The 139,565-nt window shown below is 41.0% G+C and overlaps 1 protein-coding gene and 1 long non-coding RNA gene across 10 annotated transcripts; both read left to right on the forward strand.

Annotated features, from left to right (window-relative positions):
- ZFX (zinc finger protein, X-linked) lies at positions 8,338-61,215 on the forward strand. 9 transcript variants are annotated; one of them, XM_003134981.6, is made up of 9 exons: positions 8,704-9,027; positions 30,928-31,016; positions 32,503-32,556; positions 34,114-34,683; positions 54,445-54,594; positions 54,816-54,959; positions 55,330-55,482; positions 56,012-56,152; positions 57,204-61,201. In XM_003134981.6, the coding sequence occupies exons 4-9, from the start codon at positions 34,131-34,133 to the stop codon at positions 58,385-58,387; spliced, it is 2,325 nt and encodes a 774-aa protein (XP_003135029.2). In that variant the 5' UTR covers positions 8,704-9,027; positions 30,928-31,016; positions 32,503-32,556; positions 34,114-34,130; the 3' UTR covers positions 58,388-61,201. The 9 variants fall into 9 exon arrangements, with proteins under 9 accessions (XP_020936315.1, XP_013841470.1, XP_020936319.1 ...); XM_021080656.1 differs by lacking the exons at positions 8,704-9,027; positions 32,503-32,556 and adding an exon at positions 8,338-8,478 and having other exon boundaries at positions 57,204-61,215; XM_013986016.2 differs by lacking the exon at positions 32,503-32,556 and having other exon boundaries at positions 8,594-9,027; positions 57,204-61,215.
- On the forward strand, positions 103,165-123,797 carry LOC110257724. Its single transcript, XR_002340654.1, has 3 exons — positions 103,165-103,721; positions 104,114-104,243; positions 123,515-123,797. It is a non-coding gene; the product is annotated as an uncharacterized LOC110257724 (long non-coding RNA).

Here is a 139,565-nt window from a genome sequence, read left to right on the forward strand (position 1 = left end):
ACAACCAGTGCCCTTCTGCGGTGAAGCCAGGAGAGGGCCCGTCTCTTTCTTCTGGGGTAACCGAGCCGGGACAGTGGGAGCCCGGAGCTGCCTGTGCGGCGTCTGGGGGAGGCCTGCCTGCTCCCACGCGGAAGGAGAGCTGAAGCAGCTGGAGAGCAGCGGGATCCTGACAAGGCCGTCCAGTTTCTGCATCCAGTCCACTGAAAGGCCGGCACCACCACGTTATTGGAGTGCTCTGAGCGTTACATGAGGGGATTCGTGGAAAGCACCAGGTAGCCTGCCGAACTCCAGGTAAGCCCTCAAGTAATGAGGACTCCTTTCCTCCAGTCTTAACGACTGCAGGGACCCCCCCTCCCCCGAGGTTAAAAGTTGTTGCCAAACTGTTTTCTGTGAGCAGGTGGTTCATGTTCCCTGAGACGTGGTGAGTTCTTTTGGTCTGCAGATACAGATCTTCCTCGAGCTTAGGCAAACCTTTTCCTAAAATCTTTCCTCGTTGCATCTCTTGGCTAGGAACAGCGAGTCCCTGCGGGCTGGTGCCGAGTCTCTCATCTCCCTCATCATTCTCACCTCCACCTCCGCCTGTTGAGTTCCTGCGGGTGTGGACGAGGGTGGAAGTGGTCCTCCCACTAGCCGTGGACTCCTTCTCGTTCTACCCCCAACCCTCCTGGGGCTAGAAGCCCCTGGCTGCCCCAAGCCAGCCCCTTTACCTGCAGGGTTGCTCGGGGAATGGACTTCTGCCACTTCCCAGGTACCTGCCATACAGACTTCGCAGTGAGAGACTCAGGCAAAGTCTGAAGGGGTGGGGGGAGGGGAGGGAGCAGAGGCTCCGCAGGATCCCCCAGAGCCCTGGGAGCTCCTTGGAAATGCAGAATCTCAGGCCCCATCCTGGAGCGTTTGCACAACATTCCCAGTCAATGTGTTTGCCCATGAACGTTTGAGAAGCTCTGCTCCAGAGCAGAGGCTTTAACCCTTTTCTTCATAATGCATGTTGGCGGGGGCGGGGGGTGGGGGGGTGTCTACTCACCAAGTCATTCTTTACAGCAAAAACCTTCCCAAACTCATCACCAGACCAGATCAAGTCCTGTTCTGACTTTTTACTGCTTACTTCATTTTCATGCGAATTTTCCCTTAATGTAATGCTATTGTCATAAAGTGGGGGCTCCATTGCTGGGGACTAGGAGCCTGATAGGCACAATTCACACGTTATTGAAACTTTAATTCAATACAGTTCAGATTCCTGCTGTGTCCTTGGCTGGCCTCACCTTTTGGAGAATTTCGAAACTTTCCACATTTCTGCCAGATGCTTCTTCCTGTTTTGTTCTCAATTTGGGCTGCTTGTTTCTATTTGCTTGATGTCTGTATGCAAAAACAATTTAAAAATTGTGGTTTATGTAAACACAGAGTACAATTCAAATTTGTTCCATATGAGATTCTCTGACGAAGAATTCTTATGTCCTGTAATTGGTCAGAATATTTTTGCTTTAAACTGTAATGTTGAATTATCACTTCTTTTAGCATACTTATTTAATGTATTTTGTGGCAAAAAGTCACTATGTCATTAAAAAGGAGTCTTTGTTCAAAATGTGGAAGACTTTTCAAGAGCTGGTTTAACAAATGTTGCTAGCTGAAAGTTCATTCTGTAAGATAGTTATGTCCTTGGCAAAAATGTAAAAGCATGAGCACATCAAGAGTTGGCCAAGGAATGGGGAACTGGGAATTCTCTTCTGCTGGAGGGAATGTATATTAGTATAATCATTTTGGATACTAATATTGAAAATGTTATATCCAGCAATTTTACTTGTAAAGGTGGGCAAAGAGGCATGTTCTAGTATTTCTTAAATTATTATTGGTGTGTGGGCCACTTGTTTATATATCACCTGAGCTCCTGGTTAAACTGATTATTCCTCAGTCTTATAATGTACCTGCTAAAAACCAGAATTTTTAGAAATTGAGCCCTAGGAATTCACATCTTTAGTTCACACTCTCCGAATTTGAAATGGATTGCTGTTTTCCTAGTCATATGTGGTCTAATTTTATTTATATCATTGCTTATTTATGCTATTTGTTTTGAAAATAAGTGGTGTTATATGATCCACAGAAAAGTGAGAAAGGAAGCAGCTAATATCTGTAATGCTTGCCCTCCTCCAAAGATGCTTTGAAACTTGAAGGTAATTTTTTCTTTGTTTACTTGTGTTTGTTTTTTAAACTTGTTACGGAAAATTTCAAATGCATACACAGACAGAATAATGCATCAAACCCCCATGTGCCCATCATACAGATTTAAAAATTGTCTGCTCAGAGTTCCCGATGTGGCTCAGCAGAAACAAATCTGACTAGTATCCATGAGGTTGCAGGTTCAATGCCTGGCCTCTCTCAGTGGGTTAAGGATCCGGCGTTGCCGTGAGCTATGGTGTAGAAGACAAGCTCAGATCCCACATTGCTGTGGCTGTGGTGTAGGCAGGCAGCTGCAGCTTTGATTCAACCCCTAGCCTGGGAACCTGAATATGCCACAGTTGTAGCCCTAAAAAGACCAAAAAAAAAAAAAAAAAAAAAAGTCTATTAAAGGGCAATCATCTTTCATTTGTATCTCTCACCAACCTAACCCTCAACTTCTTTTCTGCCCTCACCCTCCCAGATTATTTTGAAGGCCATCTCCAATAGCATAGCACTTTATAGATGAATATTTTGATAATGTGTTTCTAAAAGATAAGGACTCTTTTAAAGATATAATCACATCATCTTTACACCTAAACTAGATTAACAATAATTTGTTCGTATCGGCATATATCCAGTTAGTGTTGATAGCAATCTAGTCAGAGTTCACATTTCTCCTTGTCTCATTTTTTAATATTTGTTTGACTCAAGATCGAAATAGGGAGTTTCAATTGTGGCTTGGTGGGTTAAGGACCTTACTTTCTCTCTGTGGGGATGAGGGTTTGATCCCTGGCCTTGCTCAATGAGGTAAACTGTGGAGTACGTTGAAGATACGGCTCGGATATGGTGTTGCTGTGGCTTTGACGTAGGCCTCAGCTGTAGCTTTGATTCCACTCCTAACCAGGGAACTTCCATGTGCTGCAGATGTGGCCATAAATTGGAAAAAAAAATTGAAATAAAGTTCATACACTTCAACTGATTGTTACACATTTTATGTCTTTTCTCATCTGTTGGTTTTCTCAATATTTTTTTCCTTATAATTTATTTGTTGAAGAAAGAAGATCCCATAGTGTTTCCCACCATCTAGATTTTATTGATTGCATCCCTGTTTCATCATTATATTTCTCTGTCCCTGTACTTCCTGTAAATTGGCAGATAGAGCTAGAGGGTTGATTGGGGTCTGGTTTGCTTTTTTGGCCTGTGCATCGTTTACTTTCATCATGAGGCGGATGTCTGGTTGTCACTTGGGTTAAAAGCTATTGATGATCATTGCTTAGACCTACTGATTTATTAGTAGTTGCAAAATGGTAATATTCTAATTCTATCAAGCCCTCTTCATCTATTAGTAGGAATACCTCTATTAAAAGAAACTATTTGTTTAGCCTGAGCTACAGTTCATACAGGATCTTTCCCTTTACTAGTTTTCAAAATAATGGATTCGTTCTCTAGCATTCTCTAAAGGTGATCATTTTTGAGAAATCACGATAATTCACATGCTATAAAATTCTTCCTTTTAAAGTGTACAGTTCACTAGTTTCTAGCATATTCACAAAGCTGTGCAGCCATCACCACTAGTTGATCATTTTTAAAAGCCTCATTGTAAACTCAGGAACATACTTGATGTGTTTCGATCCATAGCAATTATTCTTTTGACATTCAAATTGTTTCATCTTTAGCCAACTGGAGCCTCTTTAAACTGGCTCCAGAGACCTTTTGACACTTTCTTTTCTTGCTTTCTGTTATGAAGAGATATTCCTGGTTCATCTTGTACATTTCTGCTCCAGCCAAGAATTAGTCATTTCTGCCATAAAGTCTGGTTCCTTTAGTGGAAAACTGTTATATAGAGGTGTTAATCTGGGTACCTGGGGTGCTTATTTTTACTGGTTATTGTTTCTAGGCCTCATGTATTGATTTTCACCTCTTTAGTGGAGCTAATTTGTTTGCTATGTCCTGTGATTTATAATCCTTGAGGTAGAATTCGGCTACTGGTGATTTTCAGGAATTAAGCAATGTCTTATTCAACTGATGACTCGTGTGAAAAATACTGTTCGAAAACCACCATATTGTCAGTCATTGTTTATTTTAAAATTATTTCCCTTGGGGAGGGTGTGTGGTTAGACTCAGAGTAGAAATTCTTACTTGGCATTAATTATAGCCAGCTGAATTCCAATATGATGCAACTTGCTCATGTTAAGATAAGTACAAGATAACTTAAGTATCAAGCACCAGATAAATGGAAATCTTTATAGGGCATGCTTAGTTTAATAAAACTTGGGTCTCTCTAGGGGAAGGTAAATTTTTTTTTAAACTTTTGGTATATAAAATAACGAATTACCACAACTTTATTCAAGAAGGTCTATATTTTTTCATAAGCCAGTAATTTATTGTTTCTTATTTGGATTTCCATCAGTCAGTGAACGGGAGTGAAAACCAAAAGCTTCTTTTCTTCTTCTTTTTTTTGGTAACTTCTTTTCTAATCTTTTTTTTTTTTGGAAAAATGATTGAAAGTCCTTGTGTTAGCCCTGGCTCAAGGAAGTTTGAACATGTTAGGAATTTTTAGTTATTAAAACACTGTCAAAACCTTGAGTAGTTTCTCTTAACTATCTGATATTCATTAATAGCTCAGAAGGAACAAATAAAATTTAGTACATAATCAAAATCCCTTTGACTGCTTTGAAACCGTCTAGTTTGTATTCTCAGCACATGTCTTTGAAATGTTTTATTCTCAGTCTCCCTAAATAAAATTTCACTGTATTGTGTGTTTATTTAAGTGAGAAAATGAAAGTGCGTAAGAATGTTTGTATTCAGCCATACACAGCCTCCTTATTCTGAGTGTCCCAAGGGCAAGTACAAAATCTTCTTACTTCCGGTGCTCAGAAGCTTCTAGGTCCCTAATACTAAAACAAGGAACAAAAGTATCAATGCAAGGTAGGCTGTAGTAGGTCCTTTAAGATCAAGGTGTCAGGGGCATAATCACTCAATGATTTTTTTTTTTTTTTGCTTTTTAGGGCCGCACCTGTGGCATATGGAGGTTCCCAGGCTAGGAGTTCAATCGGAGCTATAGCTGCCAGCCTACACCACAGCCACGTCAGATCTGAGCCACGTCTAAGACCTACACCACAGCTCGCAACGTCAGATCCTTAACCCAGTGATTGAGGCCAGCGGTGGAACCCACAACCTCATGGTTCCTAGTTGGATTTGTTTCTGCTGCGCCACAACGGGGACTCCACTCAATGCTTGATTATCAAATGTTTTCAGTGATCTTAGGTGTCTTCAAGTCCTACTGGGAATATTTTTGCAACCTGTATTTTGTATTTTATTATAACATGGAACAATTTCTGATCTCTGCTGTTCACACTTCCTTTGTGCCTTCACTTTTATCACATGAGAATTTTATATTAAATGTAAAATGATTTTTATCATACATGTTTTCTTACGGCCTTCCATAAATGGATTTGAAGTACAAATTACTCCTCCCCCCCTTTTTTTTGGTCTTTTTTTTTTGCCATTTCTTGGGCCGCTCCCGCGGCATATGGAGGTTCCCAGGCTACGGGTCTAATCGGAGCTGTAGCTGCCAGCCTACGCCAGAGCCATAGCAATGAGGGATCCGAGCCGCGTCTGCAACCTACACCACAGCTCACGGCAACGCCGGATCATTAACCCACTGAGCAAGGCCAGGGACCGAACCCGCAACCTCATGGTTCCTAGTCGGATTCGTTAACCACTGCGCCACGACGGGAACTCCCCTACTTTCCCTTTTTTAAAAACTCAAAAGTATAGCTGACTTCATCCATACAATCATCTATAGAATAATCTTGGTTAGACTTCAATAATGGTTTATTTAGGAATGTATATATATGTGTATGACTGGGTCACTTTGCCGTATACAGAAATTGGCGCAACATTGTAAATCAACTATACTTTATCAAAATATGTAAATTAGGAGTTCCAGTCATAGCTCAGCGGTAGCAAACCTGACTGGTATCCTTGAGATGCAGATTTGATCCCTGACCTTGCTCAGTGGGTTAAGTTTCTGGCGTTGCTGTGAGCTGTCATGTAGGTCACAGACGGCTTGGATCTAGTGTTGCTGTGGTTGTGGCGTAGGCCGGCAGCTGCAGCTCCGATTTGATCCCGAGCCTGGTAACTTCCATATGCCACAGATGTGGCCCTAAAAAGACAAAAAAAAAAAAGAAAGAAAGAAAGAAAAAATAATGGTTTATTGAATATAATTAATAGAACTAGGCTATCCTTTCCTTCCTATTTCCTATCAAAGTTAACAGTCTCTTTACAGATGAAAAGTAATGGCAAAAGGCTCTTTTGAAGTATCAATATCTAAACTACATCTGTTTTTTTATTTTATTCATTTACTTTTTTTGTCTTTTCTAGGGCCGCACCCACAGCATATGGAGGTTCCCAGGCTAGGGGTCTAATCAGAGCTGTAGCCATTGGTTTACATCAGAGCCACAGCAACGCCAGATCCGAGCCGCCTCTGTGACCTACAGCACAGCTCATGGCAAGCCGGATCCTTAACCCACTGAGCAAGGCCAGAGATTGAACTATCAACCTCGTGGTTCCTAGTCAGATTCGTTAACCACTGAGCCACGACAGGAACTCCTGGTTTTTTTAAATTGAGCAAAATCTTTCTTGTTTATGATCCTTGGCTCTTTTTTCTTACATGCTAGCGGACTTAGAAGTATTTGATGGTGGAGTTCCCTTCGTGGTGCAGTGGAAAGAAATCCGACTAGGAACCATGAGGTTGTGGGTTCGATCCCTGGCAGTGCTCAATGGGTTAAGAATCCGTCGTAGCCGTGAGCTGTGGTGTAGGTCACAGACGCAGCTCGGATCTGGCATTGCTGTGGCTCTGGTGTAGACCGGCAGCAACAGCTCTGGTTGGACTCCTGGCCTGGGAACCTCCATATGCCTTGGGTGCAGTCCTAAAAGGACAAAAGACAAAAGAAAAAAAAAAAAAAAAGTGTTTGGTGGTAATTCTGGAACAAAAATGATGACATCAGGTTGTGTTCATGCTGCTTATAGTAGCATGGTTGAGGAGATCCCATTCTTGACATGCCATACCATTAAATGGAGGTGCTAGGAAAGTACTTAAGTGCTGGTTATCAATATTTTGAAATCATGTTAGTGTGGGTATACAAGTTATTTCTCACTTTTTTTCACTTGAAAAAAAATTAGTCTTATTTACCTTTCTGTGAATACAGGCTATGTCACAGTGCAGTGGAATTTTCTATAACTGATGGAGACAAGTCATTTATCATTTAATCGCTTGAAAAAAATCAAGGTAAAAGCCTTCAGAGGAAATTTACCATCAAGTACATTCTCAGAGATTTCTTATTACTGTACCTTTGCTTTTTCTTTTTGAAAGCAATTTTATAATTGTAAGAGGTCTGAAGGAAAAGACCAATTGCATTCTGGGAGTTTTTAAAAAGTTGTGACAGGAAACTAAAATATAAGGCCTCTGTATTTAAAGAGACTTCACACCAATACGCTATTTGCTTTATAAATTTTGTGTTCTTTACTGTTTAAAAATACCTTTACCTAACATTTAGTGAATTGAATAAGGAATAAAGCATGTAAGATTCGGATGAATGTAAAGGATACGTTATTTAACGTTTAACTAGTAAGTTTTAGTCACAGTTTGGTTTCAAAGTTCAATATGGAAAAAGCATAAAAGTTTCACTGTTGAAAATGCCAAATACACACTTTTGGAGTTGATAGATGTTTTACTTAAACGTATTTTTCTAAGTCTTCTTAAACTTTGAAAAGCTTAAGTAGTTTGTAAAAAACATTCATTTCCCAATTCTGCTACCTCTCTCTGTATTTATTAAATGTGAAAAATTCATTATTTATAAAACAACTACACAAAACACATACTTCATAGACTCCCCGACTTTGAAATACAGAGAAAATATACACTCCAAATTCCTCTTTATTGCAATGTGCGAAACCGGTTCAAAATGTAACATTTTTCCTTATTTTTTCACCCCGTAAACTAATAAAATCAGGTTCCCTGATTGAACAATTATTAAAAAAAAAAATTAAACGGTTTAATAGGTGCTCTAGGATAACCCTTCTCCCCCTCCTCTTGCCCACACACTCATTTAGACTGGCAAGCCTATTTTCATTTTATTTCAAAGATCTTTTTTTTTTTTTTTATTTTTTTATAGCGAAGGCAGGGGACGGCGGGGGTTGCTAAATTTATCTTCTTCTCCAGCCACGGGAATGAAGAAAACACATTTACTGCGGGCGGGGGTCTGAGGGCCTGCAAACAACTCGAGCAGGCGCCTCGGCTAGGACCCGCGCGGAGAGGCGGTAGGTCTCCGGGGAGGGCCCGGGGGGCGGCCGCGGCCCACTGGAGATGGTGGGGGGCGGCCGGGCCGGGTGTGGGCCGCCTGCCTCTCCGCGGGGTCGGCGGACCGCGGCCCCGCGCGGGCTTTAGGGCCGAGGCGGCGGCAGCGGCGCGTGTGTAGCGGCGGCGGCGGGCGGGAGCGCGGAGGAGGTGGAAAGAAGGGGGGCGCTGTCACGGAGACTCCGGCCGCCGGAGACCCCGCCGCAGCGAGGCCACTGGGCTCCCCGGTCGCGGGGCGTGAGCGCGCCGACCGGGGCGCCAGGGGGACACACCGGGCGAAGGAGGGGGCCTATCTACCCTTCCGCATTTTCCTGGGTCTCTCTCCCGGGCGGTGACGTGACGTGCTGACGGCGGGCCCGTGCCGGGGAGCTGGGCCGCTTTTTGTCAGCTCCGAGCTCGGCCCCTCCTCCCTCCCTCCGCCCGCCCCACCAGCCGGAGCCCGGCCCAGTGCTCCAGAGAAAGGCCGGCCTGCAGCACCCGCCACCGTCGCCGACCGCCCGCACGCCCGTCCGGTGAGTTCCGGGCGCCGCCGCGGCCGTGGGGCCTAGAGCGCGCGCAGGGGCCTGGTCCCGGCCTGGTCGGCGGCCCGCGTGGCGCCCTTCCGCGCTAGGCCGGGTGGTGTGGCGCGCGGCGCCGAGCAGGCCCCAAGGAGGCCGCAGTTAGGCCTGGGGAGGAGCCCGGCTGCCCCGAGCGGCGGCGGAGGCGCGCTCCGCAAACGGGCGCGGGTTGGGGGAGGGTCGCTCGGTGCCTCGGGAGGCGGCTGAAGGGCCCCGGGTCGGTGCCGCGGCCGGCCCGGGGCACCGCGCGGGGGCAAGGCCTGGCAAGGAGGCGAAGGCTGCAGGCGTGAGGTGAAGGCCGCAGGCCGGCCGGGCCGATTTTCGCTATGTAAATATCGGCGGGGGGGGAGGGACGGGGGACAAGATGGCGGAGGCTCGGCGCCTGCTGCAGGGGACGATTGAGGGGGTTGCCGGGAGGGGGAGCCGCCATCTTGAAGGCGGTGTCTGAAGTGAAAATTCCGCTACAGCCCGTGAGGGGGGGTTGGAGAGCGGGCGGCGGCGGCGCCGGCGGATCCGGTGCCGGGCTCCGAAGGCCCGGCGCGGCTGCGTGTGCGCGCGGAGGGGGCGTGCTCGCTCCCCACAGCGGCCATTGCCCTCGCCGCCATAATGGTCGCTCCAGCTTCTGGCGCTCGGCGGCAGCGCCACCTTCCTGCCCTGCCTGCCTGCCGCAGCCCCGTGACTGGCTGCTGCTTCCGCTGCATTTCAGCTGTGCTGCCGCAGGCGGCCATCGTTGGCCCCTGGGTGCAGGGGCCATCTCGTCCCTTAGCGCCCACGGCCTCGTGCCTTTCCCTGGCGCTTGTAGCTACTTGAGGGACGTCGGGGCGGATGGCGGGCCAGGGATCTGGACTCATGACTGCAAATGGGACCCCAAGACATTTTATTTTTACTCTAGCGAAGTCACACGTGACTGTCAGGGTGCCCTCGATGCGGTTGTTTTCCAGCAATCACTGCCATCTCTAGTGAAAAAAAAAAAAAAAAGGAATGAGAAAGAAAAAAAATTTGATAGGAAGTAGTTTTCACCACCACACTTTTATCCAGTAAGGGAAAAAGTGCAAATTGCATAGCACGGTACCGGGGGAATAAAATTTTACGGAGTCGTTTGAATTTATTTGGGACAACTTTCTAGAAAAGGTGTATTTAAGCTGTATGCGATCTGTTGAGGGCGGGTGCTTTTTGTCAGGAGTAAGAAAAGGGCAGAAAGTTGTTTTTTCTTTGTTTTTTGCTTTAGTTTTCTTACTGAAGGACAACACAACGTGATGCAGTGTTTATTGTTTATGCACCTGGCATGGCATTTAGTTTCTCTATTTGATTTGGAAAGGTGGAAATACATCCCTTAAAGTAGTCTGATTGTATACTCTGCTTCTCTCCTGTAAACTTGGAGCCTAGGTGCTAAGAAAGATTAAAAAGGTTCTTGCAACGCAGCCGATGGCTGCAAGAATTTCGTTCTTCAGAAGCAGATGAAATGAGGTGAAGTGCTCTGAAGTGCTGCGGGGAAGGTACAGCCAATTACTGGGGTTTCAGAGGAAGACACGGTTAGGGGACATTTTGAGGTGGGTAGGATTTTGTTAGACTGAGGTGGGAGTGGGCAAAGGGCACGTCAAGAGTGAAGCCTCAGAAAACAGCAGGTATTTATGATTTGGCTGGAGTGGATGGTGTAGGTAGAGGAGTGGTGGCTAAATAAGGTAGATGGTGGATGGGCTTGCTTTCCAGGTGGGGGGTGCTTAGACTTGATGGGGGGGTAGGGAGCCCTCACCTGGCCGAGTGATGACGCACCCGAGCCTGACTTTGTAGTTCCTTGGCACTTCCACTGGCCTAGGAAAGTTTCAAAGTTTAGAAATAGTGAGAGTAGCAAGTTAACCAGTTTTTCACTACAGAAATGATTATCAAGAATGTTCGGAAGTTCAGCTAATTTTGCTACTTTTTGAATGATCCATTTGTAGAGAACTCCTTTCTTTCTATCCTAAATTCTCACTCGTAGTAACCTTTTGCTCAGTTATTGTAATTTCTGTAGTAAACAAATGGGGAGGGGTTTCTAGCTTTTCACTTAACCGTGGTTGAAAATTACAGGACCAGTGCTGTGGGTTACTTTTTGAAAATGAGCAGTGAACCTGTAAGTATCCCCATGGTAATTTTTAAAGAAGTCAGTTTTGAAAAGTAGGTTAGAAGAGCAATTACTGAGAAGGCAGTAGCCTTCATATGGCCTTTTTGCAATCCCTGTTCTTCCATCTGGTAAGAGGAATCATCTTGTTGTTTGAGAGGGTAACTAAGGCTCTTTGCTAAGCTAAGTCTTCCCGTATTTTCACTATTCTAGATGCACATTTTGGGAAATGTGTTTCCTAGAACTTTATGATATGAATTTATAGGTATTGTAAATATTCACTAGGAAGTTGAGTTTTTAGAGCAGTAGTTGCTCTGTGGGAGGGAGGGAGGGAAGAAACTGCAGATTCTCATGTTTTTTTTGTAAAGAGTCACGGTCTAGAAAAGTTTGAGATACAGTGCACTGTAAGAGGCTGAAGCAACTAGAATCGAGTTGCTAAGCCTGGCTGTGGTTGATGAAATGGTAAACAGAAACTTGAAAGAACCAGTTGCTTTATATCTTGATGGCTGGAAAAGACATGGAAGAGCTCTAAAAAGGAGAATTGTATTGCACACGTAGTACAGCAGCAGTGGATGTTCTGGTACAGTGAGTGGATGATTAAGATTAAAACTTGGACTCAGGTTGTACAGTTAAGAAGACAGAAGTATATGGTTCAGAAGGATTTCTCTTGGAATCAGTTAAATATAAAGTGCTTTTTGCCTGAAAGGATAGACCTCGATGGTCTGGAAAACAGTGGAGCACCAACCATCTTGGATGAGTGAGTGTTAGTTTTTAATTTATGTATATCTTTCAGATAGATGCCGGTTTCCTTTTTTAAAAACATGCTCACAGTGCATTGAAGAAAAACTTCTCCATGTTGATTTTTGTAAATGCCTCCTCTCTAACCCCATCTGGACTTGTATTGCCACTGATGACCTTGTTTGCATTATTTGTGTTTGTGCACGCTGGCTATTCCAGACTTTTTTTTACTCTTAAACTCCTCAACCTGTCCTTGAAACCCCTCGGCCTCAGCAGAGATTATGTAATTTTTTACTTAAGCCAGAAATAATAGATGATTATCTGACCTAAGCAGGTGAGTTTCTTTCCTTCCTCATAATGCTCTTCCTTGGTGTCTACCTAGGCTGTCCTATTCTTTCCTTGAAGGAAGAATTAGCCTCCTCCAGGCCCAGATGCTCTGCCTCTGGGAGCCACTAGTCCCAAAGGATGGTGCTCTGTCGGTGTGATTCTGCTGCTTACATCATTGTCCTCTAACTCTGCTGGTGCCTTTCTTTTGCCTTATAAACATTCCTAAGTTTGTTCCTCTTACAAAGCCTTACCTGTTTTATCTTTCCTTTCACCAGGACTTTTATTTCTTTTCATCCCACTATTCCTAGACCCACTATTTCCCAAACTGGGAAACTGCCACCCCATGTCAGCAGGGGTGTCATATAAAAGTGTTTTGTCTTTCAGAAACTCTGTGCCTTCTTCTGTCTTCTGTCATTTGTTCTTGAATCTTCTTGCCTGGATTTGGCATCCTATGTCCACACTTTCTTCTAGTTTCTCATTTAGCATTTCCAGTTGCCTACCAACCATCTCCATTCAGGTGTCTTACTGTTTAAACATGGCTGAAATGAAATTTATCCAGCGCATAGTAGATGCCCAGTACGATTTATTGAAATCTTTTTTTGTTGTTGTTGTTTTGTTTTTGTTTTTTTTAGGGCCACACCCATGGCATATAGAAGTTCCTGGCTTAGAGGGTGAATCAGAGCTGTAGCTGCTGGCCTGTGCCACAGCCATAGCAACACAGGATCCTTAACCCACTGAGTGAGTCCAGGAGTCCGAATTCACATCTTCATGGATACTACTTGGGTTCATTACCACTGAGCCATGACGGGAACTCCTAGAAAAGTTAAAACCAATACCCCCCCCCAAAAGCCCCTAAAACAACTCCTAGCTTGCTTTATGTTTATGACATCATTTTTCCGGGCTCATTCTTCTCTGTCTCATATAGCAACATGGATATCTTTTGATTTAGCATTTAACCTATTTTAATTGTGTATTTTTATTTTTGTCATCTTTTCTGAACTCTGGATATAGAGAAAGGTTTTGCTTTATCCTTTCCTGGAGCAGCACCTGGCACATGGTAATGACAATTAGCTAAAAATAGTTATCTCAGTTACTGGGTTTTGAGAATTGTATGTAGATGATTAGTTTTCAACTATTCAAGCATCTGCCTTTGACCAGGGGGTGTATATATTAAGGTATACCTCCCATTGCTTAAATTTACGGTTAATATGGCCAGTTTACTCTTAATTCCTGTCAAATTATTTTTCTAAATAACTTTTTATAAAATTCAGGAGTCTTGTAACTGTATTTTACTCAAAGGGAGGTATGTTTTAGGTAACTGCGTGGCCTTGAAGAACACAGACATTAAGATTTTAAAAATTGGAGTTCCCGTTGTGACTCAGCAGTAACGAACCCGACTAGTATCCACGAGCATGAGGGTTCGATCCTGGCCTTGCTCAGTGGGTTAAGAATCTGGGGTTGCCATGAGCTATGATGTAGGTCTTAAGGCAGGGCTCAGATCCCGCATTGCTGTGGCTGTGGTGTAGGCCGGCAGCTGCAGCTCCAATTCGACTCCTAGCTTGGGAACTTCCATATGCTGTGGGTGTGGCCCTAGAAAGACACACACACACACACACACACACACAATTTTAAATACTTAAAATTTAAAAATTAGGAAATATTTCAGAATTACTGAAAAGCAAATACCACTCAGATTTAACAGATCTTAATATTATAACATGTTTGCTTTGTAACTTTTTTGTATGTTTAAAGAAAGAAAACCTTATGGATCAGTTAAAGAGTGCCTCTCCATCCCATTCCTGTCTTTCTTTGCCAGAAATATCCTAATATCCACTGACCTAATATGTATGTACCCAAAACAATATCAAGTACTGCTTTGTGTGTTTTAACTTTACATGAGTGGTATCTTACTGTGTTGATCATTTTATATATATTTTTCACTTAGTGTTGGAGACCACTGAACAGCTGAACTCTGCAGAAGACAAATATCTGCTGACGCAGAGTTCTAAAGTACAGGCAATGTGATTTTGAGATTTATTCATGTTGTGTGTGGATCTAGTTTCGTGGTTCTCAGAGTGTGCTCCAGGAATTCCCAGGGATCCCTGAGATTCTTCCATCCCAATTCTTCTGAACACTGCACAAGTACTGTACAGAGGCCACACGAAACATGATGTCATGATAGATTGAACTCAGAAGCAGTTATGGGAATCCAGCTGTCCTCTATTAAGCCTGCCTTTGAAGAGATTTGCAAAGATGTAAAACAGTGCTACTCTTTTCACAATTTTTTTGTTTTGAAAAATTGTTATTTAAAAATAAGTGTTCATGTTTTCATACAGTGGGTTTATTATTTTTTATGAATTAATACTTTTTAAATGTCTTACGTTTAATTTCTTTTTTTCCTTTTTTTTTAGGTTTAATTTCTAATATAAACATCTGTAGATAGAACCTACATAAACAGAAACTCTTTGGGGTCCTCAATTTTTAAGAGTGTGAAGAAGTCTTGAGTCCAAGAAGTTTGAAAACTGTTGATCTAGTTCATTCATTTTACTTACATTTTAATATATAAATGTACTGTGGTTTGTTATGGAGGGACCATTAAGTTGTCAGCGGTTTTGCAATTTCACATGGTGTTGCTGTGCACATCCTATACAGGTTCTTCTCTCTTAGGATTATAGAAATAGAGTTGCTATATTCAAGAGTCTGTACATTTGTCAGCCTTACTGGGAATTGCCAAATTGTCGAATTGTATTCCATTTGACACTCCCACCAGCTGTGGATGAGCCTCTCTTTCTCCAGACCATTGCCAAAAGATTAGACTTTGCAATTTTTTCCATTCTTTTGGGTATAAATGGTATCTCATTGCTGTTTCCATTTTGCATTTCTTAGATTACTAGTGTTGTTGAGCTTTTTCCCCCACATATTATTGACCATTTATTTGAGTTTTCTACAGTGCCTATCCTTGGTCCATTTTTTATTGGATTGTTGCCTTTTTCTTATTGATTTATGGTTATTCTTTTTATATTCTCAGTACTAATGATTAGTAGCTAAACACACTGAAAATATCATTTCCTAGTCTGTGGCCTATCTTTTAGCTTTGTTTAAAGAATATTTTTGGGGGGGACTTCTTAACATGAAAGTAGTCAGTTTTCTCAGTTTTTAAAAAAATTTTTTAATTTATGGCTGTGTTTTCTTGTGTTGGCAAGAAATTCTTACCTTGTCCCAAGGTCAAAATGATGCTGTGCTTTTTCATATTTAGGCCATTAATTTATCTGGAATTTTTTCTGTTGTGTGATGTAGGAAATCTGATTTTATCTTTTTAATATGAATTTGCTGAAGAGTTCAGCCTTTCTTCTCACTGATTTGTAACACAACTCCTGAAGTTTATCGAATTCTTACATACGTACATCTGTTTCTACTTTCTTCTGATTTCATTGGTCTGTTTGACTGTACCTATACCACTCTGATTTAACAATGATAGTTTTATAATTAAATCTTAGTAAGTATTCTTTTTCTTCAGGATTTTAAAGCTATTTTCCTTCCTTTATTTTTTGGGTCAGTTTGTTGATTTCTATGAAAAATTGCTGGCTTTTTATTGTATTTGCATCAAATTATACAATAAATATAGATGCATATTTGCACATGCATGTTAGCCTATAGGTATATACTAAGTAGTTAAGTAGTGGAGCTTGGATTTGAATCAGGGCATATTCTACTTTTTGTAAAGCTCCTGCATAACTTTTGTTAGATTTTTTTTTTTTTTTTTGCTAGAAAAAATTTGTGTAATTTTTGTTATATTGTGAATAGGATTTTCTTTTAGATGTTATTTCTATTTAGTTATTGCTGATATATAGGCAGTACTGTAGGCTACTATGGACTCACTATGAATTGATCATGTAACTTTCTTATTAGCTTGTTTTACACATTCTGAAGTAATCCCCCCTCCCATTTTAACATCTCACAGATTCACATAGATCTTCAGTTGATGGTATCCTATAATCACTGTTGTCCAGGTAGTAGTCATGGTGTAGTTATGATGTAATGACTTTACATGTACATACTTGGTCAAGACTCTTCATTTTGTCATCACTTAAATGAGTTCGTGTGCTGTTGTGTTGTAATTTCATGCCAAACAATACAACTGAAGGCAGAAAGAATTGTGAAGTGGGTTTCTTACTGGAAAGAAAATCCCATAGATAGTAATGGACCATTTTCAGAAATGCCACATCACCAACACTCTTGGCAGAGGACAGTATTGTTAGGAAAGATTGAATAGCTTCGAGTAGAAAGGCATTCTATAGTAGGACCTTGAATGTGAAGTTTTAGGAGTATCCTACCAATTTCTTTGGCTTCTCTTTTTCCTTCTATATCTTCATAAGATATAATAAAAACAAGTCTAAGTCTAAAGAATTTGTCTTGATAAATCACGAGATTTCTAGATAATGTAGCATCAGTTTAAATTGGTAGTATATTTTTCTTAGTTATGGGTAAAATAAGGATGCATTTTAAAACTGGTGGTAGTTTTAGAAGCAGTGAAATTGAGTAATGACAGTTTATGATTTTAGATGTGGTGAATAATGATGTTTTATTTCTTCTTTTCCATTCTTTTTTGCCTTTTTTTTATTCGTTTTCCTTTACTGACTAATGGTTCTAGCACAGAGTTGAATGAAAGCATTGATAACAGGCATCATTGTCTAGGTACTTTAATGTTAATATGTAATGGAGTGCTTCTAATATTTCATCATTAAGTATGATATTTTGGTGAGTTATTTTGGGAGTGGAGATATTTATTAGTTTATATTTATTCTCTTCTACTTAGCATTTTAGAGTTTCCATTATGAACAGGAGCTGATTTTGTAATGTTTTTGCTGTATCTGTTGGTGTGATGAATTGTATTCATGGATTTTGTATTTAAAATTATCTTTGGTGTCCTTGGATATTTGTATCCTTTTGTTATTGCCATGTACTTTTCCTTTTTATGGTAACTTCTTAAGATGTGTTGGGGAGTACTTTTTTGAAACCAGTTAGTTGTATTTAATAGAGATGATATGTTTTTGGAAAGTTAGATAGAATTCATAAAGGAAATTGTCTTTGCGTAGTATCTTTTTTTGGTGTTTTTTTTTTTTTTTTAATTTTTATTTTGTTGTTGTTGCTATTTCTTGGGCCACTCCCACGGCATATGGAGGTTCCCAGGCTAGGGGTCGAATCGGAGCTGTAGCCACCTGCCTACGCCAGAGCCACAGCAACGCGGGATCCGAGCCGCGTCTGCAACCTACACTACAGCTCACGGCAATGCCGGATCCTTAACCCACTGAGCAAGGCCAGGGATTGAACCCGCAACCTCATGGTTTCTAGTGGGATTCGTTAACCACTGCGCCACGACGGGAACTCCTTGGTGAGTTTTTTGATTAATAGTTTCTTTCCTGGTGATAAGTCTTTTTGGCTTTTCTTGAGGTTTTTTTTTTTTTGTTATTTATGCAAAATGAACAGTATTCTAGAAAAATAAAAAATTTCAAATACATTGGTATAAAATAATAAGCTGAAATGACTTTAATATGTCTAATTTAATTCGTTTGTTCCTTTTTTTCTAATTAGTACTGCCAATAGCTTGCCTCTATTATAAAGGCTTTTCAAATAGCTTTTTTAAATTGACCCTTTGCTTCTGCTTATATGGTTAATATTTCTATTTTATTTGTATTTATTCTGACATTTAAAAATTTAAGTTGGAGGTTTGGCTCATTAGTTTTTTTTTTTTTTTAAGTGAATTTTATTTTTTATTTTTATTTTTTTGTCTTTTTGTCTTTTTGCCATTTCTTGGGCTGCTCCCATGGCATATGGAGGTTCCCAGGCTAGGGGTCTAATTAGAGCTGTGGCTGCCAGACTACACCAGAGCCACAGCAACACAGGATCCGAGGCGTGTCTGCGACCTACACCACAGCTCACGGCAACGCTGGATCGTTAACCCACTGAGCAAGGGCAGGGATCGAACCCACAACCTCATGATTCCTAGTCAGATTTGTTTACCACTGCGCCACGACAGGAACTCTGGCTCATTAGTTTTTAATCTGTACTCTTATATGCCTTTAACACTATAAAAATTTTGGAGTTCCCTTGTGGCTCAGCAGGTTAAGGATCAGACATTGTCGCTGCTGTGGCGTGGGTTCTGTCCCTGGCTTAGGAACCTCCACATGCCTTGGGTGTGGCCAAAATAGGGGAAAAAAAAACTATAAAATTCTTCTGAACTATAACTGGATACTGTGAATTTGATGTGAACTGATTTTTTTTTTTTTTTTTTTTTTGTCTTTGCTACGGCTGCACCCTTGGCATATGGAGGTTCCCAGGCTAGGGGTCCACTTAGAGCTATAGCCGTTGGCCTACGCCACAGCCACAGCAGCTCGGGATCCAAGCCACGTTTGCGACCTACACCACAGCTCACGGCAACGCCAGATGCTTAACCCACTGATCGAGGCCAGGGATCGAACCTAAAACCTCGTGGTTGCTAGTCAGATTCATTAACCACTGAGCCACATGTGAACTCCTGAATTGATTTTTTTAATTTTTTTTATTTATTTTTTTTAAATTTTTTTAATTTTTTATTTATTTATTTTTTTTTTTTTGTCTTTTTGCTATTTCTTTGGGCCGCTCCCACGGCATATGGAGGTTCCCAGGCTAGGGGTCAAATCGGAGCTGTAGCCGCTGGCCTACGCCAGAGCCACTGCAACGCGGGATCCGAGCCGTGTCTGCAACCTACACCACAGCTCACGGCAACGCCGGATCGTTAACCCACTGAGCAAGGGCAGGGACCGAACCCGCAACCTCATGGTTCCTAGTCGGATTCGTTAACCACTGCGCCACGACAGGAACTCCTGAGTTGATTTTTTTAATTATTTAGTTCTAAATATATAGAAATTTTCATGGTGTTCTTATCCATTGAATTATTGAGACTTAGCAAATTATGGAAATTTGGGCGGGGCTATTATTTCTGTGCCATTTATTTCTAATTTATATTATAGTTGGGGAGTATTAATACAAAAAATAGATCGCATTTTTCTGTACTAATAAACAATTTGAAAATCCCATTTAAAAGCCAGGAGTATCCATTGTGGCTCAACAGGTTAAGAACCCGGCTAGTATCCATGAGGATTTAGGTTCAATCCCTGGCCTGGCTCAGTGGGTTAAGGATCTGTCATTGCCTCGGGCTACATTGTTGGTCACAGTTGTGGCTCCAGTTCCATATTGCTGCGGCTGTGGCTGGCGTAGGCCGGCAGTTGCAGCTCCAATTTGACCTCAGCCTGGAACTTCCATATGCCGCAGGTGCAGCCTTAAAAACAAACAAATTAATTTAAAAAAAAGCTAGTATAATTTATGGTAAGGTCAGAGAACATTCAATACCTTGGAATAAATCTAATAAAGCTTATTAAGACCTTTAGTAAAAGCATTACTCAGAGAAATGAAAAAAGAACTAGTAAATGTTCATGGATTGGAAGTGTCAATATTAAAAATATGTCCCTTTTGACATAGAGGGACCAGTCAAACCCCAAAAGGATCTTTTTCTTTTTTCCTTTCTTTCTGCCTGCCTGTCTCCTTCCCTTCCTCTCTTCCTCTTTTTCTTCCCTTCCTTCCCTCCCTCCCTCCCTTCCTTCCTTCCATTCTCAAATCTATATGGAAATGCAAAGGGCCTGGAATAGTAAATGCTGTCTTGAAAAACTTGGACTACCGTACATCAAAGCTTATTATAAGGTTATAATGATTAAAATACTGGCTACAAGGCCAAATCGATCAGTGGAACAGAACAGAGTTCAAAAGCAGACCTGCATATATAAGGTCAGTTGATTTACAACAAAGCTGTTGGGATTTTGATTGAATGTAGAGGTTGAAAAACTATGATGCAACATATTCAAGGCCAAGATTCGTTTCTCTCTATGTTTATCGCTTTTTTTTTTTTTTTTTTTGGCCACACCCTCCGCACGTGGAGGTTCCCAGGCTAGGGGTTGAATTGGAGCTGCAGCCGCTGGCCTACACCAGAGTCACAGCAACGCTAGATCCGAGCCGCATCTGCAACCTACACCACAGCTCAAGGTAATGCTGGATCCTTAACCCACTGAGCTGAGGCCAGGGATTGAACCCGCAACCTCAGGGTTCCTAGTCAGATTCGTTAACCACTGAGCCACGACGGGAACTCCTCTACCAGCATACTTCATGAATTCATTCTGATATTTTTTAGTGGGTTCTCCTGGATTTCCTAAATGGGTTGTATATAAATAATTTCTTTCAAATAATTATATCTTGCGTTTCATTATCTAATTGCATTGAATATCAGTTTCCATATGATCTTAAATAATAATAATAGTGTTAGTGGGCATCCTTGTCTTAAGTTTGACTTTAGAAGAAATCCTTTTTTTTTTCTTTGCCCACACCTTTGGCATGCGGAAGTTCCTGGGCCAGTCCCGAACCACAGCAGTGACCCAAGCTGTTGCAGTGACAATGCCCCATCCTCAGCCTTCTGTGCCATACTTCAGTCCTGGAAGAAATACTTTTAAAGTTTCACCTTAGTTTTAGTACATACCTTTTTGTTATAAGGTAATACTGATATTCTTCTATCTAAAAATGCATGTTGTAACATGAAGTTTAAGATTTTCATGTACTTGTATTTTTTAAACAGCTTTATTGAGCTACCATCACCAGTAATTTTAGAACATTTTTATCACTCCAGAAAGAAACCCTGTACCCATTAGCAGTCACCTTCCTTTACTCCTGGCAGTCTACTTTCTGTCTGTATGGATTTGCCTGTTCTTCACATTTCATGTAAATGGAATCCTACATGTGGTTTTTTTGTATGTGGCTTCTTAGCATAATGTTTTCAAGGGTTATCCATGTGGTAGCATGTACTAGTTTTTCATTCTTACTGTATTTTTTGAACTGTTAAGAAAATGTCTATTTCAAATTTATTTTTGCTTTTTAGTTTAGTTTAGTTTCGTCTTTTTAGGGCTGCACCTGAGGCATGTGGGAGTTTCCAGGCTAGGGGTTGAATTGGAGCGTCCTTTGCCAGCCTACACCATAGCCAGATACAAGCCATGTCTTCAACCTATGCTGCACTTCGCAGCAATGTGGGATCCTTAACGCACTGAGCGAGGTCAGGGATCGAACCCATATCCTCAAGGATACTAGTTGGCTTCTTAACCCACTGAGCCACAACGGGAACGCCTCTATTTCAAATTTGACTGATTAGTTTGTTTTAAATAAAAAATAGATGTTGAATTTCAACTTTTCAGCATCTGGAACATCAGGATTTTCCTTTTTTGTGACCTGTTAACTTGGGCCATTATTTGGTTCCATCCTTGAATTTTAGAATAACCATGCTTTGCCAAGCTATCTGTGTGTGTGTGTGTATAAAACATGGTGGATCACATTTGCAAATACCTGACTTGGGATTTATTTATTTATTTATTTATTTATTTTTTTTGTCTTTTGTCTTTTTGTCTTTTGTTGTTGTTGTTGTTGTTGTTGCTATTTCTTGGGCCGCTCCCGCGGCATATGGAGGTTCCCAGGCTAGGGGTCGAATCGGTGCTGGAGCCACTGGCCTACGCCAGAGCCACAGCAACTCGGGATCCGAGCCGCGTCTGCAACCTACACCACAGCTCACGGCAACGCCGGATCGTTAACCCACTGAGCAAGGGCAGGGACCGAACCCGCAACCTCATGGTTCCTAGTCGGATTCGTTAACCACTGCGCCACGACGGGAACTCCAGATCTCTGACTTGGGATTTATAATTAACTAAGTTTGTAGCTTGGTTATATTATTTTCCTTAGGTTTTTTTTAAAATGGTAAATTAGGAGTTCCTGTTGTGGTTCAGTGGTAACAAACCTGGCTAGTATCCATGAGGTTGCTGGTTCGATCCCTGGCCTTGCTCAGTGGTTTAAGGATCTGGTATTTCTGTGAGCTGTGGTGTAGGTTGCAGATGCAGCTCAGATCCCACCTTGCTGTGGCTGTGGTGTAGACTGGCAGCTGCAGCTTGGATTTGACCCCTAGCCTGGAAACTTCCATGTGCTGCAGGTATGGCCCTAAAAAAGCCCCCCCCCCCAAAAAAAGGTAAATTAGTTTTATAAAAAGAACCGAGAAGGCTTTCCTGTTCTCTGCTCTGGCATAGTTCAAATAGCTTTGGGAAAAGCCTAGAGCTTGTTGAAGGGGTAACAGACAAGCCTTCCCCCCCCCCCCAATTTCATGGTGCTTAGGTTTTCTATCTCTTATTAAGTTAATGCTTATAACTTAACATTTCTCTTCAGTGTGCTAGCTTAGAATTATAGACTACTTTCTTACAAGTTTTTTACTTTTTCTATATCTAAGTGTTTCTTTTTTTTGAATTTTTATTTTTATTTTTATTTTTACAGAATAAAATACATATATTTAAACACAATTACATTCACACAGATTATTATATCATGGATCTTAAGAAAGAGATTAAGTGACTCCCTCTGGAGAAGTGAAATGGAAAATATGCTGAGACAAATAGGAAATTTATTCTATACTTTATCCCATTTTGTATGGCTTTCATCTTTACTATTTAGTATTATCTGTTATATTTCAATTTTTCTTTAAAAATTAGCATTATATTAAAATTGTGTATATTATGCAACTAAAATTTATAAAGAAGAAAGCCTTATATACCATTAAATATTTTATATAGCATAATAAAAAGAATAAGTTAACTGGTAAGAATAACAAAAATAATACACCCTCTAAAAATAAGTAAAATATAAAATGCATAAATTGGTTAAAAAACAGCGTAACTATATAAATATGTCCTCACAATCTGTTACATCTTATTGATTCTTCAATAGAGGCATTACACCATTCTAGGTGATGTGATAAACAAGACATTATAGACTCTTTCTTTCTTTTTGTCTTTTTAGGGCTGCACTCGCAGCATATGGAGGTTCCCAGGCTAGGGGTCTAATCAGAGCTATAGCTGCCGGCCTACACCACAGCCACAGCAACGCCAGATCCGAGCCATGTCTGCGACCTACACCACAGCTCACGGTAATACCGGATCCTTAACCCACTGAGCAAGGTCAGGGAATCAAACCCACAACCTCATGGTTCCTAGTCATATTCGTTTTCACTGCACCACGACGGGAACTCCTATTTTTCTTTCTTATTTCAAATTATGTATGTTTGCTTCCCCTTACTTTCTTCCTCTCTTTTAGATTATTGTCTAGTAGTATTTTATTTTCTCTCCAAACTCCTGAAAAAAGTCAGGTATGAATTTTTTGGGGGGAGGCGTAGCAGTGGCCATAAACTAGTTGATTCCCTAGCTGTGCTCCAGAGAGTGATCATGGAATTAATGCTGCTGATACTCAGTCGAGCATGCCCATTGTTGGTCATGTATGAATCAGGCGGGGAGAGAAGTCAGGGGAAGGAGAATTAGATGAAGGTAGCCAAAAGGCACAGACTTCCCAGTTATAAGATAAATAAATACTAGGGGTGTAATGTACAGTGTGATAAAGGTAATTAACACTGCTTTAAGTTACATATGAAAGTTGTTAGAGTAAATATTGAGAGTTCTCATCATAAGGGGAAAATTTTTTTTTCTCTTTCTTTAATATTACATCTATAAGATGATGGGTATCCACTGAACTTGTTGTGGTGTGGTCATCATTTCATGATGTATATAAGTCAAATCATTATGTTGTACACCTTAAACTTAGTGTGGAATGTCAGTTGTAACTCAATAAAACTGGAAAAACAGTAAAGATGAGCAAACGGGGGTAAAATAAAGAAGCAGGTATGTGGGTATATGCAGACCAGCCCCTGCATTGTCCAGCCTGTTCTTTTTTATTTTTTGTGATTAAAGGAGTTATTAAGTTATAGGTACAAAGCATACTGCTAATTGTATTAGCAAAGGATCAATGTAAAAATAATCCATAATTCTGCAAACGTCAATTTAAAAAAATTTGTTGCATTTGTCAAAAGGCCTAATATTATATTCTTAACAGTATATATAAGATGTACAGAGAACGTTGTTAGTGTCAGCACTGAGTTTACAGAACCTCACAGACCCAAAGTAATGTATTTAGGAAGAGCAGTAATCAGAAGCCTATGTTCATGTAGGTAAGGGAGAGTCGAGTCAGTATTGGGTTACTGTGTTGATGATCTGACAAGACAGTAATTTTAAGAAGTTTCAGAGTTTCAAAAGATTTAAAATGGTTTAAAAACTGTAAAGCTGCAATATGTCAAATGATTTTTACAACTAGTTACTAGAAAACTATGGAAAGCAGTTAATAGCTTGAATAAAATAACATGAAAGTGAGAATGCTTTAATCTTAGGTAAAAAATACCTGAAAATTATAATACATTATCAGAAAGATTTTCTAATACAGCGAGATAGATTGCACATTAAGGAGTTTGATAAGAAAAGCACTTACTAAATTAACAATTGTGGGAATGACCAGTTCAACCCTATTTGGGGAAAAGACGGCAGATAAAAGGAAAAGGGTAGGAGTTCCCGTCGTGGCTCAGTGGAAACAAATCTGACTAGGAACCACGAGGTTTTGGGTTTGATCCCTGGCCTTGCTCAGTGCGTTAAGGATCCCGTGTTGCCGTGAGCTGTGGTGTAGGCCAACAGCTGCAGCTCCGATTTGACCCCTAGCCCGAGAACCTCCATATGCTACTGGTGTAGCCCTAAAAAAACAGAAGACAAAAAAAAGTGGGGGGCTAAAAGAAAATTTCTGGTAATACCAACCCTTCTTCATCATGTACTGCTTTTGACAGAAATTAACCTTTTAAAAAGTTTTTCCCTGACAGCTTTATTTAGTTTATTCCATGTACTGTGTAGTCTAAATCTCCATATTATGTCAAAACAGTCTTCATCCTTTGATCACATCTAGTGTTTCACAGACTCCACTCCAGTATACTTACAGCTTAAGGTAAACATTAGAGTAAACCCTGAGTAGAATTTTTGTTCAGTCTCAGCAAAAGCTGATAAGCTGTTTTTAAAAACTTCAAAAAGTGTGATCCAAAGAAATGAGTTGTTAAACATTATGATATACAATAGAATGTTAAATTTATGAACATAGATAAATTATTGAGTATATTAAATAGCAGTACTTCATGAAGGGTTATTGCTTTACATAACAATAACCAGTTAGAAAGTATATACATTTCCTAACATCAAGTTACAGTCCTAAAAACAAAGACATTTAAAAAGAGTAGTGCACCTCAGTGCAACCAAGTTCAGAGGGTATTTTGACAACTCTAAAAAATTTTTAATTTTTTTTTATTTTTAAAGTACTTTATTGAGATATGATTGACCTATATAAAAGCTTTACACATTTAAAGTATGCAATTTGATGAGTTTGGGAATAAGTGTACACTTATGAAACCATCACCACCATCAAGGCCATAAACATTCATCACCTCACAAAGTTTCTTCCTACCCTGTTGTTGTTGTCATCTTCTTCTCCTCTTCCTTATTCTGAGAAAACAGAAGATCTACCTTCTCAGCAAATTTTAAGTAAATACTACAGTATTGCTAGCTGTAGGCACTGTGCCATAGAGAGGATCTCTAGAACTCTGTATCCTTTGACTCTGACTATTACTTCACCATCTCCTCAATTTTAACCCCTGGGAACCACCATTCTGCTTTCTGCTTCTGTGAGTTAATTGTTTGAGAGTCCACATATAAGTGAGATCATGCAGAATTTTTTTTTTTTTTTGGTATCTGGCTAATTTAGTATAATGTCCTCTTGCATCTATGTTGTCATAAATGATGGGATTTTAAGGCTGAATAATATCCCACTGTATGTATACACCACATTTCTTTCTTTATCCATCTGTCAGTGGATGTTTAGGTATTTTGGCAACTGTTAATCTGAAAATGAATAGGGGTTTTGGAAAAGTAAGGCTTTAAAAAGACAACATTTTAAGACGAAAAAAATGTATTTTCTTGTTCAGAAGTGTTTAAAAAATTGTTTTTTGTTTTGTTTTAAATTGAAGTATAGTTAATTTACAATGTTGTATTAGTTTCAGGACCAAATTTTAATAGACTTTGAAAGTTCAAATTCTTAGACTTTAAGTAAACAGAATCTTGAAATTGCCAATTGGCTTAAATGGTGTTATGGAAAAGACTAATCTGTAACCGAAACTTGACCTTGAATTTTTTTTTTCTTTTTTTTTTTTTTTTTTCCTTTTTAGGGCCACACCCACTGCCTAATAGAGGTTCCCAGGCTAGGGGTTGAACTGGAGCTGTAGCTGCCGGCCTGCAGCACAGGATCCTAGCCACATCTGTGACCTACACCACAGCTCACGGCAACGCTGGATCCTTAACCCACTGAGCGAGGCCAGGGATCGAACCTGCTTCCTCATGGATACTAGTTGGGGTCGTTAACCACTGAGCCATGACGGGAACTCCCTAGAAGTATTTCGAGGGCATTTAATAATCAGACTAAATGTTAGTATATGTTCACCCAAATTGTTAGTTTCTTGGTTCTCTGAAGCATTCTGCTTATTTGTCTTCAGATTCAACTGGTCTCTGGGCTTGGTTCTTGCAGCAAAGGTAGGGTACTTTCAGTTACATCATTGGGGCATATGCTCCCCACCCTTACATTATCACCATCCTAAGAACTTTCCTGAGTAGGTTCCATTCTAAGAACATTGGTTTCATTCTGGTTGTCATAGAATTACTTGTAACCCCACAGGGGTTACAAAGTTGAAGTATAGTCATCTCTGCTTGGCAGTACAAAACATGTTTTTTCCTGATTCGAAGATGGAAAAACAACCAGTCAGAACTGTTTGTTGAAAAATTACTGCTTACCTGAGTCGAAATAAGGTGAGTGGACACCCTCCATTTGGGCCAGAATATCTGTTGGGAAATGGATATGCAATAAAACGATGGGAATAGTAGCACATAAGTCTGTTATGGTAGCTTGGGTTAATGTTTTAGAGCACCATAAATGTGGGGGAACTGCTGAAGCTTTCTGAGCAGGGGAGTGCCATGATCAAAGCCATGCTCCCGAGGATTAGTCTATCCCCAGATCACTGGAATGCCCTGGCATTTGGTGCCAGCCCTCACTTGTAGGTTCCTGGTCATTTGTTGTGGGAGTGGCAGAAAGCAAAAAGCCAGTTGAGGCTATTTCTGTCCCCTGGGGATCAGGAAATATGAAGCTGAGAGTTAATGGTAATATTGGGAATAAAAAGAAAGGCCAGATTGCTGAGAAGTTGTGGAGAAGGAATGGATACAGTGTGACAAACAGACAAAATAGAAACAGTGAAGAATGAAAAAGCCATGGTGGTCGTGTCTTGTCAGGGGAGAGCAAGAGTTTTGTTCTGATGAAAATGTTCATCAGACAGTCCGGTGGAAGTGTTAAGTACTACCTTGAGTATGTGAATTTGGGGAATCATCCTTGTGTAAGTGGTAGTTGAAAGCCTGGAATAAAGAGAAAGCAGAAGAGAAGAGGGCTGAGTGTCCCACTCTGGGCAAGGCTGCAGTAGTAATGGGAGAGGGGTGGCAGAGTGCATAGCGGTTGGGAAGGTGAGAGGGAGGACTAGGATGTCACTTAAACTGAGGGAGAAGAGAATTTCACAATCAATGATTATCTGTCAAACTCTAATAGAAAAGCCAAGAGAAAGAGTTACTGTGCAGGTTGAGAATAATTAGAGCTGATGAGTTTGGGTTTATGTAGGGAAATTGGGGAAAAGAGTCTTAAATACATCAACAAATCACATTTTTTTGCCTTCTAAATTGGCTTAATTTCATGTGGTACTATGTCATGCTTAGAAAATTAGTTTACATTTATCATTTTGTTATTAAGATTTTTTTTGGCCATACCATGCAGAAGTTCCCGGGCCAGGGATCGAACCTGCACCACAGCAGCGACAACACTGGATCTCCAACGTGCTGAGCCACCAGGGATCTCTTGTACTTACATTTTTAAAAGGGGAAAAAGAATTATGGCCAGAGGTGATTTTGATAGGGAGAGAGCAGAGGCAACTTAGAGCATGCACATTTTTCATTTTTTATAGTTGAAAATTTTTGTTTGTTGGTCCTTTTAATTTGAAGCTTTGAGTAAATAACATGAAACATACTCTTTCCTGAAAATGAATAGAATATACCTCAGAGTTGACAAACTGAAAATGTATTTATTATATTAATATTAATTTGAGTGTCTCATATTTTAAGGAATATATATATATATATATAAATCAAAGTTAGCACCCGAAAGAAATGTAAATAATGATAATTTACAGCGAACAAGTACAATCAGATAAAAAGGAAAAAGGATAAAAGTGTTAGAGAAATTCAGAGGAGGGAGAGATTATTTTTAGCTTTTTTTGTTTGTTTGCTTGTGGGGAAGGGGGTTGAAGGGAAAGATTCAAGCAGAGATGATAGAGGAAATGTATTGTAGGTAGAAGAAACCCTGAGCCAGATACAGAGTTTGGTTTTCCCAGGACATTGGCATTTTGATTGGTTGAAGTGTATGCATGTGGTGGGAGAGAAGGGATGCTTGGTGGAAAATTAGGGACGATAATGACAGAGTTTGTAGCTGGAACTTAGAAGATGACAAGAGTTTCAACTTTATTTGGAGGCAGCAATTAAACTTTTTTTTTTTTTTTTGTCTTTTTGTCTCTTTAGGGCTGCACCCTGCGGCATATGGAGGTTCCCAGGCTAGGGGTCGAATCACGATTGCAGCTGCTGGCCTACGCCAGAGCCACAGCAACGTGGGATCTGAGCTGCGTCTGCGACCTGCACCATAGCTCACGGCAATGCTGGATCCTTAACTCATTGAGCGAGGCCAGAGCTTGAACCTGCAACCTCATGATTACTAGTTGGGTTCGTTAACCACTGAGCCACAACAGGAATTCTGCCATTAAATGTTTTTTGAACAGAGGCCTTTTATCACCTAGCTGATGCTTTAGAAAAATAACTCTTATTTCTATTATTTGAAATTTTAGTAAGCAGCATGCAACACTTATATCATCAGCAAAAAAATGATAAAAGAAAGATGCGTCTAATAGTACCATCTTGGTTGGATTAGAAAGTAAGAAAGAAGAGATAAAGAAACCAGTGAGAGGGGAGAGTTCCCTTGTGGCACAGTGGGTTAAGGATCCAGTGTTGTCACTGCAGCAGCTCAGGTTGCTGCTGTGGGCATGGGTTTAATCCCTGCTGGGGGAACTTCCACATGCCATGGGCATGGCAAAAAGAGAAAGAGGAGAGAGAAAGAAACCAGTGAGGGGGGCAGTTTATGTAGTACTTAAACATGAGTAAACCCTAATCCCTGGTCCCTGCTCTTTTGAATATTTGGTAGTATGTTATCTGTCTGGTTAAGTTCTCTTTGTTTTAAGTTTTTGGCTTAGGTAGAAAAGGGAGCATTAAGGTCATCGAGATAGCTTATAGAAACTCAAGGTAGATAAGGTTCTGTAGCTGGACCTCAGAAAGGTCTAAAACCAGGAGCTAAAAAGCTGTTGATAATCCTCCCCTTTCTCCTCTCTCTACTGTTTCTCAGGACGTTCACTTGAATTCTTCTTAATCATTTGTACACTTAATCTCACTAGTCTAGGAGACTGAAGTTGCTGAAATTGGAACCTGGCCTTCCTCAGCTTCAGTGTTCAGTTACCAAGAGAGGATAGAGAGACAAACTGACCTTTGCTCATGGTTTCCATTTTCAGGGATAGGACTTTGATTTTATTCTGCTCAAATATGAACTTATTTTTACTGTTTTATAGCTAGTGCCAATCACCTATGGCCAGGAGAGTATAAATACACTGTGGGAATTTACTTCTCTAGATTGGAGGGTTAGTTAAGAGGTTACTGTAAGTTCGGCAAAAATCCCAAAGGATGTTTACTATGATTATGCACTTTGAATTTTTAACCATTGTTTAGTGTATTTTTTGCAAGATTGCAGACTACATTAAATGTAAAGAAGTAATTTGAAAATCATGCAGGAATTTCCTTCCAATAAGGTGCAAAGTGTAAGTTGAACCTTAATGAAACTGGTTACCCTTGTGGGAGTGTGGCGTATACAGGCTGAGAGAAGACAAGAGTGCTGAGATACTGGAAATGTTCTATATCTTCATCTGGGTAGAGTAGTGATTACACAGATTTATGCATGTGTCAAAATTCATCAAGATGTTTGCTGTATGTGTCTATGTCTATCTAAGTATCTTGAACAAAAAGTCTAGGCAAAGTTGACTATTTGATTTATCCACCTTTCCTTGTTGTACAGATACTTGTATATCATTAAATTTTTGGCAATTTAACTTTTCCCTTTTATTTCAGATAGATATATTTTTCTTTTCTTTCTTTCTTTTTTTTTTTTTTTTTTTTTTTTTTTGTCTTTTTAGGGCCTCATCTGTGGCATATGGAAGTTCCCAGGCTAGGGGTTGAATCGGAGCTGCAGCTGCCAGCCTGTGCCACAGCAGCTTGGAATCTGAGCCATGTCTGTGACCTACACCACAGCTGATGGCAACGCCGAATCCTGAACCCACTGAGCGAGGCCAGGGATTGAACCCACATCTTCATGGATACTAGTCAGGTTCATTACCACTGAGCCAGGACGGGAACTCCCAGATAGATACATTTTTGATAGATATTCATCTGTCATATAATTTTGAGTGTTTTGGAAATGTCATATTATGATGACTTTTTTAACACATGATATAAAAAAAGTAATACTTAGTTTACTTTCTTCCCCTAATTTAGGAGCTCTGACTGATGAGAATTAAAGGCCATGGATGAAGATGGACTTGAATTACAACCACAAGAGCCAAACTCATTTTTTGATGCAACAGGTATAACTACTTGGGTTGTTCCACTTTTCAACTACCACATTTGGAGTTGACTATCAAGTAGACAAATTGCTAGACTCTCTCACTGATATTCACACTTAGGTATCTTGTTAGCCTGTCAAGCCTACAAATGTTAAAGTGAGTGCTTTATTGTTCCCCTCCTTAAAATTTGGTTCCCTCATAACCAACATTCATATTCTTGTCAGTAACAGCAACAATATCGAAGTCTTAGTGTTAAGTTATTCTTGCCCAGTTATAGCACTAAGTCCTGTTATAGTTCTTCCTTTGAAATCTACTTTCTTCCACATAGACTGGCTCTATCATCTCATTCTTAGTCTGCAATAACTTTTAAATTATTTTCCTTACCCTTAGTCTTTTTTTATCTAGCCCACCAATCAGAAAATAACATATGGATCATGTCATTTCTCTGTTTCCCATTACCCAGAAGGTAAAGTATAAACCTAGGGTCTTCCACATTCTGACTCCATCCTACTTTTAAAATCCTCTCTCTCACAAGTTAACAAAAAGAGCCATTTGCTTCAGGAAGATGGAGTCTTACCTCACTCCCCAAACTGTACAAGGAAAATTAAATTTATGAAGTTCTGAAAATAGAGGATCATGGGAGTTCCTGTTGTGGCTCAGTGGAAACAAATCCAACTGGTATCCATGAGGATGCGAGTTCAATCCCTGGCCCCACTCAGTAGGTTAAGGATCTGGCATTGCCTTGAGCTGTGGTGTAGATTGAAGATGCAGCTCGGATCTGGCGTTGCTGTGGCTGTGGTGTAGGCTGGCAGCTGTAGCTCTGATTGGACCCCTAGCCTGGGAACTTCCATGTGCCATGGGTGCGGCCCTAAAAAGCAAAAAAACCAAATAATAATAATAAATAAAAATAGAGGAAAATGTATTCACAATTTCTGATTACCCATGGTTCCAGTTATGTAACATAGTGAAGTGTTTATGCTAGGTTTTATAGTATAAAATGGTTTTATATCACACTAGCTACCCATATAAATAAAATGTTAATGACTTTTCCATTGGACTTGAAATGACTGTATTGCAGTATATTAAAGAACTAGCAATTAACTTTATCAGGAAATTACTGGTGATTTTTAATTTTAACTTTAATTTCTAAATCTAATGGATATATGTATTTTTCTTAACAATTTGGGATAATCTTTTGACTCATATTTGGTTATTTAAGTTTGATAATGACAAATGCCAAGTTATGATTCTTTCTCATGAACATGAGGTATAATTAATGTGCTTGAAAGAGAAACTAAGCTCTTTGGAGGAAAATGCACCCTATTTACTAGCTTAATAGTGCCACAAGCAAGCCTGGATCATGGGCTGAGTGGGGGATTGAAGGGCTGTTGCATTTTAGCCCTGATTGTTAACACTTATGGTGTTTGTTTATCTTTGAGCAAGTCACTTAATCTGCCAGGGCCTCCATTTTCATATGTCCTAATAATAATGAAACCTTTCATTACAGTTTTTCAGAACACTTCCCATATATTCCCATTTGATCATCACAACAGTCTGTGAGGTATGCATGGCAGATACTACTGTCCTCATTTTACTGATGAGGAAACCGAAACTCAGAGGTTAAATGACTTGCCCAAGGTCACAAAACTAATAAGTGTCCAAACCCTGTTCTCTGATTTAGATTTTGTAACCAGTACTCTTGCCACTAAGTGCTTTCATCTTTGTGTCTGCAGAATGGAGATTACAGTGATTTATTGCTTGATGTTAATATTGGGAATATTAAAAACATTTAAAAGCATTTTGTAGAAGTTCTATAGGAATTAAAGCAAACATACTCATTATTTCTGGGTGTAATTAAAATGGATCTTAACTTGCTTTAAGATTTCCTACAGTTTTAAAGGTTCTTTGGCTGTTGTTGATTATTTGCATTTGTTTAAAAAAAGCCATGTGTCTCTCTGAGGGCCTGGCCACTGATACACAGTCATTGAGTTAGGCAGCTGCTTGGACTCAGCCTCATCTGAGTCACATCCAGAAGCACTAATTGACTGAATAGCTTTTTAGGTAAGACTTTTAAAAGCAATTGTTTGCTTTTCTCTGGATCAGGAGCCAAGATAGAAGATTCGTTTTATTTTATCTTACATTATGTTTTTAGCAAGGATACTGATTTCGATTCTCATTTGTGGCATTCATTCAGTAATGTTACTGAGCACTGTAATCTGTGCAAACTGTGTGATCTTGGTGAAGTCATTTAATCTCACTGGGCTTCAATTGATTCAACCCTCTACCTTCATTCCTTAACTGCAGAGTGGACTAGAGTAGGGGGATTGGGATCTGGGGGGATGGGGGGAAGCTGGATGGGGCAAACTACCCTGGTGAAGTTGGGGCAGGCCCTGCTCCAATAACCTCACCTTCCACTGCTCCAGAGCAGCTGCACTTTTATTCATCTTTACCTATCCACAGAGGCTTCTTAACCACTTGTTTTCCCTCTTTAACTGTGGCCTTCTAGCTCTCTTTGTATTAATGGCCCAATCCTTTTTATATTCTAGATTCAGAGGATAGTTTCTGAGTTTTGGTAGTCATAAATGGAGGATATTGGTGGGATATTGTTCTAGAGCAAAGGAGGAGAAAAGGGGAAAAAAATGGAAGGGAAATAAAACATGGGAGAGATGGAAAGAAGAAAAAATAGGAGTTGAGAGAAATGAGCAAGAAGGGAAACAAATGAAAAACATATGATGAAGGAAATGGAATATACCATTGCCACCTGAAGTTGCTTTACTTATTAATTTTTATAATCATCCCTTAAGTACCTCTGCATATGGGCTTAATATTAGTCAGCCTAGAATTTTACTTTCATGAATATTTTTTCTATGACTGCCTCAATTACTTTGTTTTTCCATTATTTCCTTATCTGTTAATTGATTTGGGATGAGTGTAAATGTTCTTTTATTAAGAATTTCTATTTCTGATATGATTCAAAAATAGATTCCCTCTTTATTTCTGTAGTCTATTGTAATGTTTGAGATAACTGAAGTGCTAGTCTGTTTTCCTGGTAACAGTTACACTAATTGAGGTACTCATGCATGTCTACCTGAAATTTGTGATTTTTTGTTTTTTTAAGGAGCTGATGCTACACACATGGATGGTGATCAAATTGTTGTGGAAGTACAAGAAACTGTTTTTGTTTCAGATGTTGTGGATTCAGACATAACTGTGCATAACTTTGTTCCTGATGACCCAGACTCAGTTGTAATCCAGGATGTTATCGAGGACGTTGTTATAGAAGATGTTCAGTGCCCAGATATCATGGAAGAGGCAGATGTATCTGAAACGGTCATCATTCCTGAGCAAGTGCTGGACTCAGATGTAACCGAAGAAGTTTCTTTAGCACATTGCACAGTCCCAGATGATGTTTTAGCTTCTGATATTACTTCGGCCTCAATGGCTATGCCAGAACATGTCTTGACAAGTGAATCCATACATGTGTCTGACGTTGGACACGTTGAACATGTTGTTCATGATAGTGTAGTTGAAGCAGAAATCGTCACTGATCCTCTTACAGCTGATGTAGTGTCAGAAGAAGTATTGGTAGCAGATTGTGCCTCTGAAGCAGTCATAGATGCCAATGGGATCCCTGTGGACCAACACGATGATGACAAAAGCAACTGTGAGGACTACCTAATGATTTCCTGTAAGTCTTGGGGTACAATGATTGTAAGATGTGTTTTCGAAGGCTGTCTTTCCCAACTTACATCAAGGGTGAAGTTTTCTTGACTTCTATACAATTCACATAAATCCCATAGACCTTCCTTCATTGTTTCAGTTTGGAGCCTGTAGGATAACTCTTAAGTAAAGTGAAATGGTACAGAGTAGAGTCCTTTCTCAGTAAGAACACAATAGAAAGATGAGATTTTGTCAGTCTAGAGAGACAAATAGGAGAAGCATTAGAACTGAACTTTTTGAAATCATGAAGAATGTGATCGGGGTATTACCAGCCTTTATTAAAATTAGGAATCTTCTTGACACTTAAAAGGAGGTGAACTTGGAGAAAAATGTATAACCAAATTACTTATATCCTTGTACATGGATGTACAGTACTACCTATGTAATACTTATGTGCTTACTCTACTTATATCTAAAATGCTCTTTATATAGCAAATAGCATGAAAAAGAGCTGTGGCGTAGTATTGAAACATAAATGATTCCAAAACATGATTTCAAGTATTATGGTCTTATATCGGGTTATTAAAGAAAAATAAGGTGTTTTGGAACACACCTCTAATGTCTGGGAGGACAGCTATGTCTTCTTACAATTTATTTCTTCGTACCACTTTCAGAGATGAAATCCTCAGTTGGATAGACCACAGTTCTGACCCAGTATGGAAATTTTTACACCTTAAGGGACTAAACGTCTAACAAACACTCACAGACTGCCTTTATAAATTCACAAGACTGTTTCTTTTGCTCGAATACCTGTTATAATATAGGAATTTAATATAACATGTTGGAGTCCACCAGCATTTAGGAAATAGCTTTTAAAAGTTCTTAACAAGTTTTGGAAATCAGAGAATTCTTTGTGTAAAGAGGAAGAAAATGCCTTCATTCAGCATGTGTTTATTGTGCACCTCCTGTGTGTCGGATGTTATTGTAGATAGTGTAGGTATGGATATGTGTTAAACAAAAAAATACACAAAACCATTGTCTTTGGAGAGTGTACAATCTACAGTGGGAGAGAAAAATAGGTTACACTTTGATGCATAGGTGTAACTAAATTGCTGTGAAGACAGAATGGAGGTGCTGATCTTTGAACTCAGGGATGAGTTCTAGTTTTACAAGATTAAAAAAGACATGGGTAGGAAGGAGCCATTCTGGGGAAATGGTATAGTATGTAAAAAAGGTCTTGGTTTCTGCTGGGAATACTGGGAACTTTAGGATGTATTTGTGTATCTTTATGCACTGTTTAATTACTTAAAATAAATTTCTAGAAATAGAATTGCTGGATCAAAGGGCATATGTGTTTACAAGTCTGGTTACATTGCCTTGGTATTTTGCCTAATATGATTGCTCACCAAGTTTATGAGAATGTCTGTTTCCCTACACCCTGACCAACAGAGGGTATTGTTTTCCTTTTTAATTTTTGCCAATCTGGGATAGGGAAAAATATAGTATCCTGTTTCAAGTTTGAATTTATTTTAGGAAGATAGTCCTGGTAGTAATATGGAATAAGAGTTGGCGAAGAGAGATGAGTGGTAGAGAGTAGTTGAAATGATTCATGCATGAGATAAAGAAGATCCTAAATACCTTCATAGTAATGGGAATAGGGAAGGGAAGCTGGATTTAAGAGAGTTAGGAAGTAAAGTGAATATGATTTAGTGGTAGATAGAGTAGGGGTAGGAATTTGAGGGAGAAAGAGAATTCAAGACGACCCTAAGGTTTCTACCTTGGGAGAGTTGGGTGTCTGGGAGGAGGAATAGATTTGGTGGAAAGAAAATAATTTAGGACCTGTTAAAAGTTTGAGTTGCTTGCTGAATGCAATTGGGTGGATGTTTTCTATAGTGAGTTGAAAGAAATGAATTTGGTGCTTTTGAGAGAGTTTGTGAGCTGGGGAAGAGATTTGGGACAAAAAATCAGGAAGTTTTAGGAAGAAGAAGAGAAAAATTTTTAGAGAGTGTTTTTTAGCATTGTCAGAGGATAAGCAGAATTTCTGAGTGTCACTTAGTGAGAGAATGGGCTTTTAGTTGGGCAACTAGGGGGTCATTAGTATCTTTTTTTTTTTTTTTTTTTTTTTTTTTTTTTGCTTTTTAGGGCTGCATCTGTGGCATATGGAAGTTCCCAGACCAGGGTTCGAATCAGAGCTCCAGTTGCCAGCCACCGCCACAGCCACAGCAATGGCAGATCTGAGCTGCGTCTGTGACCTACACCACAGCTCACAGCAATGTTGGATCCTTAACCCACTGAGCAAGGCCAGGGATTGCACCTGCATCCTCATGGATACTAGTTGGGCTCGCTAGCACTGAACCACAATGGGAACTTGCTTTTTTTTTTTTTTTTTTGAATGATCTTTTTAATTTTTTTGTGTGTAAAGGCAACTTTATTATTTTTAATTTTTTTATTGTAACTATTGGGTATAAGATAGGCTCAAGGATGTATTGTACAACATAGAGAACATAGGCAATATTTTGTAATAACTGTAAATAGAAAGCAGCTTTTAAAATTGTATAAAAAAAATCATTGGTATCTTCATTAGAATAGTTTCATTAAAACATGGGCCAGTGGAAGAGGTAGAGAAGAAGAGCTGTGATGGATTGAGAAGTTGGTGGAAGTGGTGGAGTAGATGAAGCAGTTGGTATTAATTGCTGTTTTGGTCAGTGAAGGGATAGAAGCAACAAGAGTACAGCTTGTGATGGTTGGCTGGATGGCGAAGGTGTGTTGAGCATGTTTATAGGCTTATGATGCAGAACACCAACTGTTGAACAGGGAGACCGAAGATAAAGGAAGGACTGAAGGATAGACTGGGTTCCAGAGAAGAGGAAGGGAGTAGCGTCCAGAGCAGTGGTGGAAGGCTGATGGGTGAGTCCTAGAGAGGAAGAGTGAGTCCCCTTTTCTGAGGCAGGAAGGCAGTTAAGGATCAGGAAAATTGGAGAGTCTGGGACCGTTAGGTTAGAAGGAGTGTTTGAATATTGACGGCTATTTTCTCTGTGTAGCAAATTCACCTGCTAACATAGAGGGACCTGGAGAGGCTAAGTGGGAGCCGAAGGGTAGTGGCAAAGAGTTGAAAAGCTTTTGCTTTATGGGGATGGCCCAGGACAGAAAGCTAAGAACTTACAAGAAAGATTGCTGAACTGCAGAAGCCAGTGTGATTGGGAGTCTGGCTTTGTATGTAAGATGCATTATTTAGTATGAAAATACTATTTTTAAATACAACTGCCAAATTTTCTATCCCACGACTAGGCAACCTAGGAGCGAGGTTGGAGAAAGGAGGGAGTTGGGTTTGTTGTGCTTTATGAGGGAAGAGGGTCTGGTGAAATACTTAAGAGAAAGCACTCTCTGTTCTTGACCTTTCTTTCCATTCTCTGCCCTTTCGGTCTTAAACTTGTTTACTAAGCAGTAAAATGCATGGCATTGGTTCAACTTGTAGCTGCACACTATATCTTACCTTTATTACTCTTGTAGGAAGTTTAACCCTCCAAGAAAGTCATCAAAAAGCCCAGAAGTTTCTTTACTAACAGTTGACATAGTCTACTGGATGGTTGTATTAAAGTCCAGAGTTGCAAAATTTTCATTAAAAATCTTATTTATAGTTGTCATTTTTTTTTTTTTTTTGGTCCTGGGTTTCTGCTAATTTATATAGATTTTAATGTTCTGAAAAAGCAAATACAGATGGACACAAACTGCTACTGTAGTATTCGTATGTAGAATACATATTTTAATAATACAATGATAATTCTTTTACTTTTAAAATAGAATATCACATCCACACTCAAAGAATATGAAGAACACATATACAAGTATCTTATCCCCCTATTTTACTCTACTGAAATAATTGAATTGGTTTTAAATTGGGTTTAGGGGAGTTCCCCCTTGTGGCGCAGCGGAAATGAATCTGACTAGGAACCATGAGGTTGCCGGTTCGATCCCTGGCCTCACTCAGTGGGCTAAGGATCCGGCATTGCTGGAAGCTGTGGTGTGGGTTGCAGATGCAGCTCGAATCTGGTGTTGCTGTGGCTGTGGTGTAGGCCAGCAGCTTTAGCTCTGATTCAACCCCTATCATGGGAACCTCCTTATGCCACAGATGTGGCCCTAAAAAGCCAAATGAATAAATAAATAAATTGGGTTTAGGGATATTGACTTGCAGTAGTATCTTTCATATTCTATTACATAGACACTTCTTCACTCTTTCCCTCCACTCCATACCATCATCCCTTTTCACTTCAAAGTAATGATTATGTCAGACTATTAGCTTTGGAATCAAACCAGTTGAATGCCTTGGAATTAATTAGCTTTTCTCTTGTTTCTGCCTCCCAGTAAAGATAATTCTTTTATGCTGCATTTTAACTTAAAACCTATAGTAATTTCAGGAATTGCCTGGTGGCTCAGAGGGTTAAGGATCCAGTGTTGTCACTGCAATGGCTCAGGTTTGATCCCTAGCCGTGGAACTTCTGCATGCCACAGGCATAGCCAAAGGAGGGGTGTGGGGGCAGCAACCCTATAGCGATTTCAGAAGTTTAGGATTGACCAAAAAAAAAAAAAACAAAAAAAACAAAAAAAAAACCAAGGAGTTCCCGTCGTGGCTCAGTGGTTAACGAATCCAACTAGGAACCATGAGGCTGCGAGTTCGATCCCTGCCCTTGCTCAGTGGGTTAAGGATCTGGCGTTGCTGTGAGCTGTGGTGTAGGTCGCAGACTCGGCTTGGATCCTGTGTTGCTGTGGCTCTGGTGCAGGCCGGCAGCTACAGCTCCGATTAGACCCCTAGCCTGGGGACCTCCATATGCCACGGGAGCAGCCCAAGAAATGGCAAAAAGACAAAAAAAAAAAAAAATTAAGTTTAGGATTGAGAAGGGCTTTGTGGTAAGCACGTAGAGGAACTGTGGCCTGATTTTATTTGTGATAGAGAATTCTGAGATGCCATTATTAGCAGTCAGCTTGAATGTATGAGTATTCTTTTCTTTCAACATTTCAGTAAGTTATTGAATCTAAGAGTCTAATAAATGGCTTTTGTAAAGTTTTTAGTGTCCGTCTTGGCAGGTTTCTTCCCTCCAAAGGTCTCATTTAAAATGATGATGAAGTAATTGTGTTATGGTAGTGTATGTTGGCACAAATACACTGTGTTGTCACAGTATGGCTGTCTTTGAGGTCAGGATGACCTCTTCATCTAGTCTTTGCTGTCTAGATGTTGTGATCGCTTCTAAATTGTTTCTTAAGGACAGGAACTGTCTATTGCATCGTAGCTACTTATGTATCTTCCCCATCAAACCCTTTAGCATATTAGATGTGAAATATTTGTTGAATAAATGAATATATGAATCCTCTAGCTGAAAGTTTCTGTATGGCATACCTCATCCCAGATATTAATGACACGTTTCTTCCTCACCAGAAGCTGTTGGGTTCTTACTTGGTTCTGGTCAGGCTAGATATGGTGATACTGCTTTATGGCACTTAAAGTGCCAAGAGTTTTATGGCTCTCTGAGAGGTGGAGTGTTGGTATCATCCTTTTGTTACTCACATTGTTTCTTAGTTCTCCATTAATCTGAGACAGTGACATCCCTAATTTCTTCGCAGTGGTTATCACCCTCCTACAGTTTCATTTTGCAGCTGCGTAGTCAAGATGCTATTTTGTGAAACATTAGCTTGTACAATAGGGCAAGTTGGGAAAGATCTGGTGATGATGAGTCAGGCACTGCCTTACAACAGCTGCAGGAAAGAAAATATTCTTTCGGTGCCTCTCATTAACATGGTCAACAAAATGTCATTCTAGATCTTGTTGACATGTCTCATGTCTGTATTCGTCTCTCTCCTTCCTTTCCCTTCCCTTCCCCTCCCTTTCTTTCCCTTCCCTCCCCTCTCCTCCCCTCCCCTCCCCTCCCTCTTCTCTTCCCCCGAGGCATATGGAGTTCCTGGGCCAGGGATCAGATTCAAGTTGCAGTTGTGGCAACGCTGAATCCTTTAAAACCCGCTGTGCCACACTGTGGATCGAACCTGCATCCTGGTACTGCAGAGATGCTGCCTATCCCATTGTACCACACCAGGAACTCCTTTTAATTTATTTTTTGAATTTTTAATTTTTTTTGGCTGTGCCTGTGGCATGCAAAAGTTCCCGGGCCATGGATCACACCTGAGCCACAGCAGTAATGAGAGCCACAGTGGATCCTTAACCTGCTGAGTCACCACAGAACTCCCTGTCATGTCTTTTAATTAAACATGTCTTTTAATTAGAACAGGTAGGAGATGAATGGGAGTTAGACTTTCCTTTCTAATCCTAGTTCTAGTTTAAGTGTAGAAATAAACTTTTTTTGGTAATAGTTTTATCCGTATACCATTTATTTAAAGTGTGCAGTTCAGTGGATTTTAGTATATTCCTAAACTTGTGCAACCATCACCACAATCAGTTTTATTAGAGATTTTTCATTATCTCAAGGAGAAACCCCATATCCTGTAACTATCACTCCTATCATCCCCCTTGATCCTTTCCAACTCTAAGCAACCCCTAATCTACTTTCTGTATGTATTTGCCCATTCTGGACATTTCATATAAGTGGAATCCCATAATATGTGGTCTTTGTGTCTGGTTTCTTTGACCTAGCATAATGTTTTCAGCATTCATCTATGTTATAGCATGTATCAGTACTTTATTCCTTTTTATTACTGAATAATATTCCATTGTAAGTTTATACATTTTCATCTCTCCTGGGCATATATATTGGAATGGAATTGCTGGGTCATATGGTAATTCTGTATTTAACCTTTTGAGAAACTGCCAGTGTTTTCCAAAGCGGTTGTGCCATTTTATATTCCCACTAGCGGTGAAAGAGTATTCTGTTTTCTCCACATCCTCTCCAGTACTTTTTTTTTTTGGTCTTTTTTTTTTTTTTTAGGGTCACACCTGTGGCTTATGGAAGTTTCCAGGCTAGGGGTCGAATTGGAGCTGTAGCTGCTGGCCTACACCACAGCCAGAGCAACACCAGATCCAAGCCATGTCTGTGACCTACACCACAGCTCATGGCAATGCTGGATCCTTAACCCACTGAGCAAGGCCAGGGATCGAACCCGAGTCCTCACAGATACTAGTCAGATTCGTTACTGCTGAGCCACGACGGGAATTCCTCCGGTACTTATTAATACTGACTTCTCTTGATAGCTATCCTCGTGGATGCGAACTGATATCTGATTGTGGTTTTGATATGTCTCCCTGATGGCTGGTGATGTTGAGCGTCTTTTCATATGCTTATTGGCCATCTGTATATGTTCTTTGGAGTAATGTCTGTTTAGATCCTTTGCCCATTTTTATTTATTTTTTAGGGCTGCAGGTGTGGCATATGGAAGTTCCCAGGCTAGGGGTCGAATCAGAGCTGCAGCTGCCCGCCTACACCACAGCCATAGCAACGCTGGATCCAAGGCATGTCTGCAACCTACACCACAGTTTCATGGCAATGCCACATCCTTAACCCACTGAGTAGGGCCAGGGATTGTACCCACATCTTCATGGATACTAGTCAGCTTCATTACCATTGAGCCACAATGGGAACTCCTTTGCCCATTTTTTAAATTGAGTTGTGTCATTTTGTTACTGAGTTGAAAGAATTTTTTTATATATATTCTAGATGCAGGCTCCTTATATATAATTTGCAAATATTTTCTCTTATTCTTTATATTTTCTCCTGTTGATTGTCTTCACTTTTTTTTTGATAGTGTTCTCTGATGCACAATAGTTTTAAGTTTTGTTGAAGTCCAATTTTTCTCTACAGGCATACCTGGTATATATTGCAGGTTTAATTCCAGACCACTACCGTAAAGCAAATGCCGCAATAAAGCGAGTCACACTATATAGTACTATGTTACATGTGTAATAGTTTTATGTCTTAAAAAAAGTACATGTATCTTTTTTTTTTCATGGCCACACCCATGGCATAGGTAAGTTCCCAGGCCAGGGATTGAATCAGAGCCTCAGCTGTGGCAGTGCCGGATCCTTTAATCCACTGGACCAGGCCAGGGATTGAACCCATGCCTCTGCAGCAGCCCGAGCCTCTGCAGTTGAATTCTTAACCTACTGCACCATAGTGGGAACTCCAAAAAAGTACGTATCTTAATTAAAAATACTTTATTGCTAAAAAATGCTAACCGTCACCTGAACCTTCATGAGTTGTAGTAACATCAAAGATTGCGGTCACAGTTAACTGTAATATAATAATAATGAAAAAATTGAATATTGTGAGAATTACTGGAATGTCACACAGGCATGAAGCAAATGTTGGAAAAATGGCGCCGATAGACTTGTTGGACCTAGGGTTGCCGCAGTCGTCAATCTGTGAAAAATACGATTATCTGTGAAGTGCAATAAAATGAGATATGCAGGTAAATTTTTTTGTTGCTTGTCCTTTTGGTGTCTCATATAATAAATTTTTGCCTAATCCAAGATCATAAGGATGTACCTCTGTGTTTTCCTCTAAGAATTGTGTAGTTTTAGCTCTTAGGTTTAGGGCTTTGATCTATTTTGAGTTTATTTTTGTTTATAGTGTGGGGTAAGGAGCTAACTTCATTCTTTGGCATGTGGATATTCATTTGTCTTAAGCACTTTTTGTTGAAAAGACTGTACTTTCTCCATTGGGTGTTCTTGGCATCCTTGTTGAAAATAATTGACTGTAAATCTGAGGGTTTATTGCTGAACTCTTCGTTCTGTTCCATTGATCTTTGTGTTTAGTCTTATGATTTCACACTGACTGGAATGGGTAGTGAATTTACAAAATACACTGCTCTAAATATTAAAATTTTCCTGAATTTTAAAGTCCAGGAAAGAATACATAATGCAGTTTTTTAAATTGATAAAAATTAATAAGTGATGGCAACATCATGCATTCTTACAGAAAACCAAGATCTCAGTTGGGTATGTGTGTCTACTGTTTATAGTAACGTCAAAGGTGTTTACTAATATGCCTCTGGACTATGGAGTCCCTCCTGCCAAAACCCAAACACTTGGCCAGAGAGTCTCCATTCTAATGTAAACCTATATGATGCTTCATTTCTAATACACATTTTAGTAAAAGATGTGCTTTCAGTTATTTTAATCAGTTTTAAAAGGGACAAATTAACAAAAATGATAGCAAATAATTTAAGCTTAAAATCTTTAAAACAAGTTTGGTTAAGTGAAAGTATATCATCATTTTAATTAATTACTTAATTTTTTATGGCCACACCCATGGCATATGGAAGTTCCTGGGCCAGGGAGCGAATCCAAGCCACAGCTGTGACATACACCACAGCTGCAGCAATGCCAGATCTTTTTGTTTGTTTTTTTTTTTTTTTTTTTTGTCTTTTGTCTTTTGTCTTTTTGTTGTTGTTGTTGTTGTTGCTATTTCTTGGGCCGCTCCCGCGGCATATGGAGGTTCCCAGGCTAGGGGTTGAATCGGAGCTGTAGCCACCGGCCTACGCCAGAGCCACAGCAACGCTGGATCCGAGCCACGTCTGCAGCCTACACCACAGCTCACGGCAACGCCGGATCGTTAACCCACTGAGCAAGGGCAGGGACCAAACCCGCAACCTCATGGTTCCTAGTCGGATTCGTTAACCACTGCGCCACGACGGGAACTCCGCAATGCCAGATCTTTTAACCCACTGTGCTGGGCAGGGGATTGAACCTACACCTCCGAGTGACCTCAGCCATTGCAGTTAGATTCTTAACCCACTGTGCCACAGTGGGGGCTCCTACCACCATTTTTAATATGTTTATTTATAAACTTTGAAATTTTACTTAGCGCAGACCATAATTGTAATTAAAACTTTTTGATAGGCGTTCCCTTCCTGGCTCAGCGGTCAACGAGCCCGACTAGGATCCATGACGATGTGGGTTTGATCCCTGGCTTTGCTTAATGGGTTAAGGATCTGGCGTTGCCATGAGCTGTGTTGGAGGTTGCAGACATGGCCCGAATCCTATGTTGCTGCTGTGGCTGTGGTGTAGGCCAGCAGCTGTAGCTTGGATTCGACTCCTAGCCTGGGAACTTCCATATGCCATGGGCACAGTCCTAAAAAGCAAAAAATAAGAAAATAAAAAACAAAAAAACCCACTTTGATGACATTATGGAGTAATAACATAGCTTGTGTTCTCTCCTTTTAGTTGTTTTTATATTCTAAGGCCAGAGACTTTTTCACTATGATAAGTCTGTATTCAAAACACTATTTTCTACAATATATCCAACTGCTTTTTTAAAACCTGAATGTTAATACATCATTAGATTGGTTAGTTCTTAACTAATGTTTACTAAACTCCTTTGATCTGGTGTGATAAATATATATATATATATATACACACATATATATATATATAAAATTTAAGTCTGTTCGAACTAATATTTTAGGAAAGAGTTCAGGTGCTCATGTGTGCGTATGCTTCCAGACTCCCCAGACCTGTCTTTTTTTTTTTTTTTTTGTCTTTTTAGGGCTGCACCCACAGCATACGGAGATTCCCAGGCTAGGGGTCAAATCAGAGCTGCAGCTGCCAGCCTTCACCGCAGCCACAGCAACTCGGAATCTGAGCCATGTCTGTGACCTACACCATAGCTCATGGCAATGCCGGATCCTTGACCCACTGAGTGAGGCCAGGGATCAAACCTGTGTCCTCATGGATGCTAGTCGGGTTCATTAACCACTGAGCCACCACAGGAACCACCACAGCTACTCCCCCAGACCTGTCTTTTAATGACCCTTGAGTCAATTGGCATTTCCATCAGAAAATACAATTTTGTTTGGTAAGGTTTATTTTTAATAAAATTTCCTTCTTGTCTTTTTTAGGGCCGCACCCATGGCATATGGAGGTTCCCAGGCTAGGGGTCCACTTGTAGCTGTCTAGCCTGGGAACTTCCATGTGCCACAGTTGCAGCCCAAAAAAAAAAAAATATATATATATATATATATATATATATATAGTATGAAAGTGTTATACACCAAAATTCTGTGGAAGCTGGGTTGAAGATATAACTAAATTTATTTTCTCTCTACTGCTGTGCATTTTCCTCCTTCCCATATTGTTTTGAAGCAAGTTCCATATATCATTTCATTTATAAGTATTTCAGCATGTGTTTCTCAAAGATCTTTAGAGGTGCAAATAATGTCTTTGGTGAGGTGAATGGAGGAAATGGTGAGAAATGAGTGGCAAAGTAGGCCAGGGCACAAAGCAAAAAGGCTCTTGAATATACTAAGAACCCTGCTCTGCGTTTTCGATGTTGGGGATTGTGAAAGGGTTGTAAGCAGATTAATAATAATGTGCTTAGTTTACAGTTTAGAAAAGTAACCTTAATGGCAGTGTTGAGGGCTACACAAAGTAAGGGTAAAATCAGAAACAAAAAAAAGTACACTGTGGGAGGAGGTTGTAGTAGTCCAGGTGAGAAACACATGATGATAGTTTGAGATAAGGTTCTATCAGTAGAATTTGGCAGAAACAGCTCCATGACATACTTAGGAAGTAGAATTTGAATTAAATTTAGGATTGAAGAAGAAGGAGGGTTTGAAACTCTCTCTCAGGTTTCTGGCTTGTGCAGCTGGGGAGATGGCAAAACCATTGCTAGAGGCGGAGTACGGTAAGACACGCTGAGGGGCTCTCTGCAGGGTTGCTGCCTGCAGCTGTGTTGAGGTGTTTTGACTAGTTGGTCTGATGTTAGCTCCTAATTAAGCACAACTTTGGTCATAGCGTAGATATCCAATAAAAAGTTGTTCAGGGAATGAATGACTAAGTCTAAATCCCCATGTGTTTAATGTATAGACTCTGAGGATTAATACAATCTAATGACTTGTTTATTGATTCTAGGGGCTGTTTGCACAAGAGACATGGTAAAATATTAGCTTATTCCTTTATTCCAAGGGCTTATTGTTGGATGTGTATGAATCTTACCACTATTTGTATATACGAACTCTCTCAATTTTCTTCCTTAAACCATTTGATAAGCCACGATAAAATTTGAGAATTTAAAAATCCATATCCGGAGTTCCTGTTGTGCTGCAATGGAAACGAATCTGACTAGGAACCATGAGGTTGCGGGTTTGATCCCTGGCCTCGCTCAGTGGGTTGAGGATCTGGCGTTGCTGTGAGCTGTGGTATAGGTCACAGACGTGGCTTGGATCCTGCATTGTTGTGGCTGTGGTGTAGGCCAGCGGTACAGCTCTGATTAGACCCCTAGCCTGGGAACCTCCATATGCCACGGGTGTGGCCCTAAAAAGCAAAAAAAGAAAAGTCAATACTAAAATGAATGAATGGAGGAGTTCTCTTGTGGCTCGGTGGGTTAAGGATCTAGCATTGTCACTGCAGAGGCCTGGATCACTGCTGTGGTGTGGACTTGATCCCTGGCCCCAGAATTTCCATATGCTATGGGTGCATCCAAAAAAAAAAACCCATATATATGAGAGAGAGTGCTTTCAGTTTTATGTCCAATCTGGATATCAGTTAGATTTCTGCTAAGAATAAAGTGCTCAAATAAGGTAAAGATGTCCTTCCCTTTCCCCACCTCAAAAAAGATTGGGTTAAAAGGTCTATAATCTTGAAAGTCTTAAAAGCAGTTGGAGCTTCACATTGGTCTTATGATTCATATTTACTGTTTATCTGCTTCAGACCTAGACAAAAATTGTCTTAGAGCTTGCCCTTTGAGCAGATCTCTCATTACTTGGTGGGATAATCACCAGGTTGGGCCTGTCCTCTCTCTCAGAGAAGCAACATGGTGTTATGGAGAGAGTGCCTGTAGCTTAGAGTCAGCCAGCCTTCACTTTGGATGCCATTCCTGCTGCTAATTAGCTGTATGAATTTGAGCAAGTTAGTGACTTCACTTTGCCTTAGTTTCCTTATTTATGAATGAGCAGTAATGCTATCTGACCTGCAGGGTGGTTGTGAGAGTTAGAGAGCATTGCACCAGGCATTCAGCACAGAGTGTGCCTTGTCACATGCTCCCATTGTTATTATCCACACAGAGGCTCTCTGTTGGTGGCATCTTTTGGGCTAGCAAGACTTATGCTTGACTGGCTTCACTTAAGACCTTCCTGTTGTCCCATCAGGAAATTTTGGGGTAAAGGCAGGCACAGGGTAGGATTTTAGTAGTCATTCCTTTCCTCCATGAATTTGTTAAGAAATAAGTTCTAAGTTAACTAAGTTTAGTTAACTATGTTTTAGACCAGTTCAGTGCAATTTCACAGGTATTTTTCATTAATTGTATCTCTGACACCATGCTCAGGATCACTGTAACTTAGGATAGGCGCTTGAGTAGTTCTGATCCTTTAATTCCCTGTCTATAGAATGAGACTTTCATTAAGCCTTTGACCCTCTCTTGGAAGGTTTCAAGAATTAAAGGACATCAGATTATAAGCATTTCTTTGAAATCTTTTATAGGCTATATAATAAAATGAAGATGGAATTTTAATCCTAAACAGAGAGTTCCCAAGGGGGAAGGTAAGAGAGGGAGGTCTAAAAGTGAACTGTTAAGCATATTTATCTACTAGAACATTTGCTACCTTGGCAGAATGCTTCTTGCAAGTTACTCAGTCTTTTAGGTGCTCCAGTTTCTTTTAGGTGCTGTAAAATGGAGATGACACACCTAGTAGTGGGGTTGTTGTCATTGATTTCATGATAAACTATAGGGAAACTACCCATCACATGTCTGTTAGATGCTCATGAGCTTAGGTATCTTTTTAGGAGGAACTACCCATCCACACAATATTGTCACTATTAAATACCACCTGCCTACCCAGGAATCCTTAGGGTATTGAATAATACCAAGTTTTTTATTCTATAGTTTTTCTTTTGATTGAATTTTGGATTTAGAGGTTAAAAAAAATTGAAGTGATTAGGTAGTTAAAATGAGTGTTGGACTTAGCAGAGTCAGTTGGCTCTTGGTTCAGAGAATTGAATTCTTTCTTCAGCAGCAATACTGAGATAGGATTTTATGCAAAGGCGTGGTTTCACTTCTTGATATTAATCCTAAACTAACATTTACAACCTGGCAATCTTGTTAAACCTTTAGGAAAGGTATATGTGTTCAGACTGTCCCTTGAAGTAACTTAATTTAGGAAATAAAATCATCTGTATTTTTCCTTCAAATTAACTTGTTTAAAGATCTGTCAGGTAGCTTCTGGTTCTGAAAGTCTGGAATTTATCCTCTCTGTGGGTATTGGTCATAAATAGACTTCAGGCTTAACTAGACTTTGTCTTTATTCTGTCCTTATAGCATGAGTTTTCCTTTTTTTTTTTTTTTTTTTTTTTTTGTCTTTTCTAGGGCCTCACCCGAGGCATATGGAGGTTCCCAGGCTAGGGGTCTAATTGGAGCTGTAGCTGCTGGCCTACACCACAGCCACAGCAATGGTGGATCCAATCTGTCTATGTGACCTACACCACAGCCCACGGCAACACCGGATCATTAACCCACTGAGCGAGGCCAGGGATGGAACCTGCAACCTCGTGGTTGCTAGTCGGATTCGTCAACCACTGAGCCACCACAGGAACTCTGGGTTTTCCTTCTTGATTGCTTCTGCCTTCTTTGAAATATATTCTAAAGTTTGACTTTCTTTTCTGTCCACTTAAGTTTTTCTTTGAGTTCTTCTTTTTCCAGTGACTCCCTTCTTGTAGCTTTCTGTCTTTGTGATCCATTCTGGAATAGTTACTTTTTAGGCTTACTATAATACAGACATTTTCCTGAAATTTTCCTTCTTTCATTTCCTTGGACTAATCCACTGTTTTCTGGATCCCCATGCCACCTTCTTCCTTGATTTATTTTATTGGACCACATATTGAAATAACTTCCTAAGGAGTCTAGATTTGTATACTAAAAATATTTTTATTCTGCCCTTAAACTTGATGAGGTACAGAACTTGGTTAGGTACAGAAGTGTAGGTTAAAATGAATTTTCCCTGAGAATTTGTGATTGCATGTTTCCTTGTCATCCAGCATTTGGTGTTACTGTTTAGGAGCCTGATGCCATTTTGATTCTCATTCCTTTGTAGATGTTCTTTTTTCTTCAAAAAAGATCATCTCTTTATCCCTATTGTCCTGAAATAACATAGGGTTTAGTTAGGTGTGGGTCTTTTCCTCATGTGTTGTGTTATCGTGCATCATGAGCCCTTTGAATCTGAAGAATCATGTTCCTCAGCTCTCTGAAATATTATTTAATATATTGCAGGACAAATATTATTTAATGTCATTTAATATATTGCAGGACTGGTATATAGTTTCTAAATTGCACCAACCACATTTCAAGTGTTCAGTAGTCACATGTGACTAGTGCAGATAAATAGAATATTTCCATCGTCCCAGAAGGTTTTCTTGGCTGGTGCTGATCTGCAGAGTCAGTGAATTTGCAGACAACATGATCTCTTAAGACTCGAAGAGGTACAGAGGTTCAGAAAATGTACTACAAGACAATAGAAGCAGATAGAAAGTAAACCGACAGAAATCAGAAATTGAAAAGTAAAAATGTGATCAAGTTAAAAACCACCATAGAAGCAAATATAAAAATAAATTATTTGGAGTTCCCATTGTGGCTCAGTGGCTAATGCAATGGACTGGCATCCATGAGGACATGGGTTTGATCCCTGGCCTTGCTCAGTGGGTTAAGGATCCGGCGTGAGCTGTGGTATAGGTTGCATACACGGCTTGGATCCACTGTTGCTGTGGCTGTGGTATAGGCCGGCGGCTACAGCTCCAATTAGACCCCTAGCCTGGGAACCTCCATATGCCTCGGGTGAGGCCCTAGAAAAGACAAAAAAAAAAAAAAAAAAAAGAATAAATTATTCCTCAGTATATAACCAGGGACAAAGGGACCTGGCTTTAGGAAATCACAGAAATGAAATGATTAAAAATAAAAGATAGAAGAAAGATTATGGAGAAGATGGATCTATATGAGAAGCAGATAAAGGAGACAAACAGACATAAGTGAAATTCAGGAGAAAATAACCAATGAACTAGAAAAATATTTATCGTAGAAGAAATTTTTCTGAAATAAAGACTGTGATCTTCAAGGAACTTCCCTGAAATAGAGATTGCCTTTCTTGTTGCAAGAAATTGACAAAATGATAGAAACCACTAAGTCATAATCACAGTGATATTTAGTGAACTCTAAGGACGAAGAATTGTAGGGACATCTGCACAGAAGTATTCAGTGCTAGAAGACTGGAACAATGTCTACAAACTTCTGAGGAACTAGAACCTAGGAATACGCCTATATTTTGCTCTAGTTTTGCTATTGCTAATGAGATAGTTGATAAGTCAAATTTTTTCTACACTTCTATAGTTTAAAATGCTAGAAGAGATGTAAAGCTTATTATTATATAAGGCTTGAGGACACTATGATGCTAATTTTGTTTTTTTAAAAATAGAAAAAACTGGGAAGGAAATTAACTAATGATGCAATCTCTGGTTAGTGAGACTGTTGATGATTTTTTGTTAATACTAAATTTTATACAGTGAACATACGTTCTTTAAAAATCAGAAGATGAAAATAGAGACCTGGTTTCTAAAGACAGGCACCTCTTCACAGTCTCCCACCCCTCACTTATTTGCTGATTGGGCAAATCACATGTCATCTCTAAGCTTTTCCTTCTTATCTGGAAAAGGTGAGACTCAAATGAGATAAAAGTACATAGAAATGCTAAGGAAATTGCAAAATGCCATGCAAATGGTAGTTATTATTAGAAGTGGTTTTAGTTTCCAGAAATTATGTTTTTCTATTTTAGAGAGGACTTATTCTAAAGCTCCAGTTCTTCATTACAACATTAGAGGAAGGCACTTAGACAGAAATCATATGTATGATGACTCAGTTTTATCAAAGCCTTCTTTGTCTATTTTTAGAAATTCATTTTTAATGGTAGCTTTAAAATCACAATGAAATTTTTAGTACTTAACAGGAACATCAAAATGTTTTTTTTTTTTTAATAAATCACTTGTAGTATTTCATGTTAAGAATAATTTCATAGGTTGAATTAGTGGGATACTTTCTCAAGGTGAAAATCTGAAGGTGAATTCTACTTTGGTCTAAGAATAGAATAGCTTTGCTTGGCTCAGGTAAGCCTGTATATTTTAGATGTGTTTCCCACACATTTATGAAAGCAAACAGAAATGTCTTTTTACTCTTAAGTTATAGGTAAATGCATGATGTTTTGCATACTCCATGGTGATTAAATTATCCAGTCATCAAAGATTTTATCTTACAGTTACCAATAAACTAATGTATGCAAAAAACTGCTAGCCCAACCTTGTTCTTTGTAAATAGAGGGTCATTTGATTTTCCAGTACTTGTTAGAATCAGTTTTGACAAATCTTGCCAAAAGAGGCCAAGATTCATCAACAGTATCATACTGGTTAGAGATAGTTCTCTGGAGACATACAGATTTATTTTGGCCTGTCCTGCTAGTTTGGTGATATCTTCAGCCTTCTAATGCTATCTCACTTTGAAATTCCAAAGCCACCTCTAAGAAAATAAGAGTGGCCCAGTAACCTGGGTATGTCGTAAAAATATTTAGCTTTGAAAAAGGGTGAGTACACTTCAGGCCACAAATAAGGACATGATGCTGATTCTTTCCCTCTACAAGCCATTTTTATAAAGTATAGACAAGATACTTGAATTTAGGTAGTTATGTTCAGAGTTCAGGGAACCTTTTTGTTTTTTTAAACTACAGAGAGTTTAACCAGCTGGTCTGTTTGAACCCTCAAATCAATAAGCTTGTCCTGGATCAGCTCATTTTCTCTAGCTTCTCAAGCTCTTAACCCATCTACCAATCTCTTAGTGGTGACCAAAGCCCTTGCCTCCTGTTTCATATTTATGGTCGAAGCCACTAGCTGGGAACTCTTTTCAGCTTTTCTGCATTACAATCTTCCCTGCTTCTCTAAACACAATGTGAGCTGCATTCTCATGTTTACCTCCTCAGGTCTCACCAGGATAGCATATTTCTCTTCCTATTTAAGGAGAATTCCTTTGTCTTGATGCCTAGTTTCATCTCCCTGTTCTTCTGAGATCTTGATGCCAAAATTTCATCAGGTCCTCTGGCTGGTATTTTCTCTCACAGACTGAGCATGCATGAGTATTTTTATCACATACACAGAAAAGTCCTTGACCCTGCAACCTCTTCTTGTTTCTACCCCTTTGTTCTCCATTTTTAAATTGGACTTTTTGAAGAAAGTCACACCTTCCATTGAATCCTCAACCCACTTTCATATGACCCTGTGCAGCTTTCGCTACACTGCTTTTCACCAGGAACATAGGTGACTTCCAGGTGACTAGTCAGTGTGGATATTCCTCCTTGACTTGTGTACACGCTGTGTTATTGCCCTGGACCTTACTAGGATTCTTGGGATTTTTAACTCCTTAGCTTCCTTCATGACCTTCTGCCAACCTGTTCAGCTTTCTCTTCTCGGGTTCCTTTGTAAACTCTTCTTCCTGTCCCTCCCTTAAACTGTGCCATTCCCCAGGATATCCTCAGCCCACTCTTTGCTCACACTGTGGGTTCTTACTTTGTGATCTTAGGGCTTAGTGAACAGGGAGCCGATAGCTCCCACATCTATCAGGCTTTCAGATTTGAATGTCCAGCAACTGACTTCACATATCAGTCATTCCTTGACTCTCTGATTCCTCAGTATTCTAAGTTTTTGCTCTCACCAGACTCTGTCTTAAAAGACTGAGTAGTGAAAATATAGATTCTGCTCTATCAATGGGAAATATGAGGGCAAAAAACTCAGGTAGTTCACAATACTGTAAATCATATACTCTGTGAGAAACAAGCAAAAGGTGCTATGAGCACAGAGGGATGGGGCAGGCACTGGTTCTAAGAGCTTTTAGGGATGCCACTCTTTGGAACCTAATTTAAGATACAGAAGAGAGACCTTTTCCCTAATTTCTCTCCATTTCTTTCCCCAGTCACTCAGTCACCTATATCAGAAACCCATGATTATCCTTGGTTCCTTTTGCAATTTTCAGTTTTCATTTAGGTACCCGGTTCTGCTGTTTCAGTCCCAACATAGGACTCTAGCCCTCTTCCCCATCCATAACTACCTCTATCCTGATTTTTGAGGCTTTGTCATCTGTCACCTGCATTATTGCAGTAGACCCAAAGCTAGTGTCCCTGTTTTATTTCTTGATCCCTTTGAATGTCTTTCTCAAGGCCATCATGGTGTAGCAAAAGTGGTGATCTAACCTTGTCACTGCTCTGCTTTAGTGTCTCCTGTCACCTGCAGCAGACATTCTCAAGCGTCTAATCAGAATCCCTGGGGCAGGGAACCTGTAAATCTATCAGGCCCCACCCCTGCATATTCTGCTTTTTTTGGCTGCACCCATAACACGTGGAAGTTCCCAGGCCAGGGATAGAACCTGCACCACAGCAGCAACCCAAGCCACTGCAGTGACAACGCCAGATTCTTAACCTGATGCACCACAGGAGAACTGCGGATTCTGATTCTGTAGAGCTGGTTGGCTGGGGCCTGTGTTTTTAAGTTCCCTAAGAGATTGTGACACTTGACCAGATGGAGAAACCTCCTTCCTACCAGGGTTAAGTCTGAGCCCCTCTGTCTGGTTGCCCAAAGCCCTCCATGACTTGGCTTTAGCCTAGCAGTCAGCCACATTTCTCACCATACTCTCTGCATGTCTGCTTGTCTAGGTAAAATCATCCAATTTTATGTGAATCAAGTTAGAGATTGTATTAGTAAAAAAGGACTTTTGAAAATGGTAACAATTTATTTAAATATATGCTATTATTATTTGTAATGTGTTTCCTGCCTTTTTAGTGGATGATGCTGGCAAAATAGAACACGACGGTTCCTCTGGAATGACCATGGATGCAGAGTCGGAAATCGATCCTTGTAAAGTGGATGGCACTTGCCCTGAAGTCATCAAGGTGTACATTTTTAAGGCTGACCCCGGAGAGGATGACTTGGGTAAGAGCAAACCTTCAGTATATTATACATCCTGATCAAACACTTCAACCTGATTATTTGAGGGCGGGGGGGTTAGACGGAGAATATTTGAATTCTTTTCTGAAGATAACCTTTAAAACAGACTTTCAATGTATTAATAAAGTGTTGAGAATTTATTAAGGTGAAACAGGTGGAAACAAAGTTTTCACATAAATTCTTGGAGCTGTCATCTTCCCTGATAGGTGGCACTGTGGACATTGTGGAGAGTGAGCCTGAGAATGATCATGGAGTTGAATTACTTGATCAGAATAGCAGTATTCGTGTGCCAAGGGAAAAAATGGTTTATATGACTGTCAACGACTCTCAACAAGAAGATGAAGATTTAAGTAAGTAGGTGGCCTTTTTGTGGGAGAGAATTTTATGTTCCTGTAGCTTTTTTTTTTTTCTTTTTAAAAAATATGGCCAGTATTTGAAGGGAAGAAGTAACATTGTTGTAGAAATTATTAAGCTGCCATATTTCAAGGGAAACATCAGTGACTTTTTATGTGCGCTTAGAACGTTGCTTTGAAAGCAGATTATGGTGAAAGCCAAGAATATGAGTCATTCAGCAAGTATTTATTGAGTGCTTACTGTGTGAAAGCTATGTTCTAATTTGAACCTTCCTTCTACTTGTCTATTAATTGAAATCAAGTGGGAATATCTTTCCTGTGATCTCTGTAAAGTTGGTCATACAAGTTTTTATAATTTTCTACTTAGATGTCGCTGAAATCGCTGATGAAGTCTATATGGAAGTGATTGTAGGAGAGGAAGATGCTGCTGCAGCAGCGGCAGCAGCTGCTGCTCACGAACAGCAAATCGATGACAATGAAATCAAAACCTTCATGCCAATAGCATGGGCAGCAGCTTACGGTAAGTAAGTCACATTGCAGTTCTTAGGATTGAGTTGGTTTGTGAACATGAATTCATGATTGAAGAATGGTTTCTGTGGTCTTAGGTTTCAGAAATCTGAAATACCAGTACACTGTAAGGGTTATTTGAATAAGAATAGAGGAAGATGATAACGTCTACTTTTTGTCTTTATTTTTAACAGAAATTTCCTTCATGTGTATATTACGTAGAAGGATGTATTGCAAGAAGTACACAGGCTTTCAAGCTGAAACTTTTCTTCTTGATTTTATGTGGCCCATAACTACAATTTTGGGAGACAGCAAGGGAATCCATGGGGCAAAATGCTGACGTGTTTTTTAGATTTGGAAGCTAGGCATTTCCTCTGGTCTTGCTATAATAAATGTGGTCATAAAACCTATTACCTAGAATGGGGAATTTCTGTCATTCATGAGTATCATGGCTTACTTTCGTTGTTATAATTAATAGAGAGTCCCTAATTCTTTATCATTTATAATACGGTATAATTTTGTTTTTCAATGCGCATTGTTAGGTAATAATTCTGATGGAATTGAAAACCGGAATGGCACTGCAAGTGCCCTCTTGCACATAGATGAGTCTGCTGGGCTCGGCAGACTGGCTAAACAAAAACCAAAGAAAAGGAGAAGACCTGATTCCAGGCAGTACCAAACAGGTGAGGGCACTTGAGTTCCACAGCCCAGCGTGCTTTGCGAGCTCTCAGATGAAACTCTAATATGTATCCACTAAGGTGTTGTAATGGCATTTTAGCTGCTAGACCATATAAAACTTTTGTGTATTAAATTTGGAAATAAAATTTTAAGAATTCACTGATATTCATGAATGATTTCCTTGGATTAAAAAAAAGAACAGGGAGTGGATCAAACATGGATTAAAAAAATTCAAAACTTGGGTGATTTTTATGTGGATTTGAAAAGAAATAACCTCAGATATGTTGTAAGCATTAACTTTTTTTTAAGCCAAATATATTTAAAGAATCTGACTGTGTCAGCGTGAAGCAGGAATAATTTACAGAGCATCAGGAGAAGTACTTTAGTTCATGTGAGGTATTCCTGTCTATTCTTGTATGCTGATTTGCATATTAAAATTTTAAAGGCATATTGTGATTATGAAAGTTTGTTTTTGTCAGTAATTTTCCACTAATTTCTAAATCGATACAGCTTCAGTTACTAGTTGATAGAAGTTACATATTTATTCCTTTTTTTGTCTTTTTATCTTTTTAGGGTCACACCCTCGGCATATTGAGGTTCCCAGGCTTGGGGTCTAATCAGAGCTGTATCCGCCAGCCTATGCCACAGCCACAGCAACACCAGATTCCAAGCCGCGCCTATGACCTACACCACAGCTCACACTAATGCTGGATCCTTGAACTGCTGAGCAAGGTCAAGGATCGAACCCATAACCTTGTGGTTTCTAGTCTGATTTGTTTCCACTGCGCCACAACGGGAACTCCTTATCACTTATTTTTTTAACTGCAGGGAGAGAGGTTGGTACGGTCATACTGAACCAAGTTGCCAGACCAGGTTCCCTTCATAATGAGGTTGTTATATCTTTTATGTTGAAAAATGGTGAAAGGAATGTTAAGTAGCAAATAGTCTAACATAGGAGTACTTGCCCCATAATGTTCAGGATACACATTTTATTATTGAAGAAACCAAAACAGAACTTGGTTTGACACTCATGCCTCTTTCTTTTTCATTTCTTAGCAATAATTATTGGCCCTGATGGACATCCCTTGACTGTCTATCCTTGCATGATTTGTGGGAAAAAGTTTAAGTCGAGAGGTTTTTTGAAAAGGCACATGAAAAATCATCCTGAACACCTTACCAAGAAAAAGTACCGCTGTACTGACTGTGATTACACTACCAACAAGAAGATAAGTTTACACAACCACCTGGAGAGCCACAAGCTGACCAGCAAAGCAGAGAAGGCCATCGAATGCGATGAGTGTGGGAAGCATTTCTCTCACGCTGGGGCTTTGTTTACTCACAAAATGGTGCATAAGGAAAAAGGAGCCAACAAAATGCACAAGTGTAAATTCTGTGAATATGAGACAGCTGAACAAGGGTTATTGAATCGCCACCTTTTGGCGGTCCACAGCAAGAACTTTCCTCATATATGCGTGGAGTGCGGTAAAGGTTTTCGTCACCCATCAGAGCTCAAAAAGCACATGCGAATCCATACTGGGGAGAAGCCGTACCAATGCCAGTACTGCGAATATAGGTCTGCAGACTCTTCTAACTTGAAAACGCATGTAAAAACTAAGCATAGTAAAGAGATGCCATTCAAGTGTGACATTTGTCTTCTGACTTTCTCAGATACCAAAGAGGTGCAGCAACATGCTCTTATTCACCAAGAAAGCAAAACACACCAGTGTTTGCATTGCGACCACAAGAGTTCGAACTCAAGCGATTTGAAACGACACATAATTTCAGTTCACACGAAGGACTACCCTCATAAGTGTGACATGTGTGAGAAAGGCTTTCACAGGCCTTCAGAACTCAAGAAACATGTGGCTGCCCACAAGGGTAAAAAAATGCACCAGTGTAGACATTGTGACTTTAAGATTGCGGATCCATTTGTTCTAAGTCGCCACATTCTCTCAGTTCACACGAAAGATCTTCCATTTAGGTGTAAGAGATGTAGAAAGGGATTTAGGCAACAGAATGAGCTTAAAAAGCATATGAAGACACACAGTGGGAGGAAAGTGTATCAGTGTGAATACTGTGAGTATAGCACTACAGATGCCTCAGGCTTTAAACGGCACGTTATTTCCATTCATACGAAAGACTATCCTCACCGTTGTGAGTACTGCAAGAAAGGGTTCCGAAGACCTTCAGAAAAGAACCAGCACATAATGCGACATCATAAAGAAGTTGGCCTGCCCTAACAGTACTTCTATAGACGTTCGTAGAGATGTTGGCCTTGAAGCAGAAAATTCATTTTAAAGCCAATCAGTCTCGTTCACATACAATACTGTATATTGATTTATGCTGTGTACAAATAGAGTTATTGCTTCTAGTTGACTTTTTTTTTTAACATTTTGTTCAATAGTGTGTTCTGAATTCTATTCAGTTTGTTTAATAAATGGGGAAAAGCAGCAACAAGCAAGTTGCTTTTAATAAAGTAATCCCTGATTCTATACTGAATTTTTCTATCTTAGAAGTTTTATATTTATTTAAATATTTACCTTGCTTACCCTGATGGTACTCTTCTAAGATCATTTAACTTAAGGTAACTTTAGATTGGTAACTCTCAAAGTACTCATGTTGACTCATTTTTTTCCCCCGTAAATTTCTCACAATAAAATTGTCAGAGACATCTACTAACATAAATGGGAGATTTTATGGTCAGGTCTAATTATCCTAACATGGAAGTCATTTACTCGTTTAATATTTTCAGATCACACAACAGTGAAAGTTTGCATTTGAGCTTTTGTGTCCCTGGCATCGCTGAGTAAAGAGCAGTGACTGGGTGCGTGTTTACTTTTTGTTTTGTTCAGCAGACAAAATACACTTTTGGGGGGGGCTTTCTTCAAAGTATTTACATCTTTTGTCTGCATAGCAAACTTTTAGAAAACTTTATTGAAAAATTTTGCTTGATCTTGTATTTTGATTACTCTATCTGTGCTGCTTTGTCTTGGAATGGTTGTGTGCTACAAATGAGACTTAACTGAGGACTGTATCTGGAATTTCCTAGAGGTAATTTGTGGCTCATAGGATCTTTTGCAACTTTATGTATGTAAATGTACCCTGAATTATGTATATGCACATATATATAACATGTATCTGTGTGTATGGCTTATTTTACATATTTATACACACACCCCAAGTAGTAGTTGTTTAAAATCTATAATGAAAAGTATTAAATTTACAATAACATGAAAGATGCAGGGATGCATGAGAGAGCATTTTGTAACTCATGCTCTTCAGAGAGACTACTCAGGTGAAGAATTAGAAGGAAAATAAGGACACTAGTATTTTTAAAGAGTAAAGGTATTTTCTTTTAAATATCTTTGGTAACTGAAAAATAGACGTTAATATGTTTCTAGATAGAATGTTTTCATATAACTTCAGCTCTATGCCTTTATATTTTTCTGAAAAGCTAATGAGTATCCAGACCTAACTCCCTCAGTTCTCTCTGAGAAGCCCATGAGGGGACTCTGTGTCACCAGGTGAGGGGGACTAAGGAAGCAATGGCTCCGTGTACCAGAAAATGGGTGCTAATTATGACTTACACTTGGCTAGTTCAGCCGGCTCTGTTACTTCTGAGTGACAGTTAGCAGACTCTTAAAATCTTAACACTCAAGTTGGCTTTGATTAGAAGATAAAGGTGTGTTATAAGTGCATGAGGAAAATCTGAGGCCTTATTTGGAACATCATCAAGTCTTTCACAGGTTGGTTTTTCTTTGAAAAGGGGACATTTTTAAACAAATGGTTCTGAATTATGGTTGTAAATTCATATAATAGACTTGGTTAGTTAGGATTTGGCTATTTTAAGATGAACCTTAGAGAACAGAAAACAGTTTTTGGGGTCCCTTATATTGGCTCTCAGCACATGAGTATCTGGCACATCATGGGAGATTTAGGAATTTTCTCCCTACTTGTTAGCTGCCTTGCCACTTCATTATGGTGCTCCATCCTCTTCGTGCTATGACATGTTTACTTTCATCTTTCTCTTTGCCATTGGTATTTGTATGCAAGAGTTATAGGGATAGAAATCTAAATATTTGGTGTTTGGCAAGCCTCTGAAATGCTAGATTGATTTAGTCCAGTTGTAAATCAAGTGCTTTAGGCTGGTATGAACTCCAACCTGAATGCCAGTTAAAGCCAAGGCATAGGAACTCCTATGTCCTCTTGGCCCCCATCACGTGCTTTTTATTTTCTTAAAGTTACTTACAATTGTGTGATTCATTGACCTGCAGTGCTACTCTTGAAAGCTCTGTCTGTTTTTTTGTGAGAACCTTTAAAATCTCCCTTAATTTTTATTTTTCCCAGAAATAATGTAAAACACGTAAGTGAAAGTGGAAATTTATTAATTTTAAAGCATCCTGTAAAAATTAATACAGAAAATATAAATAATTGGTCATTTAACTATATTTTTTTAAATAAACTGAAAGATAAAGAACACAACAATTTACACACTTTATATTTCTCTTACATAGTCTGGAATCATACACAGTTCTTTTCTTTTTAAAGCACAATATTGAAACCTTTAAAAGGTATTTAAGGGTTTGGTCAAGTGAATATGATAAAATGTATTTGTCTGTATAAAGAGAAAATGAAATTGTAGTCACTGTTATGTACTGACATTAGTTACAACCTAGTTTTAATTCTTAAAACAATTTTGATTAGCAAAGCTAAAAAAAAATGGATGTTTCAGTTAAATGTTTTAAAGAGGTACAGATTTTTACAAGGACATAATATAAGTTATTGTTCTGTAGAAATATCCTATTAAATATTGTATGTCCCTCCCTCTGTACACTTTGTAAAAAAAGTAAAATACATAAAAAGAAAATCATATAGGGATGTGTGACATTATTGTAATTGTGTACTTGAGAATAACGTGCAAAAATAAAAATCAGAATATTTTCCTGTTAATGAATGTTTAGTCTATTTGATACCAGTACTAAGTTAATGCTTTTTCTTAAGGAAAAAAAAAATGTACAGTTTTTGTAAACCTAATAAACATCAAAAACAGTGGATTATTTTTATTTCCCCATTTCTTAATTCCTTATATGCAGCAGTGGAACGGAAAATGCTTGATTGCTTTGAGTTTTGTGACTTGGATTTAAATACTGATAATATTTCAGCTCTGCAAATTTGCAAGTTAAGAGGTGATTGGTGAGTCCTTTGATGAACATGTCCTTGAAATTCATTTTTTCTTTTATCTTCATAAAGCATTTGTTTTATTAGCAGTTCTAATTCCCCTGAGATAAATTTTCCCATGCATAAAGTGGTTTTTGAGAGCGCCTAAAGTTTATTTCAGCATCAGTCCACAGCACATGTAATCAAAGAGGTTGTTCCCACCTCCACAATAGAAGCCCTGCCCTAGCATTACCCCCTTTGTGCCCAGTTTGGAGGGCTTGTAGTAGTAGACACTAAAGTACTAGAGAATGGTCATTGTTGTAATAAAAATTGGAAGTTAGGTAAAAGTTAGCATGAGTCAGAAGTAGATTTGAGTCATCTTTGATTTTTAAAGATGAGATCCTGCAATTATTTATTTAACTGTGGAAACAGGCGTTTCCCTTGTAGTTGACACACTAGATAATGAAAACGTGAATGTCATTGTCCAGAGCCACACAGACACAACCACAGCATGCTGAAAAACCTAATTGTAATGTAACACTCGACAGATAACATCTTACTGGTCTTTGATCCCAACCAGTCAGATAATGTGTTGCTTGGTTCTCTGGGAATCTCAGTAACAATTTCCCTTTTCTCACATTCTAGGATTCCTCTAAGGAAAAGCTTGACCAGTCAAAATCTTAAAAGGGTGATATTTCAGTGCAGTGGTTTTCAAAGTGTGCCTTGGCAGCGGTGACAGCACCCTAGGACTTTGTTAAAGATGCAAATTCTCAGCCCCACCCCAGACTCACTAATAGGAAACTGGGTGTGGGATCCAGCAATCTGTGTCTTAACACGTCCTCCTGATGATTCTAATGCATGCTCAAGTTTGGGAAGCACTGTTTTAGAGCACTTGAGGAACTTAAAAGATTACTGGTGCAGCATTGTGTGTAGTAGACACACAAGCAAATCCCAGAAATAAGTGGTGATGGTGAAATGGGACTCAGTTTGTACCTTCACTTTTATGCCATTTTATCCCTTTGGCACGTGCACCTGTCGGCCAGTAAGTATTTCTTTTAGTACACATGTTAAGTAGCCTGTACTTCATGAATCTTGTACGGCCTCCCCAAAGTTACACTCCTCAAAAGTAAACAACGCAGAGGAAGATTCAGCAAGTAAAAAAAGAAGGGCTGAAGAGTGTGTGTTTAGTCGGCCCTATGTTACTTAAGTAATTCATATCAGAAAAACCATTTTGTCACATTCTGCAGCTGTTGAGATAAGGTCAAAATTAAGTTTGCCCTTTTGGATTTTGTTTTATCTTTTGTGTATATATGTTTGCCTTTTTCATAAAATAATTCTTGGATTTGTTATATATTGTTCCTGTTATTTTTGACATCTTTGCTATTGTAAATAAATTCCTATTTTGTTTTAAGTTACCCTAGTGGAGTGTTGGCTGATAGACAAGGCATACATACACACACATGCATGGAAATGAGGCTTAACTCACACAGTTAATAAATCCCCCACACTGTATAAGCCAGGAGTGATATGACCCCTTCAGTAGTTGAGCACTTTTAGCACCAATGGAAGTATTACTGTTGCATGTAGGTATAGCATCTGTACCTGCTTAGACTTTAAAATTATTTTCCTGACCTCTGAGGTGAAATTTCTTAGTCAACCAAGTTTGAGGTCAAAATAAAAAGTCGAGTTATTTTCCTTTACTTGGTTTTTCTTGTCCTCTTTCTTGGTCTTGTGTTGCTAGTATTAGTGAACACAAAGCATACTCTAAAGCCACTAGGATAGTTGGCTACAGAAAACCTTGGTAGGACTTTCAGATGGCGTTTAATCATTCATGATGTGAGTTACTACAGAAATACCTAAACACATTGACAAAAACAGAATAGTTACTTAGACCTACATTATTTTACTTTTCAAGAGAGGCCAGTTTCTGCTTTTCCTTTATGCTTGTGTTTGGCTTTAAATATAAAACCCATTTCCTTTTTTTTTTTTTTTTTTTTTTTTTTTTGGTTTTTAGGGCCACACCCGCTGCATATGGAAGTTCCCAGGCTAGGGGTCAAATTGGAGCTACAGCCGCTAGCGTACACCACAGCCGCAGCAACGTGGGATCTGACCCATGTCTACAACCTACACCACAGCTCACGGCAACACCGGATCCTTAACCCACTGAGTGAGGCCAGGGATTGAACCCGCCTCCTCATGGATACCAGTCAGGTTCATTACTTCTGAGCCAAGACGGGAACTGTCCAAACCCCATTTCCTTTTGCCTGAACTTCTCGAAAATAAGGGGAGGTATTCCAGAGCCATTTGAAGTTGCAATCACACCAGCCATCCTCTCTGGGTTCGAACCACTTTGAAAGTAGACATAAGGAAAAGAAAAAAATAGACATAAGAAACCACCCATGGGGTGTGCGACTTACTCTAGTAAAGCTGGACTGGGAGTCGCAGAGGCTGAATCTACTTCCCTACAGTCTAGGCGTTGGCCGAGGCAGCCAATTCGTTGAAGGTGTGAGGCCCACCTTTTCCTCTGTGAGTTATAGAGATTCTTGGACCCCTACCAGAAGAATGGAGCAAGAGGTATTGATGAGCTGCAGCATTGTCGTCAGCCTTCCCAGGCTGGGACTCAGGGTTAGTCCAATTCTGAGTTGCCCTCTGGCATTAGCCCACTAGACAACTGTGAGGTTCTTACATTTACCCTTGCATATTTGTGTCCATTATCCCTTATTGAGTTTTATTGCCCCCACCTTGAGGTGGTGGTTGTGACAGACTTTCAAAGGTTTAGTTCCTGTTCTCCCAGGGTAGTATGCTTTTCTTTAGAAAAAATGACTTTTGACTGCAGCCTGTGGAAGTTCCCAGGCCAGAGTTTGAACCCATGCTACATCAGTGACAATGCTAGGTCCTTAACCCATGGACCCGCCGGGGAACTCCCAGAAAAAAAAAAACCTTTAAAAGGGCAAATTTACTTTAAACAAGGTGGAAAACTTGCAAATTATTTTTGCTGCGTGTTTTCATTACAAAATTTGAAAAAAATGATGATCGATATACCACTTGCTCTATTAAAGGCGTTCATCTGTTCTCTCCAATCATAGTCCATACACATGAATTTTTTGCATCTTGTAACATCAGCTGGCAATTTCTGGACATCAAATGTTTCCATATCGTTTGAATTTTTAAAAATTTTTAGAGCTTTTTTTCTTTTTGGCTGCAGCGTGCGGTGCCTTGATGTGGGATCTCATTTCCCAGACCGGGGATTGAACCTGAGCCGTAGCCGTGAAAGTGCTCACTCCTAACCACTAGACCACCAGGAAACTCCCAGAACTTAAAGAAAATTTAATGCACATTCTTTTTGCAGAGCATATGGAAAATTCGGAATGGTATAACGAAGAAAGTAAAATGCCTTTCTCTCATTCCACTACCCATAACCTTATTATCCTTTTAAAAAAAACTTTACCGAGGAGTTCCCGTTGTGGCGCAGTGGTTAACGAATCCGACTAGGAACCATGAGGTTGCGAGTTTGATCCCTGCCCTTGCTCAGTGGGTTAACGATCCGGCGTTGCCGTGAGCTGTGGTGTAGGTTGCAGACGCGGCTTGGATCCCGTGTTGCTGTGGCTCTGGCGTAGGCTAGTGGCTACAGCTCCGATTAGACCCCTAGCCTGGGAACCTCCATATGCCACGGGAGCGGCCCAAAGAAATAGCAAAAAGACAAAAAAAAACAACTTCACCGAGTTTTAATTTTATTAGGTCTTTCAGTGGTAAAATACATGTTATTGTAACACGTTATACGATGCAAAATAAGTGTAAAGACAATGATCTCTTCCCTACACTTCCTTCAAGCCCATTTCCTTGAGGTAATCATAGGCAACAGATGTACGCCTTCCCTCTGTGCTCTTACAAACCTGTACAAAGATTGATCTGGAAAGAGCAAGAGGAGGCTTGGAGTAATTTCATTTTTGTTGACCAGAATGAGATCACACATCTTGGCAAGTCACTTAACAAATCATATCCATCCCTCTGGGAAAGTAGATCAAGCTTTATCTCATTCTCTTTAATAACTGAAAAACTTTCCAGAGATTGTACCCACCATAATATAGTCAACCATTCCCTTCTTGATGGACATTTAGGTTATTTCCAGTTTTCTGCCCATACAAGAATGCTGGAATAACTCTCCTTGTGCATATAATCCTTACATGCTTATGCTTTGATTTCCATGGGATGGATTCCCCCAAGAGGTGAATGCCAAGTGAAAGGGTATGTGCTATTTTTAAAAGGTTACTAGGTATTAGCAGATTATTTTTTGTTATAATGTAAATTCCTGCAGTGCAGGGATTTTTGGTCTGTTTTGTTCTTTGCTGTTCACAACATGGCATGTAGCAGTTGCTAAATAAATGTTTGTTGAATGTTGAGGATTTCAGGGTTGTAGCAATTCACACTCCCCCAGCAATATATGAGAGGGCCCACTCCCCTCTACCTTATAAACATTGGGTGTTAAAGCCAATATCACAGGTAAGAAAAACTACATCTCTCTCTCTCTCTATGTCATCAGTGTTTTAATCTGCTCTGACCTGACTCCTAGTGGGGTTGTCATATTTTCATATGCCCAATACCCTTTGAGTTTTCTCTTTGAAGAACCACCTGTTCAAATCCCATGTCCCATTTTCCATTTAATCTTGTTCATTTGGCCTATTAGCTTTCTAGTAGCTTTGCCACACATTTTTCTAGTCTACGACTGACTTTTTTTTTTTTTTTTTTTTTTTTTTGTCTTTTTCTAGGGCTGCCCCCACAGCATATGGAGGTTCCCAGATTAGGGGTCGAATCGGAGCTGTAGCCACCGGCCTACGCCAGAGCCACAGCAACGCAGGATCCGAGCCGCGTCTGCAACCTACACCACAGCTCACAGCAATGCCAGATCCTTAACCTACTGAGTGAGGCCAGGGATCGAACCCACAACTTCATGGTTCCTAGTCGGATTCATTAGCCACTGAGCCATGACGGGAGCTCTGACTTACTTTGTTATTTGCTATCTTTATATAGACAAAAATCTTTAATATTCGTGTAGTCGAATATGTATATGTTTTTCCCTTTATGATTCCTGAGGTTTCTTGTCCTACCTGAAAAAGTCTTTTCTGGTCTAGTTTCTACAGATATATGCCTAGATTTTCTTTTGATGATTTTATTGGTTTAATTTTTCTTGGATTTTTATACAATTAAAATTCTTTTGGCGTATGTTGTTTGGTAGGGGGGTTTTGTTTCTCTCTTCTCTTGGATAGAGAGCCAATTATTACAGTACTGTTTATTAAGTAAGTCATCCTATACCCCCATGAAATGAAAGACCCTTTATTATGTAAGTTCATTTGTAACCTTAGATTTCTCCTTCCCTTCCTCCCTCCCTTCTTTCCTTTGATGCTCCCATGACATGCAGAAGTTCCCAGACCAAGTATCAAGCTCGTACCACAGCAGCCACCGGAGCCACAGTAGTGTCAATGCCCGACCCTTAACCTGCTGCATCGCAAGGGAACTCAGATTTATTTCTGAAATGTTTTGTTTTACTGATCTCTGTGTTATTCTTGTGCTGATAACATACTGTTTTACTCACAGTACTTCTATAGCGAACTCTCACACCTAGAAGGCAAATCTTATTTCGGTTTCTTTTAGAAGACTGATTGGAATTTTTGATTCAAATTACAGGAATTTTTAATACTAAATGGAGCCTGAAATTTTTATCATATTGCCTTCACATTCATGTTCCTCCATTTATTTTGGTCTTGTTTTACATTCTTTAATAAGATGTTATTGCTTTCTTCATATAGGCATTATATTTTCATAAGTACATTACAATTCTTTAGCTATCTGGATAATGCTCGAGTATAGAGAAACATACTGATTTTTATACATTTTTCATGGACACAGCTACTTTATCCCATAATCTTCCTAATTCCAATTTGCTTTAGTAGTCTTTTGAGTTTCTTTGTGTGCAGTCATATTGCAAAAAGATTCAATTATTTCCTTTTTTCTATCTTGTATTAGCCAGAACTTATAAAATAATGCTGAATAATATGTATTATACCAGGCATTTACTGTGTTACTCCTGCCTTTAATGGCACTATTTCTGTATTTAATCACTTGGTATAATGTTGGTTTTGGAAAATTAGTGTTTACCAAGGCAGGATAGTTTCCTTCCACAGTTACTTTATATAGAGATTTTATTAGGAATGACTGATTAATGTTATCAAATGTCTTTTAGCCACCCATTGATATAATTATTTGATTTTCTCTTTGTGAATGAAATGAAGTGTACTGAATTAAATCGATAGGTTGTATCATATTTGCATTTCTACGATAAAATTATCCTACTTAGGCAATTTTATTGTTCTTTATATATATAGTTGCTTAAATTGGCTGGTATTTGGAATTTTGTATCTTTGTTCATAATTCTGGTGTTTTGTTTTGTACTGTCGTAATCAGATTTGAATATTAATGTAAAGCTAAATCCGTATGATAAACTTGGAAATTTCTGTAATCTGGAATGGTTTATTTATTTATTTATTTATTTATTATTTTTTGCTTTTTAGGGCCACTCCCATGGCATATGGAGGTTCCCAGGCTAGGGGTGAAATCGGAACTGTAGCTGCTGGCCTATACCAAAGCCACAGCAACGTGGGATCTGAGCTGCGTCTGTGACCTACACCGCAGCTCATGGCAGTGCTGGATCCTTGACCCACTGAGCGAGGCCAGGGATCGAACCCGCCTCCTCATGGATACTAGTCGGGTTCTTAACTTGCTGAGCCACAACAGGAACTCCTATTATCATTTCTTGTTAAATGAGCTCCTTGAAAGCTGTGCATTTCCTTTGGTATAGTCTTTGCTATACCCATTACATATGAATTGTTCTTTTTCATAGCTTTCTAGATAGTTCTATATATCAGTTTTGATTTCTTCTTCACAATAGTGTTTAACTTCCAGGTAGTAACTAGTTTTTTAAATTAATCTCTTTAGTGTTGATCTCTGGTTTTATTGGTTTAGGTTCAAAGTATGGTGGCCTGTATAGCCTCTACAGTTTTTGGAATTATATAGTTTTCTTTTGGGGCAAGACATGATACTTTTTTTGGGGGGGGGGCGGGGGGAATACACACACAGGCATGTTAGTATAATATGGGTTTTTTCACTTTGATATAAATTTATAGATAAAAGATCTTGGTGATTATACTTTGAAATCTTCTATAGTCTTGCTTTTTTTCTTTGCTGCAAAAAGCTTCATTGTTTCCCTTTGGTCCTACGCTTGGGAGAGGGCCCCATGGTGGTTAAAAAGCTGCCTAGTGGCTGCAGAGAGGGCCTTCAGGCAGAAGCCCTGACTCCAGAGGGGCTCCTCAAAGGCCACTGGGCTTGGGAGGCTCCAAGTCCTGCTTGAGGGTGAGCCTTTGAAATAGACACCAGCCGGCCCCGCCCAGGGACCAGGCGGGTTGCTGTGGGCGGTCAGGTGGTCGCCCCTCTTCTCAATGAGCTTCACCTGCTCACCCAGGAAGCGGCTGCCCAGGAAGCAGAGAGCTGGGGGAGTCTGCGCAGGCGGAACCGGGCGTGTGAGTCCAGAGGGCCTCGGGGTCAGGTTCTTCTCCACGAGCAGGCGGCTTCCAGGGCATCCCGGGTTTGACCCACGCATCCTGAGATGGCTCTGCACGTCCTGGAAGAGGGCGCGGCCGCCGCGCTGGTTTTGTGGTTTCAAGGGAGGCCGGGCGAACTCGCGCTTCACCTCGGCCAAGTTGCAGAAGTGGCCCAGGAGCTCCAGAGCCACGTCTTCGCAGTGGAAATAGAAGCCCGGAGAGAGGTAGGTGTCAGGGGACCCGCAGATCAGCCCCCATCTGGGTGGAATATTTCTGAAGAATCTGGGAGCTCATGCTTGATCTTCAGTGGGGAACTAAGCTTAAAAAAATGATGTTGGCTGGTCCAGAGACCGAGGATGGCTGAGTGTTTGGTCCCCATGGTCATGAGTTGAAAAAAGGTTGGAGGGTGGTTGGAGGCTGGAGCAAGGGTTGTCCCAGGGTCTGTTCCATCCAAACACTGTTGAGACAACAGGCAGACCCTTGGGACCGCCGACTGTACTGCCGGATTCTTGCTGTTTTTGACTACCTGATTTTTTTAATTTTGGAAAAAATATTAAAATTTCCCACCATAGTGGTGTTTAATTCAGTTTCCTTGTATTTCAAGTTTTGTGTTAGGTGTTTGGCATCTGTTGATTTTTGTTCCTTAGGTGTATGAGGTAGCTTCTTCATGATTGTACAGAGCATTTATTTTTGTCCTCTTTAACAGTTGATCTTGAATTTGGCTTCACCTGATATTTCAACAATCCTTTTTTATCTCTTATATTAGAATCCTTGTTCATGTTGTCAGTGTGTGTATATGTAAGTGTACATTGCAGGATTTATTGCTGCTGTTGTTCCTTATTCATTTTATCTTTCCCCATTTGATGTCTCTGTGCTGAATAAATTGCCTTTGATGGATGCACACCAAATGTTTGTTCCCTCATGCCTGGTATGTGGGTGTATTATATTCTTTCTGAGGCCCTGACTACCCTAAAATATCTACTTTTGCCTTGACAAATGCTGTCTTAGTTGGGAGATAGTTTTGGTCATAGTCCCTTTTTTTTCACAGTTTATAGATGTTGTTTCACTGCTTTTTTGTGTATGTTAGCTCTTCCTTGGTTTCCTAAAGTTTATGTGATTGTTTGAAAATCTTTGGAATTAAGACATTTCATTAAGCTATGTCGAGAAAGAGAGAGAGAGAGAGAGGGAGAGTATGTGTGTGTGGTTTTTTTTTTTTAATAAGTTTTTTTTTTTTTTTTTCTTTTTAGGGTTGCACCCGCGGCATAGGGAGGTTCCCAGGCTGGGAGTGGAATCAGGAGCTGTAGCCTCCGGCCTACACCACAGCCCCAGCAATGACAGATCCAAGCTGTGTCTGCGACCTACACCACAGCTCACGGCAACGCCGGATCCTTAACCCACTAAGCGAGGCCAGGGATCAAACTTGTGTCCTGTCCTCATGGATGCTAGTCAGGTTCATTTCCGCTGAGCCACGATGGGAACTGCTGTGATGTGTTTTAATCACATCTGGGAGTTATTTGTTGCGCTCTTACTTGCTGATGGGTCAAGTCTCCCTTAAGCTGAAGGAAATTTCCTTACATTATGTGTGTAATTGTTACTTCTCTGACTGGCATTTTGCTTCTTTGGGCTTTCCTATCATTCACATACAAGATCTTCTGGATTTGTCTTGTGGTCATAAAATGGTGCCTGAAAAAAAAATCGCTTTAATTCCACATCCCATCATGTGATTATTATACTGAAAAATGTAAACGTTTGAAACGAATATCTCTTGAAGAAAGAAGCAAGAGAGTGGTCATGTTTTAAATGAGTAACTTGTCCTCCTGGAGTAACAGTGCTTCTGAGGTATTTTTGTGTAGTAGAAGGAACTTCGGCCAGAAGTTTCCTGTGTTAGAATAATAGCAGTCTGAGTAACCTTTTTGCCTCAACTGTAAATAAAGAGGCATGTGAAAAGGTCTTAATGCTTAGCACACAGTGCTGAGTAAGAGTTCCCCATGTCCTTCTTTCCCAGTACGTTATAAATCTTGTTGAGCTAGCAAGAGTGACAGCATTTATTGTCGCAGACATTCATTGCCGTTATCTCCGAACATTTTTTCTCAAATCGTTCAAATTTAACATACAGTGCCAAGCTTTGTTTCAACACGAAGCAGTTTATACCCTCGCCAGTAAAATCTGGAAATAGTAAGTTTTGGTGAGGAGGTGCAGTGAAGTATGAGAAGTCCCGTTGCTGTGCATTCTCACCAAAGCATATTTTCAGACTTTTAAGTCTTGCCAACTTTATGCATGGAAAAATAACTACATCGAGGCTTTAATTAACATATCCCTAAATATGAATAATATTGAGCATCTTTTCACATACTTATTGATCGTTCTGTTTCCTCCTCTGTGAAAGCCTGTATAGATTTTGGGGGGGGCTCATTGTCTGTTGGATTATTTGCCTTTTCCATGTTGATCCATAAAATATCCTTTATATATTTTTGATATTGGTCCTTTGTCAGTTAAATGTGATTTATCAATCGCTGCCAATTATCTCCTCTAGTCCTGTAGCTTGCCATCTTACTCTCTTTTATTTTAATGAACATGTCTGTTTTAAGGAATTAAAATTGCAATACTTTCATTATATTTAGTGTTTCATGTGTCTTAGAAAAACCTTCCCTTCCCTACAGTAATGAAAATATTCTCTGATGTTATCTTCAAAAAGCTTTATAGTAATCACACCTAATCTTTAATCCACAGAGTCAGTTTTAGGATATATATGAGTTAGGCATCCACTGTACAGTTTTTAAATTTCAGATTGATGCAAGTTCAATTCTTTATTGAAAAACCAATACTGTCTCCATTGATTTTTCAGAGCCAGCTTTGTAATATGTAAAATATTGCTACATATGTGTGTCTGTTTCTGGATTTTCTGTTTTGTTCTATGGGTTATTTGTGTTTTTCTGCAGTTACACCACACTGTTGGAATTGCTATAGTTTTTGAAAATGTCTTTATTAAGATGTGATTTACAAACCATAAAACCCAACCATTTAAAGTATACAATTCAGTGCTTTTAGTATAATCAAAGAGTTGTGCAACCATCACCATGATTTAAATTTAGAATATTTCATCACCCCCAAATGAATCCTGTACCCACTGGCAATAACACCCTAGCCTTCCTCTCCTTCCAACCTCTGGCAACCCTTAGTTAACTTTCAGTCTCTATAGATTTGCTGTTCTGGTAATTTCAAATAAGTGGAATCATATAATATGTGGAGTTTTTTTTTTTGGCTGGCTTCTTTCACTTAGCATAATATTTTCAAAGGTCATCCATATTGTGGCATGTATCAGTATTTCATTCTTTTAATGATAGAATAATATTCCGTTGTATGGCTATACCACATTCTGTTTATCCATCAGTCAGTTAATGGACATTTGAGTTGTTCTACTTTTTAGTTATGATGCATAATGGTGCTATGAGGATTTGTGTACAAGTTTTTACATGTATGTGTATTTTCATTTCTCTTGGGTATATATACTTAGGAATGGAATTGCTGGGTTGTATGGTAACTCTGTGTTCAACATTTTGAGCAACTACCAGACTCTTTTCCAAAGCAGCTGCATATTTTACATTCCCATCAGCAGTGTATGAGGGTGCCAATTGCTCTACATTCTTGCCAACACTTGTTATTGTCTGTCTATTTGATTTCAGTCATCTTAGTGGGTGTGAGGTTTATCTCATGGTGGTTTTGATTAGCATTTCCCTAATGACTAAGGATGAGAACATTTTTTCATATGCTTGCTGGCCATTTATATATCTTTTTTAGAGAAATGTTTCTTAAATCCTTGCTCATTTTTCTTTCTTTTTATGGCCACGCTTGTGGCATATGAAAGTTCCTGGGCCAGGAGTCCAATCTGAGCCGTCTGTGATCTACACTGAAGTTTGTGGCAAGGCTGGATCCTTAACCCACTGATAGAGGCCAGGGATCGAACCTGTGTCCTCATGAACACTATGTCAGGTTCTTAACCCACCGAGCCACAAAGGGAACTCAACATTTGCCCATTTTTAGTCGTATTATCTGTCTTTTTTATTACTGAGTTCTTTATTATTCTGGATACCAGTCCCATGACTTACTATAGTTTAAGAATAATTCTTATATTTCTTAGAACAAGTCTACCCATTTTATTCTTCTCTTCAATGGTGTCTTGGCTTTCGTCATTCTTTTCAATGTCCACATATCATATATTTTGGAGGCCTATCATGCAATTATAAATACATCATTTTTAACATTTTCCTTTAAAAATATCTTTTTACTTTTAACCTTGTGGTACCATCATGCTTTAGACTTAATCTCCTGTAAGCAAATTTAAAATAAATTAAAAAATTCAGTGCAATTTTAGTCTTGTTAACTTGTTTTAATGTAAACAGTGATATATTTGATATTTATCTAGCCTACTGTATAGTTTTACATTTTGATTATAAAAATTTTAAAATAAAAATCTTAAGCATAGGAGTTCCTGTCATGGCTCAATGGTTAATGAATCTGGCTAGGAACCATGAAGTTTCGGGTTCGATCCCTGGTCTCACTCAGTGGGTTAAGGATCCAGCGTTGCCGTGAGCTGTGGTGTAGGTTGCAGCTCGGCTTGGATCTGACATTGCTGTGGCTGTGGGGTAGGCCATCGGCTACAGCTCCAATTGGACCCCTAGCCTGGGAACCTCCATTTGCCGCAGAAGCGGCCCTAGAAAAGGCAAAAAGACCAAAAAAACCCCCACTTTTAAGCATAAACAAAGGTTGTTGGAATAGGGGTAATGGACCCCTGTTTACCCATTATCTAGATTCAATAATTATCAACATTTTACCAATGTGCTTTCATCTATCCCCCCATCCCATTTTATACTACAGTGTTTTAAAGCAAATCCTAAATATCATGTAGTTTCTCTGATAAATGGGTATGGCATTTACTTATGTGGTTAGTTAGGCTTTGCTCACGATATACGGACATTCCTTGATTGAACCCATGCCACAGCAGGGACCTGAGCCATAGCAGTGACAACCCTGGATCCTTAATCTGTTTCACCACCAGGTAACTCCAAACAGATGGCATTTAAAAAAATATAACTACTGGAGTACCCATTGTGGCGCAGTGGTTAACAAATCCAACTAGGAACCATGAGGTTGTAGGTTCAGTCCCTGGCCTTGCTCAGTGGGTTAAGGATCTGGCGTTGCCGTGAGCTGTGGTGTAGGTTGCAGATGCGGCTCCGATCCCACATTGCTGTGACTCTGGCGTAGGCTGGTGGCTACAGCTTCGATTAGACCCCTAGCCTGGGAACCTCTACATGCCGCGGGTGCGGCCCTAGAAAAGGCAAAAAAAACAATAAAAAATAAAAATTAAAAAAATAAATAAATTAAATTAAATTAAAAATATAACCACCATGCCCTCATCAGATGCTGAAACATTTATAATAATTACTTATCATACATTATCCAATTCATATCCAAATTTCCCTAATTGCTACTTTTTTCTTTAAGTGTTCCTCACCCACTCCCCCATCTTTTTTATGGAATTAATCGATTAATTAATTAATTTTATTTTTATGGCCACACCTGTGGCATATGGAAGTTCCTGGGCCAGGTGTTGAATGCAGCTGTGGCAATGCTGGATCCTTAACCCACTGCACTGGGCTGAGGATCCAACCTGCACCTCCACAGCGACCTGAGCCCCTGCAGTCAGAATCTGAACCCACCTCACCACAGCAGGAACTCCTTTACGGAATTAATTTTTCAGAGAAACCAGGTTATTTGTTATATGGAATGTCTCACAGACTGCATTTGGCTGGTCCTTCCTCATGATGTCACTTAAATTGTTCTGCCATTGCTCTTATCTCTTGTAAATGGGTAGTTAGATCTGAAGCCTTGATTAGATTCATGTTCAGCTTTTTTGGCAAGAATACTTAATAGGTGGTGCTGTGTGCTTCATATTGCATCACATCATTAGGTGCATAAGATCTGGTTTTCCCACTTTCAGTGATTATTGAGTAAATTTAGATGCATATTTACCTTTCATCTATTTGATTGCTTTCCTTTGGATTTACTGTTTTTCAGTACTCTGCTTTTTCCCTTCTGTTAGTCTGCAAATAAAAGAAGTTTCTTTTACTGTTTTAATAGTTGGAGTTCCCGTTGTGGCTCGGTGGTTAACGAATCTGACTAGGAACCATGAGGTTGCGGGTTCAATCCCTGGCCTTGCTCAGTGGGTTAAGGATCTGGTGTTGCCATGAGCTGTGGTGTAGGTCGCAGACGAGGCTTGGATCCCGTGTTGCTGTGGCTCCGGAGTAGGCCAGTGGCTACAGCTGCGATTCGACCCCTAGCCTGGGAACCTCTATATGCTGAGGGAGCGGCCCTAGAAAAGGCAAAAAGACAAAAGAAAAAAAAGAAAAGAAAAAAAGGTTATTTGGACATTACAATGTGGTTTCTAAACTTATCAAAGTCAAATGTTAAGTGATGCTTTTACACTTCCCTGAGAAAGTATAAAGACTATAGTTTAGTTTCCCAACTTAAATGCTACGGTTGTCGGGGAGTTCTTGTCGTGGCACAGTGGAAATGAATCTGACTAGGAACCATGAGGTTGCAGGTTCAATCCCTGGCCTTGCTCAGTGGGTTAAGGATCCGGCCTTGCCATGAGCTTCGGCTTGGATCTGGTGTTGCTGTGGCTCTGGCATAGGCTGGCAGCAGCAGCTCCGATTAGACCTCTAGCCTGGGAACCTCCATATGCCACAGGTGTGGCTCTAAAAAGACAAAAGACAAAAAAAAAAAAAAAAAAAATGCTACTGTTGTCGTATATTTTATTTTATTTTTTATTTTTTTTTATTTTTTATTTTTTTGTCTTTTGTCTTTTTGTTGTTGTTGTTGTTGCTATTTCTTGGGCCGCTCCCGCGGCATATGGAGGTTCCCAGGCTAGGGGTCGAATCGGAGCTGTAGCCACTGGCCTACGCCAGAGCCACAGCAACGCGGGATCCGAGCCGCGTCTGCAACCTACACCACAGCTCACGGCAATGCCGGATCGTTAACCCACTGAGCAAGGGCAGGGAGCGAACCCGCAACCTCATGGCTCCTAGTCGGATTCGTTAACCACTGTGCCACGACGGGAACTCCTATTTTATTTTATTTTAATTGAAAGGATTTATTAGATACTAATTTTTTGAAACAGACTTAAAATAACATATTTTGTTAAAAGGCAGAGAAAGAAAAAGAAAATTAATGCATTAAATATTACAGTTTCATTATATTCAATTTATTAGTCCATATTTCCATTTTGTTCTAAAAAGTAATTAATATGCCCTTAATGAAGAGATTTATACAAGATGCATTTGGTACTAGGTGTAACATCATAAACTTAATTTATCATGAGGTAATTATTCCAAATGTTTATTCCAAAGGTCATGTATTTTAATTCTCTATGTGTTTTAAATCCTAGGTATAGAATTATAGGTTGGCAGGTTTTTTTTTTTTCTTTATATTGTTTTCTGGATTCCATTGTTCCCTTTGAGAAGTCAGCTGTTGACCTAACTATTGCTCCTTGGAATGTAATCAGCTTTTTCCCTTCTATGTGTTCCCCCTAGCACCCATAGTTCTGCTGTGATATGTCTGGATTTGAATTTCTTTTGATTTATCCTGCTTTGGATTTGTTGGGCTTCTTGAAGGCAGAGATTAGTGACATTTGTTATCTCTTCAAATGTTGATTCTTCTCCATTCTCTCTTTCCTCTCCTTCTGAGAGTCCAGTGAAATATGTTAGGTCTCTATAGTCTATCATACTATATATTTTTTAATGGCCTCACTCTTGGTATATGGAATTTCCTGGGCCAGGGATTGAATCTGAGCCACAGCTGTGACCTATGCTGCAGCTGTGGTAAAGCTGGATTCTTTTTTTTTTTTTTTTTGTCTTTTGTCTTTGTTGTTGTTGTTGTTGTTGTTGTTGCTATTTCTTGGGCCGCTCCCGCGGCATATGGAGGTTCCCAGGCTAGGGGTTGAATCGGAGCTGTAGCCACCAGCCTACGCCAGAGCCACAGCAACGCGGGATCCGAGCCACGTCTGCAGCCTACACCACAGCTCACGGCAACGCCGGATCGTTAACCCACTGAGCAAGGGCAGGGACCGAACCCGCAACCTCATGGTTCCTAGTCGGATTCGTTAACCACTGCGCCACGACGGGAACTCCGTAAAGCTGGATTCTTAACCCACTGCCCTGGTCTGGGGATTGAACCTGCTCCTCTGTGGTGACCTGAGCCACTGCAGTACAATTCTTAGCCCACTGCACCACAGCAGGAACTCTCCTCCCCTTCATATTTATAAAAATATTTTTTCCATCCTTTAAGTCTCTCCATGCTTCATTCTGGATAGTTTCTTTAGAACTTCCTTCTACTTCAGTAATTTTATCATTGGCTGCATATGATCTGCTCTTGACCCTACTATTCTTTTTCTTTCTTTTTTTTTTAATCTTGTTTCTTTCACTTAGCATGATTATTTTCAGATTCATTCATGTAGCTGCATGTACCAATAGTTTATTCCTTTTAACTGCTGAGTATTATTCCATTGCATGGATATAACACAATATTTTTATACATTCATCTGTTGGTGGATATTTGGATGGTTTCCAGTTTTGGGCTGTTACAAATAAAACTACCATGAACATTTATGTATTTGTGTGGACATATGTTTTCATTTCTTTTGGGAAAATGAAGTGACTGTTTTGTATGTTCTGTATTTAACAGTTTAGACATAGCCAAACTTTCTTCCAATGTATTTTACCATTTTACAATTCCACTAGCAGTGTTTTTAAAATTTTTATTATTATTTAAAAATTTTAAAGTGTAGTTTATTTACATGTTTTGCCTTCAATAGCAGTATTAAAGAGTTTTGGTTGTTTCATATCCTCACAACACTTGTTGCAGTCATTGTTTTAAAATTTTTTACTCATTTTAGTGGTTATGTATGATATTAAATTTTTTCTCTTTTAAAAAATTTTATTTTATCTTATACAATACAGTTGACTTTTTGGTGTAAAAATCTACGAGCTTTTTAGAAATTAACATATAGTATAAATGATTCTTTGTTTTGGTTGTGCAGGTCTCTGAGTTCTAACAAATGTATTTATTTGTGTAACCTCTGCCACAAACTGGATGCAAAAAAATCCTATCATCCTAAAAGTCTCCCTCAGCCTGCTGCTTGTAATCCCACCCTCATCCTACCTGTAATCCTTGGCAAGTAATATTCTTTTCCCTATCACTATAGTTTTCCCTTTTCCAGAATTTCGTATAGATGGAACCATGTAGTATGTAACCTTTGAAAGTGGCTTCTTTTGAGTTCCTGCTGTGGCTCAGTGGGTTAAGAACCCAACTAGTATCCATGAGGATGTGGCTTCAATCCCCACCAAATGTGGATTCCAGATCTGGTCTTGCTGCAAGCTCCAGTGTAGGTTGCAGCTGTGGAGTAGGTCTCAGCTGTGTCTTGGTTCCCCCGCTGCTGCTGTGGCTGTGGCTTAGACTGTCGGCTGTGGCTCCAGTTTGACCCCTAGCTTGGGAACTTCCATATACCATGGTGCGGCCCTAAAAAGATAAAAGAAAGAAAAAAAGAAAGGAAAGAAAGAAAGAAAAAGGCTTCTTTCACTCAGCGTAGTGCCTTTGGGACTCATTCATGTAATAGTTTACTCCTTATTGCTCAGTAATATTTCTTTATAAGGCTATACCACAATCGTTTCTTCATTAACCCATTATGAACTGCTAATCCCAAACTCCTAATTTAGTCCTCCCTCTCCCTCCCTTTCCCCTTTGGTTACCATAAATTTGTTTTCTATGTTGGTGAGTCTGTTTCTGTTTTGTAAATAAATTCATTTGTATCATATTTTGGATCCCATATATATATAAGTGATATCTTATGATACTTGTCTTTCTCTGACTTACTTCACTTAGTATGATAATCTCTAGGTCCATCCATGTTGCTGCAAATAGCATTATATCATTCTTTTTTATGACTGAATATTATTATTCAATATAATAATATTCCATTATTCTAATAACCTTACACACACACACTCTCACAACATCTTCTTTATCCATTCATCTGTTGATGGACATTTAGGTTGTTTCCCTGTCTTGGCTGTTGTGAATAGTGCTGCTATGAACACGGGGCTGCATGTATCTTTTCAAATTATGATTTTCTCAAGATATATGCCCAGGGAGTTCCCTTCGTGGCTCAGTAGTTAACAAACCCAACTGGGATCCATGAGGATGTGTGTTTGATCCCTGGCCTTGCTTAGTGGGTTAAGGGCCTGGTGTTGCCGGAAGCTGTGGTGTGGGTTGCAGACGTGGCTCAGATCCGAATTGCTGTGGCTGTGCATAGGCAGGCAGTTGTAGCTCTGATTTGACCTCTACCTTGGGAACTTCCATATACCATGGGTGTGACCTTAAGAAGCAAAAAAAAGTATATATATATATGCGCCCAGGAGTGGGATTGCTGCTGCATCATGTGGCAACTCTATTTTTCAGTTTTATAAAAAACCTCCATACTGTATTCCATAGTATTTGCACCAGTTTATATTCCCACCAACAGAGTAGGAAGGTTCCATGTTCATGGATTGGAAAAATCAATATTGTAAAAATGGCCATACTACCCAAAGCAATCTACAGATTCAATGCAATCCCTATCAAATTACCCATGACATTTTTCATGGAACTAGAACAAACAATCCAAAAATTTATATGGAACAACAAAAGGCCCAGAACTGCCAAAGCAATCCTGAGAAACAAAAACCAAGCAGGAGGCATAACTTTCCCAGACTTCAAGAAATATTACAAGGCCACAGTCATCAAAACAGTGTGGCACTGGTATCAAAATAGACAGACAAAATAGAGCACCCGGAAATAAACCCTGACACCTATGGTCAATTAACCTTTGACAAGGAAGGCAAGAACATAAAATGGGAAAAAGAAAGTCTATTCAGCAAGCATTGCTGGGAAACCTGGACAGCTGCATGCAAAGCAATGAAATTAGAACACACCCTCACACCATGCACAAAAATAAACTCAAAATGGCTGAAAGACTTAAATATAAGACAGGACACCATCAAACTCCTAGAAGAAAACATAGGCAAAACACTCTCTGACATCAACATCATGAATATTTTCTCAGGTCAGTCTCCCAAAGCAATAGAAATAAGAGCAAAAATAAACCCATGGGACCTAATCAAACTGAAAAGCTTTTGCACAGCAAAGGAAACTAAAAAGAAAACAAAAAGACAGCTTACAGAATGGGAGAAAATAGTTTCAAATGATGCAACTGACAAGGGCTTAGTCTCTAGAATATATAAGCAACTTATATAACTCAACATCAAAAAAGCCAATCAATCAATGGAAAAATGGGCAAAAGACCTAGAGACTGTTCTCCAAGGAAGATATACAGATGGCCAGCAAACACATGAAAAAATGCTCAACATCGCTGATTATAAGAGAAATGCAAATCAAAACTACCATGAGATACCACCTCACACCAGTCAGAATGGCCATCATTAAGAAGTCCACAAATAACAAGTGCTGGAGGGGCTGTGGAGAAAAGGGAACCCTCCTGCACTGTTGGTGGGAATGTAAACTGGTACAGCCACTATGGAGAACAGTTTGGAGATACCTTAGAAACCTATACATAGAACTTCCACATGACCCTGCAATCCCACTCTTGGGCATCTATCCGGACAAAACTCTACTTAAAAGAGACACATGCACCTGCATGTTCATTGCAGCACTATTCACAATAGCCAGGACATGGAAACAACTCAAATGTCCATCGACAGATGATTGGATTCGGAAGAGGTGGTATATATACACAATGGAATACTACTCAGCCATAAACAGAACGACATAATGCCATTTGCAGCAACATGGATGGAACTAGAGAATCTCATCCTGAGTGAAATGAGCCAGAAAGACAAAGACAAATACCATATGATATCACTTATAACTGGAATCTAATATCCAGCACAAATGAACATCTCCTCAGAAAAGAAAATCATGCACTTGGAGAATAGACTTGTGGCTGCCCAACAGGAGAGGGAGAGAGTGGGAGGGATCGGGAGCTTGGGCTTATCAGATACAACTTAGAATAGATTTACAAGGAGATCCTGCTGAGTAGCATTGAGAACTATGTCTAGGTACTCATATTGCAACAGAACAAAGGGTGGGGGAAAAATGTATACATGTAAGAATAACTTGATCCCCATGCTGTACAGGCAGGAGTGGGATTGCTGCTGCATCATGTGGCAACCCTATTTTTAGTTTTATAAGAAACCTCCATACTGTATTATTCCATAGCATCTGCACCAGTTTATATTCCCACCAACAGAGTAGGAAGGTTCCATTTTTTCCACACCCGCTCTAGCATTTATTATTTGTAGACTTATTAATGGTGACCATTGTGACTGGTGTGGGGTGATACCTCACTGTAGTTTTGATTTGCATTTCTCTAATAATTAGCGATGTTGAGCATCTTTCCATGTGCCTATTGGCCATCTGGGTGTCTTTGGAGAAATGTCTATTTAGGTCTTTTGCCCATTTTTTGACATTTTGTCCATTTTTAATGAAGGTGTTGTTTTCTTACTATTGAGTTCTGAGTTTGTGTATTCTAGATATAAGGCCTTTTGTTGGATATGTGATTTCTATATTTATTTTTAAATTTCTTTTTTAAATAATTTTTGTTATGGCTGCACCTGTGGCGTATGGAAGTTTCCTGGCCAAGGATTAAATTTGAGCCATAGCTGTGCCAATGCTGGATCCTTTAACCCACTGTGCTGGGCCATGGATCCAGTTGGCACCTCCAGGGTGCCTGAAGCCACTGCACTCAGATTCTTAGCCCACCGTGCCACAGTGGCAACTCTGGATATGTGATTTTTAAATAGCTTATCTTTTCATTCTGTGAACAGAGTCTTCTGCAGATCAGAAGTTTTAAACTTTTATTTTTATTTTCTATTTTTTTATGGCCACACCCATGGCATATGAAAGTTCCCGGGCCAGGGATTGCATCCAAGCCACAGTTACACAGCTGCAACAATGGGATCCTTTAACCCACTGCACCAGGCCAGGGATCAAACCTGCACCTCTGTAGCAAACCAAGCTGCTGTGGTCAGTTTCTTAACCCACGATGCCAGAGCAGGAACTCCAGAAGTTTTGAACTTTCGTGAAGTTCATTATTTCAGTTTTCTTTGATAGATGATCATGCCTTTTTTTTTTTTTTTGCCCACACCCATGACATGCGGAAATTCTCCAGCCAGGGATTGAGCCCACCCCACAGCAGTGATCCAAGCTGCTGCAGTGACAACACTGGATCCTTAACCCACTGTGCCACAAGAGAACTCTGAAATGAAAGATTATGCTTTTCATACCATACCTAAGAACTCTTTTTCTAACCCTAGGTCAACAAGAATTTTCTCCTACTTTATTTATAGTTTTACAATTTAAAATTACATTTATGATCTATTTTGAATTAATTTTTGTATAAGGTATGAATTTAAATTGTGGTACTTTTACGTGTCTGTGCATTTGGATGTCCAATTGTTACAACACCATTGGTTGAAAAGACTATATTTCCTTCATTGAATTGATTTTGGACCTTTGTCCAAAATCAATTTGCCATATTTGAATAGTTCTCTTTCTGGATTCTTAGTTCTGTTCCCTTAATCTATGTGAGTATCCCTCTGCAATACCACATTGTCTTGATTACTGTAGTTTTATAGTAAGTCTTAAAATTGGGTAGTATGAATGCTCCAACCTATTGCAAAATTGTTTTAGCTCTTCCAGTTCCTTTGCGTTTTCATACAAAATTTAGAATAAGCTTGTCTAGATCTTCAAAAATCTCTGCTGGGATTTTGATTGGAATTGCATTGAATTGTAGATCACTTTCATGGGAATTGCCATCTTCATGTTATTGAGTCTTCCAGTTCAAGAACATGGTATGTCTCTCCATTTATTTAGGTCTTTTAACATTTCTCTCATTAGCATTTTGAAATTTAGCATACAGATCCTGTACATGTTTTGTTATACTTATACCTAAGCATTTAATTTGGGTGTTATTGTATGTGATATTGTTTTAAAAAAAATCTATTCCTAGTAATTGTTCCTTGCTATTTATTGTATAGAAGTACAATTGACTTTTGTAGCTTGACTTTGAATCCTGCAACCCTTCCAAATTCCATTATGAATTCTAGGAGCTTTTTATTGTCAAATCATTGAGACTTTCTACATAGACAACCATGTCATCTCTGACAGCTTTTACTTTTTACATTCCAATAACATGCAACTTATTTCTTTTTCTTGCCTTACTGACCTGGCTATGGCTAAGATTTCCAGTACATTGTCAAATAGGAATGGTGAGAATGGAATTCCTTGCCTTTTTCTGATCTTAGGGGAAAAGCATTCAGTCTTTCAGTAATAACTGTTATGATAGCTGTAGGATTTTTTGTAGATGCACTTTCCTTTTTGCATATTATTGAATTCCGTTTGCCAAATTTTTGTTTAGAATTTTTTTTGAACTTTGATACCCCCTCATAAGCTTATAGAAACTCCTGGAGTATTTACAGTTAACATCAGTCTTGTGGTGCTTTATTGCCTTGGCTTTGTAACCCCAGGGCCTACCTAACTTTGGGTCTTAGAAATATATACATTTCTGGGAAATATGGCTGGTTTGCATCAATCCCGGATCACTACTTTTGGCTTTCTTTAAATTGATGAAATCCTATGTTGTTGATAGAGGGACAAATTATGAAATTATAGCAGTGAAAGGCACAGGAAACAGCCCTCTGGTACAGGTCCCTTATTTTAGGCAGATAAGTGTGTAAGTTTTCATGGGCTCTCAGTGGCCCTGATGTTCTTCTTTGACAGGAAGGAAGTAATTTTCACTTGGTCAAGAGAGGAGGGTAGTAGCTGAAAGTGGCTCTCTCAGTGATTCTACCTCCTGTATGGCGTTATTAAGCAGCTCCTTCCACCTCCACCCCCAGAATGAGCAGTCTCAGCCTTTAGATCTTAACACCTGCTAGAGGTTTACTCACTGAAGCTGCTTTAAATGAGCCTGTCCTGTTCAGACAGATGTCATGGGATTGCATAAAAACTCAGTGCAGGATTTGCCTTAAGAACTTATCAGTTACCCCCCAACCCCTCCCCATCATCTCTGGTTCTTCAGCTTCCATTTAACTTTGTGTCTACTTCCCAGGTCTTGCCTCAGGTACTCTGGTGTGCAACACCCACTGTGAACCCACTGGCTCAACTGATTCTGTTTTGTTTTGTCTTTTTTTTGCCATGCCTGTGGCATGTGGAAGTTCCCTGGGCCAGAGATTGAACCCACACTACAGCAGCAACCTGAGCCACTGCAGTGACAGCACCAGATCCTTAACCCACTCTGCTACAAGGGAACTCCCTGATTCTGTTCTTGATATTTACACTTTCTAGTTATACAAGCCAGTAAATTCCATTTTTTTATGTTTAAGTTCTTTAGAATTGGGTTTTTAAATTTTTATTTATTTATATTTTTATTTTATGGCGATCCTGCGTATGGAAGTTCCTGGACCAGGGACTGAATCTAAGCCACAGCTGCATCAGTGCTGGATCCTTTATTTAATCCACTGCTCTGGGTTGGGGATAAAAATGGCACCTCTGCATCAACCCAAGCCACTGCAGTCAGATTCTTAACCCATTGTGCCATGGCAGGAACTCCTAGGATTGAGTTTTTAATATCACAAAGTGTAGAGCCCTGGCTAATGCAGAAGTATTTTATAAAGTGTATTGAATGCCAGACTTAGCGGTTTGAACATTGTTTTGATAGGGAGAAGAAACCCTTGGAAATTTTGAAGTAGACAACTGGCATCATTTTTGTTCATTCGATCACTCAAGATACATTTATTTATTTGTCTATTATTTTATTTTATTTTACTTTTTGCTTTTTAGGACCACACCTGCGACGTATGGAGGTTCCCAGGCTAGGGGAACCTTCAGCTGCTGGCCTACACCACAGCCACAGCAACACGGGATCTGAGCCATGTCTGCAACCTACACTACAGCTCATGGCAATGCTGGATCCTCAACCCACTGAGCAAGGCCAGGGTTCAAACCTGCATCCTCATGGACACTAGTGGGATTCGTTTCCACTGCACCACAATGGGAACTCCAAGAAACATTTATTGAGTGCTACCATGTACCCTATGCTGGGTCATGGGCATCCAGGGGTAAACACAGCAAGGTGATACCTGCCTGGAGGAACTCACTGTTAATTTCACTAAGTAAATAATATTTGACTGCTGATTATATATAAAACACTGTGGTGTTTGTTGACATAAAGCTCTTAGTTCAAGATGGTGGCAAAAATGGTGTTGTTGGAAGGACAAACTGGTTTGCACCAGTTTACAGGTGTACTAGAAGAACTGGACTGAGGTAGGGAACGCCACTCGGCGGGGGGGGGGGGGGGGGGGGCTGCAAGAGCCCAGCCATGAGATAGAAGTGCTTGAGTTAGAACAAGCAAGATAGGTGGGAAAAGCCTTGAAAAACAAAGAGGGAAGGAAGGTCGAGGAGTTGATTGATGGGAGCATGAGAAAACTAGAAGATGGTTTTGAAGACAACCTGAATGGCTATGAACAACAGCAGGGATATTGGGAATTGGTTTGAGGGGGGCAGTGAGGAGACTTTTTGCATCTCTGTTTATGAGGAATACTGGATCATGGTTTTCATATCTTGTGATATCTTTTTCTGGCTTTGTGTCAGTTATGCTAGCCTTACAGAATGAATTAAAGTCCTTTCCACTTTAATTATCTGGATGGGATGGTATAGAATTGACATTATTTCCTCCTTAAATTTGGTTTGGTAGAATTGACTGTCAAAGCAATTTATACTCCCTGGCATTCTCTTTGTGGGAAAGTTTTATATTACCAATTCAATTTCATTAATAGAGGGCTATTCTGATCTTCTTTCTCTTCTTGAGTGAATTGTAGTAGCTTGCGTCTTTCAATGAATTTGTTCATGTAAGTTGTTGAATTTACTGTCCTAAAATTGTTAGTTGTATTCCCTTATTATCTTTTTAATAACTATAGAATCTGTACTGATGTTATCTTTTATCTCAAATATTGTTATTTTGGGGTTCTTTTTCTTCTTCCTGAGCATCGTGGCTAGAGATTAATCAGATTTATTGAAATTCTCCTAGGACCAGCATTTGGTTTCATTAATTTTCTCGATTTTTCCTATTTCATTAATTTCTGCTCTGATCTTTGTATCATCTTTCTTCTGCTTAATTTGGGTTTAATTTTCTCTTGTTTTCTAGTTTCTTAAGGTGGAAGCTAAGGCCATTGATTTGAATCTTTTCTTCTTTTCTAATTTAGGCATTTAGTTTTATAAGTTTCCCTCTAAGTACTACTTTAGCACACCTTACGACTTTTGAAGTGCTGTGTTTTGATTCTCATTCAGTTCAGTCTACTTTCTGATTTCTTTTTTGATGTCTTTTTGACCCACGAGTTATTTAGAAATGTGTTATTTAGTTTCCAATTATTTTAAAAGAATGTGCATTCTTCTGTTTTGGGGGGCGTATTCTACAAATGTCAATAATTAATTAGGTCGGAGGTTGATAAGTTTGTTCACGTCTTCTGTATACTTCCTGATTTTCTGTTTCTTTTGTAAATTTTTGAAAGAGGGGCATTGAAATCTCTGACTGAAATTGTGGATTTGTCTTTTTCTCCTTGTAGCTCTGTCCATTTTTTGCTTCATGGGTTTTGATGTTCTGTAATTAGGAGTGTAAAGGTTTAGGATTTTCACGTCCTCTTGATTAATTCACCCTTTTATCATTATGAAATGCTCATCTTTACTCTTGATAATAGTCTTTGATCTCAAATAGACTTCCCCTAATATTAATATGGCCATTCCAGCTTTCTTATTAGTATTATAATGGTACATTTTCCCCATCATTTTAATCTTTTAACCAAGCCGTAACTCTATGTTTTGGTTGTGCCCGTGGCATGTGAAAGTTCCTAGGGCAGAGATCAAACTCCGAGCCACTGCAGTGACAACACCGGATCCTTAACCTGCTGTGCCGCAAGGGAACTCCCAGACCATTTATATTTAATGTAATTGTAGATATGGTTAGATTTATGGCTATCATCTTTTGCTAGTCTTCTATTTGTCCCATCTCTTTTTTGCTCCTTTTCTTTTCCCCGCCAGCTTTATTGAGGTATAATTGAAAAGTAAAAATTGTATATATTTAAGGCATACAACATAATGTTTTGATATACATATCCATTGTGAAATGAGTACCACAATCAAGCTAGTTAACATATCCATCACCCCGCACAGTTACCTTTTTTCTTTTTTCTTTTTTTTTTTTTTGCCATTTCTTGGGCCGCTCCCACGGCATATGGAGGTTCCCAGGCGAGGGGTCCAATCGGAGCTGTAGCCACCGGCCTACACCACAACCACAGCAACATGGTATCAAGCATTGGCAACGCCGGATCCTTAACCCACTGGGCAAGGGCAGGGATCGAACCCGCAACCTCATGGTTCCCAGTCAGATTCGTTAACCACTGCGCCACCACGGAAACTCCCACAGTTACCTTTTATGTGTGTGTATGGTGAGAACACTTAAGATCTACTCTCTCAGCAGATTTCAAGTATACAGTACGGTATCATTAACTATAGTCACCATGCCGTACATCAGATCTCCAGAGCTTATTCATCCTGCATAATTGAAACACTGTACCCTTTGACCAACATCTCCCTATTCTAGCCTTAGCTTTTGGCAACTACCATTCTACTTTCTGCTTTTATGAATTTGACTTTTTTAGATTCTATGTATAGGTGAGATCATGAGTATTTGTTTTTCTGGCTTATTTCGTTTAGCATAACGTACTCCAGGTTCATCCATGTTGTTGCAAATGGCAGGATTTCCTTCTTTTTAAAGTCTGAATAATATTCCATTTTATATATTTATGCACATAACATTTTCTTTATCCATTCATCCATGGTTCATTATCCATTGATCCATTACAGGCACTTAAATTGTTTCCATATCTTAGCTATTGTGAATAATACTGCAATGAACATGGGAGGTCAGATGTCTCTTGGAGGTACTCATTTTGCTTTTTTTTGGGGGGGGGCACACCCGTGGAATGTGGAGGTTCCCAGGCTAGGGATCAAATTGGAGCTGCGGCTGCCGGCCTAGACCACAGCCATAACAATGCAGGATCCAAGCCGAGTCTGTGACCTACACCACAGCTCACGGCAATGCCAGATCCTTAACCCAGTGAGCGAGTCCAGGGGTGGAACCCGCAACCTCATGGTTCCTAGTCGGATTCGTTTCTGCTGTGCCACGATGCAATTTCCCTGGAGGTACTCGTTTTGTTTCCTCTAGATGTATACCCAGAAGTAAGATTGCTGGATCATATGGTAGTGCTATTTTTAATTTTTTAAGAAACCTCCATACCATTTTCTGTAGTTGCTGCACCAATTTACATTCCCGCCAAGAATGTACAAGGGTTCCCTTTTCTCTCCATCCTTGCCAATGCTTGTTATATTTGGTATTTTTGGTAACAGCCATTCTAATATATGTGAGGTGGTATTTCATTGTGGTTTTGATGTGCATTTCCCTGATGATTTGTGTTAGGCACATTTTCATGAACCTCTTGGTCATGTGTATATCTTCTTTGGGAAAATGTTTAGGTTTTTATCAATTTTTAAATTGGGTTATTGGTTATTTTGCTTTTGAGTTGTATTAGTTATTTTGTATTGAGTTATATATACTGGATATGAAACCTAATCAGACCTATGGTTTGCCAATACTTTCTCTTATTTCGTAGGTAGCAACAGTTTATTTACTGTGCAGAAGCTTTTTAGTTTAATGTAGTTTCACTTGTTTATTTTTGCTCTTTCTGCCTGTGCTTTTTTTTTTTTTTTCTTTTTAGGGCCACGCTCTTGCCATATGGAAGTTCCCGGGCTAGGGGTCAAATCGGATCTGTAGCTGCCAGCCCACGCCACAGCCACAGCAACATGGGATTCAAGCCACATCTGTGACCTACACCACAGCTCATGGCAACACTGGATCCTTAACCCATTGATTGAGGCCAGGGATTGGACGTGTGTCCTCATGGATACTAGTTGCATTTGTTACTGCAGAGCCATGAAGGAAACTCCTGCCTGTGCTGTCGTTGTATCCAAAAAATCATTGCCAAGACCAATGTCGGATTTCCCCCTGTGTTTTCTTCTAGGAGTTTTATGGTTTCAGGCTTTACATTGAAATCTTTATTCCATTTCAAGTTAATTTATGTGTGTGGTATAAGACATGGTCCAATTTCATTCTTTTGCACATGGATCTTCAGTTTTCCCAGTACTGAAAAGACTATCCTTTCTCCATTTTGTGATGACTTCTTTCAGCTTTTGTGTGTCTGAAAAAGTATTTATTTCCAGAGTTCTTGGGTGGCTCAGTGTTAAGGATCTAGCATTGTCATTGCTGTGGCTCCAGCCATTGCTGTGGCATGGGTTCAAGCCCTGGCCTGGGAAATTCCACATGCCATGGGTGTGGCAAAAAAATATTTATTTCCCCCTTTTTTTTTTTTTTTTGTCTTTTTAGGGTTGCACCCACGGCATATGGAGGTTCCCAGGCTAGGAGTCTAATGGGAGCTGTAGCAATGCCAGATCTGAGCTGCATCTGCGACCTACACCACAGCTCACAGCAACGCCAGGTCCTCAACCCACTGAGCAAGGCCAGGGATCGAACCCCCAACCTCATGGTTCCTAGTCAGATTCGTTAACCACTGTGCCATGATGGGAATTCCTATTTCCCTTCATTTTTGAAAGATATTTTCACTTGTTATGGAATTCTAGGTTGGCTTTTTTTTTCTTTTAATGCTTTAAAAATGTTTCTTCACTGCTTGCATTGTTTGAGAGAGAAATATGATGTTCTTCTGTTATGTAACTTTTTTTTTTTTTAACAATTGTCTGACTGCTTTTAAGATTTTTCTCTTTATTACTGGTTTGGAGCAATATAATTATGATGTGCCTTGGTATAGTTTTCCTCATGTTTCTTGTGCTTGGGCTTCATCGAGCTTCTTGGATCTGTGAGTTTATAGTTTTCATTATATTTGGAAAAATTTTGACCATTGCAAATCTGCCATTAATCCTACCTAGTGTAATTTCATCTCTCAAAGCTTGATTTGAGTCTTTTTTATAAAAACTTATCTTCTGGAGTTCCCGTCGTGGCGCAGTGGTTAACGAATCCGACTAGTATCCATGAGGATGCAGGTTCGGTCCCTGCCCTTGCTCAGTGGGTTAACGATCCGGCGTTGCCGTGAGCTGTGGTGTAGGTTGCAGACCCAGATTGGATCTTGCGTTGCTGTGGCTCTGGCGTAGGCCGGTGGCTACAGCTCCGATTCAACCCCTAGCCTGGGAACCTCCATATGCCGCGGGAGCGGCCCAAGAAATAGCAACAACAACAATAACAACAACAACAACAACAACAAAAAACCCCAAAAAAACAAAAAAAACAAAAAAAAAACTTATCTTCCATGTCTCAGCTTTTGAGGGCATAAAATACTCTTATAATCCTTTTAATGTTCTTGTCTACTGATTCTAACATCTTTCTTATTTGGGGCTGGTTTGATTGATTGATTCCCCCCCCCCATTTTGTGTTGTATTTTCCTGCTTCTTTGTATGCCTAGTAATTTTTTTTTTCCTATTTTAAGGCCGCACCTGCGGCATATGGAGGTTCCCAGGCTAGGGGTCGAATCAGAGCTGTAGCTGCTGGCCTATGCCACAGGCACAGCAACGCCAGATCCGAGCTATGTCTGTGACCTACACCACAGCTCGTGGCAATGCCGGATCCTTAACCCACTGAGCACAGTCAAGGATCCAACCCGCATCCTCATGGATCCTAGTCGGGTTCGTTAACTGCTGAGCCATGAAGGGAACTCCCACTAGCAATTTTTTTTAAATGGACACTAGACATTGTGAATTTTACCTTGTTGAGCGATGGATAATTTTATATTCCTATAAACATTCTTAAGCTTTATTCTGTGACACAGTTACTTAGAAACAATTTGATCCTTTCAGATCTTGTTTTTAAGATTTGTTAGACAGGACTAGAACAGTGTTTAGTCTAGGGTTAATTATCCCCTCAACTGACCTAAGATTCTTCTGAGTACTCTGCCAAATTCCCTATGAATTTTGAGGTTGTCCAGTCCGGTTAGTGGGAACAGGCAGTATTCTTGGCCCTGTGTTAACTCTGAGTACTGTTCCCTCTAATCTCTTCATTTGATTCTTTCCCTGGCCTTGGGCAGTTTCCTGACGTGCTTGTGCTGATTAGCACTCTACTGAATACTCAAGGGAGGCCCTCTGCAGAGAGCTGGAGTTTTCTCTCTCTGCAGATCTCTCTTCTCTGGAACTCATTCCTGAATATTCTAGCCATTTTTATCTCCCCAGATTTTCAGATTGATCTCCAGCTCTGTCTCTTCAACTCGGGAGCTCACCAGGCTATCTCCGAGTTCCCCTTCCCTGCACCATGACGTGGAAACCCAGGGCAGTAATGTGGGGTGATCCTAGGGCTCACCTGGTTTGTTTTCTAGCTTTCCCTATCACTGTCATTTGTTGCCTAATGTCCAGTGTCTTATAACCCAGTATTTTATATATTTTTTCATCTTTTGATTATTCAGATGGGAGCTTAAATTCAATCTTCTTACTCCATCTTGGCCAGAATCCTCCTAATAATTTTTGATGGAATATTTGACATGTGTATGAAAAAATATGGAGATAATTCAATTCTCTATAAAGTGTTATTTTCTTATAGAATTGTTTTATGTTAGCTTCAGGCTAGCAGCTGAAAGAGAGGCAGTTTTCCTTAATATAATCAGGCATTAAACTGATTTGAAACAGAAAATAAGTCTTTTTGAATGTTTATTCATTTCTGGTTCATCCTTATTCCTGACACAGCTCTTCACAGATTCCACCTGAAAACGTGGAGTGTTTATTAGGATCCCTGTTCCTTGGTGGGCCCTAAACTCTTAATTTCCCCCCTATCCCTTTGGGACTCTTGGGAAGCACTGCTGAGCTCCTCAGTCTATGAGTCATTACTTCTGCTAAGCTTCTCAGCTTTTCAGCTGCTGAGAGCAGTAAATGCCTTGGAGGAAAAAGCAGCCAGCAATGAATGTTGGTCTCATCTTTGTGTGTTTCTCATCTTTTATCTTGGCTCTTAAGACCTCATTGCATATTGCATTGGCTCTGATACCTTCAAACAGATTTCGAAAAATATCTTACCTAGTTTTTCTGGTTGTCCTTAGCGAGAGAGTTGGTACGCAACAAGTTAGTCCACTATTGCCAGAAATAGAAAATCTACCTTTCATCTTTTTGTTGGTTACTTTATTTTACTTCATCAAAGTGTTTGGAATTGGCATTCTATTCTATAATTACAATTTCCATTTGTTTAGTGTTAGTTTTAAATTTGCATACATACAATATTCATCACCAGTCATTTCACCATTGCAATGCCATTTTGAGTTCTTTATTTTGATTCAGTATTAGGTTGCTTGGAATTTATTCCCCCCAATTTTTCTCTGGGAGCCTCCTTCCCCTGTTGCAACTGGCTTGGTTTCTCTCCAGGTCTATTTGTACAGCTGCGATCCTTGAATTATTTATACTTATTATTTTCCTAGTTATATGTACTCTCTTTAATATCATGTCTTTCTCAAGACAGTCTCTTCAATAAATGGTGCTGGGAAAACTGGACAGTAACATGTAAAAGAATGAAATAAGAACATTCTCTAACACCATATACAAAAATAAACTCAAAATGGATTAAAGACCAAAATGTAAGACCAGATACTATAAAACTCCTAGAGGAAAACATAGGCAGAACACTCATTGACGTAAATCACACCAATATCTTTTTGGATGTCTCTTAGAGTAATGGAAATAAAAACAAAAATAAACAAATGGGACCTAATTAAGCGTAAAAGCTTTTGCACAGCAAAGGGAAACCATAAACAAAAGGAAAAGACAACCTACAGAATGGGAGAAGATATTTGCAAACGATGTGACCAACAAGGGATCAATTCCTCAAATATGCCAACAGTTCATACAGTTCACTGTCAAAAAAAAAAAAAAAACAACCCAACCAGCAAATGGTTCGCAGAAGATATAAATAGACAATTCTCCAAAGAAGACATACAGGTAGCCAACAGGCACATGAAGAAATGCTCAGCATCGCTAATTATTAGAGAAATATAAATCAAAACTACAATGAGGTATCACCTCACTCTGGTCAGAATGGGCATTATCAAAAATCTATAAATAATAAATGCTGGAGAGGGTGCAGAGAAAAGGGAACTGTTCTGCACTGTTGGTGGGAATGTAAATTGGTATAACCACTATGGAAAACAGTATGGAGGTTCCTCAAAAAACTAAAAATAGAGTTTCCTTATGCTCCAGCAATCCCACTCCTGGGCATATATCCAGAGAAAACCATAATTTGAAAAGATACAGGTACCCCAGTGTTCATTGCAGCACTATTTACAACATCAAAGACATGCAAGCAACCTAAATGTCCATCGACAGGGAAGTGGATAATGAAGATGGGGTACATGTATACAATGGAATATAATTGTCAGAAAAAAGAATGAAATAATGCCATTTGCAGCAATATGGATGGGCCTAGAGATTATCATACTAATGATACAGGAAAGATGATACCGGAATCCAGGTGTTTTACGGCAGTAGAAGAATGAACTCCGTGAACACACAGGCTGCAAGCAAGCAAAGTCTTTATTAAAGAAAAGCAAATAGCTCCCAGGACAGCTGGGGGTGGGGGTGGGGAGAAGAGCCCCTTTTCTCTATTGTCCTTTAGGGGTTTTTATTTCTTAAAGATGGGGGGTACCAGCGTGGGGTACAGAAAGATGTGGTTTTCTCCCATTGGCCTTGCTCAGTTACCTCTTATCAGTCCTTGTCCATTAGGGGTTTTAGGGTTGGAAGTGTCCCCAAAGTTTTATGGTTTCTTTGTCCTTTCCTTTCCTTAGACTAAGTCACCATTCCTCTCATTCCTTTTCTACCCGTTGAGGAGTGGGCTAGAGATTCGCATTTCCTACAGTAAACAAAGCTGGTGGGGAATGCGCATTTCCTAGAATAAAACAAGGCCTGTGGAGGTGTTACTCCCTGGAGCCCTTAAACCACAAAGGTTGATCAATATCCATATCAAAAGAATGTATCGGAGCCCATGCTCCTACACTAACTACCTGAGTTAGTATTCTGTCTGACTAAGTGACATTGCTTTATGTGGAGTGTAAAAAAAATGAACTTATTTACAAAACAGAAACAGACCCACAGACATAGAAAACAACTTATGGGGAGTTCCCTACTGGGACAGCAGCAACGAATCCGACTAGGAATCATGAGGTTGGGAGGTTCCATCCCTGGCCTTGCTCAGTGGGTTAAGGACCAGGTGTTGCTGTGGCTGTGCAGTAGGCTGGCAGCTGTAGCTCCGATTCGACCCCTAGCCTGGGAACCTCCATGTGCCTCGGGTGCAGCCCTAAAAAGGAAAAAAAAAAAAAAAAAAAAAAAAAAAAGAAAGACAACAATTTATGGTTACCAAAGGAGAAATGTGGAGAGGGGGAGGGATTAAGGGGTCAGGATTAACGTATACACACTACTGTATATAAAATAGATAACCAAGAGGGACCTATTGTTTAGTACAGGGAACTCTACTCAGTATTTTGTAATAACCTAAGAGGAAAAAGTGTGTATATATATGTGTATACACACACACACGCACACACATATATATGTCTGAATCGCTGTGCTGTACCAGTTCAATAAAACAAAACAAAATATTAAGGCTTTGTCCTTCTAGGCTTACACAGTCATGTGCTGGAACACACCTAAGTTTCTGGAAGGGGTTTGGAAACGTTAACTTTGAGTCCTTGAATATCTGACTATGTCTTCATTCTCTTCTCTTGATAGTTGAAGCTATATTATTTCCTTTCTCATAGCACTTAAAGGCAGTGATGAGACTCCTGAGAATAATATTGTTCTAGTTCCTTTGAAGGCAATCTTGTTTTTCCTCTTTGGGAATTTAAAGAATTTTTCCCTTTATTCTTGGTGTTCTGATATTTCACTACAATAGGTCCCCATAAATATTTAAAAATTTATCCTACTTAGTATTTGCTTGGCTCTGTAAATATGAAAGCTCTGTCTTTTTTTTTTTCTTAACCTCTCGGGAAATTTCATCTCATTTATTTTATTACAGTTTCCCCCTCGATTCTTTTCAGCTCCTCTGGAACTTTCACTTGATTACAGCTGATACTTTTGGATCTGCCCTTGTTCTTTTAACTTTTCTGAAACATTTTAATCTCTTTTGTTCGCTGTTTGCACTGCGTTCTGAGAAAATCCCTCAGAAAACTTGTTCTTCAGCTAGAGAGTTTTTTGGTATTTTTATTTTCCGATCTTTAATTGGTTTGCTTTTTAACAGCCAATTCCTGTTTAATGAATGCGATAGCCTCTCTAATCTTTCTCCAGATATTAATAAGTAACTTAAAGGTATTTTCTGTTTGCCGCATCTACTCTTAATAACTTTAAGTCAAGGCTTTATGAGGTCCGTTTATTGCAAGGCTTCCATCCAAAGAAATCTAGGTCAGCAGCCAACATTCATGATGAGTAATTTACAGCTTTGCTTGGTCTCTTGAGAAAAACCAAAGAGGAAATGCATTTTTAATGCTTATCTAACATCTTAAATATTCCTTTTCCTCACTGCTGCTACCCCAATACACTTTGCTGGTAAGAGATCTCTGGAAATCTCTCCCATTATCACCTTCTAACCCTCTCAAATCCCCTCCACTATCTGGTCTGTACAACGTCTTTTTTTTTCCTCCCCTTCTTTGCTCTTCTTCTTCCAACTTGGAATCTCTATGTTTTCTACATAAAAAAAAAAAAAAACCCTCCTTATAAGGAGTTCCCTGGTGGCCTAGCAGTTTAACGATCCAGCATTGTCACTGCTGTGGCGTGGATTCTATCCCTAGCCCGGGAACGTCTGCATGGGCGTGGCCAAAAAACCCCAAACCCCAAACCAAAAAACCTCCTTATACATTCCCTGTGGATTCTCCACAACAAATGAAAACCCAAGAGCTGCAACATGAAGATGAATCTTTCTCCCTTAGAAACTGAGCCTGGTGAGGTCAGATTGTAAATACTCATACTATGAAATTGCTGTCCCTGATAGTTTTCCCAAGGAAGTATTTATAAGTCTGTAAAGAGCATCCCGGTATTTAATAGTGGTACCCAGGGACCACTTCTCCCGTTGAGTCTCCCTCCTTCTCTGGCTGGGGTTAGTGTAATTACTTTTTTGACATCCTGGAGACCATGCCCGGCTGAGCCTGACCGAGTTCGTGCTTCCTTCTCACAAACCTTAGCGCCAGGGAGTGGCACACTCCCCGGTCTCGGCCCAGGTAATGGGAAGAGGAGGAGACGTGCCCCAGGTAGGTATCTTCACGTTTGGAGGCTGCTGCTGGGCGGCCGTCTTCCTTAACACCGTGAAACACACCCAGGCCCTGTGGAACCTTCCAATGTTTGCAGGTAGCATTTTTGATTTCATTGCCATTTGTGCGGGTTTCCAAAAATGCCAGGATACTGATGGTCCAAAACTCACTGCCACCCCTCTTGGGACTCATCCTGTTTAACCGAGAGCAAACTAGTGGGTGTAGTCTCTCAACTGAACTCTTTTTGAAAAATCTTATAGATGGTAATATAGAAATGAAGACAAGTCACAGTAAACACAAAGCGAGGTTTCCATGAAAGGTGAAGATCATGATGGACGTTGCGAGGGGACGCTGGTGAAAGTGAAATATGTCACACGGTGAATTTCTCAGGGACCACCCACTCTCCTTTTTCAGCACCAATGTTGCCCTTCTCACCGTGTTTTCCAGGAGCCTTTCTCGACTCCAGGTTCTCTCTGCCAGCATCACTTTCTCCCCTGCTCTCTTCATAATCCGCACCTGACTCCAGAAGCTACCTGTTTCCTGCAGAGAGGAAGGTTTTTAGATAGAGAACTCCCAGCAGCTGCACTCTCCAAGCTGGGGAAGCAGAAAAGCCGATGGTATAATTGAGTCCAAGTCTAAAGAGCTGAGAACCAGTAGATCTGAAGGGTAAGGGCAGGAAAAGACAGACATCCCAGCTCAGGAGGAAAAAAAGGCCAACTGACCTCTTGGAAGCGGAGCGCAACTTGGGTTTCAGGCTCTGCTTTATTCACACCACTAGGATCTTGCTTATCTTGGGTCCAGTTTCCTCTTTTTCAATCACTTCTCTCCCCTAGGCCTCCACTAGAATCTTTAGTCTGAGCTGACCTTTTTCTCTTCCTCAAATTAGCTTTACTAACAGTGAGAATTCTGAAGATTCGTGAAGTCTAAAATGGCTTAATAAATCCTATAAATTAGGATTACAGGCCCTTGGGGAGTTCCCTGGTGATCTAAGGGTTAGGACTCAGTGCTTTGACTGCTACCACCCAGGTTTGATTTCTGGTCTGGGAACCAAGATCCCACATCAAGCTGCTGTACACTGCAGTACCCCCCCCCCCCCACCAAATTTATAGGCTCTTAGTCTGGGTCAGAGGTTCTTTGCCTTAGCTGCACATGCAACTCATCTGGGAATATTTAAAGAGTCTCCTGCACAGGACACAGCTCAGGCCAGTTGAACATGGAGCTCAGAGGGAGGGGCCGAAGTATCAGTATTTTGAAAAGTTCCCAGGTGACTCTACTGTACAGCCAAGGTTGAGAACCTCTGCTCCTAGTGCTTCCAGCCCTTCTAGCCTTGCTGCCATTCCCGGGAGACGCCTGCTGTAACAGTTGGTCTGGTCTGAAGAAGCAGGTGGTGCCCTTTCTCCCTTCTCATTAACGTGTGCTGGTAAGTTTTGCCAGTGAATTGCAGCCGTTGCCCATTCGGTTGCTCTCTCTAGGGCTGTGAGGCAGCTCTCTCACACACGCAAACACACGTGAGTTGGTGACCCCAGGGTCCATGAACAACCCGAACTTAGGAGTCATTTCATTGACACTCCGTTCTCTCAGCTCCTGCCCTTGTTGCATTCCGTCAGCACCTCTAATCACAGATCAGGCTGGTACCTTAAAAGGTATTTCTCACTCACGGATCGTGTTTCTGGCAGCAAGCATTCCACATCTGTGATTTCAAAGCCCACAACATCACCAGCCACATAGAGGCTGCGGAGTCCCAGAGAGCTGATGACGTGGGTGGCACCTAGGAGGGCCCTGGGCGAATACAAACATGTCAGTCCCAAGACCCTTGTCCTCATCAGGAACAACTTCTGTTTGGTTTTTTCTTTTTTCTTTTTTTGACCGCGAGCACAGCATAGGGAAGTTCCCGGGCCAGGGACAGAACCTGCGCCACAGTAGCAACCTGAGCCACTGCAGTGACAACCCTGGATCCTTAACCGGGCGTGCAACAAAGGGACTCCCTCTGTTTCTTCAGAAACTGGCTATTTGTTGCACGTCCAGATATTTTTTTCCTGTCTTGCGGCATGTGGAGTTCCCAGGCCGGGGATCCGATCTGAGCCTCCCTTTTGACCCACGCTGGAGCTGCAGCAATGCCAGATCCTTTAACCCCCTGTGCTGGGCTGGATTGAACCTGTGTCCTGACGCTCCGGAGACACTGCCTATCCCATTGCGCCACAGTGGGAACTCCTGGTATTTTAAAGGACAGCTTGTTTGCAGCTTCAGACTGACATAATGCTGCATCTGTTTGGTTTGTCTCTTCAAGTACACACTTCTAATAGCACGTTCTCCGCAAACTTGCCGGTCTGACTTCAGACCTCTTGCTGTCCGTCTTTGGGGCCATCTAGAGTGCTGTCAAGTCCATCATGGCTTTGGTGTGTCTGGGCAACTCCTTATCTTTTACGTCATTGTTCTGATCGTCGAACGTTTATGGCACAGATGGCTTCTCGTTCAGGTTTAACACAAAGGTCTGAATCTGAAGTCTAGCTGGATATCACACCTTAAAACTCAGAGATGCCTTACGGCACCCCAACTGTAGTCCAGGCCCTATGGCCCTTGCTCTCCTGGGGAAGCGTCAGGTTGGAGGACAGTCAGTAGCCACGTCATGTACCAGCTTTTCTGCTCTTTGTCTTGTCCTTGGGAGAATGCAGAGTTTTTTTTTTTTTTTTTTTTTTTGCCATTTCTTGGGCCGCTCCCGCGGCATATGGAGGTCCCCAGGCTAGGGGTTGAATCAGAGCTGTAGCTGCCAGCCTATGCCAGAGCCACAGCAACGCGGGATGCGAGCCGCATCTGCGACCTACACCACAGCTTATGGCAACGCCGGATCGTTAACCCACTGAGCAAGGCCAGGGATTGAACCCGCAACCTCATGGTTCCTAGTCGGATTCGTTAACCACTGCGCCACGACGGGAACTCCAGAATGCAGAGTTTTGTGAGTGATCCAAGAGGTGAATAAGATGTAGCCTACCTGCACCCCCAGCCAAGCGAACACACGGAAGTGGCTCTTTCCTTCATAATCTAAGCCGTAGGGAGTCTAAGGAAGAACTTGGCAGGTTGTCCTCATCCATTCACCTCACCATGTGCGCCTGTGTCCAGTCCTTCTGCTGCCAGAGGGCAACCCTGGAACCCTTTCCAACACCGTCGCCCCTTCCCCATATTCCTTGATCTTTTCAGTGCCTCTGCCATGGGTTGTCCATTTACTGTACTCTGTGCGGTTCCTCTTTTCCATGGCAGAGGAGAAAGCTTTAGGTCTAAAGGTCGAAGTGGACAGTGGAAGAGTTCACTGTGCTGCTGTGACCAGTGGGAGAAATAGTTACAAAGCAATCCGATATTTTTGTGGAAGATTAACGTCCTGTCGGTATATGTTTTGAACCTCATTACCCTAAAAGAACTCATGTCTCCTTCTTAGCTTTTATGACATTTTGAAAAAGCCTCTGCCTCTTGCCTCAGCCTTGAGATGTTTCAGTCTCCCCACGGTAGAGTGGAAAGAAACACACACACACACACACACGCAAATATTTCTCCATTAATACCACAAGCAACTCTGGTATTTCTTGTGTTGCTGGTGGCGCTTGGTAACTATCCTTTACAGCAATGCATTTCTTCAGATGTTCTGAGATTCTTGCATGTTCATGTTCGTGTTTTCGTTTGAGAAATCCTATTTGTGTAGCTGTGATTGTGATGCTGGCTCTGATGATGGAGCTTGCTTTGAGGCGTTTGGGGCTGCAGTGGAGCGGGGGATGTTTGGCTGTGTCTCTCTCTGTTGGGGATTGCTGGCTTCCTGGGGCGGTTTTAGGGAGAGAGTACATGTTGTTGCTGTAAGCTGCTCAGCGCAAGCCCCTGGAGAACCCGGGCTGGGGAGAGAGGGAGCGGGAGCGGGAGAAAGGGTGAGAGAGAGAGAACGAGAGGGAAGGGGGTAGGAGGGACGGAGGAAGGCGGGAGGGACATTCCACATGTGCACATGTAGTCTTCAAATTAGCCTCCCAGAAATTTGTTCATACTCAAGGGAATGTCCCTTCTGATCCACTAATAGGTCACATACTATAGGTCGAAAAACCCTGATGGGTGAGCCTTATTTTTTAAGAACAACCTGGAGATTTTAACCATGTAAAAAAAGGTTTGAAAGTCAATCGATGCATCATGAAGGTATTTTCCTGGAAGTATAATGTTTTCTTAGGCACAAATGGCCACGCGTTGTTGAAGTTATCATTTGTGCCCCTGGCTTGAGGTGCACTTAATTTCAAATGACTGCTCTCTTAGTAATACTCAGATCGAGGCTTACATGCAAAAAGTCCACATGTCGTTATGACATACTTGTGTCAAAATCTGCAACAACATTTTAAAAAGAAAATCACAGAAATCACTTAGAATTGTAGAACTGTATATATATTTTTGAAAGTCATCAACATGGTATATGTGATAATTCACTATTAAGAATATCCAGTTGATTGCTCTTTTTTCGCAGGATAGGCTGTGTCAGAAGGTGCTGTTCTCAAGGGAACGGGTTCCAGCCCAGCGAAGGGTGCCATCTACTGGATTTACTAATGTTCCTTCTCAGAACACCAGGAAGTCTCCTTCAGGACTCTGGGGTACTAATAATTCCTCCACTCCTGGAGCACTCCCTTCTTTCCCACCATTTTTACACAGCATAGACAAAGCACTGAGTCCCCACGGGGCTGCGTAGCGGCTTCTGAACTGAATCCCACTGATTCTTGTCTCTCCTCGAGTGCGCGCTGCACTTAATCAGTCACTTGCTTCTAATGAATAGAGTACGACAGAGGGGATGGGATAGCCCTTCTCAAATTAGGCTATAAAAGTGTGTGACCTCTGTTTTGGTCACAGACTGCCTCTCTCTGGTGTCTCTTATGTGTTCGTTCCGATGAAGCCAGCTGTCATGTTGTGAGCTCTGGCCTCTGGCCAACAACCAGTGAGAAACTGAGACTGTCATTGGAACTGAGACCTTTAGTCCAAAAGCTTGTGAGAGACAATCCCACCAATAACCATGAATGAGCTTGGAAGCAGATCCTTCCTCTTTGGAGCCTTCAGATGAAGCCGCAGCCCCAGTCAGCCTCTTTTGTAAAATTGTGGCTGTACCCACAGCATGTGGAAGTTCCTGAGCCAGGGATCGAACCCGTGCCAGAGCAGCAACCTGAACCACAGCAGCGACAACACCAGGTTCTTAACCCATGGAGCCACAAGGGAACTCCCACAGTCAACATCTTGATTGCAGGATGGTGTGAGACCCTGGTATTTGACCCACAGAAACTGTGACAAAATAAACATTGCTTTGTGCCATTAAGTTTTGGAATGGGAGTTCCCTCATGACTCATGGGTTAGGGATCCTGCGTGGTCACTGCTCTTGCTCAGGTCCCAGCTGTGGTGTGGGTTCTGTCCCTGGCCCTGGAACTTCCACATGCTGTGGGCGTAGCCAAAAAAAGTTTTGCGATGATTTGTTATGCAGCAGTAGGTAACTAATTCAAGGGCCAATAGTGGCTCACTAATTTCGATGGATTTTCAAAAGCTTCAGAAGTTTCCTGTTTGAATTGGGCCTAATAAGCCTCATAAAGACTTTCTTCTGTGCTTGCCTGGTTAGACAGTTAGACCTTGCATCTCCAGAGGAGTAGTCCTGGAAGCTTCTGAGGCCACTTGATCTGTAGTTCTGCAATGATAGGTCTTTATCATATACCAAGCGAGTGAGCATTTTAAGATAAGCATACTTTTCAGAGTAACATGCATTGTTTTTATCATTAATTTTCAGTTAGAAGAATAAAGCATGAACACATTCTCCTGGCAAAAATAAGTACATTATAGATAAAGTCCTCTTTGACAGTAACCTGATTGAGGCCTCTCTCCTCCTCATAATAGCGAGCTCCACTCTTTATTATGAGTTTGGAGTAGATCTTGCCAGAACTTAAAAAAATTTTATTAACATGCACGTGTCTGTGTTTACAAAAATAACACTCCTGCAGTATCATTCACTTTTTCCCCACTCCTCCTTGCTTTTTTCCCACTCAGCCATCTCTTCCAGTTTTGAAATCCCTATTGATGTATGTGGACTCTAGTTCACTCTTACTTATCAAGTGAAAACAGCACTTTGTACTTAGCTGCCATGTACTGATGACCTTGGTTCCAGACCTTCACCGTCACACACCACGCTGCAGTGAACATCTCCTACCTGTCTGTGCCAGAGCGTGTTTTTCCAGGCCAGACACCTATGAGGGGAAAGGCTGGGTCATAGATTATGCACATCTTTCGTCTTAGCAACACTGCCAAATTGCCCGACCAAATGGCTGTGTCAATTTATGCTTCCTATAGTAATGAAAATGCCTGTTTGCCCTAAACTTTGCCCAAATGTCGTATTTTCCAGCCTGGTGGGAGAAAAGTGACTTCTCGTTGGTTTGGTTCACATTCTCCTAGTTATTGGTGAGGTCGAAAACCTCTTCGTGTATTTAGTGGCAGTTTTTCTCCCTTTGTATAGGGTTCCTGTGAGAGCAGTTGTGTGTGTGTGTGTGTGTGTGTGTGTGTGTGTGTGTGTGTGTGTGTGTGTAGCAGGGCTTGGGGGGAAGGGTGTGAATTTGAGCTCGGATGCCAGCTACCCAGGGGAGTTGCATTCCAGTTCTGAGCACATGGGCTGCCCATCGCTGATAGCCTGTGAGAACTTGAGATCACGTGTGCAGCCTCTCCCTTTGGGGTGAGATAGAGCCACCGGTTTCAGCTCGGACCTTCATCTGGAGAGCCTCTGGGGGTATCCAGCACTCGAACTGCTTGGTCCCGTCCCAACACTACTGTGTGAGGGCAGAAACTAGGAGGTTATGATGTTGGCTTAATGCATTGCCTCTGATCAGTGCAAAATCGGTTGCGGCTCCACTGTGGGGGCAGGGCAGAAAGATGAGTGGAACTTAGCGAGCTCCCCTCGGTAATAAAAGCCCCCTTAAGTCTATTGGACGCCTCAACAGGCAAGACTGACAAGGGCAAAGACTGTCAGGAATTAAAGTTTGGGGTGCCTTATGCTTGCGAAGCAAGAGGAATTAGGACTGTATGGTGGAGGAGGGATACTTCATAACTAATGGCAAAAACAAGGAGTCTTGCTGGTCCTTAAGTTTTCTTCTTTGCCAAATATGTATATTTATATACTTTAAAGAATTCCTCATGTCTTTGACTGACTTCTTTCTCAGTATGGATGAAGATGGATAAACTCGTGCTGTTTAGACCACCAGGTCCAGAATCATGTTAGAAGAGCAACGGCTCTGGCGCAAAGATCTTTATCTTGCAGCTGGATGCAGAAACCGAGGAGGCTTTGGTCCCCCGCCTTGGGAAGTGTGAGTTCATCTTATGTTGTAAGGAGAAGCAATCACATTATTTTAGACACCAGAATTTTTGGAAGTGTGCATATGGGAAGAGGGGTTAGATCAATAATTAGTGACCAAAAGGCTGGGCTGTTTCCTGAGGGGAGGGGAGTACCACCCAGTATTCATTCAGCCGGCCCTACGGCCAGCGTGATTACTTCTGGGCAATTCCCTCGGTGTGTACAATCCTGGTGGAATGATCAATCGAGGGTCTGGCAGAACTCCTGCTACAGAGGCCCCTGAAGGCTCCATCTGCCAGATTCTTCCTCTAAGTTCTGCAGTAGAGCCAGAGTGTCAGCATGTTGCCCAAAGCCTGTGAGGATGACTCAGTCTTCTGGAACTTTTAATCCTTTAATCCTTAACAGAGTGAAGCAAATCAATTCATTCATTCCAGTGACTGTGCTGGGAAAGACTGTCAGGCTACTCCGGTTACAGAGGCTCTCTGGAACTCCCTGGTTCTGTCTCGATCCACTGCATGAATATACTTCAATTTATGTATCTTTTTTCTATCAACATCCGAGGCTATCTCAGATATTGCTGCCATGAAGATTCTTTTTTTCCCCACATTAATTTTGCTTTAGTAGCGTCAACTTTCTGTCCCTAGCTAACGAATGGAGAGATTTTTGTCACAGTAGTGTTTTATTCATAATGCATTTAAATATATACATTTCAGTTTGTTTTTATCACTCTTACTAGGGACATGTGTTTTTAGAAAGAGACAGAGTAAGCTATACCCTCCAAAAGAGAAAATACAACTATAGTTTAAGTAACAGAAAAAAAATAACAAGCTATTAAAAATGTAAAGCTGGGAAATTTTTCTAATCATCATACCCAACACCTAAATTGTCTTTCATTGTCAAACACTGCACTTAACTAAAACATTTAAAATTTAGTAATAGAATGATTGCTTGGTTAGATTTATTTTGTTTCTGTAATAAATAATATTAAGAATAAAGACAAAAATAGTGATGATAATATACAAAGAAATGTTGGAGATACTTTTATAGCTTGTGATACCCTCAGAGGCAAAAAAAAAAAAAAAAAAGAATCAAAGTCCTTTGTTTTGTTAGTGACTCAAAAAAATTGGTCAGATGCATTGCCTTTGGAAATGTCTAAACTGTGTCTTTTCTGTCTCTTTTCCTGTTAATCTTTAAACCCATAGGCATTTCAGGGTAAAGTTAATCAGTATGCTTCTGATTTATTGTCAGTTAAGTCACTGAAAAGTTGTTTGTAAAATGTTAGTTCATGACAAATGAGCTTTTGAACCATTCAAAAATACTTCCAGGACCTTGTATTTAGAGACAAAAAAAGGAGTCATGTTTCTTTAGATGTCATTCGACCAAGATCCCAGTGAGGAGAGCTTAAACTTTATAATTCTAAAATTCACAATAGATTTTCAGCTTGAAAAGGCACATCTTCTACCACTATTCTCTAGTCTTGTCCAAGCCTCTCTCCCTTTCCGTGGACTTGATATTTAAGAAATTGAACTTTGGCTTCAATTTAAAGGCTGAGTGCTTCTTCTTTTTTTTTTTTTCTTTTTTAAATTGAAATAGAGTTGATTTACAATGTGGTGTTAGTTTCAGATGTACAGCATAGTGATTTTTTTTTTTTTTTTGCAGAGTATATTCTATTGTAGGTTATTACAAGAGAATGCTGTGAAGATTCTTGTACTCGCTTTTGGTCCACATGTTTACACATTTCTCTTGGGTGTATACTTGGGAGTAAAATTGCTGGGTGGTACTTGCAATAGAGATTAAACACACATCTTTGACTTATTAAAGTCTAATGTCCAGGAGCATGCAGAGACCTATGTGCCAATGTAGTTGTGTATATTAAGCCTCTTAAAACATCATTATTGTTGTATTGTACAGTCATTATTTTTTTGTCTTCTTTTATTTACTTATTTAATTTATTTTTTATTTTTAAAATTGAAGTATGGTTCATTTACAATGTTCTGTTAGTTTCTGGTGTACAGCAGTGATTCAGTTATATGTATATGTGTGTGTGTGTGTATTCCTTTTCATATTCTTTTCCATTATGGTTTATTACAAGATCTTGAATATAATTCTTTGTGTTATATAGTAGATCATTGTTGTCAATCTCTTTTATATGTAGTAGTTTGTATCTGCTAATCCCAAATTCTTAATTTATCCCTCCCGCTCCTTTTCCCCCTTCTTCACCCCCTTGTAATTTTTTTTTTTTTTTTTTTTTTTTTTTTTTTTTTTTTTTTTTTTGCTTTTCAGGGCCTCACCTGGGGCATATGGAAGTTTCCAGGCTAGGGTCCAAATTGGGCACTACAGCTGCTGGCCTACACCACAGCCACAGCAACACCAGATTTGAGCCGCATCTGTGACCTACACCACAGAGCTACAACTCTGTATCCTTAACCCATGGAGCGGGGCCACGGATCAAATCTGCATTCTCATGGATGCTAGTTGGATTCGTTACTGCTGAGCCACGATGGGAACTCCATTCCACTTTAATAACCATAAGTTTGCTTTCTTTTTTTTTTTTTTTACTTTTTTTTCCCTATATCTATGAGTCTGTTTCTGTTTTGTGAATAAGTTCATTTGTATCATATTTTAGATTTTCCACATGTAAGTAATGTCATTTGGTCTTTGTCTTTCTCTGTCTGACTTATTTCACTTAGTATGATAGTCTCTAGGTCCATTCGTGTTGCTACAAATGGCATTATTTTATTCCTTTTTATGACTGTGTGTATGTATGTATACATGCGTGTGTGTGTGTGTGTGTGTGTGTGTGTGTGTGTGTGTATCGCATCCATGTATCTATCTATCTATCCCACATCTTCTTTATCCATTTTTCTGTTGATGGACATTTAGGTTGCTTTCATGTCTTGGCTATTGTCAAGATATTTCACATTTACTCTTGAAGGATACTTTCTCTGAGTGTAGATTGTTAGATTGGCTGTTATTTTCTTTGAGCTTAGTGAAATTAACTTTATACTTTCTTTAGGCCTCTGATATTTCTGCTGAAGTGTCCACTGTCAGTCTGTTTCTCCTCTGTAGGTAATATATCTTTCTGCAGTTTTACTGGCTATGTTGACCTATATCAACTGGCTGACGTAGTACTTTCCAGGTGTCTCCAGTGTGATGTTACTTTATCTGCTTTTGATACAGTACTCTTTTTTATTTTATTTATTTAATTTTATTTTTTGCATTTTAGGGCTGCACCCGCAGCATATGGAAGTTTCTAGGCTGGGGTCATATTGGAGCCGTAGCTGCTGGCCTACGTCACAGCCACAGCAACGCCAGATCCAAGCTGCATCTGCTACCTACACCGCACCTAATGGCAATGCTGGCCTCTTAACCCACTGAGTGAGTCCAGGAATTGAATCCACATATTCATGGATACTAGTTGGGTTCATTACTACTGAGCCACAACAGGAACTCCCAAAAGAGTACTCTTTGGAAGCAAAGACTCTGAGCGTAACTCACACTTAAGGGGTAGGGAGTTAAACTTCACCTTCTTGAGGGGGTGTGTCTACGTAAATTATTTGGGATTCTTCAGTGTAGGAGATTTGTCTGTTCTCCTCCATTAGTTTTTTTTTTTCTTCAGTTGTTTATGTCAGTTTGGACTCATGGATATTTATTTTATTAATATAACTTTAGGTTGTAGTTTAGTATTACATGATTTGTTTTGTTTCTCTTGCCCAAATTTTTATGGCTTTGACCATTGGTAGCTCCTTCAGATTGTCTCCTGTGTGCCTTTGACATACTCCTATCATTTCGTTTTGTTTTGTTTGAGCACTTCCCTACTTTCTGGAACTTCAAGATGTTCTTTGCCCACATTGTATTTTTTTGTGCCATCATTCTAAAAACAACCATTCACCAAGAAGCCTTGATTCCTTTTATTGGAGGATGGTGTAGGAAGCCAAGAAGGGTCACTTCTCAGTTTTTTCTTCTTGCAGATATTTTCAATCATTTAAAACATTTCTTTAAATAAAGTAAGCATTTTTTTTTTCATTTAATGTCTTTCTGAAGTTTTGGTAAGCCTGATTCTGCAGTCTGTTGTTTCAGCAGTTTCCTCCTCATAGTGACTTGCTCTCTTATTATATATGTTTGGTTATTTGTTGCTTTGTACTGATCACTATACCTGATAATTTATTTTGAAGACTCACTGAAGCCCAAGATGAAGCTGCTTTTCTCCAAAAAGTTTTCCATTTGCTTTTTCTTCTTGGTATGGTCCCAATCTGGAACCACTTTAAATCAGGTACACAACTCTAATTTCCCAGAATTACTCAGTCAATATGAACCTGAGCTGCAAGTTCATGGTCACAACCTTGTAGAGAAGGAATTTTTTTTTCCTGCTCTGAATAATCACCAAGCCAGTGGGGTCCAGTTTAACATGGGAAAGGCCTCTTAGTACTTTCCCTACCTTGGGTTGTTTTATGTCCGGATTTCCCCATTAAGCTGCTAGAATTGAAGCACAAGTGTTCCTTGTTAGCAAATCCCTTGAGGTAAAAGTGATTCTGGGCTTTGAAACACTTTTTCTTTCTACAGAGTCCTGCTTTCTCTTGGATTTTGGCTTGGTATTTCTTCTTTACTCTTTCATTAACTTTTAAATGCTCTTAAGATTTAAAAAAAATTATCCATCTGTTTAGTTGTTTTTTTAGTTATCCATATTCTTAGTTGATTTTTACACGTAATACAGCCCATCTTTCCTGGAAATAGCTTTTTCAATGTAGGGACTCCATCTTTCTTCAGTTCTGGAAAATTCTCAGACAGTATCTCCTTAAATATTGCCACTTCCTGATTCTTTCTAGTTTCACTCTCTGGAACTTTCATTAAATATGTTTTGGTGCCTCTCAATCTATCCCCCTCGCTCTTAGTTACTTTTTCATATTTTAAATCTTTTAATCACTGTGTAGCCTCTGAGTGATTTCCTTAGCTGTCCTCTAAATCACAAACTCACTTTTTGCACCCATTCTCTTGTCTATCTCATTGTGTTGGGCATTTGTCGGTTTGTTCTCAGACTCATTCCTCATCCTTCTATGCTTTGGTCCATCCATATCTCAAGGACCTTCATATCCCAGGATCCCTTCTGTGTAAGTTTGCTTATTCTTCTCCCTCTGACTTGGCTTTGAACAAGTGGAAGTGACTGTGTCCCCTCTGCCTGATAGCCACACCTTCCATGGCTGCAGCTCCTGCTGTGGTTGTTGTTCCCTTCAGAGGGCTCTAAATGCTTGGTTCTGCTAACACAGCTTCCTTGTGTTGTTCCTTCAGCCACAGGAGTGGTAACAGTGTCCTGCTGTTTTTAGTCTCTGGGCTGTCTCACCATCCCCTCTTGTCTTCTTAGTTCCCCCATCACTTATGTAATAAATTCCACGTATTAAGTTCTCTCTGTTGAGGGATTTTTCTTTTCCTACTGGAACTTGGCTAATACGCCATCTCAAAATTATCTGTGTGTTAAATTTTCAAGATTACTGTCTGTTCTTGATTCATAGCCGGGTGCTCATGTTTGTTGATTTTGAATACATTTATTTTAGAATCCTTTCCAAATTGTTCTAATATTTCTACTTTCTTTCTTTTTGGCCACACCTGTGGCATGTGGAAGTTCCTGGGCCAGGGGTTGAACCTGTGTCACAACAGCAACCTGAGCCACAGCAGTGACAATGGGGGATCCTTAACCCACGGCACCACCAGGGAACTCTGTCTACTTTCTTTTATATGACTCCTCCTAATTGTTGTCTTCCTTTTGTGGTGTTGGGTTTCATTGAAGACTTTGTATTTTTTTTTTTTTTTTGCGGCGGGGGGCGGGGGGGTTGTTCATCATCCTGGAGGCTTTTTTCTCTGCCAGTCACTTTCCCTGGAAAGTGATTTTATGATTGCTTCAGCCCCAGTGTCTTGGGACCAAAGCCAATGGCTCAGGGCTTTTGCTCTGTGGGCATGTCACGGTTCCCAAGCAGCTGCTCACACAAAATGTATACCCAGTGGTGGACTGTGCAAAGCTCTCTGCTTTCTTGCTCTATCACAGGCAGTTTGTTTCTAGCTCCACTCCCCTGCGGATAGGTAGGACTCTTTCACCTTCAGATATAGCGGGGAAACCATGAACCCTGTGCTCCCATTTCCCCCTGGGAATGGGGGAATTAGTAAGTGGGGATTCCTTACTCCTTTGTTGGATTTGAAATTCCAGACTTGGGGTCGAAAAGTACCAACTTCTAATAAATACTAGGGAGGTAATATACCATATGATGGTGGTGTGGTATATTTGAAAGTCGGTAAGAGAGTAGATTCTAAAAGTTCTTATGACAAGGAAGAACACATTTTTCTTCTTCTTTTTGTATCTATACAGACTGATGGATGTTAACTAACTTATTGTGGTAATCATTTCACAATATATGTAAGTCAAGCCATTATGCTGCACTCCTTAAACTTATACAGTGCTGTATGTTAATTATATCAATAAAACTGAAAAACAAAAATAAAAAATAAGAACAAAATAAAACACAAAAGAAATTATTGACTTTATTGTCTGGGTCTAGTCCTTCCTGGACTCCATGAGCCCACAATTTAGGCTTGTCCTTACTATGCTATGGGTTTCCACTTCCCTTCCGGTCCATGATTTAATAAATGTCCCCAAGGAGTTCCCGTCGGCTCAGGAGAAACGAATGACTAGCATCCATGAGGATGCCGGTTGGATCCCTGGCCTCGCTCAGTGGGTTCAGGATCTGGCGTTGCCTTGAGCTGTGGTGTAGGTCACAGACATGGGCTTGGATCTGGTGTTGCTGTGACTGTGGTGTAGGCCAGCAGCTGTAGCTCTGATTCGACCCCTAGCATGGGAACCTCCCTATGCGGCGGATGCAGCCCTAGAAAGCAAAATAAATAAAATAAAATAAAAAATAAAAAAATAAAGAATGTCCTCGAGTACTTTTTGAAACACTGTATTTATCATTTTTCCACTTTTGAAGCAGAGTGAAGGAAGCGTAGCCTATATTCACCATGAGTCAACACAATTTTTAACCGCAAGGTAGTCAAAAGCCTTGCTGTTCAAAGTGCTTTCTCTGGAGTGTGTTATTTTTTTTACCATTTTATTTATTGTTTGTTTTTATACAGTTTTTGAAGGTTACTTCTCATTTACAGAATATTGGCTATATTCCTTGTGTTGTGCAGTGCATCCTTTCACCCACCTTACCCCCAGTAGTTTGCACCTCCCACTGCCCCACCCCTGTATTGCCTTTTGCCCCCCACTGGTAATCACTAGTTTGTTCTCTGTAGCTGTGAATCTGCTTCTTTTATGCTATATACACTAGTTTGTTGTATGTTTTAGAGTCTGTGGAGTGTGTTCTACATGTGTAATTTTTATAAGCAGTGATTATTTAGATTTAGCACATATTTTACTTATTTCTTTACTCTTTATTGCTTCTTATATCCCATCACTTTTAATTTCATTTTTCTCCTAGTTGAAGTTCTCTTGGAACTTCTGGTGTAACATTTTTGAGTCCTTAATGGTCTTTATTTTGCCTTCATTCTTTGACAATATGAACGGATATGGGCTTAAAAACTCAACGATATTTTCCTTCAGCACTTTCCAGATGCTACTCTATTATCTTCTTGTGTTCATAAAAACAAAAACGGAAGAAACCTTTTTATCATAAAAATAATCTTACAGAAAAGGAGGAGGAATAATGTAATGAACTCCCAAGTATTTATCCATTTACTTCAGCAATTAACAATGTTTTTGTATCCGTTTTGCTGACATTTTCACTTTTTTCAGATCTTTTTGTTCTGGTAGGGAACAGTTCTTTTAGGGAACTTTTCATCCTTCTTGTTCTGAAAATTTGCTACAGTGTCTAGATGTGCTTTTTGAATTATTGTAATTACTGATTAGCACTCAGAGGTCTCTCTCGATCTAAGGACTTGTGTTTGGGTTCAGTTCTGGGAGTTTCTTGACTGTTATTATCTTTTGAATGTTGCTTCGATTATCTTCCTCTGGAAGGAACTTTTGGAAGACTCTTGTAACTACTGAATCTTATCTCCATCTGTCTTCACAATTCTCTTCATTCTTTCCCTCCCTTTATCTCTTTATGTGGTGTTCTGGGAAAGTTTCTCAATGTAGCCTTTCAGCTTCCTGATTTATCCCTCAGCTGTGTACAGCCTGCTCTTCACTGTTAGAGTCAACAGCTACATTTTTTCGTTCTTCAGCTTTTAAGCTTTGAGGGTTACAGTGCTTGGCTGTGGACTTCTGTTCTGTAGGAAAATTCTCCTGGGTGCATCCTGAGCAGAGGTGGCTTTCCAGGGGCCTTAATTTGCAGAGGTGCTGGGCACACAGGGTCATGGTACCTGCAGTGTGAGTCCTGGCCTTCCAGTGCTGAGGGCTGCTGTCCTTCTTAGATGAGGACGGTCTTAGTCAAAACGAATGGAGTCTGATAGCTACTTTAAACAGAAGAGGACGTTATTTCTGTTTGTCATTGAGGGACGAAATAATGTATGTAAGGGCACTGTTACACTATATACCTTGATTAACTTTTACATATGTATACACATGTGTAATAACCACCCAGAGCAAATTATACGTTATCCCCAGCCCTCCAGAAGTTCTTTGTGTCTCTTCCCAGTCAGTATTCATCCCACCCTCCCACCAGAGGTAACCATTTCCTCTGTTTCCATTACCACGGATTACTTTTACCTGTTTTTGAATATTACAGAAATGGAATTACACCACATGTGCGTGTCTGACTTCCTTTGCTGAGCATAATGTCTGTGAAATTTATCCTTGTTCATATACGTTGTTTGTCTTTTTATCTTGCAGTATAACATTCTACTGGATGAACAGATCGCAGCTTATAGGGCCATTCTATTGATAGACATTTGGGGTTTCTCTTCCAGTGTTTAATTCTGCTGAGTAAAGTGTCTGTGAACATTCTCATTTGTGTCTTTGGCGAATATATGCATGCATTTCCCTTGGGTTATAAACCCAGGAAAGAGATTGTTGGATCGCACAGTAGGCATACGTTTAGTTTTAGTCAGTACAATTTTTTCAAAATTGGTTGTACCAATTTACATTCCCACCAGCAATGTATGAGAGTTCCAGTTGCTCCATATCCTTGCCAATACCTAGTATTGTGAATCTTTTTTATTTTTAGCCATTCTGGTGGGTGTGCTGTGATGTCTTAATGCGGCTTTTGTTTTTTTGTCTTTTTAGAGCCTCATCTGTGGTATATGGAAGTTCCCAGGCTAGGGGTCACATTGGAGCTGCAGCTGCCGGCCTACACCGCAGCCACAGCAGTGAGGGATCTGAGCCGTGTTTGTGACCTACACCACAGCTCACGGCAATGCCAGGTCCTTAACCCACTGAGTGAGGCCGGGGATCCAACCCACATCCTTATGGATACTAGTCAGGTTTGTTTCTGTTGAGCCACAAGGGGAACTCTTCTCATTGTGGCTTTAATTTGCATTTCTCTGGTGAGTAACGATGTTGAGCACTCTGACAGATTAGATTTTCCATAGTTTCCACAACATCTCCCATCCCACATGGTCTTACAGTACAACTGTGACCCATCAGAGATGGAGCCTTTGTACCCTCCCCTTGAATCCAGTGGTCATGGTGGAAGTGGTAACATGCAACTTCTAAGAGTAGGTTGTAAACAGCATTACAGGCATACCTCTTTTATTGTATTTAGCTTTATTGTGCTAAGTGCAAATATATTTAAAAAAATTTTTTTTAATTAAAAAAAAAACAAATCAAAAGTTTGTGGCAACCCTGCATTTTCAGATGATGGTTAGCATTCTTAAGAAATAAAGGTTTCTTTTTTTTTTGTCTTTTTAGGGCCATACCCATGGCATATGGAGGTTCCCAGGCTAGGGGTCAAATCAGAGCTGTAGCTGCTGACCTACCCCACAGACACAGCAACGCTAGATCCAAGCTGCATCTGCGACCTACACCACAGCTCACAGCAATGCCAGATCCTTAACCCACTGAGCAAGGCCAGGGTTCAAACCTGCATCCTCATGGGTTACGGTTAGGGTTAGGGGTTAGGAGTTGGTACCTCTGGTTAAGGGGCGCTTCTCTTCCTACCCCAAGTCTGTCCAGAAGCAAAGTGCTGAGGCAGCTCAGATTTATTTCACCTGAGCCACGACAGGAACTCCTAGAAATAAAGTATTTTTACACTAAGGTATGTACATTTTTTTTTTCAAGACATAATGCCATTGAACACTTCGTAGACTACAGTATAGTGGAAACAACTTTTATATGCACTGGGAAGCCCAAAAAATGTGTGAGACTCACTTTATTGCAGTATTTGATTTATTGTGGTGGTCTGGAACTGAACCCCCAATATCTCTCAGGTGTGCCTGTACCCTGTTCTTTTGGGACACCCTCTTGGAGCCCTGAGTTTCTACACAAGCAGTTCACCTAACCTGAAGTCACTATGCTGTGAAGAAGCCCAAACCAGACCATAGGACGAGACCATGTGGAGAGGTCCTGAGACTTCATGAGAAAGGTTCCCAGCCAGCCCCCAGCTCTCGCCACCTTTTGGCTGCAATTGCATGAGACACCCCAAGCCAGAACCTCCCAGTCAGAACATTCTCCAGTCATTGATTATTGTTCTCGACTGGGGGAGATTTTGCCCCCCAGGGAGTTTTGGCGATGTCTGAAGACATGATTTAAGGTGGTTGTAACTTGAGGGGAGGCTGTTCTTGGCATCTCGTAGGGAGAGACCAGGGATGCCACTCAACATCCCACAGGAACAGGATAGTCCCCTCCCCCACAACCAAGAATCGTCTGACCTAAATGTCACTTGTGCTGAGGTTGAGAAACCCTACTTTAAGCCACGTAATCCACTAACTTTTAGGATGTGTTGCTCCACAGCAGAAGGACTAGGACAAATACACAAACAGAAAGGGAATTTATTAAAGAGAATTAGATCGTTCACAGATCTCTGGGAGGGCCAGAGTGTTGCGCTTATCGGCTACTTAGCTGGGAGGGACGGTTACACCACATCACCGGGTGAAGACTGCCAGGCATGGACCCACTGTTTGCACCTGTGATGCTGAGGACTAGATACCAGGACCTGTGAATTCTGGAAGCCAGTACCACCCTCCCCAGAAAGTGGATTCCACGTGTTTCCTGCTTCATGCTGCTCACTTTTGAGTCAAAGTCTAACTTTGGTATGTCTGATGGGTGAACCCTTGGTTATGTGTAAACCTATATGCAAGGGAAGCTGACAAAGCAAGTTTTCTGGTTTCTACTATGGAGGCAGGACCAACACAGGACAGGTGTTCCAACTATGCTGGAAAGCCACAACCTTGACAAAATTTCCTGATAATAGGTTGTTTTAAGCTTGTTGTAAACATGATTTATGATGACTGCAGAAGGGCACATGTGATGACTCTACTATAACTTAACAATTCTTTTTGTTAACACATTTGACTATTTCTAGTTTTTTGTTAACCTGCTTTGTTTTTGCTTTTGTTTTGGTTTTTAGGGCTGCACCTGTGGCACATGGAAGTTCTCAGGCTAGGGGTCTAATTGGAGCTGTAGCCGCCGACCTACACCACAGCCACGGCAATGCCAGAGCCTCAACCCACTGAGCGAGGCCAGGGATCGAACCCACAACCTCATGGTTCCTAGTTGGATTTGTTTCTGCTGCGCCACGACGGGAACTCTGACCTACTTTAAATAATGCTGTGATATTATCAGATTTAGGGGCTGGAAATTTTACTTTAGAGATTTCTTTTAATCCCAAGGAAATAACTTTAAAAACCCTGGCTTTTTTTACAGAGGTATTTAATGCTTTCTTACTTACAACTATTGAAAATTGGAAATAGCTCAAGTATCTAAAGTCATGGAACAGTGGACTAATTTTTATAACAAACTTCTAAGCTATCCTGGGATGGTATTAATTCCAAGTATTAGGCCACATTGTCTCCATCTGTTTGTTTATGCTGGGTCAGACCATGTGTCCAGTTTACTTTGAAAAATATAGTCACTGTGACTGTGTAACTTTGTTATAATGGAATTTCACAATACAAAACAATAGCTTTATGTTCTTTTGGGCTAATACATAGAAAGTGGGTACAAAGCATTTTATGGAAAAAACTAAAATATAAGAGTCTCAATATGTTCATTACAGCCATGTAAACTTAGTGTTTGCATAATGTGAAGGGTCCTAAGAAGGTTGCCTTTTGTTTGGGGTGTGTAAAGTTGTTTAAATATAGAAAAATAAAAGGAAATTCCCCAGTGTTTATATTAACATCTCAGCATCTGAAGAACTTGCCCAATAGGTGGCAGTACTGGATAAGAGCAGATAGAATCTTTTCCAGGCTGCCTTTAAGCGGTGTTTCTCAAACTGCAGGCTTTGGTTTGTTTGCATCAGAATGACCTGGTTAAAATACAGCTTGCTGGGCCTTTCCTGCAGAGGATCTGTTGTAGTGAGTCGCAGATGCAGCCCGAGAAGGCGCCTTTCTAGCAGTCTCCCAAGTGGAGCTGAGGCAGCTGCTCCGGGGACCCCAGTGGAGAACCGCTGCCTTTGAGTGGAGCTCCTTGGAGGGTAGAAGATTTAGAATGGGCTTCTCTTCCTCTTCGTGGCATTCGTCAGGCTCACCTCACCACCATGTTCACCCCATGTCAACAGAGGGGTAGTGCGGCCACTCAGCACTGGGGGGGGGATCCTGCATAATGTTCTCTACCCCGTCTTCCCTTTGAAGGGAGCAGATGGGCAAGATGGAAGAAGGGTTCATCTGTTGTTTTTTGGAGGCACCGACGGACCTCACACTGGGGTCCAACGCTGGCCAATGCGGCAAATTACTGGTCGTCTCTGTCGCTGCCCCATGAACAGAATGGGCTATCTCCTGTTCTGCAGCAGGCAGGCATCTTGGGGTCCTTTGCACCCTTCTCTCCCCCTCTTCTGTGAATACTGGTCTTACTATGAGCCTAAGCCTTTGTGATAGCTCATTCCGGGCTTTGTGTGTCATGTGCTCTAACTGCTGAATAAAGAACACAACCCCCAACTCATAAAAATTCAAGCAAAATTCAGCCCTTAAGAAAAAATTTCTCCTCAAACTTTCAACCTCTCCTCTCCCTATTTTCACTCCTTCAGCCTTGCTTCCTACTTCACTAAGAACGTGGAAAGAAGTAGAACTTTCACAAGTTCCCAGCACCGCAGCTCCCCCCCGCCCCCCCGCAACGGGCTCCCCCCCCCGCCCCCCCCCCGCTTCCCCCCCCCCCCCCCCCCCGGGCATCTGGACCCATATACTTCCTCTCCAACAAGATGGATGACTCATTAATGCTTCTGGCCAAGAGGAGGCCCTCCACTTATGCACTAAATTCCATCCCCTCTCAAGGTCATGGCTGCCGCAGTCCTCTTCTCACTCCTGCATCACCAGTTTCCCCTATTTACTGGACCATTCCCATGGTATATGCAGACACTGTATTAAACAATAGAGTTGCTTCTGTTCACCGTCTCCAGTTTCTCTGCTTCTTTTCTCCCATGAGCCCACCCAGTCAGGTTTTGTCCCCATCTCTCTGCCAAAACTGCCCTGGTCACAAATGACCCCTACATAGCCAAGTCCCATGATGACCTCTCAGTTCTCAGTAGCAGCATTTGACGAGATGGTCACTTTCTTAAAACACTTTCTTCCTTGGGTCCCGTAATACCACACTCTTCTTTTTTCTCTCTTTTTCCTTCCAGCAACTTTTTATTGAAATACAATTGATTTACAGTGTTATGCTAGTTTCAGGTGTACAGCAAAGTGACTCAGTTATCCATATATGTATATATATTCTTTTTAAGATTATTTTCCATTATAGGTTATTACGAGGTATTGAATATCATTCTCTATGCTATATACTAGGTCCTTGTTGGTTAACTATTTCTTAGGTAGTAGTTTGTATCTGTTAATCCCCAATTCCTAATTTATTCCTCCCCCTTTCCCCTTTGGTAACCATAAGTTTGTTTCCTATGCCTGTGAGTCTATTTGTTTTGTGAATATGTTCATTTGTATCACTTTTTAGATTCCATATGTAAGTGGTATCATGGTATTTGTCTTTCTCTGACTTCACTTAGTGTGAAATATCTAGTTGTATCCATCTTGCTGCAAATGGCATTATTTCATTCCTTTTTATGGCTGAGTAATATTCCATTGTATATATGTACCACATCTTATTGATCCATTCCTCTGTGGATATGGATGGATATTCATTGTCTTCCCTTTTTGATCACTCCTTCTCATCCCATTTACTGGTTTCTCCTCATCTTCCCAACTTCCAAGTGCTGAAGAGCCCGGCAATTCAATCCTTGGACCTCTTTTGGATCTACTCTCACTTTATTTTTGTTTTTATTTCCGTTTTGGCTGTGCCCATGGCATGTGGAAATTCCTGAGTCAGAGATCAAACTCACACCACAGCAATGATAATATCAGATCCTTAACTGCTAGGTCACCAAGAAACTCCTCTACTCTCACTTTCTGAGTGATCTCATCAAATGTCTCAGGGGCTTAAACACCGTCTATATGCTAATAACTCTCTGATTTCTATCTCCAGCCTGGACATCCCTCCCAAACTCCAGACCGGTATATTCAACTGCCCACATGATATCTCCACTTCAATATGTGGCAGGCCCTTCCATTACCTGTCCCAAATAGAGTCTTTGATATATACTTAGCTCACTCCAAGCTACTCCTGCAAACTTCACCACCTCAGTTAATGGTAGCTATACTGGTTCAAAGCCAAAAACCTCAGTGTTGTCCTTAATTTCTTTCTTTTTCTCACAACCCATATCCAATCTGTCAGCAAATCTTCTTGGCTCCATCTTCAAACTATATCCAGAATTCAGCTGCTTCTCCTTGACCTTTGTCCTTGCCCCTAACTGCTACCACACTGATCCCGGTCCCCAGCATCTCTCACCTGGATTATTGAAAGAGCTTACCAACTGGCCTCTTTGCTTCGTTCTTGCCCACTTGCATTCTCAACACAGAAGCCAGTAATCTCGTTAAAACTGAAGTCAGATCAGATTATTCCTTTGTCGAACCCCTACCCTCCATTTTATTCAGAATAGCACCCAAGTGCTTCAAGGCCTTTGAACTTGGCTTCTCACTCTACCTGGATTTCTCTTTCCTGTGTATTTATTTGCATGGCTCTCTCTCCCACATTCTGAAAAAAATTTCCCCAAAGCCCCCTTCTCAGTAGACTTTGAACACAGCAGATCACCCTCCATAATGTGGGTGTGGCATTTCCCTAACGGACCCCTGTACATTGAAGAAAGAGGCAGCCCCTCCAGATTGGTGCGTGGCGGGTTTAATAAGCAAGAGGTTTGTCTTGGGCATCATAAGATGAGTAGATCTTCACACCTGCCTGCTAGAATCCTTTTTTTAAAACTTAATTCATTTTTTCCATTTTTGAAAGCTTTATTGGAGTATCGTTATTTACAGTGTTGTGATAATTTCTACTGTACAGCAAAGTGAGTCAGTTATACATGTACCCACATCCATTTTTTTTCAGATTCTTTTCCCATATGGATCATCACAGAGCACTGGATAGAGTTGCCTGTGCTGTACAGCTGCCTGCCAGAATCTTTAACGTCTATATAGAGGCTGTTTCGTTGAAACCGGCTCCTAGGGTGAGAACAGTGGGCACAAGGCACCTTCCAAGGACAAGGAAGGGGATGAGGAGCCTCTGGTTGCCCAGGTCCAGCCTGTGGGTCAGCTGGTGGTCACGTCCTCTCCATGACCTCCTCCATGGTGGGCCTCACTTAATCAATTGAAGGCCTTGAGTGAAAAAGACTGAGGTCCCCCAGGAAGCATGAATCCTGCCTCCACAGGCTGCCTTTGCACTCGAGCCCAAACATCTGCTCTTCCATGGGTCCCCTGCCTGTCAGCCTGCCCCATACACTTCAGACTTGCCAGCCCCCATGATCACAGAGCCAGCCCCCCCCCCCGCCCACTCTCTCTGTCTTTCTCATTCTTTCTCTCTCCATCCTGTCACTTCTATTTCTCTGAAGAACCTTGACTGCTACAGATTTTAGTTCCTTGGCTAACTTTTCTAAAATTTTAATATCCATCTCCTAGCATTTCATCCCTGCTTCCCTACTAATTTTTTTCTTCTGAGCATATATTATGATCTGAAACTATTACATATTTTGCTCATTTATGTTATCTGTTGTCTACAAATGAGTAGTAACTTACGGGTTGTCTGTAAACTATTAGGAAATTATCCATTTGGGGATTCTAGAGGGTATAATGAAATTATTTTGGAGTTCCCATTGTGGCACAGTGGAAACGATTATGACTAGGAACATGAGGTTGCGGGTTTGATCCCTGGCCTTGTTCAGTGGGTTATGGATCCAGCGTTGCTGCGAGCTGTGGTGGAGGTTGCAGACGCGGCTTGGATCATGCATTGCTCTGGCTGTGGTGTAGGTCGGTGGCTACAGCTCCAACTGGACTCCTAGCCTGAGAACCTCTATATGCCGCAAGAGCAGCGCTAAAAAGCAAAAGAAAGAAAGAAAGAAAATAGCATTTACATTTTACCGTGTCTACCACATAGCTGGTGCTAAATATGTATTTGTTAAACAAACGAACGAATAAGTGAATAAATCGGTGTATGAATGATGAATTGATGGGATGAGCGAGTGGCTGATAGTGAAGTGACCCCTGTAGTGACACTCACCCAAGCCTACAAAGCTTTTGACAAGCTGGGGGAGTAAGAAAATTTCCAGTACCCTTGCTGGGACAAGAGGATTTGCTGCCAGTAGATGAAGTATGGCATGACCTATTGTGACTCTCATAGCTCAATTGAGTCACAGAATATTCCCCCCCACTTTTTTTTTTTTGGCTGTGCCCATGGCACATGGAAGCTTCTGGGCTGGGGATTGGACTCGCACCACAGTACTGAACAATGCCTGGTCCCCAACCTGCTAAGCCACTAGGAAACTCCAGAATATTCCATTTTAAAGGCCCATCCCGAAGATGTAGGGGCAGTGTTCCCAGGAAAAAACAATTTTTAAGCATGTATTTCCTCTTCTTGGGTAGGGGGGCAATTTTAGAACCTACTTTTTATCTATTCAAGATCAACAGGGGAGTGAGAAACATCCATGGTGCAGTGGACTGGATACCTGGCCTGGGCAGGGCAGGTGTAGCCATGAACTTGTAATGTTAACAGGCTGCGCTTAACCCACAAGCACTTTTTAACTCGCTCAATCCCCATAACCCCAAGTGATGAGAACCGTTGTCGTCCTTATCAGCCTCAGTTCGCAGGCAGGAAGCAAGAAGCTAAGAGCTTGCTTGAGCTCACCCAGCCGATTCTGAACCAAGGCAGCTCTGGGCCGTGCTATTAGCCATGACTTCACAAGGAGAAGGTGTCATCATTGTCACTGCCCGAGGAAATAGGTCTGTGAGGGTCAGGGTGGGCAGAGAGGCTGAGGACCTTGATTTTTTTTTTTTCTTCTTTTTTTGGCGTAGAAGTTGACTAGAGAATGGTAAATTTGCTAACCAGGCAATTAACAGATATTTTGTAAGCATTCACTATGTGTTTGAGAGAAAGGAATAAGCATTTATTTAAAGCAGTTTACTGGCTCTTCTGTGCTAGGCATTGCTGAGAATCAAAAGCTAGTACAGGAGTTCCCATTGGGGTTCAGCAGGTTGAGAACCCAACATAGCGTCCATGAGGATGTGGGTTCAATCCCTGGCCTCACTCCGTGGGTTAAGGATCTGGCATTGCCACGAGCTGTGGCATAGGTCGCCGATGCAGCACGGATCCAGCATTGCTGTGGCTGTGGTGTAGGCCAGCAGCTGCAGCTCCGATTTGACCCCTAGCCTGGGAACTTCCATATGCCGCAGGTGAGGCTGTAAAAAGAAAAAAAAAAAAAAAAAGCTAGTGAAGAAATAAGGCCCCTGACTTCAAGGAGCTTCTGCTCTAGTCTGGAAGACAGGCTCTATAGCAATGCCCCAGATAATTAATGGTGCAACACAACAGTAATATTGGAGACCTCCCAACAAACAAAGTGTAGCATCCACTTCTCTGAGACACGGTGAGTTCAGAAGTGATTGGTGTGGCAGGTGGAGGTGGCGGGATTGGGTCAGGGTGCACGGGGTCTGGGTGGGCCTGGGCCTGCCTTAGGAGCAGCTGGAGAGGCCAGCTGCATGAAGGGAGGTTTTCTTTGAGTGAATGTCCTAGACTAAAGCAAGAAACAGCTGGGGCCAAACTGGAATTATTTCAGAATATAGCTCTGAACTATGATCATTGCTTTCAGGCGAGAGCCAGGAAAATTCTGAAGTGTTTTTTTTGTGTGTGGGGGGGGAGTGGCTATGTATTCTTTTTTTGAGAGGCATCGTGGCATTATAGGAAGTCCACTTGACTAAAGGGTCAAAATACCTGACGTCAGAGCTTCAGTGCTTATTCATTTCGTGCTCTTGGGCAGTTCATTTGGCTTCAATAAACCTCAATTTCTTCATTTGATAAATGGAGAGAATAATGACAACACCTACCTTCCGGCAGGAATGTTGTGAGAACCATACGTGATGACGCTTGTGAAAAATGTGATAAATTCAAAGCTCCGTACAGCTTCTAGGGCTTACTAACCAGCACGAACTTCTCGGCAAGCTTCAGGGTATCAGGGTGCCACATCTTTTTTAGTTTTCCCAATTCATTTAAGAGAGATTCAGGGCCATATGTGCCAGGTGGGCAGCCAGTCCAACATCAACTTCCAAAGTGGCCTGAGAACACTGGGTCTCACACAGTCCAAACAGAAGACCCCAGCTGACTGTTGCCTGGTGCTGGCCTTTCTGCTGTGGGACTCGTTGCCTCCCAGTGTCACAAAGAACACTGGCCACTGGCCAATGTGTTGCTCTCTCTCTTGGTAATTAAGTCAACTGGGGGTGCTCGGCTCATGGCACAGGCTTCCAGAGGTCATTATTTCTTAGTGTCTCATCAGCCACACAAGTCGGTCCTCTCCAGTACCTGGATACGCCAGAAATGCTGGGCCCGGGCTGGCCCAGGTGTTCATGGGCAGTGCAGCTCAACTCTTTCCAGTCCTGAGGATCACCGTGGTGCCAGAGGGCTCCTCGTGTGTCCCCAGAGACAATGGAGGGGCCGTACCCTCTCATACCCTCTCTCAAAAGCTTCTCATTGTCCTCTGCACTCCTCCACTCCCACCCCATTAGGCGGTTTCTCTCCTTTGACCCTTAAATGCAAGAAACTGATCACACCCTTTCCTGAACATCAGCAGTTAGTTTCCTCCAATAAGACTCAGCCTTTCTGGAGTTCCCGTTGTGGCACAGTGGCTAACGAATCCGACTAGGAACCATGAGGTTGGGGGTTCGATCCCTGGCCTTGCTCAGTGGGTTAAGGAGCTGACGTTGCCATGAGCTGTGGTGTAGGCTGCAGACGCGGCTCAGATCCCGAGTTGCTGTGGCTCTGGTATAGGCCGGCGGCTACAGCTCTGATTCGACCCCTAGCCTGGGAACCTCCATATGCCGTGGGAGCGGCCCTAGAAAAGGCAAAAAAAAAAAAAAAAGATTCAGCCTTTCAAAATACGGTACGCTTATTTCTATCACATGGCCTCCCTGTCCTTGTTGTGAGAATTATCTTTCTGAAGGTGGCTAAGGTAACGAGATGATGGAATCCCAAACCCAAGTTTATCCTCTTATAGGACATTGCAAGAGATATATATAAAATATAATATGTACATATATATACATACATACACATGCACATAATAATGTATATAATAATACAAATATAATTTTTTCCTTAACTCTTCTCTCTCCTCCCTCCCTTGCAATTTTTCTCTGAACTTCTTTGTTATCCCACAGATTTTGCTGCAGCCTTCCTTACTATAATGAAAGCAGACACCGCTAAGGACCTGGAGTGAATTAACCTCATTTGTTACCCCTTCTCCAAGACCAGTGATGTTTCAGAATTTGGCTCCAAAGGGAAAATCAGTTTTCCATAGGGCTAAAGTATAGGCTTTCAGCATTCCTATGTGATGCACTTAACGCACAGCAATATTGAGATATAACTCACACGGCCCACCAATCACCCATTCAAAATATATACAATTCAGTGGTTTTTAGTGTATTCACAGAGTTGTGCAACCAGCAGTACAGTCAATTTTAGAACATTTGAATCACCTTAAAAAGAAAACCTGGGAGTTCCTGCTGTGACACTCTGGGTTAATGATCCAGCTTGTCTCTGTCTCTGTGGAGGTGCTTCTTCAGTCCTTGGCTGGTGCAGTGGTTTAAGGATCCAGCATCGCTGCAGCTTCAGTGTAGGTTGCAGCTGCGGCTTAAACTCAGTCCCTGGCCTGGGGACTTCCATAGGCCATGGGTGTGACCATGAAAAAAAGAAATACTGTATCCTTTAGTTATCATCCCCTTCCATCCTTCCCAGCTCTAAACAACAACTAATGCTACTGTCTCAGTAGATTGGCCTATTCTGAATATTTTATATAAATGGAGTCATATGATATGTGGTCCTTTGTGGCTGGTTTCTTTCACTTAGCGTAATATTTTGAAGGTTCATCCACCTTGTAGTATGTGTCACTGCCTCCTTCTTTTTTATGGCCAAATAATATTCCATCGTATGGCTATTTTACACTAATCTGTTGATAGACACTGGGATTGTTCCCACCTTCTGGCTATCCTGAATGAGGCTGCTCTGAGTGTTCATGTACAAGTTTTCATCATCTGGCAAACATATTAACCCTTTATTTATTTATTTATTTATTTTAGGGCCACACCTGCGGCATATGGAGGTTCCCAGGCTAGGGGTTGAATCGGAGCTACAGCGGCTGGCCTATGCCACAGTCACAGCCACGCCAGATCTGTGACCTACACCACAACTCACAGCAATGCAGGATCCCTGATCCACTGAGCGAGGCCAGGGATTGAACCTGCATCCTCATGGATACTACTCAGACTTGTTTCTGCTGGGCCACAATGGGAACTTCTTAACCCTTTAAAGGAAGAGTTTTTGAAAACTCTTCAAAAACTCCGCCAGACTCTACGCTCCCAGACAGACAGTGTGAGACGTCATTTGCCATCTGCTTCATGGCTCGGAGTCTTTGCTGTTTGCCAGTGGATGCCCTTGCTTCCCTTTGCTTTCGGCAAACCTCTCGCACTTCTCAATCCATCTCTCTGCCTTCTGCTCTCCTCCCCCAGCTGACGTTCTCCTATTTTCTGTGAAATTAGATAACAAAATTCAGAATTTTGTTGCATATAAAGCATCGGTAAGCACTTAGCTCAATAAATCTTTGAGGATAAATGAATGGCGATCTCTCAGGTCCTTTCATGGCTGGTGAAACATCGTGAGAGACATTTCAGTGGCTTTGGGGCCTCTTTTGCCTCTGCCAGGGAGAGTTGTTTTCCAGGAAGTTGAAGTTGCCAGGAGAGCAGCTTTCAGAAAAGCATAGCATTGCAGTATCCATTGTTTTGCAAAAGGAAGAGATTTGTGAAGAAATTGCAAAGGCAGTTTGGGACTGGGAATCAGAGACCAGGATTCTGTAGACCGGCCAAGAGCTATCAGTGTGACCTTGGGAAGTCAAACACCTTTCTGGGCCTCCGTTTTCTGGCTTTTAGTGAAGTAAGATTGCATTCGTGGTTCATAATTTTTTTTTTCCCTTCGGTTTGCAGACTCCTTTGAAATTCTAATGAAAGAGCTGAACTCTCTCGCCTTAGTAATGCACACCTAACACGAACATCTGTATGTACTTTTCATGGTCTCTCTGTAACCCATCCCCGGACACCAAAACTAAGACCCTAATATCAGGTGCCAGATGATCGCCATGGTCACTTCCAATTCTGAGTGATGGAAACTTCAGAAACTGTAATGCCAGATTTAGGGAAAAGTGGAAGAGTGGAGAGTAGTTCCCAAAATCCTTAAATTGTATGACCTCAGGAAACTATTCAGAAACCCTGTCATGTTTTAAGTTTAAAATGTGAAGTGTGTTTCCCTACCGTGAGCCCAATTACCACCGTTGATTCTTTGAGGTAATTTTTACATTATAAAGAGGAATGTGCAGCATATTTTAAACGGTGATTTCTAGAATAATCTAGTTTCCTTACTGTGCCTAAAAAGTGCCTTGGATGGGAGTTTCCATTGTGGCGCAGTGGAAACAAATCCAACTAGTATCCAGGAGGATGCAGTTTTGATCACTGGCCTCGCTCAGTGGGTCGGGGATCCAGTGTTGCTATGAGCTGTGGTGTAGGTTGCAGACATGGCTCAGATCTGGCACTGCTGTGGCTGTGGTGTAGCTCCGATTCAACCCCTAGCCTGGAAACCTCCATATGCCACGAGTGTAGCCCTAAAAAGAAAGAAAGAAAGAAAGAAAAACAAACCTTGGATGATTAATTTCTTCTAACGGGGTATGTTTCAGAACGGAGAAAACTAAACAGGAGACTGTGGACGTGACTCTGAGTGGCCCTCAATCCCACAGGCTTCTTGGTTCCTTGTCCAACCCTCCCAGTCCCTGTCACCATTCCTCCCACTTTCCCAATGCTCCAAACTCAGCTTTAACCCACTTATGAGCGCCTTTCCAGGTTCCCAGACCCAGTACTGCCTGAGACTTTATGGTGCCCCCACCCACTGGGCCCCCAGATGTGGCTTCACTGGTTTGACAAATCAGTTGGTTTGGTCAAACCATCAAGTTTGACCAATGGCGCCCCTCACATGGCCTTGACCTCACATGGTACCTTCGGCTCTGGGGACAGCGCTCCTCAAAAGCTATCGAGAGTCATTTCCATGGGCTACCTGGAGAATCCGACTTACTTAAGGTAAAGAATGGCGGTGGACGAATCTAGCCCTTACAATTCTGGACTCCAACCAGCAAGTGGAAGCCACAGCCCCTGTCTTTAGATCAGGGGAGTGGAGACAAGAAAACACAGTCACTGCAGAGAAGTAAGTGCCTGTGACTGGAGCAATTCCTCCGTAATAGGCATTAATCAGGGCAACATTAGAATGGAATAATGTGGAATTCAAAAGAAATGTACATTACTTCCATTGGGAGCCAGATGACTTCATCAGAGCTAATGTTATTACAATGAATATAAAAGGAATTAATGATTCACCGTTTAGTTACTTTCTTCCCTTCCCCCAACACCTTTTCTTCCGTTTTAACAAACTGGTCTGGAGCCAACTTCGACATCAGTTTAGTAATGACTTTAAGCACCATTTATGCTGCTATCATGGCAATTTAAATTGTCACTTTCTATTAAAAGGTCTACCTCAGAATGGTTTTAAGTGAAAGCGTTCCACACTGACAGTGCAATTAAACAAGGAAAAAAAAAAAAAAAACCCTTTCTTGGGATGTCAGTGCAAACGCATTTTAAATAGTGGTTCAGCAGCGCCTTGCTAATTTAAACTACAGTATTGCTTTCTATTAAAGAATAGAAACTGATTTAGGCTTTTTTCTCCTCCCTGTACTGTGTGACAGTTTGAATTGGCACTGTGTCCCAGGCAGAGCCCCAAGGTGCCAGTGGGGTTCCTGAACCTTAAGTGTCCCCCTCCCAAGGCAGACATTAAATAGAAATAATTTCTCCGGGTGACAGGGAAGCATCACCTTTCACAGCATTGACTTTGAAAATTGCCCTTCTCCCATCGAACTTGCCCATTCCAAGCTGTGGTCCACTTGCTCGTCAGGGAGAGGATTTTGAGTTAAGGGGCTGTGGAGGTGGGGGCCGGGGGACAGCTTTATCAGAATGACAACTTCCTGATTCAAAAATGGACCATTAGCTCAAGAGAAAATGTAGTGTGGGAAATAATTCTGAGCACAGGTCTCTCTCTTTCCGAGTTTAGATCTCGAGGTAGTTGGTGCATTTCCCCAACCTGTTCTGCAATTCAGCTGAGGAAAGGCATTTTAGGTACTTTGATGCTTGAATACGTTTGAACAGTCGTGGTCACGGAGCACAAATGTGGAACGTGCCGGTACAAGACCCCCAGACTTTATTCACCATTCGTCTCTTGGACTCCCATAGCCGCGGTAGTTCGTAGTGCCCAAGCATTTGGCTTAGATAGATTCCAGCTATCAGAGAGAATAGCACAATTACATTCTTAGGTGTTGCTGCCTTAAATTAGAACTTGAAGCATATTTGAACAGCAGGAATGCCTGGCATTTTATTTTAATGGTGTTGAAGCGTTTCCAGCCTCTCTGAGAGTACCTTCTGTCATGAGTAATCGTCTTGCTCTGTCGCACATTAGCCTCACCAGAAATAAACGAGCCATAACATTTAAGTTGCTTCTCTTACATTCCCAATTGATAGCGTTATTGCTCTGAAGGACACCAGAATAGCATCTTGAGAAAAGTGTCCCAATGATGGCTATAGAGATGCAATTTTTTAGGTCTACACAATTACATTTCTAGCTTCGCCACATTCCACACTTGACTGCCATGGAAAAGATGATCGATGTAAAGCCAGTCCTTACAAGAATAATACATAAGCTACTGGGATCGAAACTCATTTTTATTTTACAAATTAGGCAAACTTTCTTTCAGTTCCATTTTCTTCCTGTTACTGTAACAGCGATGTGTATTTAACCTTGGGGCAGTTGGAAACAGAAGAAATGGCCTGCTGATTTGGGGGCTGAGTGGGAGGCAAGAGAGAAGTATTATTCAAAGAAGTATTATCAAAGAGAAGTATTATTGAAAGGTAGGAGTGGAGAAAGAAGCGGAGAGCCAGAGAAACTTTCTTTGGAACAGTGTACATAGAGAAAGTGGCAAAAGCATTAAAGACCCAGAGAAGGATGTGGGGACCACCGGGGAGTTTTAGAGGCAGTTGGAATCGCATCTGTCAGGTGCACTAGTTCTTTCTGCTTCACTCGCCTCTCACAGTGTCATCAACGGGAGTCAAAGATTCTTGAGGGCAGATTCTGGGTCTTAGTCCTCTTTGGACTGCAGAGAGCCCCCAGCCCTGGGCCAGGCGCGTGGCAGTCTGCAAGATCAGAATAGCAGTTCTCAGTTGCCTTCTTTCTCTCTGTAAAGATGAGATTCTGTCCCCTCTTATTCGCATGATGAGGTGCAGTTGGACTGTTGAGATGCTGTGGGAAAGACAAATAAAAATACAAGTTTAAATCACAGACTCGTGACAACAGAAGAGATGTCCCAGATTGTAGCACCATATTGCGATGTTGCAGGGACAATTTCCTGGGCAGTTTTACAACAGGGCCTTGAATGGCCTGCCAAAGGTGACCTGCAAAGAGAACACACAAATTTAGGCTTACGAAGGGAAAACAGTGGGGTCACTCCTGCCCATGATGGTAGAGGGCTCAAAATTGAGCTCAGCCAAGAGACAGGGTCATGTCCTTGCTGGAGAAAGAGGAACTCATCACATTCTTAATGGAGAAGCTTCCAGATGTTGGGCAAAGAGCGTGGACTTAGACAACAGTGGCTGTCATTTTTCCCTGGTCCCTTGGGTCAACTAAGTCTCCTCCTTCCTGAGGAATTTGGGGGAGGATGCCTGAGGGAGGGCCTGAAAGTCTTATTTTCTTTTTCCCCAACACAGGCTTCCTTTAAGCTTTCCCGCAGCATTTAGAGGATGACACACATGGGTTCTTTCAGGACCCTGGAGATATCATTTATTGAAGGTTAGAGGCCTAAACTTGTTTAGAATGATGCAGTTTCATTTTCTTAATTCCTGTGTAGAGCTCTTGCCACAGTGAATTTTAGAACATTTTTGTACCCCCCCCAAAAAAAAGAACCCTGTCCCCATTGGCAGTCACTTCCCAGTCCCCATTCCCACCGCCCTAAGCAATCCCTAATCTACTTTCCGTCTCTATAGATTTGCCTGTTCTGAACATTTCATCTAAATGGAATGATATAGTATGTGACCTTTTAGGTCTGGCTTCTTTCACTTACTGTAATGTTTCAGAGTTTATCCATGTTGTAGCATGTGTCAGAGTTCATCCCTTTTTATTGCTGAGTGATATTCTTTATATGGTTGTATCACATTTTATTTATCCATTTGTCATCTGATGAGTATTATGGGTTGAATTGTGTTCCCCCCCAAAAAAAAATATGTTTAAGTCCCAACCCCCAGGACCTCATTATATGACCTTATTTGGACCTAGGATCATGGCAAGTGTAATTGGTTAAGATGGGGTCATCTTGGGGGAGGAGGGGCCCTTAAATGATGTCCTTATAAGAAGAGAGGAGATGCAGAAACAGAGGGAGAAACCATGTGACAGAGACAGAGGCCGAGATTGGAAGGATGCAGCTGAAAGCCAAGGAACGCCAAGGCTTGCCAGCCACCCCTAGAAATTGGAAGAGGTAAGAACACGACTCTCCCTGGAGACTTCAGAGGGAGCCTGGCCCTGCCAACACCTTGATTTCAGACTTGTAGCCTGTAGACCGATGACAGGCTGTATCCTTGTGTTTTAAGCTGCACAGTCTGTGGTATTTGTTGCAGCAGCCCTAAGAAACCAGTGCAATGGGCATATGGATTGCTTCCACTTGACTTTGAGGGTTTTTTTTGGTTTGTTTTTATTCTTGTGTCCTTTTAGGGCTGCACCTACGGCATACAGAGGTTCCCAGGCTAGAGGTCTAATCGGAGCTGTAGCTGCCAACCTACACCACAGCACACGGCAACACCAGATCCTTAACCCCTGAGCGAGGCCAGGGATCAAACCCACAACCTCACGGTTCCTGGTCGTATTTGTTTCTGCTGCACCACGATGGAAACTCTGACTTTGAGTTTTCATATTGTGTATGTAATATATTTAAAATAATGCTTCAGCCCATTCGGGCTCACTGTCTCAGTTAATGCACGTGACAAACTTGCGAGGCAGGTTGAGCCCTTCCCGTTTTTTGCATAAAGAAACTGAGGCTCAGAGCAGATGGGCAGGGGGCAAACCAGGGTTTAAACTCATTTTTAAGCAGTCAGTTAACCAGGATGCCGAGTAAGTAACTGCACAGAAGAGACAGCTACCTCAGGTAGGATAGCTTTCCCTGAGGAAGACAACATAGCCTGACCACGGTAGCATTTTCTGAGTCTTTGCTCAGTACCAGGCACTGTGCTAAGCAGCTTTCTCGCCTGTGGGGGGCGCTCCTGGTTGCCTACCCAGTATCTTCTTCCTTACTAAGAGAAACCTAAGCTATCCAGGGCTGCGATGATAGAGGCTGAAAATTACATTTCCCAGCCTTACTGCAGGCAGGGGTGACCAAGTGCCATAGCTTCAGGCCATAAAATTTCTGTAGAAGTCGCTTTGGATCTGCAGTGTGGCAGAGACAGCTGTATCCCCAAAGATTCATGCCCTCCTTCCACGACATAGAGATGTGACCGGGAGGGGTTGTTCATTCAGGGACTATATTTTCTGGGTCCCCTTCTATCTATGTGGACCCATGTGACTGAATTCTGGCCCATAAAATGTAAATAAAAATATAGTACCTCAGCAAAAATAAACAAATGGGGCCTGATGAAACTTATATGTTTTTGTACAGCAAAGGGAACCATAAAAAACCCCCAAAAGACAGCCTATAGACTCCGAGAGAAAAATCTTTGCAAATGATGCGACTGACAAGACCTAAACTTTCTGGTTTTTTTGTCTTTTTTTTTTTTTTTTTTTTTTTAGGGTCGCACTCGTGGCATATGGAGGTTCCCAGGCTAGGGGTTGAATCGGAGGTGTAGCTACTGGCCTGTGCCACAGCCACAGCAACACCAGATCCGAGCCGCGTCTGTGACCTACACAGTACCACAGTACACAGTTGCCACAGCTCATGGCAACGCCAGATCCTTAATCCACTGAGTGAGGCCAGGGATCAAACCTGCGCCTCATGGATGCTAGTCAAATTTGTTTCCGCTGAGCCGTGGCAGGAACTCCCTAAATTTTCAAAATATCCAGATAGCTCTTACAGTTTGGTAACAAACAACCCAGTTGAAAAATGGGCAAAAGACCTAAACAGACATTTCTTTGAAGAAGACATCCAGGTAGCCAATAGACACATGAAAAGATGCTCAACTTTGTTAATTATTAGAGAAATGCAAATCACACTACAATTAGGTATCATCTCATACTGGTTGGAATGACCATTATTAAAAAGTCTACAAATATACAGCAGAAATTGGCACAATACAGTAAACCAACTATAATAAAAAAAGAAAAAAATAACAAATTGACAAATAACAAATGCTGGAGAGGGTGTGGAGAAAAGGGAACCCTCCTACACAATGTAGGAGGGGCTGTAAATTGGTGCAGTCACTATGGAGAACAGTATGGAGGTTCACCAAAAAACCAAAGACAGAACTACCCTATGATGTAGCAATCCTACTCCTGGGCAACTATCCAGAGAAAACCATGATTCGAAAGGATACATGCACCCCTATGTTCATTGCAGCACCATTTACAATAGCCAGGATGTGGAAATAACCTAAATGTCCATCTACAGATGAATGAATCAAGAAGTTGTGGTGGAGTTCCCATCATGGCTCAGTGGTTAACGAATCCAACTAGGAACCATGAGGTTGCGGGTTCGATCCCTGCCCTTGCTCAGTGGGTTAAGGATCTGGCATTGCCGTGCACTGTGGTGTGGGTTGTAGACACGGCTCGGATCCCGAGTTGCTGTGGCTCTGGTGTAGGCCGGCAGCTACAGCTCTGATTCGACCCCTAGCCTGGGAACCTCCATATGCCGAGGGAGCGGCCCTAGAAAAGGCAAAAAGACAATAACAACAACAACAAAAAAGGAGTTGTGGTGTAGCAGTTCCTGTTGTGATTTGGCAGTAATGAACCAGACTAGTATCCATGAGGACACAGGTTCGATCCCTGACACTGGTCAATGGGTTAAGGATCTGGGGTTGCTGTTAACTGCAGTGTAGTTCGCAGAGATAGCTTGGATCTGGCATTGCTGTGGCTGTGGTATAGGCTGGCAGCTGCAACTCTGATTCAACCCCTAACCTGGGAACTTAGATATGCCGTGGGTATGGCCCTTAAAAAAACAAAGATGTGGTACGTACACACACACACACACACACACACACACACACACACACACACACACACACACACTGGAATATTACTCAGCCATTAAAAAGAATGAAATAATGTCATTTGCAGCAATAGATCTAGGTTATCGTACTAAGTGAAACAACTCAGAAGGAGGAAGACAAATACTCTTCAGAGGCAAGTGCTATTACTACTCCTACTTTATGATAAGAAATTTAATATTTTGTTGAAGATCACATAGCTAGTAAAGAGGCAGAATCCAGGGTTTGAATCACCAGATCACAAGCCAGAATATTGCCCAATATACCATATGGCCTTTAAGGAAGCCCTTTTCCTAACTATGTTACTGTTCTATTTTGCCTGACGCTGTTCCTTAAAAACTTAAAATCCCACACCCAAATTCAGCCACTTCTTTTTTATTCAAATATATTGATGGGTCTGTTTATGTAGATTCAAGCATCAACGTTGGAAGATGATGCTTCATAAAGTGAGAGTCAGGACAAACAGGCTGCTAAACTTGCGCTTTAACAATAAAGTAAGATTGGCGTTCCTGTCGTGGCTCAGTGGTTAACGAATCTGACTGGGAACCAGGAGGTTGCGGGTTTGATCCCTGGCCTTGCTCAGTGGGTTGAAGATCTGGCGTTGCTGTGAGCTGTGGTGTAGGTCGCAGACTCAGCTTGGATCTCGCATTGCTGTGGCTCTGGTGTAGGCCGGCGGCTATAGCTCCAATGAGACCCCTAGCCTGGGAACCTCCACATGCCGTGGGTGCGGCCCTAGAAAAGGCGAAAAGACCAAAAATAAATAAATAAATAAAGTAAGTAAGTAAGTAAGTAAGTAAGATTGATCACATAACAAAAGGATCTCTTGATGGCTGAGCCATTTGGTTTGAGAAAAATAACTCAAAGGCAACCACTTAAAATAATCCATCAAGCTTTCATGCTTAATATGTATTTATTCTTTTCTTAGTCCATTTCTCCTCTTAGAAATCATCTGTCATGCCTTGGAGTTCCCACTGTGGCGCTGTGGGATGGGAGCATCTTGGGAGTGCTGGGACGCAGTTTCTTTTTTTCTTTCTTTTTTTTTTTTTTCTGGGACGCAGTTTCCATCCCTGGCCCAGCACATTGGGTTAAGGATCCGGTTTAGCCGCAGCTGCAGCTTAGGTCACAACTGCGTCTCGGGTCTGATCCCTGGTCTGGGAACTCCATATGCCACGGGGGCGGCCAAAAAAGAAAGAAAGAAAAAAGAAATCATTTGTCATGCCTTGATAATTAAAATATACTTATTCTTCCCTTGATCTAATTCTCTTTCTGTGGCATAGAAATGCTCTTTTTCTCTTCTTTCTCTCCCATATAAGGCCAGGTCACCACCTGGCAGCCTCTAGGAACTAAAAAAATCAGCCCCAAGCCTGGATTCTCTAGAGGTAAACTAGTCTCAAGGAGTGAGCAGAAAAGACAGCCAGGAGGGAGTGAGGGCGAGCATGTCCCAGCAGCTAACTTGGATTTTCTGGTGGATATGTTGTGAGATGTCTACTTAGCCCCAAAGCCAGTGATTTCTCATATCACCAGGAGTTGTCCCTCCAGACTCCCTTACCCTCACCCCCATCTTTTTTTAGAAAAAATTTTCAATAGACTCTAATTGTTAGAGTTTCACAGCAAAATTTTAGGTTCATAGCAAAACTGAGTGAAAAATACAGAGAGGTCCCATCTACTTCCTGGACCTACATACACACATCCCCCTCTACTATCAAAAACTTGCACCAGAGTGGTACATTTGTTGCAGTCGATGAAACTGTCTTAATAAATCGTTATCAACAAAAGTCCGTAGTTTACCTTAGGGCTCATGGGGTTCCTTTTGGTGGCGTACATCCTACGCATTTTGACAAATGCATAATGACGGTATCCATCACTATAGTATCCTACAGAGTAATCTCACTGCCTTAATACAGTATTTTCATTGTGCTCTGGTTACTCATCTCTCCCTCCCCACTAACTACGGGCAATCACTCATCTTTTTGTCTTCGTAGTTTCACCTTTTCTATAATGCCATATAGTTGGAATCTTACAACATGTAGCCTTTTCGTATTAGGTGCTTTTACTCAGTAATATGCATTTAAGATTCCCCCATGTCTTTGCACGGCTTAACACCTCATTTGAGGGTGTGTGCTGAATAGGATCCCTGGCCCCCATTTTTCAATATGATCCCTTTGGAGGGAACGCTTGTATGTGTCTTCCCATCTCACTGGTTGCAGATAAGTGGTGAGCACTTTATCCAGGGCAATCAGAATCTCTTTCTCAGGAAATTTGGATGTTCAGTTCTGTGAGACTCGACTTCTGAGTTCTGGGACAAAAGAGATGTAAAAGCTGGGAAACTGCGAGTGGCAAGTATGCAGAAAGCTGATTTGCAAAGAAGAAAGAGATAGGTGTGCAGAGAAAAACGGGGGGTGCGGGGAGGGAGGGAGAGAAAGAGTGTGTACCAGCCTTCCAAGAATTTGAATTTCTTCGTTTTAGTCCCTTCCTAGTCTCTAGCTGGGTTCCATAAGGCAGGCCAGCAACCTTATAATTATAATGGATTCTTGTTTGGGTTAAGTTGGCTTCAGTTGTTTTCTGTCCTTGTAACCAGAGACTGATGCCGGTGACGAGAATGACTTGGGTGATAAATGTGTCCGCAATGGCTAGTGGCCATCGTGGACGCATTAAGTAAAAGCTGACCTTCGTTTTCTCAAAAGCCTGCAGAGACACGTGGTTTCAGATGCGGATTATCAGCCATTCCTGCTGCTCCTCTTCCCGTTCATTCATTTGCTGATTCCGAACGTAGCTGATGTGTTCCTGCTGTGTGCGGGTTCACTCTTAGGTGCTGGGGACGCAGTTGTGAACAAGAGAAATTCCTTTTCCCCACGGAACTTCAATTCCAGTGGGGGGGAAACTGAACTCAAACGGGTCAATTAAATACTTACTAGAAAGGAAATAAATAGGAGGCTGTGACACAGATCAAATCATCAGGGGTGGGCTTTTCGAAGTCCAGCAGGGTAAGGAGCCAGGCAAGGCGCCTGAGAAAGCCGCCCCCCGCCAGCAGGAATAAGGTGGTGTTGCAGGAATAAGGCAGAAACCAGAGAGTGGGTCCTGCTGAGGGGGTGGGGGCGGGGACAGAGGGGGAAGAAGGAAGGAGAGGTGGAGGGAGGGGGAGAGAAGGAAGGAGAGATGAGAGGAAGGTGGGGGGTGGGGGAGGCGGCACAAGTCTGGGTGCGACCCCAGGTGAGGAGTTTGGATTTTACTCCACTTGAAACAGCTCTTGAAAGGGTTTCAGCAGGGAAATGGTTTGTAAATCACGGCTTGAAAGGCTGCTGTGGCTGCTGGGCTCAGAGTGGCTTGAATGGGGTGAAAGCAGAAGGGGTGGGGAGGTGATAATAGAGCAGGCAGGTGGCCCCGGAGGCGGTGGGAAGTGGGTGAATGTGAGTTCTACTGGGAGGCTGAGCGGATTGAATGTGAGGGGGAGTGGCGGTGCAAGGGATTAGGGAAGGGAAGGGATCAAAGTTGAGTCCAAGTTATCAGTTTAATAAGAGGGTGGATTTGGGGGCCATCACCTGAAATGGGCAAAGACTGGTTTGGCAAGTTGGGGTACGAAGAGTTTCCTTTGTAGGACTCACATTTTGGTGATCAGTCAGACCTGGCCTGGGAGGTCTTTGGTCTCTGAAAGATAGCGGGGCATGAAAATTAGGCTGACTAGGGGAGGAGGGAGGGAGAGTCCGGAGGGAGGGGTGGGGGAGAAAGAGAAACGGAAGTGAGTGTGAGGTTGGCCAAAGATTATTTGTCTCGGGCTAATTTATCTGTGATAAAAGGGGAGCAAATTCTACTTCAGAGAAGGTCATCACAAACCGAGTTGCCTTAATTGCAAAGCGCACAATCACAATGCATGTCCCCCATACACAACATAGGGGTTTCAAAGGTTTGTAGTTGTGATTTGCAAAAAGCAGTGGCTCAGATGACTGCACTTTAGGAGAGCGATTTAAAAAGACCAGTGTCTAGGTTTCACCGATGAATTGGGGGTAGGGTCAGGGGCCAGTATTTTTTCGGAAAGCTTCTATTGGGTTATTCTAATGTACAGCTGCAGTGTGAAGAACCATTGGTAAAAAGCAATTTAAACATGGCTCATGACATAGAGAAATGGCCATTTTGGTAAACTGTTAGCCTTCAAGCAATGGTTCTAAATTAAGCAGTATCTTGCACCCAGATAAGGCACAATTCGTCTTGATTTTCCTGAGTGCTTTTTCATACCACAAGAAATTAAGTGTGTTCATCATTTAACAGCCGTTTTTTCAGAAGGAAATCTCCCTAAAAGTAAAATCCACCAGTCAATTCGTGTCCAAACTACCAGGTGATGGACGACTTAATGTATTACTTTTTGGCTGATTGATTCTATTAAAGATGGAACCATTACTACCCAGGAAAAATTGACAAGCTTTCCTCACCACTGTGTCAAATGGAAGCTTCTGGTCGGCCTCACTTTGGAACAGTCAGAGCCTTGCAGAGCAAGCTGTTTCATGGTCAAGTGTTTCACAGCTTGGCTCAGGTCAGAGCCATGTTCATGGGAACCCTGCTGCTGCCGAACTATGAAATTTCCTGATTAAGGAAATGAGAGGAAATAAGTCATTAACTAGCACCTACACACAGCACACGCACTGTAGGGGGGGGGGTTCTTTCTTCAGGGGAATTAAAAACAGAAGATGCTGCTGTTACAATTCCTTGAAATAAGACGGCAAGACCAAGGATGAACATTTAACAGCTGTTTTGGAAATGATTCTGGGAATAAACAAAAAGCTGCCTATGGTTTCGCCACAGTTAAAAAGCACAGATTCTCTGTGATTCATCTGAGGTCTATAGCACGCAAGCTGAGCCAAAGAAATGATGCCAAGAAAAGACAATGACGAAGGGAGAGGCTTAATCATCATGATGGTTGCAATTATAATTAAATGTAAACTTGAGAAGAGGATTGCTTCACTCTGGCAAGAAGGCCAAGACTGGGGGGGAGTCTTCAGCAACTGGACCCAAGGCTGTTGTTCAGCTTCTCTCCCCACTCGGAGAACGTCCCACTTTAAGTTATTATTAATATTTATAAAACACAAGAAAATAATTTTAATAGCTGATAGGAGAATTCCTAGAAAGTCCCAGTTCTTTCTTCCTTTTTCTTTTCTCTTTTTTTTCTTTCTCTCTCCTCTCTCTCTTCTTTCTTCCCCCTCTCCCCCTTTCTCTTCTCTCACCTGCCTACCAATCTTAAAATTTTAAATTAGACCCTACGGAAGAGAATATGAGAAAAAGAATGTATATATGTGTGTGCGACTGGGTCGCTGTGCTGTGCAGCAGGGGTTGACCCCACACTGTGAATCAACTATACCCTCATAAAAAATAAGTAAAAATAAGCCTGTTTAGTTAGAGTAGGAGCTCAGATGGCAGGGGCCAGAAGTTCCAAGAGAAAGAACTACAGGAAGGCCTGGCATGAGACAAGGACAGGAATTTGTGTTTTGAAGCAGAGAGGGAAAGGGAAGGGAGAAGGGAAATGTGGCTTGAGTGGAGGGGGAGGATGGCTCAAGACCCGAGGTTGTACTGTGTACCTCCCGATCGATGTTTCGTAAAATTCTAAACTTACGAAGTGCTTGTGCTGGCAGGCGAGTAGGGAATCTGGTGCTGCATGTGGTAAGGGGGCTGACCTTTGGCAAGGAAAAGGAATCAAGAACACACACAGGCACAGCAAATCAGGACCATGAAGTAGAGAGTTGAGAATCTGCAGAAACCGTGGGGAGGGCTGTGGCCTCTCATTGTGCAACCTGGTGTTTCAGCCAAGTTTACCTTAATCTCCCAAGGCCAGACAGCCTTCATCTGGGATCTATTTGTGAGGATCAGGAGAAGCTTTTTTTTTTTTTTTTTTTTTTTTGATGTAAGCTACGTGGCTGTGAAGCCATGAGTGGTTTTTCCTTGAATTCTGTACATTGCATTTTAAAGTCATACCTGGAGTGATTAGGAAGTTTCTCTGGGGGATGTGACTCCCTAATGCACCCTTCTCAATTCTGACCGTGGCAGGTGGCAGTCCAACAGGTTAGACAACATCCATTGTCTGAGTCTGACCATCCATCCGTCTGTCCACCTATTAACTCAGTAGGCATGCAGAACCCTTTCTGTGTTTAAGGCACGAGGCCCTGGCGGGGGTGGGGGGCTGGTAAACGAATATGAACAAGACATAGGTCCTGATCTCAAGGAGCTTAGTCTAGGAGTGACAACTGTGGTGGGTTGAATTATGGCCCCACCCCATCGGGTGGGGCCTTAATTCAGTGACAGTGTCCTTAGAAGAGACAGAAAAGGAAAAGACACAGAGAACAGCTGGCCATGTGAAGATGGACGTGGAGAGTGATTAGATCCACGCTCCGAACGCCACTCAGTTTGTGGTTATTGGTCATACCAGCCCTAGGAAACTAACACAGCAACGTGTACTGCAGTAGCTGGGGACCATTGTCAAAAGAACAGAAAATGCGCGTTCCTGCTGTGGCACAACGGAGTCGGTGGTATCTCTGGACACAGGTTCGATCCCAGCCCGGCACAGTGGGTTAAGGTTACGGTGTTGCCTCAGCTCTGGTGTAGGTTGCAACTGTGGCTGGGATCTGATCCCTGCCCGGGAACTCCACATGCCATGGGGCAGCCAAAAAAGAGAAAAAGAAATTGAAAAGAAAAGAATCTGTATTGATGAGGAGGCAGGGAGTTGAAACACCAGAACCCTGGTTGTGGGAATGTAAAAGGGTGCAGCCGTTATGGAAGAGAGTATAAAGAGTCCTCAAAAAACTGAAAACTACCATGTGATCCAGCAGCGCCACTCTAGGGTACATATCTGAAAGTATTCAAAGCAGGATCTCAGAGAGAGAGTTGTACACCCATGTACATCACAGCATTATTC

This window comes from Sus scrofa, chromosome X (genome assembly GCF_000003025.6).
Source record: "Sus scrofa isolate TJ Tabasco breed Duroc chromosome X, Sscrofa11.1, whole genome shotgun sequence".
Classification (NCBI taxonomy): Eukaryota; Metazoa; Chordata; class Mammalia; order Artiodactyla; family Suidae; genus Sus; species Sus scrofa.

Bases quoted from the DNA above. Each gene is read 5' to 3' on its own strand.
- ZFX (XM_021080656.1), top strand. From the start codon at position 30,956: ATGGATGAAGATGGACTTGAATTACAACCACAAGAGCCAAACTCATTT. The intron at 31,017-34,113 runs GTATAACTACTT...TGTTTTTTTAAG, and splicing joins CTCATTTTTTGATGCAACAG to GAGCTGATGCTACACACATG. The intron at 56,153-57,203 runs GTGAGGGCACTT...TTCATTTCTTAG, and splicing joins TTCCAGGCAGTACCAAACAG to CAATAATTATTGGCCCTGAT.